The sequence below is a fragment of the Coptis chinensis genome, chromosome 8 (assembly GCF_015680905.1).
Source record: "Coptis chinensis isolate HL-2020 chromosome 8, ASM1568090v1, whole genome shotgun sequence".
In the NCBI taxonomy this organism is placed as follows: Eukaryota; Viridiplantae; Streptophyta; class Magnoliopsida; order Ranunculales; family Ranunculaceae; genus Coptis; species Coptis chinensis.
In genome coordinates, this window is record NC_141463.1 from 31,444,674 (window position 1) to 31,588,852 (window position 144,179).

The following is a 144,179-nucleotide window of genomic DNA, read 5'->3' on the forward strand; positions in this document are numbered from 1 at the left end:
TCATTTTGTATATTAGTATGGTGTGTTAAATAATTCTCACACATTTGTATGCGGTTAACGTATTAAATGGAGAAGTTCAGATTAAATATTTGTGTATATTAGTTGTCTTTTCCTCTCTAAAAAATAAAAATAAAAATAATAAAATAATAAAAAAATAAAATAATAAAATAAAAATAATATATATAAAAATAATAATAATAACAAAAATAATAATAAGTAAATAAATAAACAAACCATAACAAAGAAAGGCCATCCAAAACTCACCAAAATAATTAATGGATACACATGGTGTTCAGAGAAAATCACAAGACGCCTACAAGGTACACATAACACTTGTCACACATGCAGCTCGATTATTCTATCCATATTCTATTACTGAGTTATGATCATCATTTCTGAAATTACGTGTAAGTCTAACTACCCTGTGAAACTTTCCTCCGTATTTTCTAACATTAAACCATCTCATTAATTGTATTTGGATATTTGACATGACAAAGACTTACTGTGGATCCCCTATGATGTTGTTCATAATCACATGGGTCATTAACTACACTTGGACTCTAGATTGGTATAGACTTATAGATTGGCTATAAATCTCTTATTTTTCAGCCATTCTTATTCAAACAATTTTCACTATCCTTCCCTCAGTAATGGCTCAACCAAGAAAAATAACGGCAGAAAAGAATACACGAAAACTTTCAAGAGGGCGGTTTTCTCCTTTATTTTGACATCGAAATCATATGCGTCGCGGATGGACCTCTTCTATATCATTCAAGAAATTTGGTTATTCCCGAAATTGGTTTTGATGTTCTACCAATTTAGCGGATATGAAGATGGAAAATTCTACTTCAATGCCTATGGACAACGATTGAATTGAATAAGGAAATGATCTCCGACATACTTCAAATCCCAATAAATACCCGTGGAGTCCCTTTTTCAAGAGTCATCATTTGATTCCGCAAAAACTTTATCATGAAGCTACCAGATCTCATGGCGACGTCGAAAATACACATCACATTGTTCTTCAACGCTTTTTTGAAACAGAATCAACGTGTTGTGCTCCACCGGGTTGGGACATAATGTGGTAGGTACATCACACCAATCGGTCACAAAGCCTTAACTTCACCTACTTTGGATTTTGCAAACTCAAAGAGATGACTTTTGTCCGATCCAACACCTCTCGAACGTAATCACCAAGAAAACAAGAAGGTCAAGACCTACCCACTTTAGTAACGCAGATTATGATGCGTTGGGGTTATCCAATAATTTCTCCGAGACACCCCTTTCAAAGAGCATATATAAAGGTACTCCAAACAGACTACTCCGTTGGTTTTGGACCCCCGATACTGATAGATGAAGCGTAACAACCCAAGTTCAAATTGACCATTTATTTGATGAAAATGCCATGTTTGAATATTATTAATCCCATGGAAGGCATTAAACTTCTTCATCGTCGGGGTTTGGGAACTACACGCTTCGTCAAAATATCATCATCACAACTCTTTAGGATTTCCAAGATCATCAAGCAACGCGATGATGTTGAACATGAGGAGATCTTGGAAAATCATTCTCAATCCTTGCAAAATCACGCCTCTCTAATGGAAAATCAAATCTGTACTCTCTCTGCCCGGTAAGGGGACATTCGGATCGCATTTCGGCCAACAAATAGAAGACCTAAACAAATTGGTGCAAAATATGCATCTCCAAGATCAATATAAGAATCCATGATATTACTAAGTCAATAAGTATATAATCATATATGTTATTACGCTTTTTTCCATCATACTATGTATTTTGTCTTATTTTTGTCTTCTTTGTATGAAATGCTTAGTAGGATTGTCATCATTTCGTTGTGACTAATATAATTTTAACATGTGCTCTCTGGAGGATCTATTTTCTTACATACTCATTTTTCCATCCAAATGCGGTATCGTTACCCATTTCTTTACTTCATCCACCATGGCATCTTCATTAAACATTGCATCTTCATCATCCATGGTACCTCCCAAACTCATTCCCCGAAAGCAATCCTTTCAGTCTATGATGGATTCCAATGCCTATGGCCATCTCTTCCATGATTACATCACAAACATTGGGTGGTCTTCCCCTAATTCTTCAACCCGACCAAACTTATTCTTCGAGTTTGGATGCATACTTTTATGCTAATATGGAAGACACACCAGCAGCATTTAACCATGCGCATGGTTTCTACTTAGACGGGTTCACAATCCGAAGTTGGTGACACACCTTCATATCTTTTCAACAACAACTTGCCCTAACTTTGGACCTTCCATACCACGAACCTGCCGTGATCTTGGCATTACATCTATCATAATTCTTACGTTCCTTTCGGTGGCAAAGCGTTTAGCGACTCTTATGGTGATGGTCTTGAGATCAAATGAGAAGGCAATGGCCATGTGCCATGGCGCAACATCACCATTCCATTAGCAAGCATGACCATGAACATGGGGACTGCAATGTTATTTGTACTCCCGAACATTATGGGAGATTGGCATTTTTCTACCGCCAATGAGGTCTGCTTATACGTAGTTCAAATTTGCACTAGCTCGTGGTCATGCATTATTTAACATTTTAGGTTGTGTTGTCTCCAACTGAACGAGCTCGCACTTTTCAGGATCGAGATATACTTTTACTACCACCACTTGCGGATCATGAAGACACATTTCCCACAGTTTGCAGCTACTTTTCATGACTGGGTCAAGGTGGATTCCATGTGCCCAGCAAACAGAATCATTCGCTCATTGAGGTTTCATCAATGGAAGCGTCCCCGCCGATACCGAGGCATGTTCGATGTTACCCAAAGGACGAAAAGATGAAGAACAATTTGAGGGAATCCGGAGACAAAGAATGGGCAGAAATTTGGCGGACTATTATCTATTGGTAGCGATGCTAAGGAAATGCATTTCCTTAAAGAGGACGCCACCTTCACATCTGGCGGATGGTAAACTTGAGTTTGCCATTGTACATATATCTAGCTAAACCTTATGCTTGGTGTGCTATTGTTTTTCATGTTTCAGATGCTGCTATTGTTTTCATTATTCCGTTCATGTATCGTGTGCTATGTTTAGTGTGCTATTGAACATTTTCTTGTTCTTTCTGAATAATATATTATGATCTCCAACCTCTCTGTTCCAGCAATCTAGCCCTAATTTTGCTCACGGTTCTCAAGTACTTTCTCTCTTTAATTATTGATCCTTCGAGGACTAAGCATCATTCTGTTTGGGGGTGTTTTAAACCTGTAGCAAAAATTAGGCATCTTGTAGCCTGTATATTGTTTTTATTTTCATATTAATAATTGTAATTAGTGACAAAGTCTTGTTTCCTTTTCAATGATGAAAATTGTTTAGAAATCTCACATTAGTATCCGAATTAGGATTTGTTTTTAAGAAACTTTAGATAATACGTATGCAATAGTTTATACATCTTTTCATAAATATTCATGTACTGAGTATCATCGATTGTACATAGCAGTAAGTTTCTGGAACCAACGGTTAGTTACTTAAACTATAAATCCTATGAGAATCTAACCAAAAACCTTGACATGAGTGATTTGTGTGTGATGACACAGAGGAGTAGTTTTTCCGATTAGAGAAATCACGCGTCTACTTACTTGATCACCACCCGAACCCTAGGCGAGAATTTAGGCCTTCTTTGGATCGACATAGCTAAAAATTCTTACCTGTTACAAATTTTACCGCTAGTTACTCCACTGAACCGTTCATCAAACCTTTCACTTTCACCAAAAAAATTCCTTACCCATTTATTAAACCAAATAAAAGAACCTACCTAAGTGATGAGTATGAGAAATAGGATGAAATGTGGAAAGAATAAAGAGAAAGACTTATCCCAAATAAAAAGTCGGTTACTTATTTGCTTCAGAAAGAAAAATAGAATCATGTTTTTAAGCCATCTAAAAAAAAAAAAATAATAATAATAATAAAAAAAATCCATTAGAGGCTTAAGAACAACAAGGTTATAAAACTTCGCGAAGAAGAAGGAAAGAAAACAAGGATTCCTCTAGTGTAAATATATGAAGACCCTATTCTCTCATACTCAAGTGAAATTTTGATTATCCATTTCCATTTTCTTGTACACTATCCACCTAAGCCCCACAATACCTAATAAAGACCTCTAGCTCAATTAGGAGTAGGGTGGTGTGATAATAAGTAGTAGACGCGTGATTGATCGACATCGGCTCCTCCTCGACCGTCATGAGATGTGAGGAACGCGTGTGCCCACTACACCGGAGTTAACAAAACCTCGAGTGGTAAAATTTTGAGTGGAATTGTGTTTCGACACATACCTATGAGAACCCATTTAGGTACGCTCTCCAAGGGATCCAGAAACAACCCTGCTAGTATATTTCAATGAAAAGTTCAATGCATGAATAATCATATGTAGATGTTTTAATTATTGAATACATATTAACTTGAGTTTCAAAGAAATCAATCCTCGCTCCTGCTAAAGAGATGTATGGATATCCGAGATTAATTTAGGAAACGAAGTTTACACATCGAAGTCGTTGAAGTTTGTAAGTATCTTTTCCGAAAACTTTCACGAGGGCTATAACTCGGCCCACTAGGGAATTCCTAGTGGTTTAAGGCCTTGTTGCATATGGTCAATGTAACCGCACTCTCTGCTTGAGAATTAGTTTAGGACTACACATTTTGGCCACTTATCTATTTTAGTGTCTCTTTTTGCTTGAGGACAAGCAAAGTGTTGTTTGGGGGTAGTGTGATAAGCACCCAAAAGTGTATTATGAAACCCCATTGAGACATATAAATTTGGTTAATTATGTGTTTAATAATCATGAAATAAATATGTTTTCATACTTTTGCGGTATTTGCGAAGAAACATGGAAATATTGGTTAAACTCTCGCAATAAAAGCACGAGGAACGCAGATATATATGAATTCCCCAAAATCCAATACGTAAAGCATCAAACTTCCAAAGCTCCTACCTCTCGAACTAGGACTCGAATGCGACAAGAGAGCTGCTTTCGGACAATCGTATGATGAACTCTACGATAGGCGGAAGTTGTAAAACTGCCCAAAATATCGGACCGCCATCGATCGCATTATGGACCCACTATGCGGGCCACAAGATTGGATGAGTCATCAATCATGGAGCATGTCAAGACAAAAAAATAACAAATTATTGGTGCAAAATTGACACCTTGCATGTAATAAATTAGATTAGGTGTTAATAGTGAAAAAAAGGCAAGGTGTCACTTTGTTTTAATGTGGTGGATAAAAATGAATTAATGTGGTTTGATGATTCACGTGGGAAAAAGATTTCTCTCAAATGGAGAAGAAATTAGACAAGGGTGGGGACACTCCATTTACTCCCTTGACTTATTTTCCTTACATGGCATTATTTTAGTTCCTTAGTAAAGAAAATCATAAGTTAGTTTTTAGTTTTGGTAAGAAAGTTTGTAATAGTTTTAATGGAGGAAACACTTGTTTTCTTCTAGAAAATAAATAGAAGTGAGTTTGATTGTTTATCTTCTTCCTTTTCTCTCTTTCTTTGTTTCTCTAGTTTAAATTCCTTGTCTCAAGGATCATGAGCTAACTTCCCTTTTGGGAGTTAATCCAACTCATGTGAGGGAAAAAACAATTGTTGTTGGTTTGGTAGGTTTTAGGAAGAACAACTAACTCTACATCCTATCCCAAAATGATAGTTGGTATAGTGTCTAGTTAGGAATCAAGCAATGAGCTTAGAGATAAGTCATTGCTTGGTTTCACTTGCTAGCATGTATGAGCTCTTTATTGAGCCATACATGCTAGGGATCAAATCTTTTTTTCTATTAGGGACTTATCTATGAGTCTAGGAAGAATCAATAAACCTTTCCAAATCAATAAACTAAATGTTAGTTTCACATGAGGAGGATTAACTCTTCACCTTTTTCTTAGTAATTTGTATTTTGTTTAAGTGCATGATTTCAAACTTTAATGTTTTTCTAAATGTTGTGTAGGAAAGAAAACCTAGCATTAGTATTATAACCTTACTCCTTAGTTCCCTTTATTGTAACAACCAATTTGTAGTTGTCCTAGACTTTAGGTTGGTTCGAATCTTTATTCCAACTCTACGAAATCGAAAATCGTGAGTAAGGACCTTGAGTTGCTTTTGCATCAATTTAGAGAGTTCAAACCTCTAAGTAGTAGTAAAGAAGCATATATCAATGTACCCATCAAACAGGTCTTGAGTTCTAGCAACAAAACAACCCGCATGGCCAAATGGGCTCAAGAACTCGGAGAACATCACATCGACTTCGTTCCCAGAACGTCTTGCAAAGGTCAGGTCGTTGCTGATTTCTTGGCAGATTTCCCCGTCGAAGATATCAACTGGGAACCTGAGGCAATTACTTCATTTCATCAACCATCCACCCTAGACACATGGCACCTCTATGTAGATGGAGCGGTAGTGGACTAGGGGCTGTGTTAACTTCACCAGAAGGAACACAGCTACAAAAATCAATCAAGATCGGCTTCGTAACATCCAACAATGAAGCGGAGTACGAAGCATTAATCACAGGCATCCACATGGCACAGTAGCTACAAGTCCAAAAGATCAAAGCTCACAGTGACTCATAACTAATCGTCAAACAGCTCACCAAGGAGTATACCATAAACGGAACAAACCTGGCCAAATACGCCCAAGTCGTCAATAGCATCATCAGCTCATTCAAAACATTCTCATTGGAACACATTTCTCGAGAAGACAACAAACATGCAGACAGTCTGGCCTTCCTAACCTCGAAAACCCAAGAGGCATGTCCAACCACGTCATGGTCTACATTGACATCCTAGAGAGGCCTGTATACCAGGAAGAGAGTGTCAATAGCCTCACAGATTTCCAGCCCTCATCCGAAGAAGAGATCAATCAATCTTGGATGGGCCCATTTATGTAATTTATCCTACATGGGGAACTCCCAGCAGAAGCAAAGAACGCTTGTGCCATAAAATTCCGAGCTCCCAGATACACCATAATCAACGAAAAATTGTTCCACAAATCCGTAGGTCGACCTCACCTAAGGTACATAACTCCACGTGAGGGCCAACTCATCTTTGACAAGATTCACAAAGGCGAATGTGGAAACCATGCAGGAGCAAGATCTCTGGCTTATAAAGCAATTGCTCAAGGGTATTATTGGCCAGGCATGCACATCGAGGCAAAGACATATGTTCTCAAATGCCACCAATGTCAAACATTTGGGCACAACCATCTAAGTCCAATACGAGAGTTGATCAATATAGCCAGCCCATGGACCTTTCATATGTGGGGGATAGACATCATGGGACCATTTATCCCACAAAAGAAAGCATGACTCAAATACATCCTAGCAGCCACAGATTACTTCAACAAATAGGTAGAAGCAATCCCACTAGTCCAAGTCAAAGAGATCCACATCATCAACTTCATTTGGACCAATATCATCACAAGATTTGGTCTCCCCCACACCCTTGTCATGGACAACCAAACTCAATTTGCTGGCTCACAAGTCAAGGCATTTCTATAAAAATGGCGCATTATTCAAGCATTTTCTATACCTAGATATGCACAAAGCAATGGTCAAGCAGAGGCTACCAACAAAGCAATCAAGGAGAATCTCCAAAAAAAGTTGGAGAGCAAGAAAAGCCAATGGCCAGAGCAAATCGAAAACATTCTATGGGCTTATAGAACAACAGCCAGAGCCAGTACCAATGAATCTCCTTTCATACTTTGCTTTGGAACAGAGGCAGTCATACCATTAGAACTCATAATCATAACCACACGTTTTGACATTGTCGAATCAGGAGATAATGACACTGTCTTGGCAAAAGAAATTGATCTCCTAGAAGAGCAAAGGGAAACAACTGCAATATCCCTAGCTCGGTACCATCAAACAATCCAACGATCCTACAATAAAAAGGTCATCCCAAGATCTTTCAAAGTTGGTGACTTAGTCCTCAAGAAGACTCTAGCTACAGCCAAGCTAGACCCAACATGGGAGGGCCCCTACATCGTTGACAAAGTCGTGGAAAATGGAGCATATTGGATCAAAACTCAACTCGGTGATGTGCTTCCCCGACCTTGGAACACAACTCTCCTCAAGCATTTTTATCAATAAAGTTCTCTCCAAGACATATTAGTCAATATGAATGAAATTTCATTAGCATTGTATGCACAAATGACATCTTTTGCATTACATGAGTACCACGCAACTCGTACTACGCTATCCAACCTAAGACATCACAATGTCAGGTCGTACATCAAAGACGGAGTCAAGAACGACTCAACTACAATTACCACACAATGGTAAAAATATCAATCAATCCAACCCAAGGTCCCCCAAAAGGACCCTAAATTAACTTAACACCAACGCATGGCCAGGGTTAAGCATGATTCAACTATAAATTCCACGCAATTATCAATCAAATTCAAACATAGGGGACCCCCAAAAGGACCCAAAGTCAACTTAAAACCTTTTGGACAAGGTTAAGCTTGGCTCAAATGTAACTACCAATCAAAGGCTAGTTATAAGTCAATCAAAGTTCCCCCAAAAGGAACAACCCAATCAAACGACCTAGGTGATAGCTACGATCATCTAACTAGGTCGTGCAGCCAAATAATTAGATGATCTACCATAATACAACAAGCCATCAGGACTACCACTATGCAGTACAGGTCGTTATACAACGAATCAAACAACAATAAAACAATCACATCCACAACAAATTCAAAGACAATATCAAGGTAGAACAAGTAAGTAATTTAAATATGTTACTACTTATAAAATTTGGTTGGATACTAGAGGCCCCCAGGTTATCCTGAGAAAACGACCTCAACACCCCCATCATCAAAACAATCAAAGTTATCAGTATCAGTTATCAGTATCAACTAAAGCAAGTAAGAAAAATAGTTGGGATATTTAGGCCTGGGTCCTAATAATAGTTGGTTTATTAGGGTTTGGTCCAGAAAAGCTTGAATATTAGGGTTTAGTCCTACTTTTGGTTCTTGACTGCGAATCTGACGGTCACACATTTTATATTTTTAATGTGTGACCGTCAGATTTTCAGTCAAGAATCAAAAGTAGGACTAAACCCTAATATTCAAGATTTTCTGGACCAAACCCTAATAAACAAACTATTATTAGGACCCAGACCTAAAAAACCCAAAATAGTTCATCATCATTCAAACACATTAATAGCAAAGAGAGAAAAGGCATAGTCAAAGGACACAGAGAAGGTCCTCCACATTCAAAGGATCCAGTGGGCCACCCTTTTCATCAACAGAGCCACCACCTGAATCACCACTTGCATGTACAACTTCCATGGAGACCTTTTCAGTTGGCTGAACGACTGGAGCTTCAACAAGGTCGGATGGTAGATCAGGTCATCTACTAGCATCTACAATAATACTTTCCACAACTACTGTTGCAGCCCCACTTTCCATTGACCTCTTAAGGGTTTTATACTTAAGTTGTAGATCCAGGTAATCATCCACCAGCACATAAGTATCACCACTTTCCACCAAGTCGACCAGGTTGTTATATTCTCTCTGAGCCCTTTCAAAAACAACCTGCACATTCTTGCACTCACTGATCCAGTTCTGCACCTCCACCTTTGAAGCATCAAGATAGGGTTGCAACAAGGCCACCTTCCCAGCAAGATCGCCGACCTGCGTCCTCAGCCCAGACATTTCAGCTTGTTCCACCTCTTGAATAGCGAGCAGCTTGTCATAGGCTTCCTTGGCAGCATCCAACTCCTTCTTGTACAGGCCGGAGATAAGGGCCATCTCTTTCAGCTTCCTATACATAGCCAGGACCTGACAGCAAGAAAAGTAAATCACAAAGCAAAAATAAAAAAATAAAAAATAAAATAGAAAATGCCCAAAATGGATAAGCACTTACAAAGCACAGGGAGTGATCTATATCTTTAAGATTCATCTCCAAGTCTTTCCCAATCTCCAACTGGTGTCTATCTCCATCCAGAGCAACGCTCTCCAACAACCCTCCAGCAACTAAATAATTCTTGAAGCTACAATCCTCGTTCTTCACAAACTTATTCAACCCACTCGTTAGGTCTTTATAGGTGACAAGCCTATCCAGAAAGTCATTAGCACTCTTGACATGTGGGGTTGTACTCCCCGACCCCTTCAACTTTTAGGCAGATGGCTCATTCTCACTAGCCTTCTTCTTGCCCCGGGTATTAGCAACCCCTCGCATCAACAACAAGCTCTTTCAGATCCATCCTCTTTAATGGATCCCGACCTACAGAAGAATGACCTCCACCAGTACTAGATCGTTCCTCAGAATTAGATTGGGACTTCTTCGACCCCTCCATCTCAACCACTTCAGAGCGTCTTTTCAAATTAGGCCTCCGAAACTGAGTGGGAGCATCACCACTACCAACAGCACCCCCACCACCATGATCAGGACGTTCACCGTCACCTACTTCAGAGCGTTTGGATGCAAAACGTTCACCATCCCCAACCTCAGAGCGTTTGGATGTAGAACGATTTTCTACAGCTCCTCCAGACGTCCTCACTGAAGCAGAATGGCTATCAGCAGCTCTTCCAGCCGATCTTACTCCATAAATAGGTCGTACTTTCTGAATATCCCTTTCCATCTCACCGGCCGAGCTATAATCAGAGATGTTAAAAACAAGCTTACGAGCCCTCTTCTTTTGCTCCAATTTTTTTCGGTTGATTTTCTCCCCTCCACGCTTCTTAAAGTAGTGGGCAACCTCCCCCAAGATAGCTCGTTTCTCCTCCCAACTCAAACAAACAAACTTCTCTACAACGTTAAGCTGAGGACGACCTTGAATGGAAACCTCTACACAAAAATAAACAAAAACATCATAACGTACAACATATCAAGTACAATACTTGTATACGACCTACAAAATAACCACTTACCAGCCCACTTTACAGAGCGGGTACTCAGTTCACACCCAGAGGGGGTGTAATCACCCACAACCAACAAAGGCCTACGCCCCCAGTCCTCATTACTCACCCCGACAATTAAAGACGACTTTCCCTCTTACAACTTGCAAACTAAAATTCAGTGCAACCGATCTCTTCACAGAGAAATGCTCCAACACATCCCCTAAGCGGATATTGTAACCCCGCTCATTCAACAAATCCAACACATGGAAAACCCTCCAACTATTCCTTACGAACTGACATGGGGCTTTTCCACAATAATTCAAAATCTCAACAATAAGATGGGAAAACAGCAACCTCATCCCAGCCTTCAGCTGCCCATAACAAACCACCACTCCTCCATCCCAAGGGATGTAGTCATCATTAAACAATCTCCTCTCTCAATAGACCAGCATAAAGCGACCTAGGATCCACCTCCTCAGCCATCGTCTCCACTAAAGAAGACGATGTAGCCCCATCTCCACTACGAACCCTAGCTTCAACATCATCTCCACTCAAAGTTCTCTCTCTCCACTGATCAATATCAACTTCCCCACTCAAACTATCACTAGTAGCAGACATTACGAGTTCTAAAATAAACAAAAAGTCAAACTTTGCAAGATCAAAAGACGCACCTGTTACCAAAGATGGGAAAAGTTTTTCTTTTCTTCCTTTCTTTCGCTCTATTTTTTCTAGATTGAAAAAGTGAGGAGAAGAAACACCTTAGCATGTCAAAACCCCTCAGCTGCCAAAACCTCGAGATAAAACAAAACATTTCGTGTTCCCACATAACACAATCATTACTCGCCCACAAATCGCCGTGATTTTAGGCCTACGAATCCAGCCCAACAGTTCCCACACATTTTTCAAAAGACAATTAAACCTACCAGCTGTCCGACACGTGTTTTAAAAACTTTATTTTACCCTTCCTGTTTACATCACAGCTGTCCAAAGAATGGATCAAATAAAGGGGGCTGTGTAAGTACCCTCCGGTTTGCACTACATACACATGTCCATACACCAGGTCATTCTCCATCAGCTCGTACCATTCTAGCAGAATGTACCAACGACCCGATCCCAGGTTGTCCCAAGCAATAGTTACAGTCATTTATAGAAGCAAATCATCCTGGAGCTCAGTCAACATGCCAATCAATGAGACATTTACTTTGTAACAGCAGGAGTAATGTCAAATTATCAAGATAGCACAAAATATGGATCTACACTTGATAACGGCTTTGAGCAAATAAGGAAGGTCAGCTTAAACATCTATAAATAGAGAGAGATAAAGTACGTAAGACTTGATTCAAGTTTACTCTAAAAAACTTGATACGTAGGTAACTATTGTCCTAAGGAGAGTGCAGCCATTCCCGATAACATAAATCATCAGGTCGTTGTCTAGTAAACACCAAACCTCTACAGCAGTCATGCACTCATTTATCCTCCATTTAAGCTCATTCAAGTCCCACATTAAAAGGGATTGACCAAAGGTCATGTGCTATAAATCACAAAGGAAGGACCAAATTAAGGAAATGGGAAAGCTCGATGCTCACATTCTCTCCACCTCCAATTCAATCACTCAATTTCAATATGAACTAAGTCTGACTTGATTCTAGTTCACCGGAGAACTGGATACGTAGGCAGTTCGATCATTTGAACTCAGTCATAACATCATCAACAATCTCATATATCCCCTATCCTCATAAGTTGATCAGGTTAAACACAAAATGAACCTTTACAAGACTCACTCTTCACTATGTAACTTTGTGCATGGGTGACAAGTGCTACATTGAAAGTTATATAGTTGTGAAGATCTGCCGGAATCTAAATTGCATGCTTTTGATGATTTATCGTCTATATTTAACATATTTTTGTCATTTACGACTTTTTAATAATCGGGCTATTTTTTTAAAAAAAAATATCGTCTATATTTCAAGTTTTCTTGATATTTCAATTGTTTTCGACATTTTTTTAATTTCAGATAGTGCATGGTAGTTTCTCACCAACAAAGTATGTTTGAGAGGAAATTATCCTACGTGGCGCCTAGGTGGAGGGGAAATAGAGTTACCTGCCATTAGGAATTCTCAAAGGTGTACTTACACCCCTAACTTCAAAAAACTCATTCCAATGGGAGGTTGTAAAATGTAAGTAATACTTTGTTGTTGTTGTTGTTGTTGTTGTTTTTTTTTTTTTTTTTTAATTTTTTTAATGTAATAAGTTTATAGTTAATACAATTAATATGAACGATATTGATATTGTTGAAAAGTGTCTTTCATTCGAAAATGCACCCCATCACATTGAAAGGAGCGAGTGAGGAATTCCCCACTCATATACAAGTTGTTGAAAAGCTCGGGCGTCACTTGGAGTGACATGAGAATTTAAAGACGTCACTTCTAGTGACGTTTGTATTTTTTTACAACTCTACATTAAGAACTATATAGTGTGGATATTTAAGCTATGTGTGCAATTGGAGTTGTAAAAGCCTAACGACACGTAGGTGGAGCCTACGTGGAGGTGTAATCTTAACCCCCCAATTGGAGAAACCCTAACATGTTCCTAGTTCCTACAATACACCAGGTAGCCTCTTCTTCACCATTGATGATCATTAATGCTCTCAAAGAATCGAGCAATCTATTTGCATGTGTGATTCATAGCTCAACTTAGTTGTGTGTGCTTTTATACCCTTCATCTCCTACACCCAAAATAAATATGTTATTGTTGTTTCCATTGTATGCAAGTAGTACGTGTAACTTGACCTCTGCAATTTGTGATCAAACCACCATATAGCGGTTGCTTTTGAACTAATAATTAGAATAACCGAAATGAATAGAATTGAAAAAACAAACAAGGAGAAATAAAATAAAAGTATAGTCGAAAGATGGCGTTGTTTTGGTATTAGTATGTTAGGAAAATTGTTTGTGTTAGTTGAAATGTATGTGTTTTGGACCAAATTATTTGATAATTGGATTTCAAACTATCAATTTGTTCAAGGGAGTTGTTGCTATGGCCACATCGGTTGGAGGGTGACTGGGGTTTTTCTTTTTTGGTATATGATCACAATGAGATTTGGTTCGTACTTTTTGGCTTTACGCATTGATATATGTCATATATGTCATCCAATTTCACAAATCGAAGACTTCCTTATTGATTGTTTCTATCAATTACATTGTGTGGTTTAGTCACAACAACTTATGTGGAGTGAGGAATCGATATAAGTTGTTTCGTGGATGGGGTTTTGGTTGCGTACTTGGGGATTCTAGGTGTTAAAGGAGTTGATTATGTTATGGTGGTATTTGTCATTGGATGCACATGCATTTTACTCCAATTTTGTTCTTTTGTTGTTGAGAGCCAGAGAGCTATTTTCTCGCCAAAACTAATGAAAGAGTGACCAAACTGCCACCACCAACCCAGACCCTAAGCCATTAGAGCTCGATTCATGTCGGGGCTGTGGTGGGGACTCTATTGCAAATCGAGTCTCTTTGTGACTAAAATGTTATATCTGCCCGTTTCACATCATCTTTCATAATTGGGTCCCCTCTCCCACTTACATACCTACTAGTGTTGTTTGATTGGCGACAATTATCCTAAGAACCAGTAAGGAGGTCATTGAAATTCCAAAATTCAAGTTTTTGTATAACTCATGCATACCATATTTCTCATCGGTAATGTAGATGTTGGTTACTTTGGGACTACGACCTGATGATTTGTTGAATAGGAAATGGTCGCACTCTTCTTGGGATAAGATTTGCCTCACGATCAAGTTTCTGGGGTAAACTTGAATCAAACCTACGTAGTTCATCTCTCTCTATTTATAGATGTGTGTTTGAACCGTTATGGATTGCAGATACACCTTGTGTGCTATCTTGATGACTCGCCATTAATGTGATGTTACAAAGTTAATGTTTCTTTGATTGTGGCGTTGATTAAGCTCCAAGATTGTGTAGTTGATCCATGAATGGTTGTAACTGTTGCTGGTGACGACCTGGGTGTTGGGTCGTTGGTACGATCTGATGTTATGGGACGAGCTGAAGTAAGACGTCCTGCCATGTGGACACGTGCTCTGTAGTATAGAACAGAGGGTACTTACACAACCCCCTTTATTTTTTATTCGTTCTTTGAACAGTTGTTGTGTGGAAGGAGAACGGTTAAAAAGTAAAGTTTGAAAGCACGTATCTGACAGTTGTTTTGTTTTGAATTTAGGTTTTGGGAAATGTGCGGGAATTGTTGGGCTGGATTCGTGGGCCCGTAGTTACGGCGATTTGTGGGCGTGCAATGATTTAGTTTTTGGGAACACGAAATGTTTTGGTTGTCTCGAGGTGTTTGGGAAGTTGAAGGGTTTTTTACTTGTAACAGCATTTTGTTTGTTCACTTTTCAACCAAAGGAAAAAAAAAAGGAAAAAATCCAGAGTGAAAGAAAAGGAAAGAAAGCAAAGAAAAAGAAAAAAACTTATCATCCCTTGCCATCAGGTTCGTGTTTTCAACTTTAGAAATTTGAGCTTTCCTTCTTTCTTTGATTGTGCAATGTCTATGACTAGTGATAGTTTTAGTGGTGAGGTTGAAGTTGTTAAATGGAGAGAGAGAACGGTAAGTGACGAAGAAGTTGAGGAGAGGGTTCGTAGTGGTGATGAGGCTTTGTCGTCTTCCTCGTTGGAGATGGTGGATGAGAGGAATCCTAAGTCGGTGGATTGTTATGCCTCTTTGAAGAAGGAGTTTGGTTGGGTGAAATACGATCTGTCTGTGTACGATCTGGCTGGGGAGAAGAATTTGTATACTAACGACTACGTTCCTTAGGGTGGAAGAGTAGTTGTTTGTTATGGGCAGTTGAAGGCTGGGATGAGGCTGCCCTTTTCCCATCTTACTGTGGAGGTTTTGAACTTTTTGGGAAAAGCCCCTTGTCAACTCGTGGGTAACAGTTGGAGGATTCTCCATGTGTTGGATTTGTTGAATAACAGGGGCTACAACATCTATTTAAACGATGTGACGGAGCACTTTGTTGTGAGGAGGTCGGGTGCTATGAACTTTAGTTTTCATGTTTATAAGGGGAAATCTTCTGTTATTGTGGGGGTGAGTAAGGAGGAATGGGGGCATAGGCTGTTGTTGGCGATGGGTAGATATTGTCCTCCTGGTTTGGAGATTGATAAATGTGTGGTACAATTTCCTGGTAGGTCGTTGGTTGTAGGTCATAATGTGTGTATGGTAAATTATAATTTGGACGTTCTGATTTATTTGGTTTGTTTTTGCAGAGATTACTATCCGTTTTTGTACGAAGAATGGTGTTATTGAAAGGTTTGCTTGTTTGAGCTTGGAGGAGAAACAAACTTTGCTGAGGGGAGGTTACGCATTATTTTAAGAGGCGTGGAGGGAAGAAAATCAACCGTAAGAGGCTGGAGCAAAAGGCTAGGGCTCGCAAGGTAGTGGTTGAACTTTCTGATTCTAGCTCGAAATCTGCCATGGAGAGGGAGAGTCAAAAGAAAGCATTTGTTTTTGGAGTGAAAAGGGAGTCTTTGGTGCCGGTGACGACACCGCTCGTAGAGCTAGGACATCCGGTGGGGTCATTGAACACCGCTCGGGCGGTGAGGACGGTGGAGGTGTGACGCTTCCGGGCGTCCCCGAAATTGGGTGACAAAATCGTTTGTCATCCCAATGTTCTGAGTTGGGTGACGCCAATTGTTTGGCAGCCTAACGTTCCGAGCTGGGGGATGGAGGGCGCTCTGCGTCCAACCGCTTCTCCTCTGGTGATGCAGATCGTTCTGCATCCAACTGATTCTCCTCTGGAAATGCGGGTGCTGGTGGAGTGGGTGATGCTCCCACTTCGTTCTGGAAGCCTAATCTGAAAAGGCGTTCTGAAGTGGTTGAGTCGGAGGGGGCTAAGAAGTCCCGAATCGAATCAAGACCGACCGCATCTATTGAAGGTCATTCGTCTTCAAGTCGAGTTCCTCTGAAGAGGATGAACTTGATTGATTTAGCTGATGATGCTGGGGTGGCTGAGGCCCGTAGAAAGAAGAAAGTTAGTAAGGCTGAGCCTGTTACTGAGTAGGGCAAGGGGTCAGGAAGTACGAACCCAAGTAAGAAGAGTGACAGTGTTGTCCTTGATAGAATGGTTACGTATGAGGACCCCTACAGTTTATTGTCGAAGCTTGTTGTGAATGGTGACTGTAGCTTCTAATCCCCTTTGGTTGGTGGGGCGTTGTTAGAGAGTATTGTGCTTGCCGGGGATAGGCGCAAGCTGGAAAGTAAGGGCCTGGAAGTGAACTTGGTGGAGATGGAACGGTCGTTGTGCTATGTGAGTATTCTTCCGTTCTGAGCTTGCTCCTTTTGGGTCTTGTTAATTTTTATCCACTCTAATGTCTATATTTGTTATCTTGTTTGCTAGGTTCTGGCAATGTATAGGAAGCTGAAGGATATGGCGTCTATCTCCGACCGTTACAAGAAGGAGCTAGATGTCAGCAAGCAAACTTGTAGCAGACTGGTGGCTGATCAGCAAGTGTAGAGAATGGAGGTTGCGGTATCGGTGGATCAAGTGCAGCAGTTGGGTAGTAAAGTGGCTCTGTTGCAACCCACTCTAGATTCTTCAAAGCTGGAGGTTCAGCAATGGGTTGATGAGTGCAAGAGGTTGCGCTCCGTTGCTGAACGAGCTGAGACTGCATATAACGACTTGGTGGACACGATGGAGAGTGGCAACGTTTACATGTTGATGGATAATTATATTGAGGCATTGGATAAGTATGATCGCCTTAAGATGTCTGTTGAAAGTGGGGCTGCAACAATGTGTGTTGCAGATGCTAGTAGACCATCTGATCTGCCTTCTGACCAAGTCGTTGTGCCACCGGTTGCTCCAGCTGTTCCTTCTGTTGTTTCTGGTTTGGATGTTTCTGAAGTTGTTGTTGATCAGGTTACCGGTTCTGGTGTTGTAGAGGGTGGTGATCTGAACCCTTTGAATGTGGATAATCTTTCTTGTGTGAATTGATTCTGAACGTCTTGTCTTTGTTCTTGGGTTGGGAGGTCTTTGAACAATATTTAAACATCTCTTTGTTCTTGATACTGATACAATATTATTTTTTATGGGGATACTGAGGTCGTTCTCCCGAGATAACCTAGGGGGCTCGGTATCAACCGATTTTGTAATTAGAAATATTTAAATTACTTACTTGCTGAAGTCGGCTTGAAGTATGCATGTGATTGCTTTTGTTTTTTATCGATTTGTCGCTTTGACGACTAATTTGTGTTGATAGTACTAGTCCTGATGGACTGCTTGCCTTTGCTAGGTCGTCTTTTGTCACAGGTCGTAGAGTGTTTGAGTATGACCTGATACATTTGCATAGTTGGCACCTAGGCTTCGTCTTGTCCCTAGGTGCACGCCCTGATTCGTTCTTTTTAGGGGAACTTCTGATTGATATAATTAGCCTTTGAGTGGCCATTATATTTGAGTCTGTCTTAAACTCTTTGTGAGGTCGTAAGTTGACTTGGGGTCCTTTTGGGGGTCCCCTAGATTGAATTTGTCTAATAATTGGCCTTTGAGTGGCAATTACAGTTGAACCATACCTAACCTTGGCGTTGGTGTTAAGTTGGTTTAGGGTCCTTTTGGGGGACCTTGATTTGAATTGATTGAAAATTAACCACTACATAGCTGTTGTTGTTGAGTCGCTCTGAACTCCTTCTTTGATATCCGACTTGACATTGTGATGTCTTAGGTCGTGCTGCGTAGTATGAAATGCAAGGTGCTCATGTAATGCAAAAATGATAGCTGCACTCAAAATGTTGATGAGATTTCATTCATATTGACTTATGTACTTGAAGAAAAACTTATTGATAAAAAGCGCCGAGGAGAGTCAGATTCCAAGGTCGGAGAAGCCTATCACCGAGATGGGTTTTGATCTAGCCTACGCCATTTCCAACGACTTTGTCAACAATGTAGAGCCCTCGCATGTTGGGTCGAGCTTGGATGGTGCTAAAGTCTTTTTTTGACTAGGTCGCCAAATTTGGAAAGATCTTGGGACGACCTTCTTGTTGTAAGAATGCTGAATTGTTTGGTGGTACCGAGCTAGGAATATTGCGGCAATTTCTCTACGTTCTTCTAGGAGATCAACTTCTTTTGCCAAGATGTTGTCATTGACTCCTGATTCAACAATGTCAGACCGTGTAGTTGTGAATGTGAGTTTTGATGGTATCATTGCTTCCGTTCCGGAGCAAAGTGTGAAAGGAGACTCATTTGTACTGGATCTAGCTGTTGTTCTGTATACTCATAGAATGTTTTCGAGTTGCTCTGGCCATTGGTTTTTTTTGCTCTCCAACTTCTTTTGGAGGTTTTCTTTGATGGCCTTGTTGGTGGCCTCTGTTTGGCCATTGCTTTGTGCATATCTAGGTGTAGAAAATGCTTGAGTGATACCCCATTTTTGTAGAAAATCCCTGACTTGTGTGCCAACAAATTGTGTTCCGTTGTCCATGACTAGGGTGTGGGGTAGACCAAATCTAGTGATGATATTAGTCCAGATGAAGTTGATTACGTTGATTTCCTTGATTTGGACTAGTGGGATTGCTTCAACCTACTTGGTGAAGTAATCTGTGGCTGTTGGGACGTATTTGAGCCCTGATTTCTTTTGCAGGATGAACTGTCCCATGATGTCTAGCCCCCACATGTGGAACAGCCATGGGCTAGCTATGTTGATCAATTCCCTTGCTGGACTTAGGTGATTGTGGCCAAAAGTTTGACATTGGAGGCATTTAAGAACGTACCTTTTTGCCTCGATATGCATGCCTGGCCAATAATACCCTTGGGTGATTGCTTTGTGTGCCAGTGATCTTGCTCCTGCGTGGTTGCCACATTCACCTTTGTGGATTTCGTTGAAAATGAGTTGTCCCTCCCTTGAAGTTATGCACCTTAGGAGGGGTCCTCCTGCTGATTTGCGGAACAGTCTTCCTTTGATCACTGTGTATCTTGGGGCTCGAAATTGTATTGCACGAGCATGTTTTGTGTCTGATGGGATCTCATAATGTAAGATGAACTTGAGGAATGGGCCCATCCAAGATTGATTGATCTCTTCTTCGGATGAGGGCGGAAATCAGCGGAGGTCAAGTTGATATTTTCTTTTCCGGTAAGCGAGTCGCTCCGCAATGTCAATGTAGACCGTGGTTAGACACGCCTCTTGTTTTTGGAGGCTAGGAAAGCCAAGTTATCCTCCAGATGTCCGTGTCCTCTCGAGGAATATGGTCTAAGGAGAATGTTTTAAACGAGTTGATTATGTCATAAACGACTTGAGCATACTTTGCCAAGTTTGCTCCGTTCGTGACATATTCTTTGGTGATCTGCTTGACGATTAGCTGGAAATCGATGTAAGCTTTAAGCTTTGAGACTTGTAGTTGTTGTGCCATTCGGAGGCCTGTGATCAATACTTTGTATTATGTTTCGTTGTTGGACGTTGTGAAATCAAAATTGATTGATTTCTGTAGCTGGGCTCCCTCTAGTAAAGTTAATACAGCCCCCAGTCCACTACCACTGCTATTGCATGCGCCATCTACGTGGAGGTGCCATGTGTCTGTGGTGGCTTGTTGATGGAGTGAAGTGATTGGCTCAAGTTCCCAGTTAATGTCTTCGATGGAGAAATCTGCCAAGAAATCAGCAACGACCTGGCCTTTGCGAGACGTTCTGGGAACGAACTTAATGTGATGTTCTCTGAGTTCTTCAGCCCATTTGGCCATGCGGGCTATTTTGTTGTTAGAACTCAATACCTGTTTAATGGGTACGTCAGTGATGACATTGATGTTGTGAGATTGGAAGTAAGGTCGGAACTTCCGAGCTGAGTAGAGTAAAGAAAGTATTGCTTTCTCCATCGGAGAGTAGTGTTTTTCTGCATCTGCCAACGTCTTGCTGGTGAAGTAAACCGGCTTTTCGACTCCATCATGCTCGCGAAAGAGAACTGAGTTGATTGCAAAGTCGGTAGTTGCAAGGTATAGCCCTAATGTTTCTCTTTCTTCTGGTTTGGACATGACGGGTGGAGTTGATAAATAGGCTTTCAGGTCGGCGAAGGCTTTATGACACTCATCTGTCCAAGTGAATGTTGCTCCCTTTTCGAGTATTTGCAGGAATGGTCTGCATTTGTCAGATGCTCTTGAGATGAACCTGTTGAGGGCTGAAACCATGCCAGATAACTTGTGGATTTGTTGCTTTGTGGTTGGTTTTGGCATTTCAAGGAGAGCTCGTATCTATTCTGGGTTTGCTTTAATGCGTCTTTGTGAGACGAGGTAACCTAAGAATTTCCCTGAGGCTACTCCAAATACGCATTTGGCTGGGTTGAGCTTCATCTTATTTTGGCAAAGTCGTTCAAAGGCCTCTTATAGGTGGGAGATATGATCACCTGCCTTACCACCATGTCGTCTATGTAGACCTCCATAGTGTCTCCTAGCAAGTCTTTGAACATTTTGGTGACGAGTCTTTGGTAGGTCACTCTTGCATTCTTCAAGCCGAAAGGTAGGACGTTATAGCAGAACGTACCTTGCTCGGTTATGAAAAATGTCTTTTTCTGATCTTCTTTTGCAAGTGGTATTTGGTTGTACCCACTATATGCGTCCATGAATGACAAAAGCTCATGGCCGCAAGTTTGGTTTACCAGTATGTCGATTCTTGGTAGGGGGAAGTTGTCTTTTAGGCAGTGCTTGTTGACGTTGGTGAAATCTATGCAGAGTTGTATCTGACCATTCTTCTTTGGAATGGCTACTATGTTGGCAAGCCAGGTCGGGTACTCGACTTCTCTGATGAATCCAACATTTTTGAGCTTTTCTATCTCTTCGTTGATGACTTTTTGAAACTTGAGTGCTAGCTTCCTAGGGTCGTTGTTTGATAGACTTGATGGTTGGATCTACATTTAACTTGTGGCAAGCGACCCGAGGAATCGATATACGACCAAGCAAAAACATCTTTATTGAGAGATAGAAATTTGACAAGTTGCTCCTTGAGCTTGGGGTCCAAATCAGCCCCTACATAGACAAATTTTGGGTCATCAGTTGTGCCCAAATTGACTTTTTCTCCTGGGTCTATTTGAGCTTGTTTTCCAGTGAACTTGTTTGATGTCGTTGCTGGAGGGCTGGATGTTTGAGGATCTTGCCACTTTGGAACGTCTTTGGTTTCAACGACCGAGGCTTAGGTAAGATTGTTGTCAGGCCGACTGACAGACGGTGAGCTTCTAGTTGGTTGCTTCTGAGTTCCATGATGCCTCTGGGGCCGGGAAATCGCAGGACCTGGTGTAGGGTTGATGGAATAGCTTGGATCTTGTGAATCCAACGGCGTCCTAGGATGGCGGTGTAAGACGACCTGACATCGATCACACTGAAGTGTGTTGAAGTTTTGACCATGTCCTCTTTTTCGCCAATGGAGACTGGTAGGATTACGTCTCCGATGGCATCTGTACGATCTCCGTTGAACCCATAGAGCGGTGCATTGGACTCTATCATCACCGAGTCCGACAGGTGCATGTCCTTGTATGTTTGATAGAACAGTATGTCCCATGAGCTCCCTGGATCGATGAGGACTCTTTTGACTGTCCAACTATTGATTTTGACATGCACTACCAAGGCATCATTGTGAGGTAGGCACACCTTGTCTATATCCTCTTCTGTGAATGAAATTGTTGTTGTCATCTTGGGGTCGGTGGGGTTGATCATCTCGGCTTTGTGTGAGAGGTGGTAGATTTCTTGGATTGCTCCCACTCTTCTGCGCTTCTCTCGACCTGAGGTTTTGTCATTTGAGGTGTCTGTAATCATGTTGATTACTTTGTCCTCATCTTGGTCGGAGGAGTGTTGTCGCCTATTGTGCCTTAACCGACCTGGAGACTTAGATCCTCGAGTTGATCCGCTCTTGCTTCGCTTTACGTTGTTGGTAGGTCGCTTCATTGCTTTGCCTCCCGCTACGGGCGTTTGGCATCCAACTTTTGTGCCTCAAATCGCTTCGCAATAATTTTTAATTTGCCTTCCTCCACTAGGTCTTGGAGGTAGTGTTTGAGGCTCCAGCAATCATTGGTGTCATGGTAGTGGAGTTTGTGGAAATGGCAGTATGGACGCTCTGGTATGGCTATCACCTTGTTGATGTTTGGTTTGAAGTATGGTGATGTATATATTTTCTTCAGGATTTGACTTGGCGTCTTGGAGAAGTTGAAGAATTCCCTCTGTGTATAAGGGTTTGCTGGCGTTGGATCTTTTGTTGTTGTTGTTGTTGTTGTTTGAATATTGTTTGCTTTCCTTAGGGTCTGGCTCGTTGCTAACTGCGAGGACCTCTTTGCCTTTGCGCTTGGCCATCCACTCTTCATACTTGATGTATTTGTCGACTTTGTGATACAGGTCGGCTGAGGTGTCTGGCTTGTTGCGCATGAGGGACCCTGCTAGGTTGGAGTCGTCTAAGAGGGCATTTGTGAACGCATAAATTGCAAAACCGTCACTGAGTCCTGACTCCAGCGAGAGGAGGTCCTTCTTAAAACGTCCTAGGAAGGCTCGGATCGTTTCGCCATGAGCTTGCTTGAGCTAAAACAAAGAGTCCAGGTCGGCGCACTTCTTTCTCGTTGTGGGATCTAACTTACTACGAACGCCTCAAAGAAGGTCGCCGGGTTGTTGATAGAATATGGAGGAAGTGTGTAAAACCAGTCTATTGCTCCGGCCCTTTAAACCGGCCGGAAAAAGTTTGCACTTCCGTAGTTGTAGTCGATGGTTGTAGAGTGCTAGGATTTGGGGCGAAGCTACGTGCTTCGCTGAAGGAGAGGTACCGGCCGCATAAATCGAAACTTTGGTTAGATGAACTCCGGAGGTTGTTTGTCTCGAGATATCTTGGATGAATGGTAATGCTTTGTATGCGTCTCTCGGCATCTTCGAAATGATCCGGATCGCTACCGCTCTTCGCTTGACTTCTCTAGTTTTTCCCCAAGTCTTCTAAACGCCGATTGGTGGTGTTGGTTGTGGTGCAACAATGTTGTGCTCCCCGACTTCGTGGTGTCATTGTTGGCGTTGGAGTTGGTTTGCTCTCGTATTGTCTGATTTTCTTGTTGCAAAGTGATGAAAGCTTCTTGGAGTGTATTCATTTGGTCTGCCAATGCTTGTAGGTTGGGCTCCATTGTGGTTTTTCTAACCAGCTTCGTGGGCTTGAGAAAAGAGTGGTTGTTCTTTTCTTAAAGAAACGAATCGGTAGACGGCGCCATTGTAGATGTTGGTTACTTTGGGACTACGACCTGATGATTTGTTGGATAGGAAATGGCTGCACTCTTTTTGGGATAAGAGTTGCCTACGTAACAAGTTTCTCAGGGTAAACTTGAATCAAGCCTTACGTAGTTCATCTCTCTCTATTTATAGATGTGTGCTTGAACCGTTATGGATTGCAGATCCACCTTGTGTGTTATCTTGATGACTCGTCATTAATGTGTTGTTACAAAGTTAATGTTTCCTTGATTGTGGCATTGATTGAGCTCCAAGATTGTGCTAGTTGATATCTTTCCATAAATGGTTGTAACTGCTGCTGGTGACAACCTAGCTAGGTGTTGGGTCGTTGGTACGATTTGATGTTGTGGAACAAGCTGAAATAAGACGTCCTGTCATGTGGACACGTCCTCTGTAGTGTAGAACGGAGAGTACTTACAAGTAACAATCCTATTTTGTTTATGTTGCTCGGTAAAGTTCACTAGCACTTGATGGACAGTAAGAAACTTCATAAAAAAAAAATTCTTCCACTTACTTTTACTAAACCACAAGTTAAGAAGTGTAACCTTTCTAGTGCCCACATGAACGTAGAATTCAAAATTTCAGATAGTATTTCGCGAAATTGCACAACTCCTATCGAAATATCGAACTAATATAGAGTTGTTGGATTGTTGATCCTGTTTTGTCTCTGAGGATGAACTGAAATACAAAGTGATAGAAAAAAGCAGGTCAGTTTATCTTACTATACTTTTTCCCATGACATTAAACTTTTCTTCTTTGATAATATCAAAGCAAATTCCAAGATGGGTATGTTTCATTTCATGCATTACTACCCATGCCACTACTCAAAATTACCCCAACTCACCTGAATTTGAATCAAAGACTCGTTTTTTAAACAACAACAATTTAACCCCAGACAACTTACTACACATTTTGGACTCAACAAAGGATTTGAAATCATCTGTTAATATATTCAAATGGGCCACTAGTCAAAAACGTTTTTATCACACTGCTGATACTTATTTTTTTATGATTATGAAACTTGGTATGGCTGGAAATGTTCAGGATATGGAGTTTTTTTGTAATGAAATGGCTAAGGATAAATGCCCACATGCTGAAGAAGCTTTTGCTGAATTGGTCGATTCTTTCGTTAAGAATCGGAGGTTTAAAGAAGCTTTAAGAGTACTTGAGATTATGAATTTGGGTAAGTTTAAACCGCCTTCGATTCATATATGTAATGTTATGTTGCGTACTTTAGTCGAGGATCAGAGGGATCTAGAGACTGTATTGTTTGCTTATAAAGAAATAGTGAAAGCTGGAATTGTACCTAATGTTGATACTTTGAACTATTTGATAGAGGTTTTGTGTGAAAATGATAAAATGGAGTCTGCTTTGGATCAGTATAGGAGAATGAATAGAAAAGGGTGTGTTCCTAATAGTAGGACATTTGAGATACTTATATGTGGTCTTTGTAAAAGAACTCGAGTCGATGAATCTATAATGGTTCTGAGTGAAATGTTCAAGCTCGAGTGTGGTCCAGATTTAAATTTTTGTAATTCTGTTCTTCCACTGTTGTGTAAGGCTAACAAATCAGATGAAGTATTAAGGTTGTATAAAATGATGAGGGACTCGGGTGTTTTAGTGGATTCGTTGGTTTATGAAGTTTTGATACATTGTTTGTGCGAGAATCTTCTGTTGGATGATGCAATTGTACTTTTTGAAGATATGTTAAAAAGTGGTGTAGCTCCCTTGGTTAGTATATATGTTGATATTGTGAATGGTTTATGTAAATTATCCAAATTTAGCAATGCTAGTAACTTACTGGAGGAGAACTTAGTTACTGAGGTTATTCCTCACAATGCCTTGCTTGAAGGTTACTGTAATGCAGGTAAGTTTTACGAAGCATATGATTATCTTGAGAAAATGGTTGAGAGACAAGTAGCTGACAGTGTTTCTTGGAGTGTTCTTATTCGAGGGTTTTGTAAGGAAGGGAAGATCAGAAAAGCCTTCGAAATTCTTAGTAGAATGCTTGTTTATTCGTTTATTCCTGATTCTGCCATTTACTCAGCTCTTATATCTGGTTACGCAAAGAGTGCAAGTTTGAAGATGCTCTAGAACTATTTCGCGAGGCTTGTGTCAGAGATTGGGTTTTGGATTCTGGAGACTATGCAGAGCTAATTGAATGCCTTTGCCTTATTAAAAGGATTCAAGAGGCTGCCGAAGTTTTTCACTTTTTATGCAGCAAAGGATGCACCATCAGTTCATCCTCATTTGATATGTTGGTAAAGGGGACATGTTTGTCAGGAAAGCTGGATGAAGCAATCAGCTTGTACTCTTTGGCTCATCATTCTGGCATTTCATGTAATCTTGACACACATAATGCTATTTTACTCGGGTTGTCTGAATCAAGAAGAACTAAGGACATTTTACTGTTGTTCTCTCGGATGGTGGTGGGGGGTTGTGCCTTTAATGCAGAAACATACAGTGTCCTAATTAATAGCTTGTGCTTAGAAAAGATGACAAGTGAGTGTGCCTGGTTGTTGGATCAGATGGTTGACGATGGAATAATTCCCTGTTCAGAAACTGTCTATAGAGTAGTATCATTTATGGCTTCCCATTCTCAGTTGCATGTTGTTGTATACACACTTAATAAACTTATCTCTAAAACTGGATTGTTTAGTTTGGCGATAAACAAGATGTTGATCCATGGCCTTGTGAAGGAGGGTCATAAACGTGATGCCTGTAAATTATTAGATCACATGCTGGATAATGGTTGGGTCCCGGATGCTGTTACACACAGTTTGTTGATTGGAACTGTTGAAGGAGAAGAAACCTATGGAGTAACCGAAAGAGAAGAATATTCTGAGGTACCCGATAAAGTTAGCAGCATATTGGTCGACAGTTTTTTGGATACATAACAGACTCATAACCAGCCAAGGTATATTCTCCGCTTTGGTTGTATTACTTGTATATACCTGTATGTGCTCATAACAACCGACTAATTACAGGAGATGGTTGGACATCTGCTATCAAGTATCAACATATAATATTTTGGACTTTTCGTGAAATTTGTTAGAAGTATTTAATTGGTTGTTGATCTAGTTCACACCGATGTTCTTTTGCAGGTTATCATTCAAATTCTGTTTTGTGACTCATCTTTTTCGGTTCTCTGCTTAATTTTGAGGCGCGTTCTCTATTTGCATGATTTCCAAGGTAAGTTTATTTTCATGCCTTCACTTTAAATTTTGCCAAGAGTTAGTTGATTTGAGGTTTATTCCGTTGATTTCTCTTGATCTCACTGTCTTCTTTGATTGAATCAAAGTCCCCTTTGTTAATCTTGTTCATACGCATTTTCATTACCAAGTTTCTTTCTTTTATGTTCTCAGTAGAGAAAGTTAATCTGAATTGAATTACGGGTTAGTTAGGGACCCCCCCCCCGGGGTTTCATCCCTAATTGCAACTAGTAATGTGGGTCATCCCTAACTAACCCTTGAATTGCATATAGTTATTTGTTTCTTTGTATTTCTTTGGGTTTTGGATGAATTAGTGGCAGCAGAGAATGTTCTTCATGGAGAAACTTATTGGAGATTAAACTGTATCTAGCTGCTCTTTCTCTACTGCCACATCATCACTTATTAAAGGGTTAAGAGGATGTTTCTTTGAATCTTTTGTAGCTAGGGTGGGATTGTCTTATGTTCTTAGACATGGGGTGACGGTGCATTTCTTGGGCTTTTTATTATGTAAATTCATTTATTGTAAATGTTTTTATTTCTTGTTTCTCTTGTAATGTAGGCCTTCTCAGCATAGTTTTCCTTTATTAATGAAATTTCACTTTACCGAGCAAAAAATAAATAAAAATAAACTGTATTTGACCTAGTTATTTGTTTTTACGAGCAGTATCTGTAATGAGATTGTGTTCTACTTCGCAATTTGCGCTCATTTCATTATATGCTTTTGCCAATTATTAACATAGAGATTATATAGAATGAAGAGATTTATGTGAAATGAAACTGGAGTTAAAGATATCTGTTATTTTCTGGAATTTCTTAATTCTGCAAGTCTATTTCAATCTGGAATTTCATTGTTTAAATTATCAGTAGGCAAGACCAGAAATTAATGACTAGGTGTTAATTCATGTGAACCAAACAGTTGAATTGATACCAAATGCATGAAGTCATAACTATGTCCTAATTACATGTTTCTTTTGCTTGTATTAGAATAAACATTGTGCAGCATGTTTGCCTCTTCATGTGGTCTGATATCATTTCGCTTGGAAAATGTCTCTATCAGGGTACCTTATACATTAAATGCAGTTTCTCACTTCCCATTCCTCGTCATTGGTCAGTGGGTTGATACTTTGCTACCGTTGAAGCCTTTTCAGTTATGGTAATACTATATATTGGCAATATTATTATTGGACGTATTGGTCAGAGATACTCCCAGTTTCCTGTTTTGTGATATCTTGTTGATGCCATGGTAGCTTGCAAGGGGAATTATGTGGCTGGACATGTTTCTTCATTGGTGTGGCTGCTGTTGCTTTTGGTTCTTTGTATTACCATCTCAATGCCCAATCGCTCTCGACTTGTGTGAGACCGCTTACAGGTAAGACTATTTATGCAATTGAACCTAAACAGATATACATTGGAGTTTGGATTGTTTATTAGCCATTTAGTGGTTGTATTAGAAAGAAAGATCCTTACAGATTTGAATTTTATGATGTAATGCATTTTGAGAATGATCGTTTTGTGAACCGGATGTCTGAAGGAAACTACTATTACCGTCAGGCACAAACACGATATCTAGTTGATTCCTGTACTCCTATGATGCACGGATACTTCTAAAATGTCATTGCAACTGTATCGGTCGGGTACGATACAGATACGGGTACTAGATACTGGTAGGATACGTGTCTCTCGCCCAAAAAAAAAGTACAAAAGGAATAACGATAAATTTTGAGAGAGAGAGGATGGCGGAGGAGATTTAGCAAAATTCTTTCACACGAATGACCAAAATTTCCAAATCTCTCCTTTCTCGAAAGAGACTGAACTTATCTAAATGGATTCCAGGTGGAATCCCTGAAATAGATCTGTCAGATAGTTTTGCCCCATGGAAATGTAAATTGTTTCTTTAAGGCTTCAAGCTGTATTGACTTTGACCCGTTTTATAATAGTTTTTCACATGTTCCTGATTTACTTTACTCAAAGAACTACCAAGAGAATTTTCAGAATACACATATTTAAAATATTCCTATTAATTAACCGTACCCATAGGCCGTAACCCATTTCCGAATATTTCAGCAAAGTCGCATTACCCATACCGGGTGTCACCGTGATCGGTACCAGTATCTGTATCCATGCATCATAGCTATACTCACCGACCTGTAGGAAATTTAAGAAGGCTTGTAAGGAAGTCAAAATGCTTTATGTTTCCATTAGTCTGAACTCAGAAGTTAAAATTGGTTCTATACTTTTGTGGTCATAATAAGAAATTAAATCGCATACATTTTAAGGAAATTGAAGTTCTTATAGTTTATGTATGAATTTCCTTATGCTTTTGGAAAGCAATGCCCATTTAAATTGGTTGCCGGACATATGACCCTTTCTTGTCATAATACAATAATACATACACCTACTATGTTAATAAGGACCTGGTTTGCTCCTTGAATGCTTATTTGGCCCATTGGATTTTTCTTTTTTTTATTATTGAGCGATAAAAGATATATTTCATCTCTCCTTAGGGAGGCACTAAGTTATGAGGTTCTAATTTCCCATCTAAAAGGGCTACAACACCTTACAACACAACGGAATCCCAATTCACCATAGAGTCTAGGAACCTCAACTCTATCTAAGTCCATTGGATTAGAAGAGGATAATAGTGTACTATGGAAGTATGAAACCAGGAAGGATGCATTAGACCCAGTGCCATTTAATACTTATCAAAGTTTAGAATCTTTAGATTCAAACTCAGTATGTTAGTAAATGTTCTTGGTGTTTCCAAGTATGTAGGGAATATTGTCCCAAATTGTGGACCATTCAGGCATTTACTCTCTTTTGTAATTCATACTGTAAATGTTAAGTCTGCTTGGAGCAGCAGCTCAGTATCTGAGTGCTACTCAAAATGTACCATCGATATATGTGATGGTGTCGACTAGATTCAGTCGAGTACCTTAAGAAAAAATGCAGCTCAAGTTAATGATATGATTGGCTCACAATTCCCCCCTAATGTCCCTTTTTTTTTTTTTTTTTTGAACAAAGTTGTTTAGGGGTTAGGCAGACCCATACTGACCTGCATCAACCTCAATGTAATTCCATTGATCTTTCCTTCTTTGTCTTCCCTCACAATAATAGACAACGATACGTCAATGGGAGGGACAAAGAACTTACATTTAGCATCCAAATCATTACCTAGACAGTCTTATCAGCTGCTCTATAACTCTATTACATTCTCTGTATACATGACTGAAACTTAAGGGGCCATTTTGCAACCCGAAGTCGATTAACTTCTACTTATTGGAGTTACTTTTTGAATCTGCAAGTAATAGTTAATTTGGCATTACTTAAAAATCAGAAGTCATTCCCAACCCTAGGTAACTTTCTCAATTAGTTCACTTTTGATACCCTATACCATCAAGTAGAAGAAAAATCTTCTAAAGTAATATCTTAATTACCTTCATATCCATTCTCAACCAGATCATCTTATTGAAGAACAAAGGAGAGGAGAGGGGACACTGCATTCGGACGAATGGGAAGGAAGGTTTCCATAATTTCCGCAATTCTTTGGATTCAAACCTTATATAAGCCCTAACGGTAAGGAGATAAAAACGGTGGATCGTTATGTGAAGATGGTGTTTTCAAATTGGTTTGATGAATATTGAGATGAGACAGAAATCTAATAGAAAAATTTCCCTTGAGTTTGTTGAATATTGGGTTTTAAATTTATTGTTGGCACAGTAGAAGTGAGGTTAGCAAGACCCACAGATTGGACAAAAGAGCCGTGCTGTGATTGGACATGCATCATCTCCCTCAAGCTTTTATAATCTGTGCAGAGAAATGATAATAGGCATTTCATGTTTTCTCCGGGTTTCTTCGTCAGTTTGTTCTTGCAATTTAAAGAATAAGAGATGAGTCGGCATGGATTTAAAGTTTTTTTTCGTCAAAGCCAATCGACTTTGAGAAGCAAAAAATCTAAGCTCTCTCTTTCATTTGGCAAAAAGATTTGGTATGAAAAGGTTTGTTTATTTGTCCAACTTTTTTGCTCGTTAACTTAATTACGTAATAAAGTTGCTAAATTATTGGTATCCAAATGAATGCAAAATCATCAATTGCAATTGATGGTCGGTCGGTTGCAGCGATAAGATTACTGGAGTGTTCTCGCTCCTCACCTTTGATAGCATATATAGCTCTCACTGAGCGGATGCTACTCTTTAACCCTCTTAAAGTTCATTATTTGGCAGCCTCTTGAACCTTTCTCAATACCTTTAAGTTCTTGCTGTATAACTGATCTAGGTGCTGTCAAACTTCCCCCCTGCTCCAAAGAAGCTTATGTATCTGCATAATTATTGACCTGGTTTGGGGTAGCAGTAAGTGCTTGTCCCTCCATTACGAGTCCCTCTCTGTCTTGACATTGTTAGGCATTATCAACTTCAGTTTGTAGGTTCTTGCCTGTACCACTAGGACCTCCTTAACTCCTTTCTCTGTCACTGAAATAAATTCTCTGTACTCACCTTAGCCATCCTCACGGAGATGTCTTATTTGGACATTTGAAAGCCTTATGCCCAAATCCCTTACAGTTACTTTCTCTCCCATTTTAAGCTTTACAAATGGTTGAAACGAGTGATCAACTCGTACTACATACCACACACATTAGCAAATTAAGCTAGTTGAAAATCCACTTGCATCCTCATTTCATAACTCCTTAGGTAGGCTCTTGAGGGTTTTAATCTTTGTCTTCTGTGCTTCCACTTTTGGAGACCAACTTCTAACCACAAAGAGTTTGCCTGCTGTAAATATGGGATCTGGTACTAATACTTTCCTTCTATTATAAATTTGAAATAGCTTAAGATCTTTTCAGTTGACAAGCTGTAGCCACCTTTAATTTTCCAATGTTTTGCAAGGAAATCCTTGGAAATTGGATATTTCTCAATGAAAAATCCCACCAACATAATCACCACATTCATGAATATAGTAATGTTAGTGGAACTTCTGCACTCCATTTAGCCATCTAGGCATCTAGTGTACTGGTATCAAAGTTCTTTCAACTTGCAGAAGTAGTGTACTTGCTAGCTTCGAACATGTCACTTCATGAGGAATATTCCTCTGTCTTCAATTTAGCAATTCAAACAACTAGCATGCATTCCTAGTAGTGGGGTTTGCTATGAGGAATATTCCTCTCTGGTATGCATTTCTGGTAATTCAATTTAGAGTTTGGGTGTGATGTACAGGGTGCGAGAAACGGTAAAAGGCATGCGGCTGGTGTTGCAGGACCAAGGACCATACAACATGATGTTAGTAGCTGGAGTAAAAGAAGGGAAAGTTAGTAGTTGGTGGAGTTGGAGGAGGTTTTGGTGGAGGTGGTTGTGCTTGTCAGAAGGCAGAGGAGGTTTTAGTCCAGATCGAGGAGGGATAGGAGTTGGTGGTGGGACTGGAACTGGAACTAGTTGAACAGTTAGTTTTATTGAAAGGTGTTCATTTATGAACTGTCAGCCTGTGTTGTGCCAGCCAACTGGTGGTCATGCCATGTTGACTGATGCATGCTCATTCAGGAAAATGGACAGTTAGTCACCCTTGGTTATTTTAGTTCAAATGATTTTACTTTTACAATGCAAATGCGGTGTATTTGGTTTCTTGTTCAGATAGGAAAGTGTTATTGATTGCATACGGATTTTGAGGATTACCTTACGGTGTATTTTAATGGTGTTTGATTTTCTTTGGATAGTTGTTGATGATTTGTCCATCTTTGAGTTGCCTTTCTAGGTTGAATGTGTTTTCATAAACTGCATTTATTTTTCTCTCTGTTTAAATATAGTTATATTTTTGTACTTGTTTGTTGGGAATTTGCTTATGAGTTCTGTTGCTTGCTTCCAATGCAGCTTGACCATTGTGAAGCTCTGTTGCTTGCTGGGAATGCAGGGTTGACTACTTTGGAGGATCTTGGGAATTAGAGGCCTTGTGTCAAGTTAAGAAGATAGATTCAGATCTTGCTTAAAATTGAGCTCTTACTTTGGATTATAAATTTGGCTTCTAAGTTCTCAGAGTTCTGTAAAATTCTTCAACATAAAATTTTTTCTGGTCGTGTTGATGGTGTAAGCCTGTGACAACATTTATAGAAGCAATAAATACAAATTGAATTTTGATCGGAATACTAGAATTGCAAAATATATAATGAAGGAGGTCGATTGTGAGAAAATGGCGCTGGAAATAAACTAGTGCCGTTCAGTAGGTGATATCAAATTTTATGGCTTGCAGTATCATTGTTCTGGCGCGAAGGAGAAGCTATCATTGATGCCGCAGTTATATATTGCGAGAAACACTATCTTTTCCTGCCCAGCTCGGTCAGTAGGTTGCACAGAAACGCTGTAATAGTGATGCATGGACTTTTTTGTTGGACGATGTAGTGATGCATGGTATAAAAAGTGATACTAAACTGTGGCATTCATTCTCATTTCTCTAACAAGTGGCTTCCTACCATTGGAGGGAGGAACCCAGGTAGCCAGGTTATGTAGCATGAAAAAGTGCATAGGGAAGCAGCGGGAGTTGAATTCAGTAAGTTTTTAACCGAATTATTAGCAATCTCTACTACTGGGCTAATCACGCTAGAGTTTGTAGGTTATGTCTATATATATATTGACTCAACACCCAGCTATATAAACGTGCAATCAGTAGTTGCAGAAGACGAATAGAGGAACTTCACATATTATTATTACAATCATTAAGAGCAATGAAGATATACTCAATAGATATGTTTTGTAAGCTAGCGATTGGAGCTCGTACGAATGTTTGTTGCATCGTTTTTTTTTGCACCTCAGAATTTCATACATACTGATATGGGTCATTGGCGCGCGCCTTCTGAATTTGCAATAGAAATACTGTATAGACAAAGTCAGGCACCTTCCGTTCACCCATATCACTTGGACACTTTGGCAACTTCTACGTACCACTCAACTACTCAAGTGGATGTACCAACTACCAAGTATAAAAGTATTTTACAGTTTCATTGTTGCCTTTGTTGGAAACTTTATTGGAATGAAAAGTATTTTACAGTTTCTTAGCCATAGGATAGCGACTGCAAGTAATCCACCACAACCTTCTTGCCCAACTGATTATACTACATTTCGTGCTTGTGTCGATGTACTGCACTTGGTTCATGTTGTTATTGGTAGTCCTGCTTACAAACAATGTTGCCTCCTCTTCCGTGGACTTGTAGATCATGCAGCTATGTACGTATGCGCTGCCATCAAAGCCAACTTATTGGGTATCAATCTCATTGCTGATGCCTCTGCAGGTGTGATTCTCAACGCTTGTGGTAAGACGCTCCCACCTGGTTTTCATTGTACCTAATAGCAGTGCTTATATCTTCTTTACAAAATTATGCTGCTTCCTTAGCAGTGTCAGTTGAACCGCTGCTTTTCTTTTCTTCCTTCATGTTGTCTCAAGTCGTATTACTTAACTGCGTGTTACTAATAATGGATGTGTACTAGGTACCGTCGTACTGTACTCTGTTGTGGTTTGATCCTAAATAAATTCTCATGCGCAACATAGTACCATATATATTTGGTTACTGCATAAGCTTTCACAAGTTTGAAAAGTAGTATAACCAGTTTCTAAAATTATTATCATTTACTGGAAAAAGTTGCATGCAAAATTAAATTTAAATCTTTTAAGTAGTCTAGCCACTTAAAAGGTGGCATGATAAAGCTAGATTACTGTTTTGGGACTTTGCTCTCGAGGTATTGACATTGCTCTCGAGGTATTAACATTGTTGGAAATGTGAAGGAATTTGTGTCCTCATGGGTTTGAACCCATGACCTTTTGTATCTACTACACTCTAATGTGGGGGGCTTTAGTCCCACATTGGTTACTAAACTTAAGACTCTTAAGTTTATATTGGTTGTGTCCTTATGGAGGGATAGTGTAGAGAGATATAAGGAGGTGCTTGCACGCACACAAGGCTTTCTTGGTTTGGGAGCTCCAGAAAACCTTAGTGCACGTCGCGCGCAGGGAGGGGTGTAAATCCACCCAATTGGGCTTCGCGTGGGTTCGAGTACTGGACTTGTTTTTGCGGAATCTTTTGGTCTTCTTTCCAAAATAACCGTTTCAAAATCTTTCCTTACTGATTCGAGTCAAAACAATATCACGCTTTTTGCTCGCACATTAAAAACTGGAGTCGTGACTCTCGCCTTGAGTGGCGAGTGTCAGATCTATAAAACCAAACTCTCTCTTGTTTATCAAAGAGGATGAACACAGCTTATTGTTCTTAAAATCAAAAACCTCGTCTGGAGTATGCTGAGAGTTTCTACTGAGCAGGTCATTGGCTGGTGACACGCTCATCCATTGTTGTATCCTGGGAGACGCGGCGCTGAGGTCGGCAAAGAACCATACCGGGCGGGCGTTTTTCGTCTTAAGGAAATTGTGCCGAGCACAATCCTCAGTGATAAGTTTTACTTGCTTTCTTATTACTGTTTTTCGATACTATTTGACTACAATCTTAAGACGAAAAATCGATTGTCTAATAACGATCTGTTATTATCAAGTATTGTGCTCGTTTGTTCTTAATCTTGCTAAGATGGAGAAACCTAGTGGTAAGTCCGTCAAACCCGAAATTTTTGATGGAAGAAATTTTAAGCTACCGGGCGGATGAAAAACGCGCTTTTATCCGACTACTCGAACCGGGTTGAATGGATTTCGATTGAGAAACCCATTTACAATGAAAATGAAAATGAACCCGGTCGCTTCGGTGGTGTGGAGAGATGGGAAAAGAAGGATTATTTATGTCGAAATTATATACTTGATTGTCTTTCCCTTGATTTGTATGATGTTTATGATGTGTGTACGACTGCTACTGAATTGTGGAGTTTACTTGATAAGAAGTATGCTACTGAAGATGCAGGTTCTAAGAAGTTTCTTGTAGGAAAGTTTCTGGAATTCAAGATGGAAGATGGGAAATCTGTTGTTTCTCAAGTGGAGGAGCTGCAAATAATCATTCATGAGATTTTGTAGGAAGGTTATAAAATCTGCAAAGGTTTCCAGGTTGCGTCCATCATTGAGAAACTCCCTTCCTCGTGGAAGGAGTACAAAAACAGTCTCAAACATAAGAAGAAAGAGATGACCTTAGAAGATCTGATCGTCAACCTTCGGATCGAGGAGGATAACAGGAAGGCTGAAATCAATGTGGAGACTTCAGAAATGAAGGCTAAGGCTAACCTGGTTGAAGGTAACGCTGCTAGTTCTTCTAAGTCTAAATCAACTAAATTCCCCGTCAAAAAGAAACCATATGCGAACAAGAATAAACAGTCCCAACCTCACTTTAAAAAGAAACCTTACAATCCTGAAATTCATTGCTATGTGTGCGGATCACGAGGTCATATAGCCCCGGATCAGAATTCAAAAAGGTCCAATGATGGGAAGAAAGATAAGGCACAAGCAAATGTAGTTCGTGGATGGTAATTTTTCTCACGTGTGGTTACCGAGGTTAACTTGGTGAGTAACATGATCGACGCGGGTGGGTAGACACCGGGGCTACCAAACACATCCGTGGCACCAAAAGTGCATTTATGGCCTTCACTCCTCTGGGAGAAGGAGAAAGTTTGTTCATGGGTAACTCATCCGCTTCTAGAGTTGAAGGAAAAGGGGACCGCTAATTTGAAGTTCACTTCCGAAATGTTCTTAATTTGAAGGATGTTCTTTATGTTCCCCGATATTAGGAAAAATCTGGTTTCTGGTTCCCTTTTAAGTAAGAAGGGGTTCAAACTTGTCTTTGAGTCAGACAAATTTGTTCTGACTAAGGGGGGAACCTTTGTGGGTAAAGGTTATTTAGATGAAGGCTTGTTTAAGCTCAATGTAACTGATTTTGAATTTAATAAAGCATCTACTTCTTCTTATATGGTTGAGTCATTTGATTTATGGCATAGTAGACTTGGACACGTTAATAATGTTTCGATTAAAAAACTAATGCATCTAGGTAACATATCCAAGTATACTATTTGTGAAAACAAGAGATGTGAAGTATGTGTAGAATCTAAATATGCTAGGAAACCTTTTAAAAAGGTAGAAAGAAACACTGAGTTGTTGGCATTGATTCACACTGACTTATGTGATCTTAAAGGTTACATGACTAGAGGAGGTAATAAATACTTTGTTACATTCATTGATGATGCTTCACGTTTCTGTCATGTTTATCTTCTTAAGAGTAAGGATGATAGCTTAGCTAAATTTATTTCCTTTAAAACTGAAGTTGAGAACCAGTTAGACAAGAAAATAAAAATAGTTAGGTCTGATAGAGGAGGTGAATATTCTGGTCCTTTCAATAAATTTTGTGAAAATAATGGTATTGTACATGAGACCACTGCCCCTTATGCTCCCCAATCCAATGGGATAGCAGAGAGGAAAAATAGGACTCTCAAAGATATGATCAATTCAATGATCAATAGCTCTGGAGCTTCTATGAACCTATGGGGGGAGGCTTTGCTAACGGCCTGTTATATTCTCGAATAAGATACCTTTTAAAGACACAGATAAAACTCCATATGAGATGTGGAAAAATAGGACACCGTCTTATAAATTCTTTAAAGTGTGGGGGTGTTTGGCTAAGGTGTCTATACCAACACCCAAGAGGACTAAACTTGGCCCTAAAACTGTAGATTGTGTCTTTATTGGGTATGCAACCGTCTTATAAATTCTTTAAAGTGTGGGGGTGTTTGGCTAAGGTGTCTATACCAACACCCAAGAGGACTAAACTTGGCCCTAAAACTGTAGATTGTGTCTTTATTGGGTATGCACAGAATAGCAGCGCCTACAGGTTTTTAGTTTTCAAATCTAAAAATAAATTTGTTGATGATAATACCATTATTGAGTCTAGGGATGCTGTTTTTTTTGAGGATAAATTCCCATTTATTGAGAGATCGGGAGGGACTCCGAGTTCTTCTACACTTGCTTCTAGAGTTCGAGAAGATTCTTCTGCTGAAGATGAAATTGAACTCAGGAGGAGCAAGAGACCTAGGACTAACACCTCTTTTGGACCTGATTTCCTTACTTTCTTGGTAGAGGATGATCCTCAGACTTATTTAGAGACCATGTCATCTTCTGATGCCATTTTTTGGAGGGAGGCCATTCTAAGTGAATATGAGTCCATTATAACCAATAACACTTGGGAGCTGGTTGAGTTGCCCCCTGGTTGTAAAACTATTGGGAATAAATGGTTATTTAGAAAGAAACTTAAGGCAGATGGATCCATTGATAAATATAAAGCGAGATTAGTAGCAAAAGGCTATAAACAGAGAGAAGGGTTTGATTTCTTTGATACTTACTCTCCTGTGACAAGGATTACATCTATTAGGATGTTAATAGCTTTTGCTTCTACTCGTAATCTCGTAATTCACCAAATGGATTTCAAAACGGCATTTCTAAATGGGGAATTACAAGAGGAGATATATATGGATCAGCCAGAAGGGTTTGTTTTAGAAGGCCTTGAGAGAAAAGTTTGTAGGCTAAAGAAATCTCTTTACGGTCTCAAACAAGCTCCTAAACAGTGGCATGAGAAATTTGATAGTGTGCTAATCTCTAATGGTTTTAATATTAATGAGGCAGATAAATGCATTTATTGTAAATTTGAGAAACAATCTGGTGTAATTATATGTTTATATGTGGATGACATGTTGATCATTGGAACCAGTTTAGAGACCGTCAATAAGACTAAATCTTTTTTGAGTAAGCATTTTGACATGAAAGATTTGGGTATCAATCGATGTCATTCTTGGCATTAAGATAGTGTATAATTACGATGGAATTACTTTGTCTCAATCTCATTATGTAGAGAAAATGCTTAAAAGATTTAATCAATTTGACCGTACCGCCGAACACCATATGATCCTAGTATACATTTGACAAAAAAATACCGGATTAGGTGTATCTCCCTTAGAGTTTTCTAGGGTTATAGGGCCTCTCATGTATCTTATGAACTGCACTAGACCCGACATAGCTTACGCCGTAAAGCAAACTTAGTAGATACACCATAAATCCCAAAGAATGAGCATTGGGATGCTCTTATCGTGGTATTGAGATATTTGAAATATACTTCAAATTATGGTGTTCATTATGGCGGATATCCAAATTGCTTGAGGGGTGCAGTGATGCCAATTGGATTGCTGATTCTCGGGAATCTAAATCCACTAGTGGTTATGTGTTCACTATGGCGGGGGCGGTGTCTTGGAAATCATCTAAGCAAACTTGCATTGCCCGTTCCACTATGGAATCTGAGTTTATAGCTTTAGACAAAGCTAGTGAGGAAGCGAGTGGATCGAGAATTTTTGATGGATATCCCGCTTTGGCCTAAACCTGTTCCACTGTCTCTATTCACTTTGTGATAGCCAAGCTGCTATCTTGAGGGCCAAAAATACTTCCTATAATGGGAAATCTCGACATATTAAATTTAGACATAACACTTGTCTTACGATTGTTAAGAGATGGGATCATAGCTATTGACTTTGTGAGGTCAAAAGAAAATTTAGGTGATCCTTTAACTAAAGGCCCGCTAGAGAGCCTGGTTTTAGTACATCGAGGGGATGAGGCTAAAGTCTATTAAAGACTAATTGCCTATTTAATTAAATCACCGATAACGACACCCAACCTTCGTGAATGGAGATCCCGGGATCAAGGTTCAATGGGGAAACAAGTTATCTGCGTGATTTGTGGGGGTACTACACCTAGAGTGAAAACTCGTACCCATCCCTATGATGTAGTAGTACCTTACGTATCATTTAAAGGATGAGTGAATACTCTTAATGCTTTCTATAGCTGGTTTTTTCCAAAATGTAAAAAGATACAAGATTACACTCCGATAGAGGCACCTATATGAGTGAGGAAGTAAAGTAAAGCTCCTATGAGAACTTATAGGCTTGTTCTCTAGAGCACTCATGAAACACAGGAAGCTCATGGCTATCACGAGCACAACCGGGGAACTCTATGATGTTTTTTTGAAGTTATGTGTGTTACCTGTTGACTTGGCTTACATATATGTTGAACAGTTCAAGACTAAGGTCACTGGTCAACTAGTAATCCCGACAGACAAACACCAAGCGAAGGTTCAAGTCGTATGACACCTTCAGCCCATTCATAACTTCTTCATACTCTAGACATTCTTGTTTTTGTTTTTTCTTTTCTTCTGTTTCTTAATAATTCCATTCATGTGGGGGACTGTAGGAAATGTGAAGGAATTTGTGTCCTCATGGGTTTGAACCCATGACCTTTTATATCTACTACACTCTAAATGTGGGGGCTTTAGTCCCATATTGGTTACTAAACTTAAGACTCTTAAGTTTATATTGGTTGTGTCTTTATGGAGGGATAGTGTAGAGAGATATAAGGAGGTGCTCGCGCGCACACAAAGCCTCCTTGGTTTGGGAGCTCCAGAAAACCTTAGTGCACGTCGCGCGCAGGGAGGGGTGCAAATCCACCCAATTGGGCTTCGTGTGGGTTCGAGTACTGGACTTGTTTTTGCGGAATCTTTTGGTCTTCTTTCCAAAATAACCGTTTCAAAATCTTTCCTTACTGATTCGAGTCAAAACAATATCACGCTTTTTGTTCGCACATTAAAAACTGGAGTCGTGACTCTCGCCTTGAGTGGCGAGTGTCAGATCTATAAAACCAAACTCTCTCTTGTTTATCAAAGAGGCTGAACACAGCTTATTGTTCTTAAAATCAAAAACCTCGTCTGAAGTATGCTGAGAGTTTCTACTGAGCAGGTCATTGGCTGGTGACACGCTCATCCATTGTTGTATCCTGGGAGACGTGCGCTTGAGGCTGGCAGCAACCATACCGGCGGCATTTTTCGTCTTAAGGAAATTGTGCCGAGCACAATCCTCAGTGATAAGTTTTACTTGCTTTCTTATTATTGTTTTTCGATACTATTTGACTACAAACATTCCTCTCATCATCCTACTTAAGTTGTCAAGACACATGTCATCATCGACTGGACGACCCAAATGACCACAATCCGAGCACAATTCCATTAAAATCACTCAATCATTTCAATTTTCCAAATTGATCTAGTTCATCCCATGATTAAATCCACAATATTAATAATTAATTTCAAACACGTGCAAATTAATGCCCGTCCATTGAATTATTATTTACTGTTTAAACAGCGAATTCCATATCAACTTGGAACAGTTCAAATACATTATACATACCAGATCTTTATTTACGATCGAGCAAAGCACACCATATATCCATTATTGTAAAACAAGCAGGTCAACTAATAGTACGTCCAAGTAGTGCAACATACAGAAATATGACAAAGATGGAAATGCTTTATGCACATTCGAAACCAGATGGGAGGTTCTTGCGGCAGAACTTGAAAATCAAGTCGAGTGCTTGTGCAATATCGAGATTGGTACCCATTACGTTGGATTTAATTGCAAGGCATAGGCACACAGCTGCATCAAAATCTGCAAGCCCTTCCATGAGGGTGCAACAAGGGTAAGGAGGAGAAACTACAACACCACCAAGAAAGTTCAAACACACACCAAGTTGTAGAACTTCAATTCGGCAAGTAGGTTGTGTAGTTGCCGTCCCTATGGCAAAGAAGAGGAAATTGAGGGAGAAGAAGAGAGCAGCAGTTGATGCATGACTTTTGGAATTCATCACTAACCAATACTTTGATTAATAGTAAGTACTAGCTATGTACGTTAAAACTTAGAATTTGGTGGCTAAGTGATGGAATGAGTAGTTGTCCCTATGAAATGGGAGTATTTATAATGGTATGGTAATTGTAATATATTGAGAAGTGGAATCCTGTATCCATGTGTATAGCAATGTCTCATATCGACATAAGATACGATGCCGAGTTTCAAGTAATTTTTACTCAGATTCTACTCAACATGAGATCATGCATATACCTTAAAGTGTTGTGTTTATGAAGATGAAAGTTGTTCCATGAATTTTGGATCTTGTAAGTTCATTTATAATTCCTGAATAATCGAGTTATCTATGGTTAACACTTTACATTTAGAGTATTTAAAATTGACATGCAATCCGCATTTGATATTAAGTTAATCCCAGATGACTTAATGCCGATACTTCTTTGCGCTTAAGATTTAAGAAATGCTGGCTGTGTTTAAGAACTTAATCCCGGGTAGTAACACATGCATACTGGTTACTGTCTCGTCGAAAAAAATAATTTTGCCTACTATTGGCCATCAGGCGTGGCCAATGGAAAATTAATTAAATTGTAGATACAAGCCCCACTGACCCAACCATTGACATGTAATTCGTGTAAAATGATCAAGAAGAGTATATGCATTGAGACATTGAGTTACAAGCTACAATCCTACATGCATGTTACTATACAATTTGATTGCCAGCAAGAGTTTTCCATGCAACGACCCATACTGATGCCAGACACTGACCAGCAGGAATTTTGTACGATAACCCTCAAGGTCATATGTTAAAGTCGTATAACAAGCCTCTCTTGAGCCTAGGAGCGGCTTAGAGTAAACTTTGGGGAATATGTTTTGGCCCAAGAAATGAGATACAGGTTAATCCAGAGACTAAATGAGCTAGTCTTGAGCGCCGCCTACTTGTGATCTACTGCTCTTGGTCTGGGACTCTGACTCTTGTCTATGAGCAAACTGTTCCCCTTGCTCACGGCTGCTCTAGATAAGAATTGAAAGTTGTTTTAACTTTTAACAAAGAGAAATGCTAGTGACCCCAAACAGAAAAAATGACAAATCCAAGAGTTTTTTTTTTTTTTTTTTTTTTTTTTTGATAATCGACAAATCCAAGAGGTTACAACTTTAGTTGACAAAAGATACATAAAATGCACAGGATGCACGTGCCCCAACTCCCAAGTATTCTTTCTCCTTGCTGGTTATAATCTTCTTCACGTAGGTTTACTTCTTTCCCAATTCCCACATATTATTAAATCACAGTCCAAATTCCTTAACAACAAGAGAAATGATTTAACACTCAAATTTGTGTCAAGTCTCTACACATGAAATCAAAGTTAATATCTAACTTAATTGTGGTATTTTTTGTAAGAGTATTTTACCTCATCATAAAGTTAATTCCCAGATTTTAATTTAAACGAAAGAAATGGGAGATTTGAAATCCAATAACTAAAACCACTCACTGAAAATTAAAGAAACTTCCTCAAATCCGTCTCACAAAACTTTGTTTTCACTGTGATTTAGCCTTAATAAGCTTTACCCAGAACAAATCAGGCTCAGTCATGAGCTTCCAACACAGCTTAGTTATAAGAGCTTTATTCTGAAACAAAGATAGTTTGAACTTTGAACCCTACACCACCTGAGCTTTTCTTACCACAACAATAAGCAGACCAATTTAACATATGAAACTTGTTATTATGACCCCACCAAAAATTAGCATTTATCATTTCTAAGGTTAGGTTGACAAATTAGTTTGCATAGACTTAAACGTGACAGGTTATCGAAAAAAACAAGAGAGACTTAAACGTGACAGCAGACACTACACTTTTAATGACAGTACTTCGCCAGCCATAAGACATAACCCAATTTGTTATTCCAACTAGGGTTTGCCCGTGCCATACGGCACTGAAGACCCCGACGCACCTTCGGCGCTGCCTAGGGTATGAGAGCGCCACATACAATTGACCATGACTGAAAACTTCTGTGTGGAGGTCAATACCAACATACTTCACTGATTGTCCTTGAGACTTATTAATAGTCATTGAATAGGCCAATCGAACTGGAAATTGTCTTCTCGTCATGTGGAAAGGAAAATCGGAAGACGACGGTGATCCCTAAGTAATATAATAAAAAATAATAGGAAAAGATGGATAAACCACAAAATAGTTATCTTCGCATATCCCATAGTCACATACGCCGAAGATACTGTGTTTAAATATACTTCTTATCCAAGGACTAACAATGTTTTACAAGATAGTGTCACGATGATCTTTAGCACTTTTTGCACAAAGTAAGGATATATTACAAATATAAAGAATGTTACATCGAGAGTGTTGTTACATGGTTCTTAAATCAAAATACTTCAAAGAAAGGCTAGTCAAATGTATCGGATGTCTTGAATAGACATTCAATAACTGGGACAAACTCAGGCCTAGTAGTTCTCCATAGGCGAAGTCTCCTACATTCATGAGTGCGCCCTTTTTTTGCTCAGGAGTTGGCTTCAAAGTTTGCTTATCTGAGAGTAGAGTGATCCACCATTGTTCCATCAGTAGAGTTGCTCTTTGCCATCGTGCTTTCAAAGGCCAAGGTAGAGTCCCTCTTTAACCGCCGAATCACAACCATAGAGTCCCTCTCAATCCACAATTTGTTCCATCCTTTGTCTGCTGCTGCCATTTCCATTGCCGATTACTAAGGCAATGCATTCTCCTCCAAGTTTGTAAAGTCCATGCACAATCCCAAAAGTTCAACTTGTGAGTTCCTGAAAATCACACTCGCTCCTCCAACACCGGATTACCAATAGAAGAGCCATCGGTTGTTTTGGGTTTCACTATGTTTTACATCAAGTGGAATCCAAGAATCTTCTCGAATTCCATTTCTTTGGTTTGATTCTTCCTTTCAAGTTCAGTTGAGTGAGAAGTGCTAAGTCCTCAACCTGTGTTGAACTTAGTGACTTATGCGGAAGACCCGGCATGCGGCCAGGAGAAATACGAAGAGGGGCTGGAACAAAGTTGCGGCTTGATTGTAACCGGCTTTATTGTTTCTGGAACAACATCAACAATAGATGTTAATTATTGGAGTTTCATTACTCATCCATATACGGAGACCAAATCTCTTAACAACCATCAGCGGCGGTAGGTGAGTTGCAACAAGACAACGCAAACTTGTAGTCTGTCCTCCATGCCTCTATAGCAGTTCTAATGCAAATGCCTTCTTCCTTATTGCCTTCTTCCTTCCGTTGTTTTCTTCGAGCTGCAACAATTTGACTGAAGCAGCCCATTCTCCAATAGCATACCAGCTTATTCATAATTAGAAAGCAAAATGGTTCCATGACAAACATTTCTCCTTCAAAATTCAAATCTGTAAAACTGTCCATTTAGCTATACTTTCATAATGTGGTCGAAGTTTTCAAAAGAAATATCTTGTCAATTTGAACAATAAAGAAATAATGTGGTTTAATTTATCCGGTGGATCGGAGTGCACCTCGCAATAAATTATGTCCAACCAGCCTGTGCTTAAACTCGAATAGAGAAATCAATTATATTTGAAAATATTAACCTGTAAAAAAAAAGGAATAGAGAAATCAATTATATTTTAACCTGTAAAATATTAAATTTCCAACCCATCAAAAAGAATCTCCTTACTTAGAGACATAGAACTGTTACAGAAATGAAGCTTTCATTATATTGTTTGGCTAGAACATAGAGATTCATTCAATCAGGTCCTAAGATTCTAACTTGAATCATTGACAAAACTTTAAAATCCTTTACTTCAAAAGTAAAATACAAAGTACATGCAACAGAAGTGATCAATGACCCTGCATATCTCAAACACTTTGCAAGTAACACAATCGAAACCCTACTCTCCTACTCAAACTACATAACTCCAAATCTTGCCCCATTAATAAAAACCAAACGAAGTTTAACAAATGCATGTATTAAAGTACTCCAAGTTAAAAAAAATACCAAAAAATCCAAAGGAACTAACACTTTACATTATGATAGTGCTGCCGAATTATAATATATAGTGCTGCAATCAACTTGCAAATGTCTAGCTTAACAACATATTATATAGTAGTGTCTGAATATAGTAGTGCTGCCGAATTTTTTCTGCTGAATATCCTTGAACCACCAAATCAAACCAAACAGTGCAGTAACCTTTCCAAAACAGAGGTAGATGGATGAGGAATAATTACTTTTCCAAAACCAATTTAAATGGGTTAAATGAAGAGGCAGAGAAATATGGAGTGTTGGTAGGGATGAGAGTGAAATTTGGAGGAATAGAAATTTGGAGTGAAATTTGGATTGATAGAAATGAGGGCGGTAGGGATGAGAGTGAGGAAAAATAAGAAGGGGAGGCGTTGGTTTATTTGGAGGAAATCGCGATCAAGATATGCGGTCTGCGTTAACTAAAGAGACATACAACCAATTACCCGTAGATTCCGCCATGTCATAAACAGGGTGAAACTCTGCGAAAGTGTTTGGACCGTCGGATCGTGCCCAACCCTTCCCTAATTTGTTATATAGATAGTTTATTCTAGACTAGGGTTTGCCCGTGCGCTACGGCACAGATACGGGCGCCTCCAGCGCGAAGGTGTCTTTAATTAAAAAAACATATCAACACCAAGCTAAAGGCAACGTTAAAAAACAATGGAAATTATATTTAGTTGCGGTCAGATCATGAAAAAAAAATCATATAGAATTTGACGTTGACAAAAATAAATGTATGTTGGTGTTTTTTGTACTTGGGCATAGGCAATCTGTTTTTCTTGAATATTGAATCCTTTCGTAAACCTGGAGACATAAAAAAAACGCAGAAGAAAAGGAATCACATCATCTTTACATAGTTTGCCAATTCCATAATAACCTATATTTTCAGTTACTTGCTTTGATTTGCGAGTCGGGGTTGAACACGGCTGGCAAGTTTTCATCCATGTAACTATGTAAGTATTTAACTTTAGTTGCTGAGGCTCTTGGCAATTTTGACGGAGTACAGAATCACCCAAAAACAAAGATTTACTGATTTGCCAAGGCAAAAATGGAGACAGAGTAGTCATAAAAAAGACGAAGATCTAATGAATTTACAATGGCCTAAGATTGGCTTGATTGCTTGACATATAAATCTCTCGAAACAGATGAAATAAAGACTATGTACAGATGCTTACCATTTTATATTTTAGGCATATTCAGAGACTAATACAACATTAGGGAATAATGGCACCATATAGAAGGGTCAGCCATCATTATTCCCAAACTGAGATGGCCGACATGTGAGCAGCATTACATCAACTTACCTCTTGGGATTTCACATAGCTATTAAGCATACATAGACATTCGTAAATGCTTATTCCCAATCCAATCCAATTCATCTACTCATCAGCACCTTGACTTTCACTTTCCTCGACAAACCGACCGTTCACCCGCTTCCTAGTATTAGCCGTGGCCTTTATTGATTCATATCAAATGTGCTTATCAAATCTGTTCAATACTCTCAATTGGTTATTCGATTCAGAGAATCATTTACCTAAAATATGCAAAGGAAGAGAATTAAATGACTGAGAAAGATCATACCTCCGAGTTTTCTTTTTCTCTTTGCAACGTAACATGGCATTGCCTCTATTATGTTATCGTTCCAATTTTTTGGAAGAAAACGCCTAATTGCAGGTAATAATGTTGCACTGTTCATAACAAAATAAAAAAGTTAGACAAAGACAATTTCGGATTAGTATATCAATAACCTTAATAAAAATAAGAAAAAGGGAAAAAAACTTACGAAAGTGCTAAGATCCCAAGTACAAAGAAGTAACATGTGAGTACAGCATTAACCAAATCTTTTGACAAAAACTTGAAGAGCAAAAACAGTGACAACAACATTGCACTCCCAATCAAAGGGAAGCGCATAGCATGCTCATTTGACATCGTCTCCTGCATGATCAAAACGCGTAAAACTCAGATAGATGAAAAAAATACTTGATACTTTGTCAAATCACAATCAGAACATGCTTGTGCTAACAACTGTGCTTACGGTAGGAGGTGTTGGTTTGACTGATCGATAACAACCAACATACACTATCAGGCATGTTGTCAAAATCACATTCAGATTCGGATTGACCTTTACAACCAAAGGTGCTAACGTCAAACCTGTAAAAATTTATTGTATGAGATTCATAATTTCTCTCCTTTCGTAATTATTAACTTCAAAAAACAATTCAATAATCGGTATGTTACGCATTCTTGTAAACTACAATTATTATCTCAAACTTTACACACACTCGATACAACCCCAAAAAACATAACAGTTACAAGAAAATGAATTACTCACATCCCATAAAACCCCTCAACAGAACAATCTATTAAAATTCCCCACAAATTTTACACCAATCAACAGTAAATCATCATTACATAATGAAACCATGATTTACTAAAGAAGATAAATTATAGATACCTGCAAGAGCCAAATTTGCAACACGTTCACTGGAAATCATCCTTCTTCTTTTCTCTATTAAAAAATAGTACCTACCTACAAAATCTGATAAAAAAGAGTGCAAAATTAGCAACAGTTTAAATATATGACGTCATTAAATCAATAATCAAACCTAAAATTTTCACATATTATATGATATAAATCAATAGTCTTTTTTTATTTTCAATAAAGAAAAGAAGTCGTACCTGCGAGAGAGTGAAGAAAGATCTATAAACTTTTCGGGTAAACACATCCAAAGACGTAGTCGGTGCACGCTCATATGTTCTGAAAGACGATGAAGAAGCACGAGGGAACAAAAGTGTCGATTCACGAAAACAAAGCGAAAAGAAAATAAACTAAGTGGGAAAAGGGATATTACACATTTGTCGTTGAAGATGTTTATAGCAAAACTTCTGGGTATATGACATTCGCGGTTTGACTTTCTGCATTTGGAGGCAGAAGAATCTTTGATCTGTCCAATCGAAGTGCATCTTGAGGCGCCACATACAATTGACCATGACCAAAACTTCCGTCGGAGGTCAATACCAACATACTTCACTGATTGTCATTGAGACTTATTAATAGTCATTGAATAGGCCAATCGAACTGGAAATTGTCTTCTCGTCATATGGAAAGGAAAATCGGAAGACGACGGTGACAAAGATATCCTTAGAATAAAAGCTTCATTGCCCGCTTTTTCACCGGTTAAAATCTTTGGAAAAAAACGTGTGGTTTGCATTGTACCACAACCAATCGGGTTCCATTGCATAGTCCATCTCTGGGAGCAATATTTCGCAACAACATTATAGGACTACCAACTTTAAGGTTAAGACGAAATGGTGGCAGACCAGTTGGATCAAGTGTGTTTAGGTACTCATTTGGGTATTGATTAATATTACTTGGATTATTTGCTTCTGCATCCTCCATCTTGTCGGCAGCTAGAAAGAGAGTCGTTTCTCCTGGGAACATATTCAAAGCTGTTGCATTAATTTCATTGACATCATCATTGCGTGCCGAAAGAATTGTACACTCAGTTAAATATCCTGGGGTGACTATGGCAGCATGACTCAGGTGAGGGTATGTAGCAGAAATTAGTTCTCGAAGATCTGCACATTGACGAATTGTCGATGGAAGTTCCACCGTCTCACTTGGATCATTTCCAATCTAAATGAAGGAAGACAGAAAAAGATTAATGGATATAAGTTTGAAACAAAAGAGGAGGAAGCGAGAATACATAAGTGGTTACCTCGATCAAAATTCCCGAAACCCATATTAGCAGAGTTCCCATGTTCTAATCTCATGTTTTGTACCAAAGTTAGAACCGAATATGATTCCAGAGGAAAGAACACCGCAAAGAAACACGCACAATTTGTTCTCGCCCCTTTGGGTATAAGCTGGAAGGCATTGGCGAAAAGTCACCACCAAGAACAATCGTAATTCCACGAAAGGCTTATTATTGTTGCAAGTATCCCGGCGTCCGATCAAAGCCCTCAACCGAGAACTTATTTTGCATTGGGACCTCATCCCAAATAATAAGTTTAGTTTCCCTGAATAAGTGGGCATCGCGGTGAATTCTTATTGAACCCACAAACCGGTATCAAGAATGTCGATGGGATGCAAAAGGTTGAGTGAAGCGGTTCGAGCGCCCGCCCCAATAGCAATGAAGCTATTCCATGAAGCAACCATAATAACAATATGTCCCTCAATCCGACACGTAGCAGCAATGGTGTTATAGACAAAAGTCTTGCCTGTCCCTGCTGCCCCATTCAAAAAGAAGAGTGTCCCTTGATTTCGGTAAACAGAATCCAGGACTGCTTTATATGCCGAGTGTTGCTCAACATTGAAATGAACTCTGTTGCCATGTGCTTTTTCAGTTTGTGGATCATATTGAAATTGTCGTTGGTCCCATATAAGTTGGTTACCAACAACTGAATTCCAATTGGTGGTTGATAGTGGCATAGGAGGAAAATTAATGAGGAGTTTACCTGACTCTATGAGAATCTCATTTAGAAGAAATAAACCATAATCTTGGACCTCGGCCGGTAGGTTCGAATGTTGAAGATGGTCGCGAAGTTTATGTGAGAGGTCGTCGCAGATACTCTCCCAAAAATCATGCCACAATGTTTGGGGATATAGAGAATTGCATTCTGCGAGAATAACACAGAATAGTCGACGAAGATGATAGCCAGTCTGCATGGTTGAGGCCTCTTGCAGACACTGCACCCATTCACTATCATCCTCAAGAAGTCTGCGCGCAATACATGCTTCTTTGAAAGTTGGATGTAAATCAGCACCAGTCGTTTTCAGATCATCAAAGGACTGTGGCCCTTTCACAACGGTTAGAAGCAAGCGTAAGTAAAACCTTTCACCAGAATTAGGACTCGCGAAATACATTCTACCAATAGCAAACCCCTATTCCCGGAATTTCCAATTTTGGTGTTGCTTGATCCAAACGTCGTGTTCTGGCACTTGTTGATATGTGAGCCCCCTTGCACGCGTGCATCTGAAGTGCAACAATCAAAAATGTAGTAAGAGTTGACCGTTGCCTCTGCGCCCTCGCCATTATATCATGCATGGACTCATTAGCATTATACACAACACGATGCATTTCAGGGAGATGAAGGGCTAATCTCACAACTGTTGGAATCTCCTCGTGCAAAGAAATTCCTAACAATCTCACAGCAGCTTCAGGTGGACCAATATATCTCGCATCTAAATATTGCTTGATCTCATCCAATTCATTCAACACAATTGTTGTTCTGTCATTACCTTTAAATATGTACTTGTGAATGTATTTCACACAAGTAAGTCCTGCACAAACTTCAACATTAATATGACAATCAAACATCTTAGAAAGGTAAGGATTGTAAGGAACAACATTTCTATTATCAACTGTATGTTCTCTAACAAAATAAGACTTCCCATTGTCACGACGATGGTAGAGAGCATATCCATTTGTATCCATAGTTGTACAATCTGTGAAAGCTCGGGGATAGTGATATTTACATTGACGATTAACCATGCAAGGAGAGTTTGGATTTTTAAGGCCACATGGGCCATGAACCATACATCTTAGTACAGTACGAAATAATTCAGGCTCAGTGTCAGGATCAGGAAATTCCGCAAACACAATGCGATCCACTTGTGCAGGTACTCGGATCTTGTCTGAATGCCGAAGATATATAAGTGCATGCATATGTGGCAGACCACGTTTCTGGAACTCAATGGTGTAAACATGAGCAACTGCCACACCAAGGACACCACGCTTCTTGATTACTTCCATCAAAGCTCTTCGTTTCAATTCAAAAGCACGGGCAACCACCTCCGGGCGATCATAAGCAGTTTGGTTTGTAAACAATGCTTCAAGAATTTCCGTCCACTGCGGGTTTGCAGTCATTGTGAGGAATATGTCTGGATGGTGGTTGTAACGTGTAATTGCCATGGAGTCTTGAAAATTTTCAAACATATGCCTAGGGCTGCCGATATAGGATGATGGTAGTACGACTCGCCTTCCAATATGATTTGGATCGATAGCATCAGCTGACACATCAGTGATACCTTGATATAGTTCTGCACGGAGCTTGTCTTGTTGTTGCCTATAGTAGCACATTTTGTTTTGCTCGGTTGATGCCCATCCGTCCACCACAAACTCCTCAAACAACTTTCTCCCTCGCCAAAATAGCCGAAGTACTACGTGGGGGCATCAAGCGGTAGGTAAGAATAAAAATTCATCCGTCAAAGCGATCATTAGTGGTGGTAGCGGTTGAAGAGTCCCAACGCCGTAATTCAGGTGTCCATCCAAGCTCCCCATGGGGAAACAATAGGACATAATGCAATGGTAAGTAAGCTGGATGACACTCACTAATTTGGATGAATTCTTGCCCTCCTTTCAAATAAATGACAATGTCTCTCATACTTGCTCGCTCACTGCCATCACCGGGTAAAATGACAGCAACCTCATCTGCTGTTGGTAAGTTGTACCGACGACTGTCTCTTGAAGCAGTGTAATATAAATAAGCAGGTACATTGAAGTCCTGACCATGCTCAGAAGAAGCCGATCTAAGAACATTATATGCGTGGCGATATGTATCAGAAAAACGGTTATATTGGAGCATAGTAGCTTGAATGATTTTCAAGACATCTGTGTTAAGCTTAGGATTACGAAGTTGACGGACAGCTAGTGCAGCACTGGGATCATAGATGTAAAGTTAAGAATAAGTAGCTTGATATCCCACGTCAGGAATTAAAGCTCTGGTACGATGTCGCAGTTCACCGTGAATAGTGAAAGGCCTTGGACCCCGTCCAGTAAATAAGTGTTCTTGTACTCCAAGACTTGTAAATGCAAAAGCTTGATTATATTGTCGCATATATCTTCGAAATGACTTTGTCTTCCGATCATTCCCATCGTATAAGGCTTTAAGGGCAGGTGATAAGAGCCCAAAACTGTAGTTTTAACCCTGTAACAGACATACTTTTAGACCAATTATGTGAGTAATAATTAAGAGTTAACACGATTCGCGTGTTTTATGTATTTCAGGCTTCAAAGTCCATTATGTGTAGAAATGTGCCACTTTAGCGAGATAAAGGAGCAAAGGTCGGTTACTAAGGAGTTCCGTGATTAAAGGCCAAGATTCAAGAAGACAAAGCCTTTCTAAAGCACGGTCAAAAGCTGAAAAGTCGACGCGGGCAGAAACAGCACACAAAGTCAGTAGAACTTCCGAAGGCCATATCTTTGGACTCAGACCTCGGAATGGGGCCTACCTTATGTCAAAACGACCGGCTCGGAAAGAGATTTCCAATGGTCTAAGCCGTGATCCAATTAGAGGAGCAGAAGTGGACGAAAACTCTATTGAAGCCAACTGCAGCTGAATAGGCCTTTTTGGACTGAAAGAATTGGGTTTTGGGCCTGATTCTCTGGCCCAAAACATGGCTCCAAGCCCATGCACGATTTTTGGATCTGAAAGTATAAAAACAAAAGCTTAGCTCTTTGTTAAGGGTAGATAGTTAATGGTAGATAGCTTAGAATAGAAAGTAGCCATTAGAATAGCTTCTAGATCTATATTTAATTGTTTTAATTAAGTTAATTTCAAATCCAATTCTTGTTTTAGATTAAACTAATAGAATCATTACTCTTAATTAGTTTGATTAATAAAATAGCTAGTTGTTAAATTTCGATTCTTGTCATTTACATTTGTGTTAGATCTGATTCATTTATTACTTGTTATTCAATTCTTAGTTATTAATTAGATTTTAATTATTGTTTAATTTAGATTAGTAAATTTCAATTCTTTATATCATGTTTAGTTTAAATTTAATCGGAAATGATTGCGTAATGATTCTCAGCTAAACCTCCATTAGAGGGGTTGAGAAGCCTTGATGAAAGCTTGATTCCGACTATCATTAGAATCGTCGTAATTTCCTTTCCACTCTAGAAACGATTAGTTCACCATGAGAATGGGTTTAATCATTCACATGCTAGTTATGAATTGGTAGGAATGCCATGTGTAATTAGGGATTAGGAAGAACCAATTGTTCTGCGAAGCTGATTCAATTCGGTTCTGACGATTAAATTATCTAATAGGATTAAGTCGAGTTAAGGTGGAATCAATCCCCCCTCTAACTCCTTATCATCGAATCAACGTAGCATTCCCATAGTTGTTCTGATAGTTGACTAGTGCATCTTGTGGGTAGTTGCATCATAGTCTAGTTGCCTTTTCGTAAATCTCTCATTAGACCTTAAGTAGAGTAATTACACGTGATAACACAGCATGCAGAAGGACTAGCAGTGGAACGAATCACTCTACTCCAATATATCTCATAGGATTGAGAGTAGAAATCTTTGATAAGCATACAGGATCATAATTAGTTTTAGTTTACTTACGTTTTGAGTTTCATCGTTCATTTCGTAGGTAAGCTATTCAATTTTATCATTTATCAAATGGCGCCGCTGCCATCTTAGTTTCACTTTCGTATTGTTTTCGTAGTGTTAGTACTTTTCTTAAAGTCCCATTTCACCCACCCACCCGTGTTTGATTCATACTGTGGTTATCCGATTCAACGTTGGAAAGTTCCGACAAAATAACATTGAGCGACACGCCCTAAGCGGCGCACTGCCATAGCTGGAGCAAGAGCGCCACCCCTTAAACTCTGGAATACCAAGTTTCCGCGGGCGGGCGCCCAGCGCTTCTCGCGGCGACCCGCCCTTAGCTAATTTTTTCGGTTTCGAAGGCGGTTTTGATTCGAACTTTGATTTTTCATATTTTTTCAGTGTTCTAACTTGTTATACACACCGAAACACGCGTAAACAAGGCGCTATTCATAAGCGAAGCAAGGGCGCTTGTCGTATTCCTTTCTTCCACACCTCGCATCTCCGTTAGAGGTTTATACTAGTATATCGAATTGTTTGGAGTGTTGATGTGTTTAGCTAAGTTTGGTTTTAGCCTTGTATGAGATTAAAGATCCGGCCGAACAAAACACGAGCGTAATTACACAACAACGTCAACAAACAAGTCTATCTAGTATACCACCCACTACACCTCTAGCTACTATTTCACACACACATCACGACCTGATGCCCGACGAAGAAGAGACTCCTCTCTCGACTTCTATAAAGCCTTGGCGATAGCCCCAAATCTTGCATCGTTCTAGCGGACCGATTGGGGATTTCGAATCCCCCAAATATTTTAATTTGTTACCCGTTTTTCATGGATTAGACCATGAAAAACCTTATCGGCTATTGTCGTAGGATTGAACAAGTCCTAACAACATTCCACCATCCTACGGTTGGTGCGGAACAAATTAAACTCAGGGTATTCCCTTTCACCTTAGCCGATAAAGGCGTCTTGGTTAACTCCGCCCAAACGCCTAATTCTGTTGACTTCGTGGGCTAAACTTGTTCATTGTTTATGGAACATTTTTACCCACCCCTAAAGACGGAGATGAGATGCTTTCCAAGATTCATTTCTTTCGACAAAATCCTCATGAATTATTTTCGAGGCTTGGAATCGTTTCACCGATCTCCTTATAGAGTGTCCACATCATAACTTAGCGAAAGACCGTTAGTTCGTGCCTTTTTCAAAGGACTTCTACACCACCATAAAGAAGTCCTAGACATAATGAATGTGGGTAGTTTCTTAAGCAAAGGAGCCTCGGAGGCTTATAAATTTTTAGAGGATCAAACTAAGCAAAATAACAACTGGGGGGGTAGTGATGATATCCACCGCTCCGCTAGTTCATCAAATACAGTTAAGGCCGCCGGTATGTTTGAAATTAAACACGATTCCGAGCTTAAAACTCTAATCGAATCACTCACTAAAAAGGTAGAGGCCATTTCTGTACAACAAAATCTTATCCCCGTCATGAATGTAAATTCAAATCCATGTAGTTTCTGTTGGAGCCCTGAGCATCCCGACTCCCACTGTCCTATAGCCTATGAACATGCTTGTTCTATTAATAGTGAACCTAACGCCCCTTGGAGACAAAATCCCAACTTCGGTTGGAGAAATAACCAACACGTCACACCTCAAGGGTACAATAATCAATATGTTAGGCCCTACGCGCGGCTTTAACCAAGCCCCACTACGACAAGGGCGAGGTCGGGAATTTCAATAATTATAACAACCAAGTGCAACCTCGACAAGGTCAAGCACAAAGTCAAGGTAATTATAATAATTATAATGCTAATAGAGGTATCGTTCCCAGAAATAATAACTATCAAAATCCACCCATAAATAATTCCGTGTGAAATAGTTCCATCCACCACCCGGACTACTACACCCACACAACCGATCGTCTTGATACCTTCATACAAGTGAGCCAAAAACTTTTCCAAACCATAGCTCAATCTAACCAACGGCTTCTACAATCCGTTAATAATTTAACCCAACAGTTGGCTCAAGATAAAGCCCAACCCAAAGGTGTGTTTCCAGGTCACGCAATACCTAATACTAAAACAACAAATACAGCCTTTGAGGTAACCGATAATACTAGTAATGAATATGAAAATGTAGGTGAGCTAAAGGCCATCACCACTCTCTGATGCGCGGCAGAGTGGTTGATAACAAAGTAACTATGCCTATAGTTACCCTACCCGATCGCCCTACACTGCTATTTTACTAGATACGAAAATAGAAACTGAAGAGCCTACCACTGTAGAGGTGCCAGTTACAACACAACCTAAGAAACAGAAAGCCACGGTTAAACATCCAGGTGATACCATTGCTAAATATAAACAGAAACCACCGTTTCCATAAAAATTAGCCGTGTTAACTAGGGATACTAATTATGAGGAGATTAGGGACGTTTTCAAGAATCTAACTATAAACCTTCCCTTCCTCGAAGCTATAAAAAAGCTACCACACCATGCTAAGTTTCTTAAGGAATTGTGTACTACTAGGGCGTAAGACCAATATACCAAAAGATGCCTTTTAACGAGAACAATTCCCAACTTTATCTGAACATAATGGAATTGTTAAGTACAAGGACCACAATTAGTCGTCTCCATCTGTGTCAAATGCACCTTAGGAGATTCTTATACGACGGGCGTTATTAGACTTGGGGGCTAAGCGTTAACTTATTCTCGTTTTATTTGTATAGACAAATAGGTCTAGACGAGATGCAACCCACTAAAATGACGTTGCAATTAGCTGATCGGTCTATTAAGTATCCTAAGGGTGTCGTCGAAAATGTTCTCGTAAAATTCAGGATTTTTACTATCCGGCTGATTTTGTCATCCTCGACCACGAAAGTGGATTACGACTCTGTCCCCGATCATCTTAGGGCGTCCTTTTTAAAGCAACCGCCAATGTGCTCATTAATTGCCGCGATGGTTCAATGTCCATGTCTTTTGGCCATCTTGTTTGTTGAAGTCAATGTTTTAAAACAAAGACACACCCGATTAGATCATGGATGGAGAGGTTAGCATGATCGAGAGCTTTGTTCGAGATTATTTCAACAACACGTTCCCGGATAATCATATGCCCAAATTTCTTTCCTTTGGAAGTTTAGACTCCAACATTTCCATCCCTACACTAGTTGATACACATATTATGGATGAGGATGAGATAGATGACTTTCTCAAAGATGTAGAGGACTATCATAGTAACGAGGATATGACCAATCTAGATGAGCAATTCGATGAGTTTCTTAGAGCAGGTGATGATTCACCCTATCAATAACTACTTTGCACAACATCCACCTCGACTCCCCTCCTTCCACCCTTTGAAAGGAATCTCGAGTTTGCACTCGATCCTTTTGTTTCTCCTGTGCTCCAAATTTTTTTAAATCCACCTAGTAAACAAATACTTCAGAAGGACAAACCATTTGACACCTTCATTTTCAGACTTGAGACAGTCCCTACCTACACTATGAATGAGTTTTGTGCTAAACCCACATCCTCATTTTTTCCATGCTTTCCTTCTACAACTTACCCATATCCACCATATTCTCCACAACCATTCACTCTTCCACACTTATTCACTAGGACACCCTCTCGTTCAAAAATGAAAAAAAAAGGTGCATGCTAGGTTAAATAATAGGGTTATCCGACTTCGCTTTCATTTTACTAGGTTGCGTCATAGGAAATCTTGGTGCTTGATTGTGTTTAGATATGTTTTCTATGATATTTATTTATGGAATGATCCACAACTATTTCGGTTGTTGATACATGGTAAACTGCATGTTCATACATATGTTTAGATAAGTCTCGAGTATCTGACTATAAACGACTCAACTTTTGTGTTTGGTGCATTTCCTTTCATTTCCATATATTGGTGAGTGCACCATTAAGGTAACTGGGCCCTCCCTACGGAGTGTGTGGCTGTAAGTACCGGAACCTAAGTCCACGTTTAAACATAATTCACGTTTTCCACTCTTGCATGTTTTCTCGGATTTTTTAGTCATGTTTCTCTATGGGGTGAATTATGTCCTTCTTGTTTATTGTTTTCTTTTTAAAATTAAAAATATATATATATATATATATATATATATATATATATATATATATATATATATATATATATATATATATATATTAAAAGAATAAACATAGTAATATAGGAAGTCTCGAAATCGACTTTAAAAGACCATTTAAAACAAATTTTCTAAGCTCCGTTGTAAAAATTTGTTTGGGGTCAGGGTGTTAAATGTTCCGTCCTAGAATGTTTATGTCCCATTACAGTTGCTTAGGCCATTTATATTACGATTCGGGTTGACATAATCCATGATTTTAGAGTCCAATTGTTCGCATAACGTACGTCATGTACGCACTTCGAGGCGTTTTCCACTATCTTATATGTCATCCATGGTCGGAATAGAGTGTTTTTGGATTGGAAATTCTCTCCTGATCATTTCCATAACTCATTCGAAAAAATCGGACCGGTAACGAAGCGGCAATTTTGATTTGAAGTTTCGCGAAAAATCGAAAAAAATCACAAATTTCGATTTGGGCTTGGGCCCAACCAGCGCCCACCGACAGCGCACCCGCGCCCTTACCTTCACCAACAGTCGCGATCATCTTCAAAATCCGCCATTAACACCCAAAAGCTTCAAACAAAAAAATAAAATAAAATAAAATAAAAAGAAACCCTAAATTAACCCACGCCCCCAATCAATACCCAACCCAAATCGACTCCAAACGCGCCCTACCACCACCTCCACCAAATTAAATAAGCAAAAACCACCGGAAATTCCAAATTTTGGTGCTGCCACGCCACCACTCCACCACCACTACTGTTACTTCAGTCGGTCGATTTAAATCCCACCACCACATCCCATTTAAACCCCCACTACATTCCAAACTTCCAATGGCTCAACAACGCTGAATTTTACCAGAGCAAGCTTTTACCGGCGACCACTTCGCACCGCTTTTACGGTGATGAAATGATCGATCGAGATGGAATAGCTTGTGGTACTTTCGGCCCTATTACCACGAGGACTTAGTCAGACGGTTCTACAATACAAGGGAGTTGGAAGGGACTAGGATTTTTGTTGTGGTGGCGAAGAGGAGGAAGGAAGTGACGGCTGGGTTGTTGGTTGAGATTCTAGGCATCCCGCCTAGAATCCATCTGGATGTCACCCTGCAGGAGTCCCAACATAATGGGGTAGAGCCATTGATGAACGAGACAGTTATTGGAGGGAATTACAATGCGAGATCGCGATTGTGTTCGACAAAGCTTCCCTTAGGACCAACCAAATTGGCCGCAGCTTTCGATTGGATTGGCCTAACGCCCCGGGAAGGAGAAGGTCGCGACATCGGCCCGAATCGCCTCCACATCTTATGGATACTCCAGAGGCGGAAGTATGAGTTCTCGTGCATCTTGGAGTTTTACTTAGCATGATTAGGGGAGTAGGGAAGTCTGGCACCTCTCCCTCCACGGTTGATAACAAAGATCATCTTGCGGGTTGAGAGCAGCGAAAGCGATCGATAGGGCGTGACATCACCCTACACCGTAACCCTCGCATCTATAAGGAGTGTGTCCAACGGGTTTGGAGGTTGGCTGAGGATAGAGAAGAAGAAGAAGAGGCTGGTGGAGAGGAGAATGCCGAGGAGGCCGGGGAAATCGAATGCCTCGGAGGATGAGGAGGATTTGGCGTGTTTTGATCGGGATGCCTTGGAGAGGTGCTAGTCAGATGATGCGCAACGGGCTGTGATTCATCGTGGCATCGCGTTAAATTCAACACTATCTCTGCGAAGACCTCCGGACTCGACGAGCAACGATGCATCATAACCGGTCAGTCCGTACCGGAGAGGGGCGAGAGGTGGGAACAGATGAGGGCCGAGCTAGAAGCTCAGCGCCAGTTCCGGGGGGAGATGCTTACACGATTCCCACCTCACGGGGACTCTCCTTCTGAGGACACACCATCGAGGCACGAGCGTCGTCACCGAAAGACGAATGGTGCTGGTCCATCAGGAGCTCAGGAGTAGTCTCCGGACCATGTGCCCTCCGCTACCAGTTTCGGAGTAGTTAGGGATAGCATCGGTTGATGTTTTTATATTTAATTGTAGTTTCATTATTGTTATTTATTTTAATGTAAGTTTTATGTCCGTAATTTGAATTTTTTGTAGTGAAATGTACTTCGAATGAAAATTTTAATATAATGGGTTATTTTCATTATGCGTGGTTATTTAATATTGATCCCACCTTCCCAACTTGTTTGGGGGTGGTTTTACCTATTCCAGCATGATTTTTATATAACCCTCGTGTTAGAATTTATTGCGAAGTCAAGGTGAAAAGATGGCCGTTTAGGCATATATATGAATAAGTATCATGGTTGGATGAAATCTCGATTAAATATGTACACTCTATCAACCTTAAAGATACTAGGTTTGAATTAGAATCAAGAAAATGAGTTGTTTCCGTTTTCGGGTTTGGAAATTTTAGAATTTCCGGAAACTGCCGTAAATACTTTTGGCAACTTCCCGATCCGTTTTAGCAACTTAAAACCTATATAAACTTCATACATTTACACTCACAACTCACACTACACCTAAACTCCATCACTCACCTTTCACTCCCACGATTCCCATGGCGGCTTTTTCTCGAAGTTTCATCAACTCCGAAAGCTTTTCAGCGCTTCTACAGAGCGCACTCGGCTCTGTATTTTTTTTCACATTTTTTTCTCAGAGCGACTTCGCCCCGAAAACGACCACGCCAAACACTGGAAATTCCAAATACTCAGAGCGCACTCACGCCCTGACTTCCGTGGACCAGAAAATTTCCAGTTTTCTGCGGGTAGTATCCGGATCATTGTTAGCTATTCCAGAGAGTAATTTTGAGATGACATCTCCAACACTGATACCGGAACAGTCTTTCGAAGATTTGTTCCAAAGCACTACTTATGGTGCTTGGTTTCATGAGGCGATCACATCGCTAGGTGGGAGCCGCTTTATGGTAAGACTGATGCACTTTATTCTCCAACACTAGCATCTTATTTTTACGATAACTGCATTTTCTTTGAAAGACCAGATGGAGAACAAGTGTTCTCCATCAACATTGATAATGAACCAATGGAAATTACCAGGTTCTTGCTAGCATTTGTTCTTGGACTTGCTATGCCCGCTGAAATACAAGACCCATGGTGCTATTGGGTAGATAATATGTATGTCTACACTTACGAGTTCTTGCATGAGTCGTACGGCGCAGGCATTTTCCGTATCGAGGACCAAGGGGACTATAACGTCGCTTTTGGTAGCCTGTCCATGAACATAGGAACTGTTATGTTTTGGATCATGCTAAACATTTTAGGGGAATGGCGTTTTTCTTTCTGTGAATGATGCCACTTGCAGCGTTTTCCTTGCTTTAGCCACGGGCCGTATGTGCATGACCTTCCCCGAACCTTGATGTCTAGTTTAGCTCGATCCCATAGCATGAGGCATAAGTTCCTTCTTATGCCCGCTCTAGTTTCCGTATCATGCTATGTTTCTTTCCCTGTTTTTGTACACGCTTTCACGGATTGGATTACGGTCGACCGCGATGCGACCCACCAATAGTATTATTCGATCCTTCCGGTGAAATGACTTGGCAAGTGGGAGGATACAACCTCATCGTTTGCACCCTACACCCCATCGGACCAAGTGGCTCTTCATAGGTTAGCAATAATAGATGATAAATGGCGGGAAGCCCGGCAAATTATCATGGCATGGCAGATCTAAAGGAACCTCACTTCTTTATGGAAGAAGAGGATGAGTAAGATGATGAGTAATCACGGGGAGATAAGGTAAGTTTTCATTCTAGTTAGTGTCCGCTTATGTCCCAAGCAATTTCATTCTTGTTAACCCCATAATGGGTAGAACTTCATTATAGAGTTGCGTCGGGTTTTATTTCCTATATTAGTACGTTCTAACTTTGTTTTGCAGATATCCCTAAATTTCACGCGTTTCAATGGTATTTTTCCTACCCTCTTTATTTAAATGCTTTGAGGACAACGCATGCTTCTTGTTTTTGGGGCATAGAAACACGTGTAATTAAGGCATCTATTAGGATATAGATAGAGTTAATATGCATTTGTTTTCTAGTTAAAAGTTTAAAAATTCAAAATATAAATAAATAAGTTCATGCTATACACTTAGGAATAGTGGTATTGTTTTCCTTCTCTATGCTCTTAACAATCTAGAAATCTCAATGAAGCTTTTGCATCGTAATAATTTTTAGAAACATAGATTAATATGTAGGTAATAATCTTTGCATCTATTTATAAATATATTACATGAGTATCGATGATTGTTAGCAGTAAGTTTCTGAAATCTAGGCTAGAGTACTTATTCTACAAATCCTGTGAGAATATAGCCTAAAGCCTTATATGAAGCTTAACATTTGAGAAATGACACAAGGGAGAAGTAAAATCGGATAGAGATATCACACGTCCACTTGCTTGATCACTAAACCATATCCTAAGCGAGAATTTAAGCCCTCTTGGGATCGATATAGCCAGAAATTCAAATCTATGAATTATTTTCCGCTAGTTGCCCTCCGAGCCTTTCTTTAGAAGCAATTAACTACCCAATATTCAACCTACCCAATTATTATATATATATATATATATATATATATATATATATATATATATATATATATATATATATATATATATATATATATAATAATAATAATAATAATAATAATAATATTCAACCTATCCAATTAAGATAAGTCCGAGAATAGAATGAGGAAGAAAGAAGAAGAGAAAAACCTCGTAAACAAAAAGTAGTTAATTGCTTGAAAAAAAAAAGAAAAGAAGTTTCCATCCAAAGAAAAGAAAAATAAAAATAAAAATAAAATAAAAACTCCAAAAAAATAGAATAAAAGGGAGTCAAAAGCCAAAGTAAAGAAAAAGAAAAAAAATATGGCTAAGGATGGAAACAAAGTATAGAAGCAAAAGAAAATAACAAGGTTTTCTCTAAGTTACATAATATGAAGACTCTATTATCTTAGACTTGTCCTTTTGAATATCCATTTCCTTCCTTTTTAAACCATCTCCTAATCCCCGCAACACCTAATAAAGACCTCTAGCTCAATTAGGAATATGTTAGTGTGATAATAAGTGGCAGATGTGTTTGATCGACTCCGGCTTCCTTGTTGTCATTGAGATTGTAAGGTAAAGTGTGCCCATCAAGACACTAGAGAGTAAATAAAACTTGAGTGGAAAAATCAGAGTGTCAGATCTTGACTATTATTGTGAGAACCTACTTAAGGACGCTTATTCGAAGTTTCAAAACTAACCTGCTAGGCATTTCATAGTATTACTCATTGTATATATGTTTATTGTAGATGATTGATTATTATGCATATATTAGCTTAGGTTTCGACTTGATTACTCTATATGCATTGCTAATGAGAGGTATAGATAATTTAGAGCATGAATAAGGAAACAATAGTTTTATTTCTTAGTCGTTGTAGTATAGATGAAGTTTGTGAGTACCTTCACTAGAAAACTCTCACGATGCTATAACTCATCCACTAGGGAATTCCTAGTGGTTTAAGCGCCTTGTTGCATATATGGTCAATGCAATCGCGACTCAAAAAAACAAAAGGTAGTTAGAACTCCATTTTTGGTCACTTATTCTAATTTCTCATCTTTGCTTGAGTACAAGCAAAATGATGTTTGGGGTGGTTTTGATAAGAGCCCAAAACTGTAGTTTTAACCCTCAGAATGCACATACTTTTAGACCAATTATGTGAGTAATAATTAAGAGGTAACACCGATTACGTGTTTTATGCATTTCAGGGCTTCAAAGTCCATTATGTGTAGAAATGTGCCACTTTAGCGAGATAAAGGAGCAAAGGTCGGTTACTAAGGAGTTCCGTGATTAAAGGCCAAGATTCAAGAAGACAAAGCCTTTTCAAAGCCCTCCAAAAGTCTGAAAAGTCGACGCGGGCGTAAAACAAAGACACAAAGTCGCCAGAACTTCCGAAGGCCATATCTTTGGACTCAGACCTTGGAATGGGGCCTACCTTATGTCAAAACGACCGGCTCGGAAAGAGCTTTCCAATGGTCTAAGCCGTGATCCAATAAGAGGAGCAGAAGTGGACAAAAAGTCTATTGAAGCCAACTGCAGCTGAAGAGGCCTTTTGGATTTGAAAAGAATGGGTTTTGGGCCCGATTCTCGCCCAAAACATGGCTCCAAGCCCATGCACGATTTTTGGATCTGAAAGTATAAAAACAAAAGCTTAGCTCTTTGTTAAGGGTAGATAGTTAATGGTAGATAGCTTAGAATATAAAGTAGCCATTAGAATAGCTTCTAGATCTAGATTGAATTGTTTTAATTAAGTTAATTTCAAATCCAATTCTTGTTTTAGATTAAACTAATAGAATCATTACTCTTAATTAGTTTGATTAATAAAATAGCTAGTTGTTAAATTTCGATTCTTATCATTTACATTTGTGTTAGATCTGATTCATTTATTACTTGTTATTCAATTCTTAGTTATTAATTAGATTTTAATTATTGTTTAATTTAGATTAGTAAATTTCAATTCTTTATATCATGTTTAGTTTAAATTTAATCGAAATGATTACAGTAATGATTCTCGGCTAAACCTCCATTAGAGGGGGTTGAGAAGCCTTGATGAAAGCTTGATTCCGACTATCGTAGATCGTCGTAATTTCCTTTCCACTCTAGAAACGATTAGTTCACCATGAGAATGGGTTTAATCGCTCACATGCTAGTTATGAATTGGTAGGAATGCCATGTGTAATTAGGGATTAAGAAAACCAATTGTTCGAAGCGATTCAATTCAATTCGGATTACGACGATTAAATGCCGTTAATAAGATTAAGTCGAAGTTAAGGTGGAATCAATCCCCCTCTAACTCCTTATCATCGAATCAACGTAGCATTCCCATAGTTGTTCGATAGTTGACTAGTGCATCTTGTGGGTAGTTGCATCGTAGTCTAGTTGCCTTTTAAAGAAATCTCTCATTAGACCTTAAGTAGAGTAATTACACGTGATAACACAGCATGCGGAAGGACTAGGAGTGGAACGAATCACTCTACTCCACTATATCTCATAGGATTGAGAGTAGAAATCTTTGATAAGCATACAGGATCATAATTAGTTTTAGTTTACTTACGTTTTGAATTTCATCGTTCATTTCGTAGGTAAGCTATTCAATTTTATCATTTATCAGCAGGTGGCAGTGGTTGTAAAGGAGGACGCTTTATCTTTCCTTGTAAATAACATCTCCCAAAAAGAGGACGTGACAGTGATGACTTTGATAATCGTTCATCCATCCAATGAAGTACCTTACAAAATGGACATTGAACGTCCATTTTCCCCAAGTAGTGTCTTCCTTGTTCAACTGGGCGGTTAGGATTATGAGTCGTGTGCACATCCCCATTGTAGTCGACTGCATCTTCATCGTCATCTTCACTCATGGCATCAACACGTTCAGAGAACGGTTGTGCAGTATGCTAGAATGACTGTGGTCTACGCAAGAATGAAGTATTAAAAGGATTTAGACTGAGGTGTAAACAATTTGTTATTATTGCAAACATTTTAGCGGAGAAATTACCTTGAATTTTGGTTAGCTGATATTGACTCAGAACGTAGACTTGGTAAATGTGGTATTGCATCAGGGAAGCTTGATGTAGACGAAATGAGGTTACACGCATTGCAAGGGAGCTTATATGGATGGGTAAGAAAATATTGGAAAGTAGAAAATATGAAGTGAAAGTTGTAAAGAGCTCTGTGGTGCTATACCTTTCATTTTGGTAAGACGACGTTGATGCGAAGGACTCATTTCTAAAATTTGGAATTGCATTATTTGGTAACGCAACACCAGAGCTAAGAATACATGTGCTGTAGAAAGCTAATAAAGGTGAGGTGTGAATTGGAATGCAAGGAAAACCAATAAAATGACATACGAGACTCACCTATTGCTTACAGGTGCTGAATCAACATGAGTACATTCTTCAGGCAGTGTAAATAACCTAATAGGATTAAGAACAGAGAGAGATGTTCTAAGAGATTTCGTAGAATTGAGTCGTTTAGTTGATGTGGAATGAGGTGTGATTGGACTATGCTAAGGTGGAAGCCTGACAGTTTGAGGTGGAGTTCCTGGAATTGGAGGGTGGACATCCACCACAAAACCAGACAATCGATGGGCCATTGCTTGATGCCCATTATGTTTATTCAATTTTTCCTTTTCCCTTCGAGCACGCTGTGCAATAATTCTATTTGTTAGGCGAACGTCTTTGATAGGAGAAGGGAATGGTTGTACCTGATTGGGCAAATTGTAGTCAATCGTCTTATTTGAGATAAGTTGGTGTAATTGGATAAGAGCATAGAGGAAACGAAATAGAATTTGAAATTGGAACAGAGATAAACATAAACCAAATTTTCAAAGGTAAAATCTATATAACTACTATATGCAAAGAAATGACTATAAAGCATATAAGGTATATGAAATAAAGATAATATATATGGCAATATTGGTATCGGCGAAGTCCCATATGTAAAGAAACACCCGAAGATAAGGTATACAAGTGACATAGCAAATAGGTAAATGATAAGAAAATAGAAAAAGAGGATAATTGGGTAGATAATGAGAGGGAAGCATTGTAGGAGTATTAGTACCTGAGAACTATGAGGTTGGTGAAGGGTAAGTCTATCTTGTGGAGGGACAGGTAAAATCTATATAACTACTATATGCAAAGAAACGACTATAAAACATATAAGGTATATGAAATAAAGATAATATATATGGCAATATTGGTATCGGCGAAGTCCCATATGTAAAGAAACACCCGAAGATAAGGTATACAAGTGACATAGCAAATAGGTAAATGATAAGAAAATAGAAAAAGAGGATAATTGGGTAGATAATGAGAGGGAAACATTGTAGGAGTATTAGTACCTGAGAACTATGAGATTGGTGAAGGGTAAGTCTATCTTGTGGAGGGGACAGTAAAAAATCTATATAACTACTATATGCAAAGAAACGACTATAAAGCATATAAGGTATATGAAATAAAGATAATATATATGGCAATATTGGTATCGGCGAAGTCCCATATGTAAAGAAACACCCGAAGATAAGGTATACAAGTGACATAGCAAATAGGTAAATGATAAGAAAATAGAAAAAGAGGATAATTGGGTAGATAATGAGAGGGAAACATTGTAGGAGTATTAGTACCTGAGAACTATGAGGTTGGTGAAGGGTAAGTCTATCTTGTGGAGGGACAGAGACACGTTTTTTCTTGTTAAGAGGATCAAGAGAATGGTCCAGTGGGCGTTTTCTGTTTTGTAGGTTTGGTCGGTTTGGCCGCTATATAAAGAACAAAGAAAAAGTTAGAGAAGGAGAAAATATAAAGCAAATTTGATGTGCAATGTCAACAGTTAGTATAATAAATCACATAAGACCGCAATTCAATTACCTCAAAGCCACGAGGTGGTTGAAGGTTGAGTCTATCTTGGAGAGGGATAGAGGTGCTTATCGGCCGATTCGAAGGATCAAGAGAAGGGTCCATTGGGCGTTTTCCCTTGTCTACGGTTGGTCGGTTTGGATGCTATATACATAACCCAAAATAAATAGAGAAGCAAACATATAAATCATGAGACCAGTAAGAAATAACTACCATGTGGATTAACGAACCAATGTAATAGAAACAGCAAGAATACCTGGAAGCCAGGAGGTGGTTGAAGGTTCAACCTATTTGTTGTAGGAATCGAATATTTAATTTTTTTTGTTTGAAGGATCCTTAAATGGGTCCATTGGCCGTTTTCCCTTGTCCACCATCAAGTTCATCCTTCATAGAAATTGTACACCCAAAATTTAAAACGGAGAAAAGAGAAGGAATGGTAATTAGCTATAAGAAACATTGATTTTTGATACTGCAGTAAGATGCCACATAAAGAATACATGTCCAGCAAGGATACATGTCTACATAACATAGCTATAATTACATTATGTGAAAGCTAGAATGAGGATATTTTTTCATATAATGCATGAGTATAAAAAAACAATTGAATAATAAATGTATGTCGTTGTGATTTTTTGTTATTAATTTGGTTATATACGATTGAAACTACAAATACATTGAATAATAAATGTACGTTATTGTGATTTGCGGTTATTATTTTTGTTATTGACTATAGAAACTACAAATACACGTTGCTTCAATATAGAACTTGTTTATATTAATAAGAACGCACAACTGTAATATAAGGAATAAGGCATTATATAAAAGAGAAAAAGGGTCCATCGGTAGAGAGGAAGGAGAAAGGATAAAAGAGGAAAAGGGTCCTTCGGTAGAGAGAAAGGAGAAAGGATAAAAGAGAAAAAGGGTCCTTTGGTAGAGAGAAAGGAGAAAGGGGGTTGTTGCTGACTATGAAAAGGGAAGTTATAGGAGCATGACTGTTTCCACTCTCAGACGACTGATAATCCTAACCTTGAAAAACCAGAGAACCAGCTATACTTTTCAAAACAACTAACTTCTACTTTGGGACACAGATACGTGCCTTCGGCGTCCCCGACGCGCAAGGTCATCATGCAGACTCTTTAGGAGTGTCACAGAAGTTGGAGAAAAGCCCATAAAGCAGTTCATATAGTCACACATAACAGAATCCAGCAATGTAGATCCTTGTAAGTACATATTTGGATTTTTGCTTTAGCCTTGAGCTCTGAAAAAAAGTGGGAAAAGAAAGTTCGAGCTCGAAGAAACTTAACTTTAAAAAGTAAGGTCACCGGGGAAGTGTGAAGGTCAATCTGGCAGAGTGGCGGCCAATTTTCTTAGTGTCGATTAGGGGAAGGCAACGCTTCAATCGATCGGCATTGTCCAAATATAATGCGCCATTCTCTCGGTGGACGTTGCATGGCGCCGATGCCACCCCAACGAGATTGATCAAGGCAGCCTAAATAATTCATCCAAAACCCCAACAAAATGGATCAATCTTTGTGTAGTTCCATTCCTTAAGTGACTCGGGATAAGCCTCAAAATAAAGTATTCAGAGGGCACCGCTAATCTTCTACCTATCCTCATTGATATTGGAATGTAATTACATTGACAATTGTGAACAAATGATTTGGTGAAATTAATAACACTATCCTCAGTAATTCAATGACATAGCATGTGGAAGGTTTACTCGAGAGAAGAAACGATTCAATACTGTGGACCAAACAAAGCACCTACATTTCATTTCGAAATCCTAAAATACCAATTTTACCATTCACACCAAACCAGCAAAATGAACAGACAACACTAAAGCAATGAGGGTAATTAACTCATATCACAATTTATCATTAAAATTCGGTAAAAGTGAAATATATATATCGCTAAAAGTGAAATATATATATTAGTAATTATTTCTCCCTCAAACTTTCCACCCGCCTCAACCATTCTTCTTCTATACAACCAAAAAAAAATAGTAGTGTAGTAGTGTCTGACCTTGTAGTGCTGCCAAACAGTGCAGTAACCGATGCCAACTGAATATAGTAGTGTCTGACCTTGGATGAGGAATAGTTATTTTTCCAAAACCAATTTAAATGGGTTAAATGAAGAGGTAGATGGATGAGGAATTGAAATATGGAGTGTTGGTCAGGATGAGAGTGACATTTGGAAGAATAGAAATTTGGAGTGATAGAAATGAGGGCGGTAGGGATGAGAGTGAGGAGAAAATAAAAACGGGGAGGCGTTGGTTTATTTGGAGGAAATCGCGATACTATGTGCCGGTCTGCGTTAACTAAAGAGACATACGACCAAATATCCGTAGATTCCGCCAAGTCATAAACAGGGTGAAACTCTGAGAAAGTGTTTGGACCGTCGGATCGTGCCCAACCCTTCCCTAATTTGTTATATAGATAGCACATTTTTCATAATCTGAGATATACTAATATGATTAGGCTTCTCAGGGTTAAAATAAATACCTAAATATGAGTTACTATTATTAGCTAGAGGAATTTTTTAAATCTTAGATATAATCTTCTTATGCTTTATGATGTAAGTTATGACTAAAAATCAGTAAAGATTTACTAAAGTTCACAGATTGACACTGAGTAGCTAGCCCCAAAACACAAATTAATTTTGCATATATATATACAAGTAAATACAACTTTGCTTACTGGTTTTGAAAAATCTAGTAGTCCAATTCATTAGCCGTTTCCTCTTATTTTCGCTCTAATTGTCATTTACATAAGTAAAATCTTAAATAAATGACAATGAGAGAGAAAAGAACAGTTAATGAATACTGGACGTACTACTAAAAACTAGTCAGCAAAATTGGAGAAGTGACTACTCTCAAAGCTATTCTAGACATCTCAAATCCACACCCCGCCAGTGTAAATAAGAGCACAGGAACAAAAATAAAAAAAAATAAAAACATAAAAAAAAATAATGAAAACAATTGAACATCGAGGCTTACTTAGAGATAGTATGGCTGTCTTCAATTAGTTTATTAATGACTTGGGGTTGGTAGACAAGGGACCTAAATATACATGGTGCAATAACAGATCCTTTGGTAACCATATCCTTGAGAGGTTAGACCGTACCCTTGCCACCCCCAGTTGGGTTGATCTTTTCTTTGAAGCCAAAGTTTCTACAATAACTAATGTATCCTCAGACCGTCTAACATTACCTATTTCACTCCTAAAGTGCATGAACCCACTCCAAAAAAGTCCTTTGAGTTTTTCGAGATGTGGTTGAAGGACAAAAACTGTAAGAATGTTATAAGAAATATATGGGAATCAGTGGAATAAGAGGGAATTTGGTAATGTTGCTTTGGAGATCATAAATGTTAAAAGGCAACTAGTGAAACTTATGTCAGGAGAGATAAATGAACTTAAGTACAAGAGAATACAAGTTTTGAAAGATAAGTTAGCATATTCATATTGTACAAGGGGCCAAGTATTGCTTACCCATATTTCTTTTTGATAAACATAGCAAATTCATAACTTAAGACCAATTTTCTGCTCCACTCCTACCACAAATTTTTGAAAGTTAGAGCAAACTGGACAATGCACTTTCTTCCTACATAACCAAAAAATGGTATAAGCAATGTGGTAGAAATGTATTATAAATGTATATATTAGAAACAGAACACGTACCTAGATTTTTTGGAAATATGTTCGCAATTTTTGCAACTTCCTTTTCCATGACATCCTTCGCATATTAGAGGATATTCATCTTCATCTAAAAACCGCGCCTCGGTTTTAACTTCATCTACACCACTCATGATAATGATTGACCTAATACCTCCACAATGTGGATCCCTTACTCTCGCGATGTTCACTCCTAATATATACAACCCTTTCAATTATTTCGTTTCTCTTCATGTTAGGAAAGAATTCAACATCTTCTATATACTTACTTTTTGAACTGATCGCTTTATGATATACAATTTCCTCAACCTTAACATTCCCTAAGGTCACAAAAAAAATCTTGTACTCAGAAACTTCATGCCCTATCAAAAGTTTGGAACATGTAATTACCAAAAATTTTATTTTCCCCAACGATCAAGCTAGAGTTTCCTCGATACTAATCCATCGTTGCTACGTAGTAACGGTTTAAGGCTACAATTATTAGTAAATGATTGTCACAATTTTTTCGAGCTCGTCACATTTTATAATTGCAAGTTTTTTACATTCATTTTTGGTCGGGAATTGTGTCACATCATAGATGTCGGTAATAATAACTGTCGCATTGTTATCCTCGATAGTTTTTTTAAGTTTCCTCGATGTACTTTAGCCGTCAGAACTAGTAATTGTTCCAAATTATTGCAGAAACTATCGCATATATTATATTACCATATTGTCATCTTTCAATTTATTTTAACTTAAATTAAAATCTTTATTATTATTATTATTATTATTATTATTATTATTATTATTATTATTGTTTTATTGTTTTTCGAATAGAAAAAACATATTTATAATTAATAATTTTGAAAATGGAACGAGATTTAAGATGACAAACATTATTGTTGAGACTATAAATACAACATTAGACTCTTTTAAATATATTCAACCAAATTAACACTACAACAACTTTATGATATGATAACATTTGTCGTTCAAAAAAACATTTTTTTAACATTACTTTAAAAATATATGATGTTGTACATTTTGTAGCATATTTTTAATGAGTAGTTAGACCAGGGTGATCTTGGACACACCCATAAAAACACTACCCTAACTTTAAAATAAATAAATAAAATTGTTTAAGACACATTTAGATTCATAAATTACCCTTTCTTTTATTTAGTATTCCTATTTTGTCATTTTGTTTATCCTTCCAGCCAACACAACACAAACATTTTGCACTTATTTTCATTTTTTTTGTCACTTTTTTTCGCCCAGCTCCCACAACTATACGAAAGGAATTAGAAAGGGTAAAATTGTAGAATTTGGAAAAACAAAGAAGTCTTCCTCCGCCTCTTACTCATCAGCCATTAATGCATTTTTTTCCTCTTTGCAGCTCCTTGCTGTCTTTCTCATTTTTCGCTTGAGAAATTTCCAATTGGATATATTTCTACTAAACTCCTTTAACTCTTCTACTGAGTTCTATTACTTTAATTGACATTGAATTTTTCAATAGTGGGTTGGTGATTTGATAAATGGTGTTTGAGTTTTATTCTAATGTTCTGATCAATTTCTCTCTGGTTCTTAATAAACGTATGAGGTTTTCATTTTTTTTCTCTCGTTGAAATTGGGTTTAAATGTCTCAAATCTAATGGTGTTTTTATGAACTTTTAATGGAAAATTTTGCAAATTGCTTGAAGTACTGATAATTGTTTTCCCCTTGAACTTGAATCTGAATTATTAAAGTTGCTACAATGACCAAGAAGAAGTAACTGCAATAAGAAAAAGATAATCAAATTTGAAGCAACTTCTAGAAGAGGAAAAAGACAATTTGTTCTTTGGGCATTCTTTTACCTTTATTAGAAGTTCTCTTTTAGTGGCAGTGGGTCGCTTCTAGAGTATTACTTTCAATTTTTTTTATTTGTTGTTTTCTTTTGGGCTGGGTCTCTTGTTTATTTGTTTTTTCTCTTTCTTTGCCCATAATGGAAATATCTCAAATTAATTTGGGAGATATTATTGGATTGAAGCGGTTATTGGGATATGACAAAAACTTTAGTTAGTTATGGGATACGGGAGTATTTTTATGGGTGTGTCCAAAATGGTTATTGAGATATGACAAAAACTTTAGTTAATTACGGGAGTACAAGAGTGATTTTATGGGTGTGTCCATTGGCCTAACATTTTAGTTTCGTGTAGCTTAAATTAACACCTGACTTAGAAGTTTAGAAGTCTAGTTAATGCCACTAGCAAGCAAGGGTATTTGGATCCTATTTATTTATTTATTGCCAATTAAGTCTAGTTAATTCCACTAGCAAGCAAGGGTATTTGAATCCTATTTATTTATTTATTGCCAATTGAGTGAAATGAGATTTGTCTAATTAACTTCAAATCCTACAACCCCAAATAAATTAAGGTGTGAATTGAGTTTTCCCCTTACGATACTTTTGGAGTTTAGAAATCCAGTTTAACATATCACTAATTTTGATGGATGATTGTATTATTAAAATATTTGAATTGAAGATTGAATAGAGAAGAAAGACGCTATTGTGACAAGTTCTATATTCCAATATGGGTAAACATGGTTTCTCAGTAGAGGCGAAGTTTCAACATTAACAGTATTTTACAATATGCAAATTAAAATGAGACCTTTAAGCACTTGTATCAAGTACCAATCAATTATCGTTTCGAGAGTACCTTTACAGTAGGTGACCATAAAAAGGGAAAAAACATGCTCTTTTTGCTACAATTCTTACTATCCATTTGCTCTACATGTGCTTTAGAATTACATTCATCATATTCATACAATCCAGAGGTGATAACGGCTACCTGTTTGTTAGTAGTAGTGCATGTATATTTTTTTTCATTAATCATGGAACTATTCAAACTGGTAAGCTTCTTATGTCATGGATATGCTTCATTTTAATTGAGATTCTCATACCCATACTAGACTAAATTATCTGATCGTGTTTATGATTTTTGCCTGTGTTTAATATCAGCTGGAAGCCTTATAACCCGATGTGTATGAAAATTCCTTCCACGAATATGGAACCATGGAAACCGATTCTGCAAGGGTGTAAGTAGAATTCCTCTCTCTTTCTAAATTGCTATTGATATATACTAATCAATTGTTTACTTTGTAGAAGGTAACTCTTTTGGTCTTATTATAATGAATTTTTCGAGGGTGCAAGTAACCATGAAGAGCTGCATAATTTAATGAAAGCAACAGTGATGATCCGCAGGCTTAAGAAGGATGTTCTTTCTGAGCTTCCTGTAAAGTACAGACAACAGGTAGTACTATCAACCACTTCTGCTGTATTTTGGTTGGTTTGCTATTAGTTTAAGCCCTGTTGTCTGATCATTAAAGGATGTGAGTTAAATTGGTAAAAACAGGTAGTTTGTATGTATATAATCTGTTTTCCTGAAAAATTATATGTATTCTTTCCTCATGTACAATTTAGTTCAATTTTTCTCTCTTTGAGATGGAACAAAGCAGCTATAGCCATTAGAGCCCTCTAGAAAAGCCAATAGGTCAACTGGTTGGTTGGTCTTTCAGATATGCCATTTGTTAACTATACCAAAACAAATTTTCATTGATAACTATTAATAGATAGCATACTCAATGTGTTTCCTTTTTTAGTTATCTAACGAGATTGCTGGGTGAAAAATATGTAGTTGTCAAAACTTAAATGAACTATTAGTGACAAGTTGATCTTGATTATTCCTGGATCATAGATTCCCCCATTATATGTTTTAGCTCATGCTAAAACAATCCTTGGATGGAGTTTGTTATGTCAGAGTCGTTCCCTTCATCTTTGTTATGTTCTGCCACAGCTACTTTTTCATGAGTAGATTAGCAACTTTCTCCTGATTTGCTACAACACCTACATAGTAGATTTTTGAGAAATGCTTGATGTGAAGACTTGCTTTAATAACTTGCTGCATTAGATTTCTTCTTGGGATTGCTTTTGGCTGAATGGGAGCATTAAAAATATATTATTGCTAATGAAGAAGAAAGTATGGAGGTAAAGGAGAGAAAAAGAGGATACGGCCTAGTTAGTTTCTGCCTTGTATCTCTACCATACCATAATTAATCCCAAAAGAGATTTAGGCTGCTCTAATACCACATGATCCAAAACGAAGTCACAGCAGTGGAAGATAGAAGTTGCACAAATCATGCGACCAACATATTGAACCAACACCTGTATAGAGACAGTGGTTTTCTTTTATTCCGATAGATTAGTAAAAACAGAGTACAAAAGGTTGACGCTTGCTGGTGGAAGATATCAGCTCCATGTTTCTTACAAGGTGATGATGATAATTCTCGAAGATGGGATCTATTCCCACTCCCACATGGACGAGCCGTTTTCCTTCCTTCCATGGTTTACAACCCTCAATTCTCTCTTTTTCTCCACACCCATAATTCTAGGGTGTCCTCTCTAATAACAACTTTGGCTCTCCTCATTGAAGGTTATAGTAATCAATATAGTTAAGGGTAAGCCTTTTCAAGTCTTCATACTAGTTACAACAGGTCCTTATTTGGCTAGGAATAATAACTTAGAAGAAACAAAGAACAAAATTTTAAAATAAGATGGCATACTTTGAACTGCCTTATGTTCAAAATTCTTGACCTATGCTACTCCAAATCAGGCTCCGTTTTCTCCTACATACTTCTGAAAATGAGCTTTATATATCTGTATGGTCAGAAAGAATCAATCGCAGGCCCATTTGAGCGGAAATTCAAGCATTTTGAATCCTAGATCTTGATTTTGGGGCACCCTAGCTCCTCTGGATTAATGATGTGGAGCTGGCAATGGATCAGGTTAGATCAACAAGTGAGAGGTGGATGTGGAAGCATTGCACTGTGTACAGTTGAATACAAAGGCTTCTCTCTCTGTCTAATTCTGATTCCGTTATGTTCTTTTTACTTTAAAAAGTTTTCATGGTCTATATATACTGCATGGGCTGCCAAGTTGTCTCTTATTTAGTAGAAATTTGTGTTTGCGAAGAAATTTATAGGCTTTACATGCCCATGCAGTAAAAATCAAGGACTGCGAATCGAAGGAGGAGCTTGTGACTCACATAAATTTTCCGAGAATTTTTTTATTAATAAGGTGTGTAAACTCTACTTATAAATTAGTATTTTGGGTGTACTTGCTGCCATGCACCTCTTACTGGACTGTTTCTCTTTCACTTATTATGTTTGGAATTGCATCCAGTTATGTCTTCAAACTGCCACACTCCTTCCCTTTTGATTGGACTATGCCTAGTAACAAGGGTTGGTAATCTGGTTTAGAAGTTTGAAAATCTTCGGTGTTATTCTAAGGGACATTTCCCAAGGGCGTCTAAAGATGCAGCCTATAACACCCCGTATTTTATTTCGTTTATTTTCCTAATAATAATAATAATGTAAATAGAATACAGAAATAGGATATCCAGTTGTTAGAAAAAAAAAAGCCCGTAAGTAAGTAGATAGGATAAAAGCCCGTAAGTAAGTAGATAGGTTTAAAACCCGGGTTTTTCGGAGAGGTTTGAAAAACTGAAAAATAGGGGTTTCTCACGTAGAGTTTTTTTGAGAAAAACAAAACGAGAGTTTTGTTAAAAAGTGAGAGTTTTACCGAGAAAAAAGCGAGTTTTGAGCGAGGAAGATAATCGGTTCCCAAGACAATGAAGCGGCGGGGTTTCGATTTCAGGCTGTTCGATTTTAACAGTGAGTAGATACATTATGTTTCAATATAAACTTCTCGTTATTTTTTTTTGACTGTGTTCATACTGTGTTTGGATACGGTTTCGTTTTCTGCCGTTACTCTAGTTTTTTTTCTCCTCTTGTTTAGCTAGGGAATTGGGTTATATGTTAGCATAGGGAATTATAAATAACTGGACTCTAAATTGAATCGGCCAGAACTCGGAAACATGGCATCAATGGCGTCGCCATCAGCTGAAACAAACCGTCCCTTGTTTTTTTTTATTGTGGTTTTATTGATTTGTGGTAATGATGGATTGTTAACTGTGAATGTGTATTGCTGATGTTTGGGTGTGGTAGTGAAGGGTTGGCTATTGATTTGGTGTTTGGGTTGATTGGGAGAGGGGAAGCTTTGGAACAGCCATTACTGGAGTTCGACCAAGACCCCAAATCACCCTGCGTTTTTATTGTTTGACCAGTGTTTTGGTTGGGTTTTGTTTGAGAATTTTGTGGTTGGGTTGAGGAGAAGGTATTGGTGGTGGATTGGGTGTTGGAGATTTGACATTTGAAGCTCCAGAGAACTCTTTAATGGCGTCGGTCGAATTTCTTCAGTATAACAGAATGGTGAATTTTTTATATGGGTAGAGAGGGTTTTTCTCCCTGAACCAAACCGCTGGGTTTGTTTTACTTATGGGTGGCCGGTGGTGGCTGTGTGGTGGTCGGTAGTGGTTGTTTGAAAGTAGAGAAGAAGGAGATGAACAGTACCCAAAAACGATTTTGGGCTTGGGCCAAAATCGTGGGCTATTCTCTTTTTGGTTTTGGATTTTAAAATTTGACTTTTAGATTAGACTATGGGCCTTAGGTTTTGGGCTTTTGGGTTTTTGGAGTTTAGGCCGGGTTGACCAGAGTTGACTGTTGACTTTGACCAGAGTTGACTGTTGACTTTGACCAGGGTTGACTTTGACCAGTTGACCCGAAAATTTGACTTTTTCCTAAAATTATGATTCGGTCTAATAGGATAAGTCTAGGACTATTAACGTGCTTGGCTTTAGGCTAAGACCTTTCTATATATACGTGTGTACGTGTATTAACTAATATGTGATTGTCGCGATTATTTTATGATATATCTGACGTTGACACTTTACACATCCATGAAATTAATAACGCGTAAACCAAAAATAATTGAATCAAGACATTCCTACGTTCTCTGAAATAATATATACAATAAATTTCAATAATGCGTAAATAAATTTACTGCACTCTTTTAGAACTCTCCACGCCTCATGTTTTGGAATTGAGTTTTATGACTGTTGATGTCATATGTTAGGTGGGCATTTATTGAATGTGCCATAAATGGCCCGTTAGCGTTATCTATGGGTATTCATTGAATGTGCTATGAATGACCGGGTATTCATTGAATGTGCCATGAATGACCAGATTGTTTGGACTACCCTAGAGAGGAACTAAGGTATTCGCCTTGCGGGTTAGTTGTATTCCTTGAGTGTACGGGAATGTAGGGTTGGGTATTCCTTGAATGTGGCAGGAATGACCTAAGGTACATAGGTTGTGAAATGGGTGTATAAGCTAAAACAATGGATTAATTGATAAGAGAAATGGATTTGTTTATAGGAGTGTGCTTGGGTTTACTATTGAATACATATAGAATATCTACATATGTTATATATACAAGTTCTAACTTTCTTTTGCAGGAGGGTAGGACTTAATAATATTTTGTCTTGAGGGGCCTTGATCCTACCCTTATCTGTGGCGGATATCGGTAAGTGTAATTCAATTATTTAGATATTAAAAGGAGTTATTAGAATGAGTTAATAAGATAGAAGTTAATAAAATGGAAGTTTTGCTTGGGAAGAAATTATGCCGGTTAAAATGACGGAACTACCTGTCTTCCAAGCTGTGAATGATTAAGTTATGAGATAATATAAAGTGATTGTTTGAATAATCAAAGTATGATAATGTTTATATGTATTTAGTCTACTCATACCAAAAATTCAATTTGTGACCCATGTTTGCTTTGTTTTGCTTAACGTGGGTGTGTTCTTAGGAACATAGGTGGAAGGCGATGGAAACAGGCGTGTGATTAGGATTCTCACTTTGGAGCGATTCCTGGGAGTTTAGTTCATTAGGTCTGATCTTTTGGAAGGATGTAATAACGTAGGTTACATTTTTATATGACATGAGAATACGATGTTTGGAATCTGTTATTCTTAGAATTTTATATTGATGTTTTATTGGGACAGAAGATAGACTTGTTATAAAGTAATAAAGAGAAGTTTTGGAGAAGATTTTGTTGTTAAGTTTCTTTATGATGTGGGTTTTAGGTTTTGGCATGTGTAGTATCCACCCCGTCATAGCCTGAGTTTTTAGACAATTGAATATAGTGATGTTTGAGATATTTATATTTCAAATATTCATTTATTTTAATTGTTTAGAAAATCGGGCTGTGACATTTTTGGTATCAGAGCCTAGGTTAGCCTAGATTTGGAAGGTCTAGGTGATCCTCGGAATGTGGTGATTGGTTGGGTGTGTTTGAGTTTAAGATGTTTGAAGTACTAATAGAAGTCCATTTTGTTTTAAGGTGATGGCTGGAGATGACAATGACGTTACTGGTACTGGAAGTAATACCATATCTACTGATTTGGGATCAATATTAACTCAGTTGGTGCAAACTATTCAGAGGGGTCAACATGCTAATCTAGGAGATCCTTTTGCTAGGAGAAACAAGGATTTTGTTACTTTAGGAGGCCGGTTCAAGGGAGAGAAAGGGGCCATTGATCTTTGAAAATGGGTTACTATGTGTGAGTCCGTGTTTGCTAAGATGCAACTTCACCGAGGTGCGTAGGAGTTGGCTTCTCACCGATTAGAGGGTCACTTTTATTTTGGTGGAGGTCTATCAAGGATAATGTGGATGTGGGAAATATGACTTGGGAGGATTTCCAGTAAGATTTGAGGGAAGGTTTGTTCCTAATCTTTGTTAAAGAGCAATTAATTGAGGAATTCTTTCATCTGACCCAAGGAGGGAAAACTGTTACAGAGTATGTGACTAAGTTCAATGAACTATCGAGGTATGCTCCTTATCTAGTGGATACCCAAGTAAAGAAGAACCAGAAGTTCATCCGTGGACTAGAGCCATGTCTATCGAGTTATTTGATACCCTTTGATTCAGAAACTTTTGATCGCGTGTTAGATTTGGCATTAAGATATGAACAATTGGATAATAAACCCAGAGATGAGAAGATTAAAGAGAATGCCCCAAAACAAGCCAGTTTACACCTTATTTCTAGTCAGCCACGTCAAGGGCAGAGAAAAAGTCAGCATCACCCATATAATAGGCAAACAAGTAAGCATGTGGATAAGGACGCGAGTGCTTCGCTAAAGAGATTTGATGGTAATTGTTTGAACTGCGGGGAGGTTGGACATACTATTCGAAGATGTTCTAAACCAAATGAACTAGTAGGCAAGTGTTATAAATGTGGGCAGCTGGGACACTATGCTAAGAACTGCACTGGTTAATGTTAGGTATGTTTGAATTTGTTGTTTGCTAGTTTCCTTTATTGGTACTTAGCGTGTAAGGAATTATCGCATGATTATGAAAATAAAATGCTGGTTGTTTTAATAGTTAGTTTCTTATGAAATTTATAATTGAAATTGTTCAGCATGTTATAGTGTTGTTTCCTAACGGAGTTTTCTATTTTAAGTAAGTATTGGCTAAAGAAGAAATTGTTATTTTAAAATTTCATATTTGAGTAAATTGGAATTATCCAAGGAATAAGGGAACCCTTTTGATAAAGGTTGGATTTGAAATATTTGATATTGTCCAAGTTATGTATATCGTTGGTGTGTGATCCAATATACATAACATCTCTTAGTATGCATCGTTGGTGTGTGAACCAGTGTATACTTGCATATCGTTGGTGTGTGAGCCAGTATGCATACCACACATCGTTGGTGTTTGATCCTATGTGATGGTAGAGAGTTAGTATGCATCGTTGGTGTGTGAACCAGTGTATACTTGCATATCGTTGGTGTGTGAGCCAGTATGCATGCATCACATTGTAGGTGTTTGATCATATGTGATAGTGGACATAGTATAAGTAGTTGATGATATGAATCTGTTGAACTGTGAAAGAATGATTTTAATTAAGTGTTGGCAATTAAAGAAACTAATTATGTTTATTTATTTTGAGTTGTGTATGCTAGCATATACACGTATTTCTTGGGTTCAATACGTATATAGACACACTTTCAAAGTATGTGATTTGAATATTAGTATGTCTATCTATATGATATCGTATATGTGTATTCCTTTTTAAGGTGTGTATACTTGCGTATACACGTATGTCTCGTTTTAATTGGTTGACGTACTGTTTGTTTGGTTAATCTACACTCTACCTTGAATCTCGGGACGAGATCCTTTTAAGGTGTGTATATTATAACACCCCGTATTTTATTTCGTTTATTTTCCTAATAATAATAATAATGTAAATAGAATACAGAAATAGGATATCCAGTTGTTAGAAAAAGCCCGTAAGTAAGTAGATAGGATAAAAGCCCGTAAGTAAGTAGATAGGTTTAAAACCCGGGTTTTTCGGAGAGGTTTGAAAAACTGAAAAATAGGGGTTTCTCACGTAGAGTTTTTGAGAAAAACAAAACGAGTTTTTGTTAAAAAGTGAGAGTTTTTGAGAGAAAAAACAGGAGTTTTGAACGAGGAAGATAATCGGTTCGTTGTGATGAGAGCGATTACTGGTTTCGATTTCAGTCGCTCGATTTTAACAAAGGAGTAGATACATTATGTTTCAATATAAACTTCTCGTTATTTTTTTTTGTGTTCATACCGTGTTTGGATACGGTTTAGTTTTCTGCCGTTACTCTAGTTTTTTTCCTCTTGTTTAGCTAGGGAATTGGGTTATATGTTAGCATAGGGAATTATAAATAACTGGACTCTAAATTGAATCGGCGAACTTCGGAACATGGCATCAATGGCGCCCATCACCAAAAACAAACCGTCCCTTGTTTTTTTAATTGTGGTTTTATTGATTTGTGGTAATGATGGATTGTTAACTGTGAATGTGTATTGCTGATGTTTGGGTGTGGTAGTGAAGGGTTGGCTATTGATTTGGTGTTTGGGTTGATTGGGAGAGGGGAAGCTTTGGAACAACCATTACTTGAGTTCGACCAAGACCCCAAATCACCCTGCGTTTTATTGTTTGACCAGTGTTTTGGTTGGGTTTTGTTTGAGAATTTTGTGGTTGGGTTGAGGAGAAGGTATTGGTGGTGGATTGGGTGTTGGAGATTTGACATTTGAAGCTCCAGAGAACTCTTTAATGGCGTCGGTCGAATTTCTTCAGTATAACAGAATGGTGAATTTTTTATGGGTAGAGAGGGTTTTTCTCCCTGAACCAAACCGCTGGGTTTGTTTTACTTATGGGTGGCCGGTGGTGGCTGTGTGGTGGTCGGTAGTGGTTGTTTGAAAGTAGAGAAGAAGGAGATGAACAGTACCCAAAAAACGATTTTGGGCTTGGGCCAAAATCGTGGGCTATTCTCTTTTTGGTTTTGGATTTTAAAATTTGACTTTTAGATTAGACTATGGGCCTTAGGTTTTGGGCTTTTGGGTTTTTGGAGTTTAGGCCGGGTTGACCAGAGTTGACTGTTGACTTTGACCAGAGTTGACTGTTGACTTTGACCAGGGTTGACTTTGACCAGTTGACCCGAAAATTTGACTTTTTCCTAAAATTATGATTCGGTCTAATAGGATAAGTCTAGGACTATTAACGTGCTTGGCTTTAGGCTAAGACCTTTCTATATATACGTGTGTACGTGTATTAACTAATATGTGATTGTGCAGTATTTTATGATATACGACGTTGACACTTAGACATCCATGAAATTAATAACGCGTAAACCAAAAATAATTGAATCAAGACATTCCTACGTTCTCTGAAATAATATATACAATAAATTTCAATAATGCGTAAATAAATTTACTGCACTCTTTTAGAACTCTCCACGCCTCATGTTTTGGAATTGAGTTTTATGACTGTTGATGTCATATGTTAGGTGGGCATTTATTGAATGTGCCATAAATGGCCCGTTAGCGTTATCTATGGGTATTCATTGAATGTGCTATGAATGACCCGGGTATTCATTGAATGTGCCATGAATGACCAGATTGTTTGGACTACCCTAGAGAGGAACTAAGGTATTCGCCTTGCGGGTTAGTTGTATTCCTTGAGTGTACGGGAATGTAGGGTTGGGTATTCCTTGAATGTGGCAGGAATGACCTAAGGTACATAGGTTGTGAAATGGGTGTATAAGCTAAAACAATGGATTAATTGATAAGAGAAATGGATTTGTTTATAGGAGTGTGCTTGGGTTTACTATTGAATACATATAGAATATCTACATATGTTATATATACAAGTTCTAACTTTCTTTTGCAGGAGGGTAGGACTTAATAATATTTTGTGCAGGGACGCAGTCCTACCCTTATACAGCGGCGGATATCGGTAAGTGTAATTCAATTATTTAGATATTAAAAGGAGTTATTAGAATGAGTTAATAAGATAGAAGTTAATAAAATGGAAGTTTTGCTTGGGAAGAAATTATGCCGGTTAAAATGACGGAACTACCTGTCTTCCAAGCTGTGAATGATTAAGTTATGAGATAATATAAAGTGATTGTTTGAATAATCAAAGTATGATAATGTTTATATGTATTTAGTCTACTCATACCGAAGAAATTCAATTTGTTTGACGAATCCATGTTTGCTTTGTTTTGGCAACGTGGGTGTGTTCTTGGGAACATAGGTGGAAGGCAGTGGAACCGTGGCGTGTGATTGGGATTCTCGCCTGGAGCAGTCTGGGAGTTTAGTTCATTAGGTCTGATCTTTTGGAAGGATGTAATAACGTAGGTTACATTTTTATATGACATGAGAATACGATGTTTGGAATCTGTTATTCTTAGAATTTTATATTGATGTTTTATTGGGACAGAAGATAGACTTGTTATAAAGTAATAAAGAGAAGTTTTGGAGAAGATTTTGTTGTTAAGTTTCTTTATGATGTGGGTTTTAGGTTTTGGCATGTGTAGTATCCACCCCGTCATAGCCTGAGTTTTTAGACAATTGAATATAGTGATGTTTGAGATATTTATATTTCAAATATTCATTTATTTTAATTGTTTAGAAAATCGGGCTGTGACACAGCCCATCCTGAACATTTTGGGATGTTTCTATTATGTAAACCCTACTATTTTATTTTTTTATAGATTTGTGAGAGATGGGCAAAAATAATTGAGGCCGTATAATCTTTTCTCTTTTCTCTATAAATCCAATTTTCCTCCTAGGACTAAAATTCTTATTCTTCTCATATTCAATAGGTAAAATATAGGTAATTGGAGTTTTACAGGCTTATCGTGCATAAGCTGGCCTGTCAGATTATGCCCTCTCTATATCTGGTTAAGCAAAGCTAACTCCCTATCTCCAGATTGATAAATAATGCCCCTTGTTCTTGATCATTGTCTCCAGATCTATAATGATTCTGCCGAGGCCAAAATTCCAACTGTTAAAGAGTACCTGGAAACTGTCATTGAGGTGAATCTTTTCGGCCTTTACAATTGTTATTTTCTTCTTCACTTCCCTATCTGTTAAAAAATTAAAGTGGTTGGCTGTGTGCTGATTGATTATCTTTTTCTGTCGGAACTTAACAAGCAACACCCCTCAGAGAAAGTGCCACTTAACAAGAAAAAACTCCCAGAAGTTCTGATTACGTGTATAATACATATAATTGGAAGTTTGATGCGAATGAATCCTCTAATGATATTGTTATGCATACGTGCACAATGCTTTCGTTGAAAATTTTCCTTTAGTACCAATACGAATTATCAATGTATGAAGCGAACTTTTGAAACAGCTGTGGTATGTCCCGGGAGAGCTTTGTAACAAGTGCAGTCCGTTCCAAGACTTTAAACAGGAACGCAGTGTTCAATCATTTTTTAGGAACGCAGTAAACAGGAACACGCAGCATCTGTTCCAAATCTGTTCAGGAACAGATTACATCCGTACCAGATCAGAAAAAAATGGTGTAGGGGCACACGCGCCGGGGGAGGGGGTCTGCCTGACCCCTTCCCTTTTCTCTTTCTCTCATCTCTACCTCTTCTCCAACCCCATTTCCTTTTCTGTCTCTCTTCTCTCCCAACACCACCACTCAACGCCCACTGCCATTACAGTTTTCTAGTTCCCTTATATATTATCAATTTCGAAGTTACATTGACACGGATAGGTGTGTCCGTATCCGACACGGATACAAAATGTCTGACACGATGGAATATAAAAAACTATGGCATATCACATACAATATGTTTTTGATACGTGTCTGACACGGACACGTGGATGCGTATCCGACACGGATTATTTTCGAAACATGGCGTGTCCATGTAACATAGATCAATTTCAATAAGTTTCTTCTCCTTTACTTTCTCTATCTCTTCATTTAAATACGTACACATGTTCAATTCATCATCATGATAGTGATTGACTCTTTCCCTAATGTGATTTATATGTGATTTCTTTTTGTGAAGTTGGTTCATAATCTCCATATAATCATGTGGTTTGGATGTTGGCATGAGACTTGATTTCATTCTCTAGCAGATTTCCTGATGCTTTTCTCTACTACTTTGCAGGCTGGTCGCAAGTTTTTGATATTTGCTCACCATAAGGCTATGCTTGATTCAATACACCAATTTCTTCTTGTAAGATCAGTTTAAACTCTTTTGATCTTTCTGCGTTATACTTCTGAAATTCTTTTATCATTTGCATTTGTCATTTTCAGAAGGAAAAGGTTGGTTGTATTCGAATCGATGGTGGTACCCCAGCATCCTCAAGGCAAGCTTTGGTTACAAATTTTCAGGAGAAAGAAGGCATCAAGGCAGCAGTGGTATGTCACTTGATTACTACATAGTACATACATTGATTGTGGTTTTCAGTTAGCTGTGATGTAATATTCACATGACCCAAATCTATAGCTATCTATCAAAGCTGGAGGTGTTGGCTTTAACTTTTGACAGCAGCGAGCACTGTCATTTTTGCTGAGCTATCATGGACTCCAGGAGATATAATTCAAGCAGAAGATCGTGTTCACCATATTGGGCAGGTATCATAGAATAGTTATTATATCTAAGTGTGAAACAGTTTTTGTTGGAATTCCCTATGACATAAAACAGTATATATTAGTTGTTACTCAGAAGTATTTCCGAGCTAATATGCCCTGGGTAAAAATTATTAGCTACTGAATCCATGAAGTTCAAGACTTTCCTAATTCATTTCATCCTCACATTTCTCATTCCCTACTTAAATTATGACTAGATTTGTATCTTTTTTATTCATTGATAGGTATTTTGGGAGTCACTTACTCACTTGTTTAGTATTTTTACATAAATTCTGCAATTGCCGTGCCATCTTCTTTTACGCATATATATTTCTTGTGAATTTTTTATTAAGTGTATATGTTAACTATGCATATCACAAAGGCCTTAGTGGGATATTTTGTTAATACTCCTATATAAAGTGATTTTTTTCATGAAGTGTGTAGAGCCTACAAGAACTGTGAGGCAGTAGTGAAATTCTCCACCATTCTTGTGTGCTTGATTGTACTAATTTCTGATAGATGTTAATTAGGAGGTCTTCTAGGATTTGGTAGGAGAATAACAACTTGACTGTCCATCATTGACTGCCTAAATCCAAACCCCCTCGCCTCTTATCCTTAACAGACCGCATCTTATCCTGCCACAGTTCCTTAACCTTTCGGAGCTGTCACAATCTCTTCCTTCGCTTCTTGCGATTTTTGCTAATCTAGTCGACCTCCACCACTTCGCGGTTTTCTAGTCTAACAGATCGCTCTATAGCTTGTAAAACTAATATTTACTGATTTGGTGGGTTATTTCTATGGCCAGGTAGCATCGGTCAATATATTCTACTTGCTAGCAAATTACACGATTGATGACATGATTTGGTACGCTTGTGTCACATTGTTTAGTTTGGTAAAAATGTTTGATGTTGGAGAGCCTAATCTTTCCTTTTGCTTCCCAGGGATGCTGTTCAGAACAAGTTGGAAAATCTGGGCCAGGTCTGCACGCTGCACTGTTCTTTTTGGATAGAATATTATTGTCAACTTATTGAAAGCTATGTTATTACTTGTTGGCAACTTCAATGTTGAAGCTTACCCAGTTAAGGAGGACAATTCTCATTAGTATGACCATTTTTGCACTTGTTAAAGCAATAAAGCAACACTGGGTCTCACCACTTCCCTTCATATTTCTTCTGTTTGATGGAGAATACTTGCAATGCTTTGCTTACATTGCCTTTGAATTTTAAATCTTTTTGTGAATTAGTTTTACTGATTGGTTTATGATTGTCTTCGTTTTGTTAACAGTAGATGCTTGATGGCCATGAGAACGCCTTGGAAGTTTCAGTCAACCAATCAAAATGTAGCCCGGCAAAGCAAAGGACACTCGACTCTTTCATGAAACGATGTCAGTCTTCCACGAATTATGAATTGGACAATTCCACATGTGACCGACCACTCAAATATCCCAGAAACTGAACCATATGATACATGGTTTACCAATTTTTCGGTCACAGCACAGAGAACCGCTCTTTACCTTGTTTATTCAGTCAGTGTATATTAGCAGTTTGGGAGTGGTGCCTCGTATTATTTACTGAAATGAACATCAAAACAGATGCCGTAACCTTGAGGGGGAATGGTGGTTACTTGTACATATATGTATTATATCATGTCGCTGGTGTTGCAGCTTTTGTACATGTATCTCATATTTTACATCAAGCCTATTTGTTCTTTGATCTTATAAATAAGATACCAGTGATGTTTACTGTTTATAAATAGATAAATGGTGGTTATCTTATGTGAACTTAACATTTGCTTTTGGGTAATATAAGAAACGAGTGATGTTATAAATAGACGAGTAATCTAAGAGCTGCATTACGAACTGCTCAAAGTCTTGCTCTCTCGTATGGATAAAATAGTCATTAAAACACCAATAAGGAAAATAACTTATGCATATTTTTGTCACAGGTAATGTATTAGTGTGGATAAAAATCATTTAAAAAAATATTAACTGGAAGAGAATCCTCTAGCGGATTGAGAGAGAGGAAAGCGGTATCTGAAAAAACTAGTTTTCAAACCCGTCTTACGAACGGGTGCCGTTATATTAAATTATTCTAAAAAATATTAGTAATTATACAAAGCTATAAGATATATATGAAAATTATATTAATCACTAATTTAAATTTCTTGCACAACTCTCAATAAAAAGAAAACACCAAACCTTGATAAAACCTATCGACTTCTTTTAATAATTGAAGTTTGATGAGAATGCTCAATGTGGCGAAAATGATATTGAAACTACTTGAATAGCAAGACACTCTCAATCATAATAAAATAATTATGATAAACATTATTTAAAATGCAAAACTATACTTGTCGAGGCATTATATTCTCTCTACAAATAATACAACTATGTTTCGATGTTAGTTTAATGCATTTGCATCAAGTTTCCGATTTTCTGTTAATTATTCATTGAGGTTAGTTCAATGTAGTTATTGCATCTAGTTTCCGATTCCTCATTACTTATTTTTTGAGGTTAGTTCAATGCAGTTGCATCAAGTTTTCGATTTCCCGTTAATTATTCTTTGAGGTTAATTCAGTGCAGTTGTATCAGGTTTATGATTTCTCGTTAATTATTCATTAAGGTTAATTTAGTGCAGTTGCATCTAGTTTTCGATGTTTCATTAATTAGTTTTTGAGATTAGTTCATTGCATTTCCATCCAGGTTCCAATTTCTCATTAATTACTATTTCAGATTAGTTCAATACATCTGCATCCAGTTTCTGATTTTCAGTTAATTATTTTTAGAGGTTAGTTCGATGTTCAATGCGTTTGCATCTAGTTTCAAATTTCTAGTTATTTATACTTTGAAGTTAGTTCGACCAGTTACATCCGATTTCTTATTTCTTGTTAACTATCATTTGAGGTTATTTCAATGCATTTGTATCAAGTTTATAATTTTCCGTTAAATATTCCTCAAGATATTACATCCAAATTCTGATTTACCATTAGTTAATCTCTAATTTTAGTTTAATGCAATTGCATCAAGTTTCTGATTTTCCGTTAATTATTCTTTAAGGTTAGCTCAATGTAGTTGCATCCAATTTTTGATTTCTAGTTAATTGCTCTTTGAGGTTAGTTCAATGCATTTGCATCAAGTTTTTTATTTCTCATTAATCATTTTTTGAGGTTAGTTTAATGTAGTTGTATCAAAATTTATGATTTCCCATTAATTATTCATTGAGATTAGTTCAAAGCAGTTGCATCCATTTTTCAATGTTTCGGTAATTAGTCTTTGAGATTAGTTCATTGTATTTTATGTCTGATTTAGACTTCCCGTTAATAACTCTTTGAGGTTAGTTCAATATATTTACATCTAGTTTTTTATTATTTATGCTTTGAGGTTAGTTCGATGCAATTACATTTGGTTTCTGATTTTTCGTTAACTATTTTGTGAGGTTATTTAATTTCAATGCATTTGCATCTAGTTTCTGATTTCCCACCAATTATTCTATGAGGTTAGTTCAACGCAGTTGCATTCGGTTTTTAATTTTCTGTTAATTATTTTTTTGAGATTAGTTCAATGCATTTGCATCCAGTTTCAAATTTCCCGTTAATTATTATTTGAAGTTTGTTTGATGTATTTGCATATTGTTTCCAATTTCCTGTTAAATATTTTTCAAGGATTTGTATCCAATTTCTAATTTCTTGTTAGTTATTCTCTGACGTTAGTTTAATGCAGTTACATCCAGTTTCTGATTTTTAGTTAATTACTTTTTGAGTCTGGTTTATTGTATTTGCATAAAGTTTCCAATTTCCTGTTAATTACTCTTTGAACTCAATTCAATGTATTTGAATCCAGTTTTTAATTTTCTTTTAATTATCCAATGTGGTGTGTAATACTAACTTCAAACAGGACATACAAATAAATTATGTTTCATTTACTATGTGGGATCATAAAAAATTATCTAGTTCCCGATTTCCCGTTAATTATTCTTTAAATTATACATGACTCACTATGTAGGATCTTTAAATATTATCTACGAACGTGTGATGTTATATTAATTATTCTGAAAAATATTTGCAACTATATATGCAAAACTATTATATATGAATATTATATTGATAACTCATCCAAATTTCTTATAACGTGAAAAGCCCATTATCCATTAAAAAAAAAGAACTCACCCTTAATAAAACCCTTCAACTTCATTTTGTTGTTTAATAATAGAAGTTTGATTAAAGTTTTGTGAGATTGCCTAATAAGGCGAAGTTCATATTGGAGCTACTTGAATAGCAAGACGTTCTCAATCATACGAAAAGAGATAAAATAAACACTATTTTAAATGCAAAACTATACTTATCGAGACATTCCCACAACATATAACACAACTATGTTTTGAGGTTAGTTCAATCCTTTTGCCTCCAGTTTCTGATTTTCAATTCCATTATTTATTTTTTGATGTTAGTTCAATGCAGTTGCATATAGTTTCCGATTTCCCGTTATTTATTTTTTGAGGTTAGTTCAATGCATTTACATCAAATTTCCAATTTTCTACTAATTGTTCTTCGAGGTCAGTTCAATGCATTTGCATCCAATTTTCGATTTCCCGTTAATTATTCTTTGAGATTATTTTAATGCATTTGCATCCAGTTTTTTTATTTCTCGTTTATTATTCGATAAGGTTGCATTGGCATCTAGTTTCCGATTTCCCGTTAATTATTGTTTGAGGTTAGTTCAATGAATTTGCATCCAGTTTTCGATTTTCCATTAATTATTTCTTGATGTTAGTTCAATACATTTGCATACAGTTTATTAATTTTTTTAGATTAGTTCAATACAGTTGCATCCGGTTTCCGATTTCCCATTAATTATTATTTAAGATTAATTCTATGAATTTGCATCCTGTTCCCAATTTATAGTTAATTTTTCTTTGATGTTAGTTCAATATAGTTGCATCCAGCTCTACACCAAAACAGGATATTAGTAACGTTCACTTTTTTTCATTAGTAACATTTTTAAGCATAAGAGAGTTCCTCTCACTTTAATACCGTGAGCAATTATAAAAAACTGTTACAATGATTTCCATTAAAATTTAATTAATTTCTAACATTTTGTTTTAATTTTCTTACGAAACTTATGCACTGCCAAAACCGTGAATATTAAAAAACACACAAAAAAATTAGAAATTTGGGAAATAGAGGGAAACTGCTAAAAACTTGCGCTCTCTTTTAGTTTCACCCGTATCACAACTCTTTAACTATGGAAACAAATTTCTTTATATCTCTCTCAAACTTCTTTCAATCTCTCTCAAATTTCTTTCGTTCTTAAGTTGTTTGCTTCCTGCCGCCGCTTGTAAGTATGCCTTCCCCTTCCTTTCAATTACGTAGGGTTTGGTAATTAACCTCTCTCTCTCTCTCTCTCTCTCTCTCTCTCTCTCTCTCTCTCTCTCTCTCTCTCTCTCTCTCTCTCTCTCTCTCTCTCTCTCTCTCTCTCTCTCTCTCTCTCTCTCTCTCTCTCTCTCTCTCTCTCTCTCTCTCTCTCTCTCTCTCTTCAGTTGGATTAATTCTTCAGTGAAGTCCAAGTTCGATTTGAGTTGCTGCAAAAGGTACGATTTTTTATTTTCATTTGTGTTTGTTTAAAATTCTACCATCCTAGATATACCAAAATCTCTTATTATTGTTAGTGCAAAGGTGTTGATGATGGTGAGCAAGATGTTATCAAACAAAAGAAGAGTAAACTACAACTAAGCTTGATTTAGTAAGCCACCAAGTCCAAAATCTAATTAACAACTTTCTTCATTGTCCTCGTCACTTACTACACATCCTCTTCATCTTGAGCATAGTTTTCTTGACCCGGTTTACGGTAGTAAGCCCGCAAGTGTTTGAATTGTTGTATTCAATTTTCTTCTTATCTGCCTTGGCTACATACCACGAATTTCTCGAAGATCGACATTGACTTCCATTTAACTCCACTTCGCCTTTACCATGGACCTTAATTAATTTGTTGTGAGGATTGTTTTCAATAAATGTTTTCCCCGAACTCTTCCAAGAAAAAAATGAAATGAGCACCGGTAGGCGTCTTAGGTTTGTTAGGATCTCTCCTTGTCATTCCAAAGGCTTTTTGTTGGGTAAAGAGGAGAAGACACTAGCAGGCCTTTAGGCTTGTTTGATTCATTCTCTCGCGTTATCGCCAGGACTTTTGTCATTTGCAAAGAAGGTACTAGCGGGCTCCTTTACGCTTGTTTGAGTCGTTCTCTAGTTATCGTGTGGCTTTTTCTCATTTGCAAAGAAGGTACTAACAGGCTCCCTAGTCGTGTTTGAATCCTCTGCTGCCTTTCCATCTGGCTTTTCGCTGTCACTCCCTAGTCCATACGCTTCCCTTTGTGCAGAAAGATCTCCGTCATCACACTTATTATCCGTACTAGCTTCACTTTTTACTTCTTTTATCATAAATCCTCTAGGGTTAGGGTTAGGGTTTTTCATAGGATCTATAAAGTTTTCAGTAAGGTCAATGACGACATCTTGGGATTCTAGTTTAACATTGCTGCTACTACTTGGTCTCACATTTACCTGATAACTTTGACGTTTTTCCTGTACCAAAACTTTATGGTGGAAGTTTTGGTGAAAAGCGCAAGCTTCACAGTACATTCCATTAGGTTTTGAATCATCGCGAATGTACTCGTAACATCCATCAGTCACCTGCTTACCTAATCCAGCAGCATGATGCTTCTGGCATTCCTTGTATACCTCTACATTAATTCCATTGATCGCTATGTTTGCTTTCTTGATTATTATACCTCTATCTCTCTTCTTCAAGTTTTCCTTTTTGTATGTTTTCTAAAAGTTGTATTGGACTAGATTTCTTGTTTGAAAACAGCTGTTCAATCAGCATTAAAACTCTTCCTAAAAATAAGTTGTCAAATTGATCTCAGATAACACGCCACCCGAAAGTGGCGTACTCTGTATTCAACGTAAGTCCTAGATTGACGTTGGTGTGATGGGGAGAAAACAGAATGGGGGTTTATGTCTAAGGAATCATAAAATAGGGGGTGTAGTCTAAACATGTATATAAAATGGGGGGTTTAGTCTAATTAACCCATGAAAGAATGATTAGATACAATTATACAAAGGAATGTTGATCTCTATTTCAAAATAGGAACCATATCATGATGTGCAATGAAAAGGACACTTATCTGTTTTAACTGTATACGATTGTTCAAACTTGTTTACGTATAAAAAAAACATAACTATCATATTAAAACGTAAGAAATCCCTAACATGCCATGAGGCCAAAGACCACATCATACTTGCCATAAAAATGCAACCCCTTAAAACACATCCAAAAACGATTGGAAATATACAATATAAAATTCAAAGCCCATTAGAAACTCATGCAAATAATTTTGTAACCAAGAAAAACGCAAATTACATAACAATCGGGCATAAAAATAATTGTTTTGGGAGTTGTTAGTTCTCTTTTCAGGTTTGTTGGTTTAATCAGGCATGTAATGGGTATGCTCTATTAGTACTATTCAATATATGAATACTATGCTGTTTGAACTCTTCTTTTGAGTCTCTGGATTGTTTGTGGAAATGCATCTTTGTGTTATTATCTGTTTACATGTTATTATCGTTGTTTTATCTCTATGGTTTTTTTTCAAGTAAAATGATTGTGGTAAGTAAACTAATCGATGGTGTTAAAACTGACTTTGAGAGATCTTTTCTTACATGTCATTATTTGGACAAATATCTTGTTGTCATTGTCATGAGTGAACTCAAGTGTTTGTATTTTTCTTTAGTGTTTCCTTGTCAAATTTGTTATGGTGATTGGATTAAAATATTGAGTATACTTACCTTAGTGATTTGATACTTTGCCGATATTTCTACCGAAAAAAAAAATGATACTCTGCTATTACCTATACTAGACTTGCATATTGAAGGAACTCCCTGATTTGGTATAATGAAGTTAAGTAAATAGTTGTGTCTGTATATGTCATATTGCAAGCTCGAAGTCACTTCCATCCTTTTGCCTTTAAACTATTTTGCGTAGATTTTATTTTATTCTAAACGGTGTAGTGTAAGGAGTTATTTTGCAGTATGTCTCAACCAATTCCAAAGGATTGGATGAATGAAATTGACAGATTTGGGATTGTATACAAGCAAGGGGTGTCGGATTTTATTCAATTTGCTAGTGACAAGGACCCTACATCGACCACGTGTCCTTGCCCTTGTAATAAGTGCCGAAATAGGAAAAAGTTTCCGTTTGATATAGTGAGAAAACATTTGATTTTGCATGGTATAGAATCAACATACCATGTATGAGTTTTACATGGTGAGAACCCATATAAGAATCGAATGGTAGACCGAGATGCAGAAGAAAACGATGAGGCTGAAGGACTCAGAATGGGGAATCTTGTTGACGTTGCTTATGGCATACATGAAGGGCTAGTAGGTGATTTGAATGGAGGCGATGAAAGTGAGGGTGGAGATTTGGAACCACCATATGTTCTTGAACCAGATTTGGGTAAAAGGTATAATGAATATAAACAAAAAGCGGAAGAAAAATTATACCCTTCATGCGAGGCTCCTATAACAACTCTCTCGGCAGTGGTGGACCTACAAAACTTGAAGAAGCAATATAATTGGTCAGGAAACAGTGTGACCGCACTCTTGTCCATGTTAAGAAAATGGTTGCCGGAAGGAAACACGTTGCCTTTAAAGTATCATGTAATGAAGGCAATGTTAAAAGATTTGGGAATGAAAGCCAAGTGTATAGATGCATCGCGAAAACAAGCGTATGTTATATTGGAAGGACCCGAAGGCGACTTAACGGTATGTCCTCAATGTGAAACACCTAGATACAAAGTGAAGGAGGGGAAACGGGAAGAAAGAAACAAAAGAGACGAAAGAAAAGTATTGAGACATTTTCCTTTGATTCCAAGACTCAAGAGGTTGTACACAATAGCATGGATAGCGCGTGAAATGACATGGCACGATAGAAGCGACACCTTCTTGGAATTATATATCGACACCCAATCGATTCACTTCAGATGGGAAGACATGTAAAGATGATCGCCGACTTTGCTAAAGAAGGGTGTAATGTTTGGCTTGGGATTGCAACCTGATGGATTCAATCCACGTGGAGTTCAATCCAATTTAGTTACTGATTGTTGGCCTGTTTACATAGTTCCTTATAATCTCCCTCCATCTTTGTGCATGAAATCTGAGTTCCATATGATGTCATTATTAATACCAGGGCCGAAGGCACCGAGTCAAAACATTGATGTATTTCTTCAACCACTAGTTGATGAGTTACAACAGATTATGGAAAGAAGGGGGTGGCAGCTTATGACATGTACAAAAGAGAGCACTTTACTTTGATGGCTATGTTGATGTGGGGGATTCATGATTTACCTGCGTATGGTAACTTATCAGGCTGTGTAACACATGGTTACAAAGCTTGTCCTATTTGTGGTGATGAAACTCCGTCTATGCATCTTGGGAATGCAAGGAAGATCGTTTATACAAATTACCGGATGTTTCTTAAATCTGATCACCCATTTAGGCAGGGCAAGTACTTAGGACTTAAGACAAAAGAGTTAAACCCCCCTCCACCAAGGTTAAAGGGAGAAGTAATTGAGAAAATGCTAAGTCGTGTCCATTATGTACCTAGTAAAGTATTAAAAGGTGCCAAACGGAGTGTAGATGTGGTTGCTATTGGAGATGATGAAGATGATGAAAATTATGAAGTTACTGAAGCATGGTATAAGAGGTCTATTCTCTTTGAACTGGAATATTGGCCGAAACATAAGATTCGACATGTTATTAATGTGATGCACGATGAGAAGAATGTGGCAGAACATATAATAAATGCAATTCTTGACAAGAAAGAGAAAACAAATAATACAGTACAGGCGCAAGAGAATTTGAAGAAAATGGGGATTCATAGTGGTCAGTGGATGCAAACAGACCCAATCACAGGGAGATCTGTTAAACCAATGGCCCCATTTGTCTTGAATAAAGATGAGAAACTTGAGTTTTGCACAATTTTGAAGAACTTGAAGCTTCCTTCGGGTTTTTAAATCAATTTAAAAAATGTTGTCACTTTTGAGTCCTCTGGTTTGCTTACAATGAAATCACCACGACTATCACGTGATTATGTGTTACTTGCTTCTAGTTTTGCTTCAACACGCTTTTCCAAAACATCGTGATTTGCGTAGAGCTATTTACCAGATTAGCTTATTCTTTAATCTCCTATGTTCGAAAGTCTTAATCCGAAAGGAAATCCAAGTTGCCAAATACATGGTAGCAAAGGCATTGTGTGTACTGGAAAAGTATTTTCCAACCGCTTTTTTTTATATCAGCATCCACCTCTTGGTGCATTTGGCTGATGAAGGGCTGATTTGTGGACCCGTGTATCCTAGGTGGATGTTTCCATTTGAATGGTATGTACAATTTTACCTTTATTTCATATTTAATGGCAATTATCATCGAAAACTACTAAGTACAATTTTGGATTTGTTTATTTTAATAGGGCAATGAAGGAGTGTAAAAATATTCCGAACAATAAATGCTATGTTGAAGGCTCTATTATGGAGTCCTATATTGTTTCGAATCATTTAGGTATGCTATGGAGTACATGCCAAATTCACGGGATGAAAATCACAAAGCTACTCGTGAGGTGTTTCTAGATGAAGATGGAGAGTATTGTGATGAGGGCCTATACTTGAGGGTAAAAGCTGTGACCCTAGGCAAGGAACAATGGATACAAATCCGTAGATGGGTTCTTTTTACTAGGCGTCCGAAAAGCTTGATGAACATTATAGGTTTGATTTCTTTTTTGACACATTTGACTTGAAATTACTAGTCTAGAAAGTCGTAATAAATAGTCATGTCAAACTGTATAAACAAATTGCAGTGATTATCGTGCCTTGCAAGCAAGTGCATGTGGTAGAAGAAAAGGGATAGCAAAGACAGAAGTGGAGATATAGACTGAGTTCATTGTGTGGTTATATGACAAGGTATTGTTTTCTTCTATTCATGTATTTAGTTTACTAGGATATTACAATTTGTACTTTTAACTTTCTAATTGTCGTTTTTTTTTCACTTCCACGGTTGTTGGTGAAAAAAGACACAAATTGTGACTTATGGCCATTTGTCAAAGGACCATTGTTCAAAGCTAAAACGTATAAAAAGTATCATGTTAATGGTTTTGTGTTCTCTACTAGGTCACATGATGAAACAGTTGCTACACAAGACAGTGGTGTTTACATGAATGCAATCACTACATTTACGTCAAGTAGGAAGGACAAAAATCCCATTGATGTATCGACTAAGTGGTATGGGGTTATCGAACAGATAATAGAGCTGGACTATACAACCTTCCAGCATGTTGTCTTTTACTGCAATTGGGTGAAGGTGGAGGACAAGACCAATGGTTGTAAACTTTGTCCAGATTCTAATTTGGTGATGGTTAATCTTAATAGGCTAAAGAGTGTTGATCAGTATATTGATGAGCCGGCGATTCTTGCTTCCGAGGCTAGTCAAGTATTTTACTCAAAGGATTTGAGAAATCCTAATTGGTGGGTAGTGATAAATTCACCTAGGCGATTGACAAGTCGAGTTGATGAACTAGATGCACCAACCGACTTCCAATCTATTCTTGAGGACCAACCTAATTTGCAGCCTTTGATGCAAAGTCTAACCTGATTGTAATAGTTGTATTATCATATTTTTAAGATTCTTAGTTGCATGCGAACTTCTCATTTTCTACTTTTTTCTATTTTGAAGTTTGTTTGTGCAATTAGGTGAAAGTTATGTTTTTTTATTATCAAGAGTGGTCTTTCTAAATGTATACTTTTGAACTTTGTCATTTTTTTTTGTGGTATCCTAGTTTTACCTCTCTGTTCTAACAATTTTTTGTCATATTAGGCTATTTAATAATGTCATCAGGTCAATCACAACATCTTCTTTCCAAATTTTCAAGTTCAGTCCACTTCCATCTCATAATTTAACTTCCGACTCACATACATCTCAGCCTTAGAAGCCTTACCAACGATTACCAAGTTACCTATAGAATTTTAATGGGGATAGCGTCGCTGTGGGTCCTAACTATGCCAAATGGAATACCCAAGTTGGAGTTTATGTTCGAGCTCGTATTCCAATTCATTACAAAGATTGGAGAAAAATAGATGGAAGCTTCAAGGATAATGTCTGGAACAAATTAATGGTATGGTTTACATGTACTTTAATTTCAATGATAGCATCCATTATTCTTGATAATTAGTATGTTTTTCCAATCCTATATCTACATGTTGTCCAGCCCTATGTATGGAAATTTACTTAATATGAAATGAACAAACGTCACTTTGTTCATGTAGGATGAATTTGAGCCTAATGTTCCCCAAACAACGGCATGCCAAGAAGTTGAAAAGGACTTTCCCAAAAGTTCAGATCATCAAAGTATGCCTTTCGGAAAGAGATTTTGCGTAAGTGTAGGAGCGTGGAAGAAGCTATTGCAGCATGCCCAGATGGCAAGGATCCAAATCATTGGGCTGCGTTTGTCAGAAATGAGAGTACCGCTGAAGTGAGAGCTAGAAACGCAAAGAATCTTTGAGAATGCCAAAAAGAACATATATCGACATACTAATGGGCGGGGCACATATGCCCATAAACTGGATAAAATGGTAGGTGTCTATTCTTGTACTAACGTTTTCTTATCACCTTATGCTAACAACTATTAAGGATTATTTTTGTAGGATAAAGAAGATCCTAGTAGAAAACATGGACGGGTAGATAGTTGGAAAAAAGGACATGAGCATCGTGATGGAACTATATTAGCTAGCACTCAAACCCATTATGTAAGTTCTAATAACATTGAAGCTTGAACTTACCTGTGCGTTGGTATTGTACATAGACTATGTTGCATACTTGCATACCATTCTCATAATTTATGCATGTATTACTCATATAGGAACAAGTGGAGGCTTCTAATAAAAGAAGAAAAGAAGCAAGTGCGGGTGGTGAGGGCAGTGTAATGGAAGTAGACTTGATAATGATGAGTTGTCCAAGTCTTTGGGCTGACAAAGGGAGTAGAACTTCGTGGAATCAGCTCCAACAAGTCTAAGAAGCAATTGCAACGTCTGAGTATTGCCAAGGCATTATTGCAGCAAGCAAGCTCTTCATCAATTCCGAGTTGAAGGGGGAAATGAATGAGATGAAGTCTTCCTTATCTAATGTCATGGGCGTGTTAAAGGTGAGTTTGTAGTTTGCACTTGTGCTTTCTTGCATACAATTTCATTATGTATGACCAATTGTTACTATAAATTGTGTCAGGATGTACTTAAGGCTGTTAAAAATAATGGAACATTAACTACTCAACAACCGTGCGGCCTAACACCAGAAACTGAAGTCGGTTCCAGTTTTGTTCGTCACTCGACTCAACAAAACTTGATGAATATGTTTGCAAATTTGAATCCTCCTTCTGGGACGCTTGGTTCTTCACCAAATGTATCCTTATTAGATAGGGATGGTGTACTGGTTGCTAAGGGGTATGTCATGATAGAGACAGCTGGAGATTGCAATGGCAGAAAAGTTCTTGCAGGTGAAAAAAAGGTTTACATAGAGGAAGTCTTGGTTGGTGATGCTCTTGTTTACGATGGGCCCCAAGATGGAGTTAGATTTTTGGATGGCTTTAGTGCTGGAGGTCCTTTAATTTGGCTCGAGTCAAGGATGCAGTTTTCTTAATAAGTTGTTTGGGATATGCAAACTTTCTGAACTTAGGATTTTTTAGTATGGTTTGGCTTCTTTATGATTTGAATGCCGTTTGTTTTTTGTTTAATATGGATGTCATAGTGACTTGACAAACTTATGGTCTTTTTTTGGTATGGATGAGTATTAACTTTAATATGTTCGTACTATATCTATTTATTAAATTTGATTGCAGTGTATGTATGTATGCTTGTTTGTTTAGTAGGTTGAAGAAAGTCCTAACCCATTTTTAACTCTGCCTGTGCAAATTAATATAATTGGTTTGCATTGCCGGTCCCAAGCCCGGATAAAGGAGGAGGGAGGATGGTGGAGCCTTGGACTGTTTTTCCATTGAACGTTGGGATTCTCGAACTAAAGGTGTGTACTAGTCTTTGCTTAACATGTTGTAACATAGTTTAGTTTCTCTTGTTGGTGTTTCTGTAGCCTGTCGAATAATGTAAAATTTGCCTGTGCCTAGCTTAGTTAAGACGGTTGTCACTTACACTCTTCTTGTTTCAATGGTATATAGATTGCGTTAGTATTACTTGATTTTGTTGCTATATTCCATGCCTGATTGTACACATGTTGAAAATTGATGTGAATGTATATATTTATGTTTATTATAGGTTTTGAATCTACTTTGGGTGTGATTATTGGTTTTGGATTGGGCGGGATGGATGATTTTGAATTTGTTGTGATGAGCAGATTTTCAAGTTGGAGAAATGAGGATTTTGGTTTTATTTGCGATGGATGAATATTGTTGTCCCATAGTTGAATTCCCAACTTAGGGGATTTTAATTGTGGGAATGAAATGAATGTGTGGATCACTTTGAATCCCCTTTGCAATGATACCTCGAAAATCATCACGGGATTTTCTATTTTCATATTCAAGGGAAAAGAATTTTCACGTATTTGACTTGTATGAGCAGATTTTCAAGTTGGAACAGGGTGATATGACCCTAGGAGAGTATTATTCCCAACTTAGGGGGATGTGGGAAGAAATGAATGTGTACCAACCCCTTGTATGAGAAGATTTTCATGTATCAAAGTTTTTATCAGGATTAAGGCCTGAATATGAACATGTTCATTCACATATCCAAGCAGAGAAAGCTCGCCCACACTACTTGTTGCACACTCGGGTTCGGGGTTCTTTACACGCTTCATGCCATTGACAAAGGTGAAAAGTCTGCACTAATTGTACCTACCAATCGAAGTGATAATTTTCGTGGTAGAGGCCGTGGGCGTGGGGGACATTCACGTGGTGGTCGTGAGTCTTGGGGACATGGTCGAGGCCGAGGAGGAACCGGTTTTCAACCATGTCAAAATTGCGGATTGTCAAACCACGCTACTGAGTTCTGTTGGGATTTGGTTGGGAAACCACCACACCATAGAGCTAACCAGGCATCTATTGCAAAGGATAAGTGTCACGGAGAGACTCTTTCACAGTTACAAGAGGATATGGATTGACTTCTAAAGCGAATGCAGGCCATGACTGTTGCTTCTTCGTCATCTACAGCTACCTTAGCTGATACAGTAATATTTGCCTACACTCAAGTACCTCACAACCACGGGTTATAGACTTCGGTGCCTCGATCATATGACGAGGTAATCCCAAGATCTTTCAACATTTAAAAAATTGCAATTCCACCTCCTTTGTGACTCTTGCAAATGGGTCAAAGTCTAGTATAATTGGTTATGGCACAATATATCCTAGTAAAGAATTTCCCCTCTCCTCTGTATTACTCGTTGATCAATGCTCTTTCAATCTTATGTCAGTTAGCAATATAACCAAGTCGCTAAATTGTTTAGTCACATTTTTCCCTACACATTGTGTTTTTCAGGATCTAAAGACCAAGCAAACGATTGGTGGGGGGGTATGAGCAAAGTGGGTTGTATTATTTCCAGAACCAAAAACAGTTCCGACTTTTCAAGAATATCTCCACTTCAGTGGCACCGGTGGCTTGGACATCTTCCGTTGAATAAACTTCGTAGTTTAGTTCCTAGTATTTCCAGTTCAGTTCATTTAGAATGTGAAGTCTGTGAGTTGGCCAAACATCGTAGGGCCACTTACAAACCAAGAGTTGAAAGTCGTAGTAGCAGTCCTTTTCATTTGGTACATTCAGACACTACTCTGATTCAAAGTCTTTATTTTGACTATCCAGGTACTTCGACTATCTCTTTTACGTGGACTTTGAAGCCTCAACGGCTGATCCCAATTCTCAAAATGCACTTAGGCATTTAGAGGTATGGTTTCTTCCAATTCGTCCTTTGTTCAGGTGAGTGATACAAGTAAAAGCTATTAAAATGCTAGTTCTTTGACAGGAATTTGCTACATTCTTGAGAGTTCTTGGAAGCTACCCTGCAGATAATAGTCAGCCTTAAATAACCTAAAACAAGGTAAGAATTCAAAACCGGAGATTACTAGCTTTTTAGAGTCGAGGTTAGGTTTTAATCATAGTGAAAATTATTGTTTCATCCTTTATAATCATGATGGATGTCGATATTGCCTCAATATATGTACTGTATTTGCTCCTGGCTATTTTTCTTGTTTGTTGAATTGCCAACACATAAAATGTGGTTGTCAGGTTATAACATAGCAGGTAGTCCTTGGATTTTCATACTGTTTAATATTATCTCAATCACTCAATGTTTAAATGTGAACAGTCTAAAACATGTCCCTTCTAATCAACTCATTATGGTAACTGTTTTTTTTTCCTCGATATAGAACAGAATAACTAGTGTGATCAATGTATGAAATGGTAATGAATGCATATAGACTGTTGCACGCACCTTTTATGCATCTACAACCAAAAATAGTGGGAGAAAGGAATAAATCATAAATTAACCTGTGATATATTTTTCATCTAATATTTTTGAACCTCTTTGAATATGAAGCCTCCAAGAGTATCAGGTTGTTTTCACTGAAACTTGATACCCAAGGCCTGCTTAGCTATACACCTTGTGTAGTTTTCTATCCCAGTCCATCAAGCCAGTCTCGTCGTCAGTTTTCCAAGTCTCCAACTCCTTTTAATTCTCTCGTAGTCATGTGTGCTTCGAGCATAAGACTCTCCCCTAAACTTTCAAGGAGTGTGGAATATCGTTGTTTGAGTTTTGGGGTAAGTTTTTCCAAATCTTTACTTTTTAACTTTCTTATCTGCATATACTGATTTTCGAGTAATCTAATTAGATTGTTAGCTCAATATTTGTTATATTTTTTGTTTCTAATTAGATTGGTAGGTCAATATCGGGGGAGGATCACCGCTGTGCAAAATAACAGATGAGCAAGTAAGTTTCTTGCTACCTTATTGTCACCAACTGGGCAAAAGTCAATTTTTAGTAATATGTTGTACATATATCTCTTTCTGGACATAGAAAATACTGTATTTGGAAAATTAAGCTGTCCAATGAGTTGATCCATGTGGCTACCTCAAACTCATCTCAGTTGATTATTAAAAATATGCAAAGAAACAGTAGGGCAGTAGAACTGTATAGCTCGATGTGGAGGGCACAAACCTGAAATTGGGATGAAAAATGCGGTGTTTATGACAGTTGACTTTACAGAATTTTAAGTAGTGTTGTAGCCAAATATATATACTAATTCATCAAAATATCTAATCAAGTTCGACTACAAATCTATTTAAAAAGCAAAACTACTTAAATGGTATTTTGCGAGTCTTGCGGGCGTCAAAATCATCTATTACCAAATCCAGATCAATATCATTAGCAAAATCTCTTTCAATGTAGATGACCATTGAATCTGCTAAAAACTCATCTTCCATCTTGTTTCGAAGCTGTGTTTTGATAAGTTTCATGGCTGAGAACGCCCTTTCTGTAGTTGCTGTAGATATGGGAAGAGTGAGTACAAGACGAACCAATCTATCAATCAAGTGGTAGGACTTCGACTTTCCAGTTTCAACTAATCTTCTACAGACTCAGACATCGTGGACATATTATGGAAAAAACCGAATTACGACAAACATCAATCTCATAGTCTTTGCAGTCCTCAATATAAGTAACTCTTGATCACTGAAATCTCGAAGTAAAATCTCTCAAAGAAGACAAGACAAATATCATCAATCTTAAATGATCTGAAAGCATCTTTAGGGGTCAAAGCAAAACTAAGAGTAAAAAGCTCTATTGTTTCCTCGGTGAATCTACTTTTCAACTCCATTAACTGAAAATCTATGGCATCAAGTATATATATCAATACGATACCGATGCTCAAACGTTATGCAATCATGTTTTGACAAGAACGACCGTGCCCATCTAACGTGCATCCATATCGCATATCAATGTTATTCTTCTTGCAAAACAAGTCAACTTCACAAAAAAAATGCTCCAACCATCGCTCTCGGTTTTGAAGGAGTACTTTTGTGGTAGAGACTAAATGCATAAGCGTTAATAATGTCTTGAGATTGATCTTGCGAGCTTTGCAAAGTATGTCTTCCCATAGTCTTATGTAGCAAATGTAACATGAAAACAAACTCAAACGATCTAAGTGCAATAAGATTACCCTTAGCTTCCCCGGTTAGAATTAGTTGATCCGTTTTTGTGTTGTTCTCAAGAACACGAGAAAGTGCACTAAATGAAACTATCAAACTCTTTACAGATCGAAAAATGGGAGCTCCAAACGATACCCACTCTCTCTGCAATGTCGTAATCTGATTCTCCCCCTTCGTCTCCGGTTCACCATAATCAATCAATTTTTCAATTTCTTCGACTTGAACAACTAGTAACTCAAATTGGCTTTTAGGAGAAGCCTTAAAATAATTGACAATTGTGCCCAACCGAAAAAACAACCAAATATCTGATACATCTTTAGCAAATGCAACCAATGCTAATTGTAAACGATGATGAAAAACAATGCAATAATTAGAGCACTCCCTAAAAATAAAGCTTGCAATCCATTCCAAGCACCCGCGTATTTGCTAGCACCATCATACTCTTGACCCCTCATATCATCAACAAAGAGATTGTTTCGAACAAGAATATCACATATTTCATTCTTGAGGGTTTGTGAACAAGTGTCATCAACACAGACAACATCTAAAAACCGTTCACGTACAAAACCATCACAGTCAACAAATCTTAATACAATAGTTATTTGTTCTCTATTTGAAACATCTTGTGATTCATCAACAAGAATACAAAACTTAGCATCTCCAACTTCCTCGCGAATCTTACCCCTCACATGATCACTAATAATATTCAAAAGCTCTTTTTGAATATTCGGAGAAGTATATGTAGCTTTTTCAGAAGCATTATCTAAAACACGATCAATATCAGGATCCAATTCAGCTAAGAACTTAATAAATTCAAGAAAGTTTCCACGATTACTTGACTTGATTGATTCATCATGTCCTCTAAGTGCACAACCTTGTAATACAAGCCATTCTAAATAGTTTTCAACATAAACCTATTCTTCACTACCTCCCGCTTGTATTGGGCATTTAAAATATTACCAATGTGCCGAGATGAATTCATTAGATCCTCACAAGCAGCTATGGAGACATATGGAGCGGAACAAGGACCTCCAACATGTTGCAAAATGCACATTTAACTCCACAATGAACTCTCTTCCAACCCGAAATCCATTAACAACAAAATTAGAACGTCTAGAACTAAAGACAAAGCAAGGAAAAAAAGAAAACACTATCTTTTTCTTCAGAATATTCTAGCCAAGGAAAATCGTCAAACCAATGACTATTAAAATACGGTTTTGTTTTCCATCAATGGTGGGCGGATATTCACCGAAGTCTAGAATGAAGTGGCCCCAATGTGACATAAGCTCGTCTGATCTCGTCCACGCTGATTAATAGGATATTCACTTATTTGACGTAAATGGTCACGCATACAAAGAACTAGTAACACCGGTTTGACTAGATTCAATCCCTTGAGAGTTGGGACGAACTTGTTCAATGGGTTCAACTCTTTGGAACTTTGAATGGCCTTGATCATCCTTTTCAATAGTACTAGCAACATTGGATGTGTCGGCCCGTTTCTTTTGGTTTAAAAAGAATCTATCTTTTCGACTCCCTTTGACATTGAATGCCTAAAAAAAAAAAAAAAAAAAAAAAATCACACATTTATTTATAAGCTGTTTGATGAGAAACCTAAATGAGAACTACATGGTTTCAATACACTTGCACAAAAGATCCTACCCAAGGCGGTACCCCATGGGAGAGGCGTAAATGGTTTTGCAATTTATGAAATATTTTATTCACCCAATTCTAATTCAAACAACCATAACAAGATTATACTATAATCGGACCAACTCATGTAACTCAAATCTATAAAAACAACAACTAAACCAATATAACAAATGAACAACAAATCTAATTACACCGCCAATTAGCCAATCTCGACATAATATCACCACGAATAGTTCCCAAAGGTTAGTTGCTCGTTGCTCCAATAATCTTTCACCTTTAATTAGATAACCCAAAAACATTCAAAATTCCAACCATATATATTGTAATAATAATAATAATAATAATAATAATAAGCGGAACATACCTTCGAAGTTTGAACGAGTCAATGTGTAAAAAGTTTGAGGCCTTATAATTAATATCTGGAAATCATATATCTGAATAACATAATAGAATAATCCTCAAGATTCAAGAGACTGAAGAAAGAGAGAGAGCAGGGTTTGTACTTTGTAGTCGACTAGTCGTTGTCTCGTAGAGTCGGTAGAGAGAAATAAGGTCGAGAGAAAGAATGGGGTTCGCCCTTAGAAGAGTTGTAAAGTTGTTCCTACTAATTTGGTTTTTTTTTGTCGTAAAGTCGTAAAATCGTCCTTAGAAGAGAAATAACTTTGGTTTTTTTTTTGTTAAGTAGGCTGGCTTTCAGAGTTTCACGATGCCTACTAATTTTTTTTTTTTAAGGAAACCACCCCGGGCTGAAGCCTGGTGCAGCCCTCTCCTGGGTCCGCCCACATACGACTGTACATTAATTATAGCTTGTTGATAGTCCACCTCTAGTTCATCTATAAGCCAAACAGGAGGGTAAGTTGTCCAGGTATTGGACTGTGGATACTTTACTGCAAAGTTAGCTAATAGATGTGCTACTTTGTATCCACTTCTGTGTACACAAGATATTTATGCATTTCCTAAGGTCTTCAAAAAAGTTGCTGCATCAGTTAGTAGTCCTTTTGATCTCCATCCTATACTGGATGGTTTTTCTTGTATGAATTCTGTTACAGCTTTGACATCCATTTCCACCACTAAGTTTGTGGTGCAGTGCCCCCGGCACCATTTGAGAGCAGTGAGTAATCCTCTGCATTCTGAGTCTGTTGCATCTGCTGCCCATCCTGATTTAGTACCTGCAGCCAAAAAAACTCCTTTTTCATCCCTCAGAACATAACCAAAACCAGCTTTGTTACCTATATGCTTGTAACTAGCATCCACATTCAGCTTCTTGAAGTTTTGAATTGGTGGTTTCCATTTCACAGATGTTGGAATCTTGTTGATAAGAGTATTGAGTTGTATCATTGCTAGGTTCTAAGAAGAAACAACTTATAATATAAGAGATTCTAAACAAAGAGGGTATAGACTTGTTATGGTAAACTGTGCACCTCTCTCTCCAAATATTGGAGTACAGCAATAAGCAGAATTTTGACCAAATGTTGGTATTTATAGGCCAGTCTGGAGGTGGATTAAACCACATATTGGTCCATTCGATCTCTTACTTGTAGATTTTGAAATTTATCAATTCTCATATTCCAAGGTGATTGGAACCAAAGAGCTCTAGTAAAAAGTTACAGTCTAAAAGTAGATGGTGTATACTCTCATTGTCAGATCCACATAGCATACATCTTTTATCAGGAACATGTATCACAGTTGCCAAGTGGTCTCTAGTAGGGTCGTAGGGATGTCAATGTTATTGTAAAGTTTCCATGCTAGGAAAGCCTGTCTAGGTGAATATGTGTTATTCCAAAAAGCAAGATGATTAGCCTGAAGAGATGGAGTAAGAGTTGTATGTGTACAAAGTTTATTATACATAGACTTTACAGAATGAGCACCTTTTTTTGTTAAATTCCACTGCAAAGAGTCATGCAGAATTGTAACAGACAAGTGTATATTTTGGATTTTTCTCACTATTTCAGGAGTAAAGAGATAAGCAAGTGTCACAGAATTCCAAGTTCTAGTATCTGTATCAATGAGTTGAGAAATTGTTGTGTAACAGTGATTTACAGTAGTAGAAGATGGTATTTTACCCAGGGGTAAATCTGGTATCCAAGAATCAGTCCAAGGATTAATATTTGTACCTGTACCCACATGCTAGGTTGAGTTTTCTGTGATAAGGGGGAGTATGTGCAACATACCTTGCCAAAACCAGGAAGATCCATTTTTATTTTGATTCATCTGAGGTAGTGAAGTATGGGGAAAGTACTTTCCTTTGATCTGTGATGCTAACAAAGAGTTTGGATTAGAAACAATTTGCCAGAAAATTCGAGACAGATGTGCTTTGTTATTTAAGTGAGTATCTTTAATGCCCAACCCACCACATCTTTTTCGGATTTGCAAATAAACGACCAACTTTTAAGGTATAAATGATGTTTTTTTTTCAGGATTTTTCTCCCACCAGAAATCTCTCTAAAGAGCATTAATTTTCTCAGTTATAGAAATGGGGATGAGGAATGTACTCATATGATAAACTGGGATGGCAGCATAGTTCGTGATTCCCAACGAAACTCCGGAATTCCGCTCGGAATTTCGGTTTTTCAAAAAACCAGAATTCCGAATATAGAGTTGAAATATCCAAAATTCCAAAAGAATTTGAAATTCAGAATGTAATAGGGTTGAAATTTAATAGATTTCGGTTTTTGGATTTATCAGAATTCCCAGAATTCCGAAATCCCGAACTATGGATGGCAATAGAGATGGATTTTATTAAGACAGTTCTAGCAGCTTGTGAAAGAAGTTTGCACTTTAGCCAAAATATTTTTAACCAATCTCAATCTTTTTCATATTTAAACTTTTTTGTATCATGGCAATGTGCTAACCTTCCATATTTTTACTGAAATGTATACCAGACTTACTAAAATCAATAGTTTGGCCAGTTATAGCACCAAAAACAGTTAAAATGTCTAGAACAGTTTGGGCTTCCTCCAAGTTAGCCCTACAAAAGATGAATGCATCATCTGCAAAAAGAAGAGGTGCAATGGGAGCACCCTTGTTTGAAATCTTGATGCCATGCAACTTATTCTCATTTATCGTTCTTTCAATTAATCTTGACAACACTTCCATGCATATGATGAAAAGAAGAGGAGAGAGGGGGGTCTCCCTGCCAATGCCCCCTAGTAGTGGTGAAGTGACTATATAGAGTACCATTCACAATGACAGAAAAGTGTGCGGAAGAAATGCACTGATGAATGAGAGAGATACTGTGTTGATTAATACAAGGGAGCTCAAGGTATCCAGCAAGGTTTTCCAATTAACCCTATCGAAAGCCTTGGACATATCCAATTTTATAGTCATGAGACCAAAAGAACCTTGTTTCTTTTTTATAGTGTGAATGATCTCATGGGCTAGAATCACATTGTCAGATATTTGTCTACCAGTGACAAATATAATGTACTCTGATAAGGGGAGATAGAAGGATGAAGAACTGATTTTAGCCTATTAGCTAGAGTTTTAGAGATGAGTTTATAGGATATGTTATAGAGACTTATATGCCTATAATTTGTACATTTTTCCGGATTTTGTGATTTAGATATTAAAGCAATATTACTATGGTTGAGAGTAGAGGAGAAAAAAAGATATCCTCTCCTAATAAGTCCCAAGAGGAGTGGTAGAAAAGTGTTGGGAACCCATATGGTCCAGGTGACTTTAGGACCACCCCCATGCTGAATAAAACAAACTTTACCTCATCTTTAGAGCAAATCCAATGGAGGGCTGCTATAATGGGTTATTAAAAGGTGCCACATAAGCCTTTTAGCAGCCCCAGTCAAATTTGGCACCCGAAAATTCAAAAACCCGTCCAATGAATTTTTTTAGCAACTGTTAAAATCGGAATACGAACGGCAGAGTTTCTACCGTATGTTCCAATGGAGCTAAAACACACAATTCTCTTCTTTTCAGGTACAGACGAGAGTTTCTACCGTTTGTCAATTTAATTAAACTTAAAAACAGACAGTAGAAACTCTACCGGTCTGTCCACAAATAACCAACAAACGACAGAAACTATGCCGTCTGTCTCCCGAAACTTATTATGGTAGCTGCGAGTGAAGGTCTTAACTTTGGCTGGGTTTATGGCTCCTTCCAAATTTAGAAGCCTTTTAGCAGCCCCATTGGAAATACATTTTGGTGGTTGGGGTACTATATTTGCCTTTAGGAGCCCATATAGCACCCATTGGACTTGCTCTTACTTATTTAGAAATTAGTATATAGCCCGTGCCTACAACACTATTTCAAATTAGCCCAAAAGAACCCCAACCAACCGAATGATAAAAGCTCGACCCACAAAGCAGCCATTGTTGACAAAATCAACAATAATCCAGTACTCTTTCAAATTAACATTGTAAACTGGCACATACCTTGTAAAACTTTGGATTTATCATGTCACAACTTGTGAAATACAATGGTAGCCGCCGAATAGGGCCATGTTGCCCCCACACCAAGCCTTTTTATATTTAGAAATAGGCCTTGTGATGTCATCATTCTCTTCTTGTGTTATGACTAGTGTTATCAGACCCGGCCTGGCCCATGGGGTTGACATGGGGAATCGGTGTCTTGATCGGGTTGGGTTGATGAACAGATCGTTTATGCAATTGGAAACCCGAATGGTTTTTAGTGCAAACCATCAACCCGGATGGTTCTTGTAAAACCCGGGTGGGTTCACTAAAATAGTAAAATACTTGAAAGACATATTTGACGGAAAAATAGACTTCTCTAAAATCATTAATTACGTTCTTGTTTCCTTTTTGATGAAGAAATGTGTTTAGGCTTGATCACGTATTAGTAGGGTGCAAACGGTATATCCGAATCCGAAAATTTATAATCGATATCCAAATCAATCCTAATCCGGGCGGATATTAAAAATTTATCGAATCCATTTCGATATCGAATAATATCCGATCCGAAAATTAATATTAATTAAAATTTTATTTGCTTTGAATAATTCTTTTTACCACTATAAAAACTATTATATATATATATATATATATATATATATATATATATATATATATATATATATATATATATATATATATATATATATATCTGTCATTTATTATTATTATTTTGTTATTATAGTTTTATATTATTAATTTATGATTTTATATAATATTTTATACAATAATAAATAAATAAATAAATTATATATAATAACTATTAATTTTTTAAATCGGATCGGATATTTTCGCTGGCATTATCCGAATCCGTATCCGAAACCAGTTTGGATATAAAAAATTATCCGATATCTGAAATTTTCGGATAATATCCAATTTTTTGAACACGAATTCGAATATTTGGATATCCACTTACACCCCTACGTATCAGTTATTAAAGAAAAGAAATAAAAAATTATAAAGAAGTGAAGACTAACCAGCACTCATGGAGATTTCGTCCTCTAGCCTAGGGCAGGGAATCGGGTCGGGTAGACCTGAATCCAACCCGACCAGATTACCGAATACATCAAGTTCGGATGCATTTTCATATATGTTTATTTATTCGGGTCGGGTTCGGATTCAGGTATGTCGGGTTCGGGTTCGAATATAATTTTTAGGTTTTTTTTTGAATTTTTAGTGTTATCCGATCAGATCGGTCGGGTTTGGATATTAAATTTTTGTTTTATTCGGATTAGGGTTCGGATTCGGATATTGTCAAACTGTTCGGGTTTGGATTCGGATATAGCCCTATCCAATCCATTCTCTACCCGTTTCCTGCCCCTACTCTAGGCTAGTGTTGAATTATCCATTTCCTTGCCACTTTTAAAGCTTCAATGTGCTTAAATATTTGTATGTAAAATGTGTTTTTTTTCTTTCGCTAATTAAAATGATACGATATGAGGCAACAAGTTAACCATGCGTCTGCCGGGAGTAAAATGTTAGCTACGTAGCCTTAAGCTTTTAGTTTGAAAATCGTTTTAGTTGATTTTTAGTTTGTTACTACATTTACATTTACAGTTCTCACTTTTAAAAATGGTATTTTTTGAAAATCGAAAAAACAAGCTTTTTGTATTTCATGGTAAAAAACTCTTTATTCTTTGGTAACAGTTTTTCAATAAACATGTTTGGTTGTGACTTTTCTTAAAAATCTATTTTATCAAATCAAAAAAATTTCACACTATGTTTCTCGATATATTTTGGCATATCATTGGCATAAATCTTAGTCCAGTCTAAAAACATCCTGGGGTTCATTTGCCTTTTTTAAAATCCAAAAACGTGTTTTCCGTTAAAAATAGTTTTTTTTAAAAACAAGTTTTACCTAATTATCATAAAACAAGTTTTTTTGGGGACCAAAAGTGTTTTTGGATGAACTAAGTCCCAAACGGTAAACTATTTTTTTAAATAGAAACCAAACACATTTATTTTTTCAAAAATGTTTTTTCACTAATAAACACTTTTTAGCAATAAATTTTTTTAGGATCCAAACACCCCTTTTATATCTAAGCTTTTTTCGGGGCAGTTTGAAAATCGTTTTAGTTGATTTTTAGTTTGTTACTACATTTACATTTTACAGTTCTCACACTTTTTTTTCTATATGATGGTATTGTTTGGAAAATCGAAATATGAAACTAAAGCTTTTTGTATTTCATGGTATGAACTGTTTGACAAAACTCCTAAACGAAAAATGCTCATTCTCTTTTATATATCTAGTATTGTTTTTGGATTTTAGGGTACTCCTATTGGTTCAACACCAAACCCAATCTCTACTCAAGCTTTGGCTCATTAACCTTTTAATTACATATCTAGTTCGGAGATTTATTATTTGCAACAGGAAACTAACATTTGTTTTCAATTTTTCATCATATTTCAAGTAGTTTTGTAATTAATAGTAATTATTAAAAATTTAATTCACAGCCCACAGGTGGTTCAACCAGTAACCCACTGGTTGAACTGTCGACCCAGTGATCCAGTCTTTTGACCGGGTCGATAGCCGGGCTGAGTCTGATAACATTACTTATGACAGTGGGGAAAAGAGATGAAATATTGTTTGAGTTGCCCAGAACAGATTCATTAAGGAAAAGATTAAAGCGTTTCACCAAAGATTCACCAATAAATTTTGGTGATGAGATTCACAGATCTTGATCATTTTTAAGCCATTCATTTCTATTATATTTCCTGTGTCTCAAAGTCTTTATATAGAAGTATTTAGTGTTCCTATCACTTTCCTTTATATCAAGGTCTCTTGATTTTTGCTTCCATAATTTTTCTTCACACTCAAACATCGAGTTAGGAAGAGTTCAAGTATTATTCTCTAAAAGAACATTCTCTTTAGTTGGATTTTTACTTTGAATGGTTGCTAGCTCTTATTTTAAAACATCAAATTCTTGTATCGACAATAAAAATAGTCAAAACAAAACAAATTCTACTGCGGCCATATAATACGGTATTCAGGAGGGTAAGAGCATCTTTAGGAGAGCTACCAAAAACACACCAAAATTTTGAACCAAACCAAACACCAAACCAAAAAAACACCAAGCAACTTTAAGAGTAACATCAAAATTTCACCAAATAACTACGCGGTTTTGGCAAAACCGCCCCATATAGCCCACACTGCGCCACTAAAGTCCAACTGACAGACCCAAGCCTACGCAATTTTCAGAAAACCACACCATGTATCGCACAAACTTTTTTTTTTTTTTTTTTTTTTCCCAATCTCTGGCACATTTTTGTAAAAACCGCACCATATAAGTCCAAACCCACGCGGTGTTAGAAAAACTGCATGAGTGATTTAATACAGCATCAAATCTGGAACCAAATATTGGCTGATTTGGTGTTTGGTTTGGTGTTTTCATCAACATGTAACTCTCCTGAAGTTGAAAAAACACCAAATTGTTAGAAATTTAGTGTTTGGTGCTAGGTTGATATCACTCCTAAAGATGCTCTAAGTTGAGCCTCCTGCCTATTATACAAATTCTTAGGAATTTTTTTCATATAAAGATATTGTGGACTTGAGCTGCTGTCGTAAAAGAGTTGTCTAGTATACAAAGTTTGCAACATGAACTACATTTCAAGAAAAAAAGATAGAAATAATTTCACTTTCCAGACACATCAGTCCAAACATTAATTGATATCACAGATTACATATCAAGGAAGAAATGGATTGTGCGAAGGATATGCATCCCTTTGTCTTTGATATGCCCTGCCATGAACAAGAAATAAAGAAATAAAATATGAATCTATTATTTAGCATTATTATGTCATTAGGATGAAGAAGTCATTCACCTTGAAGCATTTAAACATCCAAGTGTCACTGTTCCTAACATAATCAGCAAAAATGGAATTTTAACCAAGGTATTATTGCTTCTTCCACGCACTCTTGGAACACCAGTTCTTACCACTTGTGCATACACTGCTTGTAAAGAGAAGCTGTCAGGAGACACACACACACAGCGAGAAAGAGAGAGAGAGAGAGAGTACCTGGAAAAGACCTGTCCCGTCCTGTACCTGTTCGGGCCATGAAACAAGTCAGCCACAACTGATGATATATGATTCTAGATCGCATATCATGTTTTGCAAACTCTTGTACCATTCAAGCAGTTATCCAGTTACAGTGGATGATAATGACAAGCAAACAAAAAAAAAAAAAAAAGAGTAAACTGAAGGACATTTAAACTTTTCTATTCATGAGCTACTCCAATACTCTAAAGATGAAAGGGGGTTGAACATGATTGATCTCCACACGTGGAATATAGCTGCGTATTGTAGACTAGTATTCAAACTGGCATCAAGAGAGAATTATGGGGTAACTGGGTGTGGACTCATAGCATCAAAAACAAACATTTCTGGACTATGAAAACTCCTAAGGACTGTTCATGGGTATGGAGAGGCATTTTAGAACATAAAAATACTGCTATAAAGTTTACGAGAAACATTATTGCTAATGGAGATGACACTTTCATTTGGCATGACTTGTGGTGTATAGAGCCACCCCTTCTATGGGATTCAATGCTAGACAAATGCTACAGCTTGGTGATGAAGCCAAAGTTAGTGAACTGATCTCAAATGGCATGTGGAAGAACATAATTCTTTCTCTTCCAGAGTGTGACTTGAAGACCAGGATACTAAGAACGGATATATATGAACAAGCATCAAGTAGTCTGGTCTCTAACTCATTCAGGAAAATTCAGTGCTCGATCTGCTTATATAACACTAAAGAAAGTTAAGAACAAAGTCAAATGGTCCAAGCTTGTTTAGGGAAAATTGGTGATCCCTAAATATTCCTTTTGCACTTGGCAACTCTTCTCTGGTTAGGGGTGTAGACGGATGGTTAGGGGTGTAGACGGATAGCCGAATATCCCAATCCGATTCGTATTCGTATTCGAAAAATTTCGGATATTGGATTCAGATAAATTTTCACATCCGAACAAGATACGGATACGGATGCTGGTACTATCCGTCAGGATAATATCCGAATCCGATTTAATTAATATAAATATATTATTATATTAAAACTATAAAATATAAATACAAATTTAATTTAGTTTAAGCCTTCTTTTTTTTCTCCAAATCTAATCTCAACGCCACCGCTCCTCTTCTCAAATCTCAAAGTACCACCACTCCTCTTCTTCTTCCTCAAAGCACCACCACCACGCAAAGGTATGCCATTACAATTACTGATTAACTCTCCTTACAATCTTCTCCAATCTTCTTTCTTTTTAAAACCTGAGGTAAGTGATTCGATTTCGAATCACTTTTTTTACCGTAGTATTTAGTTTCCCCTTTGAAATGAAAGCATATTTTCTTGTATGAAGTGTTCCCCTCGCCTTGATTTCGACTCACTTCATTTTTCTTTGAACTGTTCTTGGTTAACATTTTTCGGAATTTTCTTGTATGAAGTGTTTTAACCTGAGGTTAGTCATGTGTTTTTGGACTATGAACACCGCTTCATTTTTTTTTTGAAACTTTTTTTTCCATTTTTTTTACTATTAATGGAAACTTTCTCATGAAAATCATAATTTCTTGTGTTTATAAACTGTGGTGGGTTTGTGAATGATGAGTTTAGTCAAGTCTTAAATATGCCTCTTTGATAAATAACATTCGTGTGCCATGCCCTGTAAATGGATCTTAAAACACCCACACTGCGAATACACTCAAGTAATTGATGAAAACTTGGAATTGGGGATATTATACTTCCACTCCATAACAGAGTAAACACAATACTCGACAAAAGAATACAGACATACCAGTTGTCTGGTGCCCACACACAGCTGTTAGTATCCACAACGTACAAGCTTAAGGCATGTCTCGACTTTGGGGATCTATTCTCAAAGCTGTATTTCAGTTTTAGATAAATAGAGAGAGAGAGATTGGTAATATATACAGTGAACAACTTTTTCTCAAGATGTTTCTAGAGGTGTTGTCTGTCAGTCTGTGTCTTTACTATTGTCCTTAATATTGACTCTATTTATTGTATTATGTAGGTGGAAATGGGTACCCCAACCCCAAGCAGTGCTGCATCAGCTCCTTCACCTAGTGGTAGTGTGAGCCATACGCCTATCGACGAGCCTACACCTATTGATACCGATACTGCTTTGGTCGGATGAAGAAACAACTCCTGCTGATCCATTGAAAGGTAAACGTTCAAAAGTGTGGCTAGACTTTGAAATTAAAAACTTAGGAGATGGAACCTCTAAAGCTTATTGTAAACATTGCAAAAAGAGTTTTGATCCTAGTAGTAAGTTGGGTACTACGCATTTGAGAAATCATTTGAAATCTTGCAAGATAAAGAAACATTCTACTTTGGGTCAAAAACTTTTGTGTAATTCATTTAGCACAAATGAAGCTCCAAAATTAGCAAGTTGGAAATATGACCCACGTACAAGTAGACTTGATTTTGCACGCATAGTTGCTAAACATGATTACCCTTTTCTTATGGCTAAACATGAATACTTTAGAGTTTTCATAAATGGTATTTGTCCTATGTTTAATGATGCTACACTTAATTTCTCCGGCGTCCAATACCCAACTGCAAATTTGCATTTTAAATCTTTTTGTGATATTCATAATGATATTCTTGAGTGGTTAGACTCTGATTTTTATTATATCCGTGATATGGCAAAGGCTATGAAAGAAAATTTTGATAAATATTGGAGCGAATGTAATTTATTGATGAGTTTTGGTGTTGTACTTGATCCTTGCTATAAAATGCAGTTTATTGAGTATGTTTTTACTATGATTTATGGTAAGGAGTCTAAACAAGAAAAAGATGTGAAAAAAATCTTTGAATGAGTTGTACACCATGTATGCAATGTCCGATTCTTCTATGGTTGATGTCAGATCATCTTCTAGTCGGTTGAATTCATCTTCTGGTGACCAAGAGAGTTCTAAGATGGATGAAGGTTTCCAAAATTTTATGAAACAACGTTCGGAAAGTTCAAAAAGTTCCGAAAACAGAGTTGGAGAAGTATCTAGAAAAAGATTTATTCCCATTTGATGCTAATGGGAAAGGTTGTGACATATTGGTTTGGTGGAAAAACAAGGTCCGAAGTTTCCTAGATGGCACGTGACATTCTAGTAGTTCCTGTGTCAAGTGTTGCTTCAGAATCTGCATTTAGTTATGGTGGTAGAATAATTACCGACTCTCGTTCGTCATTGGGTGTTGATTTTGTGGAGGCGTTGGTATGTTTGAAGGATTGGTTGCCTAAACTTAATGGTAACTTCCTTCTCTTGAACTTTATTCAAGAATATATATATATATTCAAGAATTACATCATGTCTAACTTTCTTTATATCTTAATTCATTTATGCATTAGTACCGATTGTTGTTGGCTTGGATGCTTGACTTGTGATAGAACAACTTTTAGTCTCGGCACTATGAAACAAGGTAAGAATAGGGCTAGTAAGGTTAATTTATATCTTGTCTACATTTTTAAGTAATTAGTGATACATATGTTTCTTTATGTTTTCGTGAAGTATTTAATTATTTATTTTCAAATATAATCTCTAAATGAATTGGTTGTGATTTTACCTCTATGCAGGTGTTAATGTGTTAATTGATTGGAACCATTTTGGACGCGAAAAGTGTTGTATGGGCAGGGGCCAAATTTCTATGTTTATGTAATAGAGATGATCTCTACGTTTGTAATAGGTTATGAGTGTATCAGTGAGAAATCTTGTGATTCCTTACCGTTAACTTGTATTTTTAAGTTAGATTTTCGTATTGTAAACTTGTATTTTTAAGTTAGAAGTATTTTCTTAATTAAGAGGTTGAACTGTTGAAGTTTGTTTAACAGGTTGATTTTGTGAATGAAGCATGAAGTGATGAACTGCTATATTAATTTAGACACTTTTGACAGGTTGATTTTGATGAATGAGGTATGAACTGCCTCTGTTAATTTAGACAGTTTGTTGTTCATTAGAACATGATATGGACTGTACCAGGTGACAAGGTCCACGAAATCACGAAAGCCCATCACAAAATCATGAAAGCCCATGTTTAGTGATCGGATCGGATATTATCTGATATCCGAATCGGATATCGGATTCGGATACTATTTTATACATCCGTCGGATACGGATAAGGATTCAGATTCAGATGTGAGTGACAAATTTCGGATTCGGATTCGGATGTAGCCAAATCCGAATCCGAACCTATCCATCTGCAGCCCTATCTTTGGTAGTCTCTCTACTCAAGATAGGTTGGTTAACAAAGGTATAATCAATCATTCAAAGTGTAGTTTGTGTGGAACAACAGCAAGAGAGAACTCCAAGTCTTCAAACACTTATTCTTTGATTGTTCTTACGCAAAGAGAGTGTGGAGTGGGGTCAAAGCAAAGATTGGTATGGGTTTCGAAGTAGCAGACTCTAACAATGAGTGGCATAATATCTTGCAAACTTGCAGAAATAGTTCTATGGAAGTTGATATCACAAGAGTGTACATATGTTCTAACGTAAGTGCTATTTGGGTGGAGAGAAACACTAGAATCTTTCAGAAAAAGCATCGTCCCCCTCAGCTAGTCATGGTGAGAATACTAGAAGATATGAAACTATACATACAAAGGGTTGTAAAGGATATACCAGATTCCACTTCAGTGAGAGTCCTTCTTCAAAACCTTGGTATAGATGCATACTACCATGCAAAGGAACCTATATACTATCAATGGCGTAAACCTGATCCAGACTATGTTAAGTTAAACACGGATGGGTCTCTGACTCCTTCAGACCAAGGATTCGGTGGTATTGCAAGAAAAGAAGATGGCACAGTACATTTTGCCTACATGGGCTCTAACTCAAAGAGGTCTATACTTCAACAGGAGCTATTGATGCGGGGCTAGATGGGTGCCTGAAACATGGCATTACCAAAGTACAGGTGTACTTTGACTCTATGAATGCTGTGAATATAGTTAATGGCTTGACTACACCACCATGGTATTGTCAGAACATTGTACTATCTATCAGGAGCAAAAGGCAAAAACTTAGTTATAGTAGTGTCAACCACTGCTATAGGGAGACCAACAAGGTTGCAGATTTATTAGCAAAAGGGTTAAAGACTCTCTCGAGACTCTTTTGTATTTTATACCCCCTCTAGATGAACAATTGTCTAAAATCGTTGAGGAGGATATAAGGGGAAAATCTATGTAAGATTTTGATTAAGGAATGCAGGTAGGGGTCTGCCTAACCCCATAGCTATCGTTCAAAAAAAAAAAAAAAAAAAAAAAAAAAAAAAAAAAAAAATCTATTCTTATTTGCTCTTAGGTACAGAAGTTATTATCGCATGCAATTATTCCATGTCGTTAGTCGCTCGCAGTGGCATGAAGCTATACATAGACTTAATATTATAATGAGAAGAGTTTTCCAGGTATGATAGAGATCTCTGCATCTCATTCATCCAAATTCCTGCTTTGGAGTATACTGTCTCCTAAACCTTATCGTAACTTAATACAGGACAATGTATACATTTTAGAATCCAAGTAATTGGCATCTAAGATTAGTTAAGCTAGTTACACCCTTCCACTAAACTTGTAGGGTTGAATAATTCATTACCTTAAGAGTTATGATTAAAGATGATGAGTTTATCCATGTGGTAAAAAGGCCATTTGTGTGAAGACTCTCCTACTGGCTAAATAGATGCAATCCATTTCAAACATTGTAATACAGCTACAATGATTCAATTTATTTCTGCGACAAAATTTTTTATCTACTTGCTGTTTCAAAATAAATGAAGGCGAGGAACTGACCAGCCTGCAGCAATGAATATGCTTCTGATATCTGCAGCAAATGACATTAATAAGGGTCACAAATGTTATAGGAACAGCCGAACAGGACATAGTGGGAAATCAAAATATTAAACATAGGCATCAAAATGATTTCATCTGAAAAGCAGTTCTACATGAAACTTATACTGCTATGGTTATAATTTGACTGGTCAGGATACAATTATTGCTCTAAAGAAAAAGAATATGGACTGGTCGAGAGAGACATATGAAAAGAGAATTTACACATGACCATATTAAAAGCTTAATTATAAAAAAAGTGGAGTCATTTAATGCTTATTCATAAATCCCTAAAATATGAAATATCCGTTGTGATTCTAAATTCTTCATTAGTTTAGATATGTAATTTCACTGAAAGAAAAAAAAAAAAAAAAAATGCAGACACTGGAATTGTATGCTTGTTATTCAGTAAATGGAAAGAATGATAGATGGAAGAGATGGTCAAGAAGAGAGAATGTCACCTAAAATGAGAGATGGTCATCGGGCCTCTTTTTCTCACATATATAAAATCACCAAACAACATAGAAGAGCTAGTGAATGGTCCTAACTATCTTGGAGGACTTGATAAACTTTGCTGTAACAGTGTAATATGAAACAGAATAGACAAAAAATTTAGAGTATCTGTCTACACGAATTTTCTAGGTTACATTGACATGGATACGTGTGTCTGTATCCAACACGGATATGAAGTGTCTAACGTGGTGAATATAAAAGAATTGAGGTATATGAGTATATCACTAGGGCAGGGAATCGGGTGGGGTAGACCCGAAGCCCGACCCACCCGAAACCAAATCCCATTCGGGTCGGGTACGGGTACAGGTTACAACTTTTTTACCCTTTCGGGTTCGGACTTCGGATAATGGAAAAATAACAAATTAAACGATTAAATTAAATCCAATTAACTATGAGATAAATATGAATCCTCAAATAATTCTGAAATTTTTAGGCCATTTCATTACACAAGATCCACCATTTAAACAAGATCTAAAAGTTACAATACCCTCCCTTCAATCCAAACAAAATTAAAAAGTAGAATTTTTGTAGTAGGCCAATTTTTCGGGTTATCAGGTTCGGGTACAGATTCGGATAGCCATATCCGCCCCGAACTTGACCTGTTCCCTGCCCTATATATCACATACAATATGTGTCCATGTCGGATGGATACGTATCCGACACGGATTATTTTAAAAGTATGGCGTCTCCAGGAATTTTTTAACACGATTGGTGAACTCAGAAAATGATGATCGCCTTGGAAAAACCAGAAGAAAGTACAAATTCTGATAGTGACCTAATGTTTTGTCAGTAATGAATGTAAACATGAACAGGTTGAACAGGTAGATTATAGATGCAACTTCTTCAATGATGCACATAAGTTTCCTCTCGAAAATTGATGAGTTTGATAATGAAACTTGCAAAGGTGTTTTGTAAGATGGCCTACTAAATCACGGAATGATGGAAGTATATCTCTTTGAAACTAAATAAAATCCGCCAGTTTGCTGTTACAAAATTTTATGGGATTCACCTACATCATTTTGTGATGTTGTAGAACGAAGTTAAAGCAAATATTGGGATGACATGTCTTCTAAGATAGATCCATGGGGCACGATAGTGAACAGTGGCAATAAGAGTCGGGCAGAAACTTAAAAACATAACCCGAGCACAACCTAATTTAAGGCGTGGGCTGGGATCCATGGTCCAGCCCTTAAAGTTGCGAGGACTGACTTAAAGGGCATAATCAACGATTTCTTGGGCTGGAGAAAGGTGAGGCCCGAGGGGAATTTTGACACCTTTAAACACTGTTCTAAAAATCGGTCTAGGCGGCCGCCTAGGCGGTCTCTAGGCGCTAGGCGGTGCCCAACCGACTCGCCAAGGCCCTAGTCGTTTAAAAAATCGATGAACCGACTAGGCGGGTCTAGACGGACCGATTAGGCGGGCTAGGCGGCCTCTAGGCGGTCCAGTCAAGTTTTTTTTTTTTTTTTTTAAATGATTAAATGTCGAAAAATAAAGGCCCGTATAGGCTTAAGATTTAAATGAGTTTAAAATACTTAAGTCTAATGTAAATTATGTCACTATAACAAAGAGTATGTTCTTATATGAAGTCAATATTCTTCAACTATTACACATTTTTGTAATAAGTATTTTTGTTTGTGTTTATTTTTTGAATTATGGTAAATGATTTTCTTTATTTTTTGTAGTATATGTGTATATTACTATATACTAGCAAACTGACACGTGGCTACGCCACGTGAGCGGGCAGTTTTTTTGGGCAGTGGTAATGCTGTAATTGTTCACAAAAAATGAGGGCAATGTTTCAATTTCGAAAAGAGGAGTCCACGTGTCAGCTTTTTGGACAGTGGCAATATTGTAAATATTTGCAAAACTGAGGATAATGTGCTAAATCAAGGGGGAAACGTCTAAATTTTACCGGTCAAATACCGGTCTTACCCTTCCATAACATATCTTATTTACGTATTTACCTTTTAATAATAATTGTAATAACCAAATATGTTCAGGGGTATAAGAGGAAAATATCACTGTTCACGAGACAGTTTTCTTTAAAGTAGTTAGATATTAGGAAAAAAAACCGCCTAGCGCCTAGCCCGTCTAGGCACTGCCTAGAAGGCCTAGGCACTAGGCGCTCTCCCACCGCCCGACTACCGCCTAGCGTTTTTTAGAACACTGCCATGGGCTAAATCCCAAGGTAATATGTCTTGTTCTCCACGACACATCATCTAAGATACTGTACATCAATGAGAATTCTGTATGGCGCTGTCTTCTACCGCACGAATTTCACCTAATTAACCATTGCGATTTATAATTCTAGCCTACATCATTCAATTGATGACAAAGAAGAAAGCAGGAAAGCTTGTAGAAAATAATATACTAATACACCATTATGTATCACTAGTTGATAAATTACAGGTCAGATGGAATGCCATTACAAAGAAACGTTAAATCCCCAGTAACAATCTTTACGGAATAATGAAGTAAACTGATGTTGATATAGGCAGACTGCTAGATACTTCAAGAAATTGATTTGAGGGAATTAAAAATTACCGATTTAAACTTTGATTCTGCACTGACTTTTTCATGTGCTGGAAAACGATCAGGGTGAGATTCCCATGCTTTCCTTTTATATGCTGCTTTAACCTGCAGTTATGAAGTTAGTTATCATGAGTATACATGATTACAACCCCTAATTATAGGATGCCAATATATGTTTTTCGATAATATCCAACTCTCAGAACAAAGTTTACTTACAAATTAAAATTAATAAATTATTATGTATCTTCTATAGACCAAAATAGAAGTCCTTACAGAACTAATCCCATCTAATAAAACCCATGAAATAAGTTACAAAATTAATCCATTTAATTGAGCGGATGGTGACTTAGCAGCCATTATGGCTGTTTTTCCTCTTGAGAATCCTCCTCCATCCATCCGTTTTACGACTCCCAAGTGGAGTTAATTGTTCAAAAGTAACCAAGTCTCGCCTAACCTTGGAGACCTTCTCCCTTAACGGATAAATGATGTTGCAATAGTCCGAAATGATACCTAGGTCCTAGGGTTAACTAGGATTGCTCCCCCTCCCCCCCCCCCCAAAAAAAATAATAATAAAAAAATACACGGCACATCCAAGTCAGGGTTGAACATTAACCTTGTGGTCAAGGTTCATAAATTGACTCAACCGCTTTTACTTAGCTATTGGGAAATGCATCTAGTTAACAAAGTGCCAACACTTTGTAACTGGACAATGCTAGAGTCAAGGTGAGATGGTTCTGTTTCACAAACTTAGTCAGGGATATGGTGGTTTGGTAAGAGATGAACAAGGTGATGTTAAAATCTGTTTCTACTGAGGTGGAGGTAGAAGATCGGCCATTTGTCAGGAGCTCTAAGGTATAGATATGGGACTTGATGCACATAAGCAACTCAATTTCCCTATAGGAAAGTGGCATCTGATTCCTAAAGGGCTACACAGCTCAACAATGGAGCAGAGGTTGAACAATAGCTTTGTAACAACATTTTAGCTACATTAGTTTCTTACGAATTTCTTGATGTAAGCTTCAATGCATTATTTAGAGAAAGAAACAGAGTTTTAGCATCTGTCGCTGCCTTAGAAACTCACTGCACCCTCTTATCCCTCCTTTAAAAGGAAAAAAAACGTATGAGATTGTAAGAGAATAAGGATAATAAATTTTATGCAAGGGTGTGATCTAAATGCAAGTTGGGGTCTGTTGGGATGTTTGGTAATTGTTATAGTCCCACATGGGACGTGTGAAGCCTTGCAGTAGTATAAATGTTCATGCGCCTCTCCACTAATCACCAATTGGTTTTTAATTGGATGTTCACATTTAAGATGGTATCAAAGCAGGCTATTGTGTTTGGCCCAAAGGGCCCGCTTACTCCATGTTAACACAAGTGCGTTGTCCACGTAATGCCACACGTAGATGTTTGTTATAATCCAACATGGGATGTGTGAAGCCTTGCAGTATAGTATAAATGTTCCTGGGCCTCTCCACTTATCACCAATTGGTTCTAAGTTTGATGGTCATCATGTTTAAGAGGGTCTACCAAATTCTTAGCACTTTGTTCAGAAAGAAAGCTTACTACATTAACGAAAAAATAACTAATACTTAATAGTATCAAAGACTAGTTAACGAATTATCTATCCATGCTCTTGCAAAGAATGAACTCATCTCCCCTTAGTTGAATCTCTTCTTTGATCTCCTGCCCAACTGACAATGAGGTGTGGAACAAGCATTTTGTCCGACAGATGACTGAGTGCAAAGTGTAACGACCGGTCGACTCTAAGAAATGTGAAAATTGCACTCCCAAACTCTCATGCACGATACAAACTTCAAATCTCGTTTCAATTTTTTCTTTATTTATTTTTTGTAGAACAAATAAGGTGCACCACCAGCTCTCCTGAACCAGTCTCATAAATCCCTAATGCTGTGAGTCTGTGACCAGTATATAAAGCTAAAAATGGTCATTTCAGTCATTTTGAATAATAACAATATTGTCCATAGATAACCCTAGTTTACTAACACTAGGATTGGTAGGCTTAAATTAGTTTTACCACCTAGATTTTTTCTCAAATGATAATTAATAGGAAAAATAAAAATATATAACCTGAGATGGAGAGGGTCGAGAATCGGGTGGGAACCCAAGAAGCTCCCTTGCCACGCTTCCCTCCATTTCTTTTCTTTTTTCCTTCGGTTCAACCTTTCTTTCCAATTTAATTCAAACAAGTGTATCTGACCGACTGACCATGGCTCTTCATCTGGCCTCTGTTGCAATATCTAAAACGCTTTTAATGGAGAGCATCCAATTATCTAGTTCCTTAGCGAACTGTTGTTTGATTAATTACTAATTGATGGGCTTACTGTGGGCCGGTGTCGGTCACCAGGCCCAACAAAGCACTGTGTGACCCGCAAAACACTTGTCCAGAAAAACGGCAAACCGAGTTTCTAAACAGAGACAACAGAGTGAATCCGATACAGTAATTCAAACGCGGCCTTCTAAATTTGGATGTGTGACACAATTAGCAAGTACTACTACTATAGTCAAAATTTACATATCAATTTTCTTCGCGATCACATCCACTTCTCAAAACTATAACTCAACTCCTAGTAACTGAGATGGAACTTATTAACATGTTATTAGATCTAAGTTGCGATAACATGAAAAATACCGAGGTTAACTGGTTACTGCTTCCAGAAGATATACTATCTGGAATTGCAAATAAGTTGATCCTACTCGAGGATTACACTCGATTTGGCGCTGTTTGTCGGTGCGTGGAGATCCGTTTATATTAAGGATCGTGATTATAAACTTCGTGAACGTGTATATCTTATGGTTCCTACTAAATCCAACCACGATGAACACACACGGAGTCTTTACAGTCTCTCTGAAAAACGACTACTGTATGATTTCCAGGTACGAGTTCCATGTAATAGGGTATGCTTCAGTTCTAGCGATGGATGGTCGGTTACCGTCAGTGATTATTCTAATGATCGCGGGATTTTTGAGGTGAGTTTATTGAATCCATTCTTGTCTCTCAATAATGAAATTCAACTCCCTCCTTTACTATGCAACGAAGAAGGGTGATGATACTTTTTCTGGTTGTCAAGTGTTGAAGGCGGTTTTGTCCGGAAATCCATTAGCAAACCCCAATTATGTGGTTATGGCAATCTCTGGTCGATTTAAGTTAGCTTTTTTCAAGCCTGGGAACAAAACTTGGACATTCATTCCCCTCGGTGAGGAAACAATTCATGATGTTATCTGGTACGAAGATCTATTTTGTGCTGTAGATGATTCTGGAGCAGTATTTCGGTTAGTTGTGCAAAACTCTATCCCAAGGGTAGAAACATTAAAACCAGATGAATACTACTCATTTGGGAAAAAGTATCTTGTGGAATCAGCCGGGGTACTGATGCTGATTATTAGGACAATGGAGGCTAAGGGTGAACCCATGCTCTACCACACTACTGGATTTATTGTATACAAATATGATCAGACCGCAGTTATAAAATGGAGTGAAGTGAACTACCTATATGGACAATTGTTGTTTCTAGGGGATAACCATTCTGTGTCTGTGTCGGCTTCAGCCTTACCAGGATGCAAACCGAACTGTATTTACTTCACAGACGAGATGTATACCATTCACAAATATATAATTGGACCCTACAATATCGGTGTCTTCCGCTTCGAAGATGGGAGCATTGAACCAGCTTGTTTTAAAAACCGATGTTAAATGTCCTCGTATGTTTTATGTAAGCGTGAGAACAGACTTCAGCAGCTATTAATTTTAGATAGTTCAAGCTGCTTAGTTCTTTGTGTGGATGTGTGTATCAGTTGTATGTGTGTTCAATTGTTCATTTAACCTAGTATTTGGGTTCGATACAGAATTTTGTCACACGTCCTATACTAATTTTTTTGACATTGGAAATCGGACAAGTAGGCTTGCTAAAGCGCTGTAAAGCCCCCTTCAAAATCAGCTCCCTGTGTATTTCGGGCTTCCTAAATTACTTGGCAGAACATGGGCTAACAGTCAAACACCTTGCTAGTAACATATAAAATGTCGTTACTGGAGGATCAATGTAAAATCACATTTCTCGTTCGCTTCTTGCAAGTTGCAATTAGCAAAAATATTATTACTAATATACCGATTCAATGAATGGCAAATCAGAACTAACAGATCATAATATAGTTGAGTTTGAACGTACCAAATGGAGAATAATTATTGCACCTGCTGATGATGTTTCTGGTGAATATAGCAAAGATACAATTGCTTTTAGTTAGAATATTTCACAAATGATAATCTTGTCCTCACCACAAACAATATTATTTCCGGCCAAAACTATGAAGTTTGACATTTTCCCAATTTCTAACCAGATCAGAAATTTTGTTAAACACGTACTACTCTATGGTCTAGAAATACAAGTATGCAAACCGTGTTATGCACTGAGGTTTTTTTTTCCCCTAAAGTCTTGAAACCCGTCATTCGATATCGATAATTAGTATGGTTTTTTTGGATTCTAATTGTCATTCGATATCAATAATTAGTATGGTTTTTTTGGATTCTAATTGTAATTACATAGGGGAGACACATCTAATTTAATATAAGGAATAATTATGTTATTTAAGTGATATTAGAGAGTTTTTTTTTTTTTTTTTTTCTAAATTATTAATAAAAAGAAAGATTATTTTAAATTCAGGGAGAAAAATGGAGAATAATTATATAATTTAAGTTGTATTGGGGGAGGGGTTCTTCTAAATTATTAATAAGGGGGGGTTTCTAATTTTTGTGAGGGAGGTGTTTATAAGTTGAACAAATCGGGGAGATTTCAATTTGCCCGATAGTGGAGAGTGGTTCCTCAAAACCCGGCTATCATAGTTAGTGTAGAGATGTCATTTTGATTTTATACTCTCAGTTGCCGTGGAAATGTTTCCTTTTGACTTGTGTCAACATAATGATCTCTCACCGTCTGACGTTTAATTTTCACCAAAAGATACAATTGAAATATATCGCCGATAGTTTATGATATGTTGCCCGGTATTCGAGATTTCATGGGGACATTAGGGTATCACGCGGCCCTAAAGCCTAAAGAAAACCTATAAAATGCGCCTCTAAAATCTAAAAAGGCTCTCTCTCTCAAAAGCTATTGCAGAAGAAGCTTCCTCCTAATAAGGTCTCTGTCTTCAACTCTGGTTTCTAGGATTCAACGTGTTAAGTACATTTTCTTAAAGATTCCAGGTGGAAGTTTTCTCCTCTTATTTAATTTTCAGGTACTATTCCTATCCTAGCTAGCTGTTTAATCATGTGTGATTATTAGTTGAACTATAAAACAGAGCTTGATAACCGCAGGGATACACAAAATATATATTTTCTCTTAAATATTAGGTTCATCTTAACCAATTCAGTTATAGGTGCCGCACTGGCACAACTTGTGAGTCTAAAAGTCTAGGCGAGATTTTACATTGTCTAGACAAAACCAATATGTGAAATAATTTATCCTAACGATAGAAGCACATTGAATTATTTAATGCATAACAACTTATAGTTATATACTTGTTTTTGTTTTGTTGTATGAGTGATTTTGCGTTCATGATTTTGTCATTTTCATATAATCATTTGGGTGGTACTAGACAATGTGATATTATCATTTGTGTAGGGGAGCAATATCCTCATTAAGGAATATTGCACACGCGCGAAGCATAAGAGAACTCAGGACATCGACCTCCAAGACCGATCTGTGAGCAGCTCCCTTCATGTAGGTGGTACGCTTAAGCTCGTTCAAGAATGTCTCAGGACGAACAAATGGCTGGAAACAGAACGCTTCAGACAAAAACACTACCAGGTGTAATCATTACCAAAATCTTACTTGTACTTCCTACCATCGAAAAATAGGGACTACCGCGCCAACTTCCAATCAGCACACAACTCCTACTAAAACCAACCTAACACACTTTCATAATCTCCACCCTACATATGTACAAGAGGTACACGTGTCTCAAGGATCAACACTCCTTTAGGCCTATAAATACCACCTACTTGAACTACATGAGACCTGATTTTTCTTTCCCCTTAAAAAACCAAGAGAAGATACGTAGGCAGCTCGCTCATCAGCGAACTCGGTCTCTCCAAAAAACCTCAACCCGTCCTCCTCTCTTCATTGCATCTAAAGAAAAACCTAAACACCCATTTACATTGGCGCCGTCTGTGGTTTCGATTACTTGAGAAATCACTTTCACTCAACTCAAAAACCAACAATTCTCAAGCTCACGAAGCATGGCAAGCCTCGAAGCTCAAGTTCAAAACCTCGCAAACCAACTGGGTTTAACAAATGAGAGCATTTCCTTGCTCAGGCAAGAAAATGCTGATTTTCGAGCACAGGTAGATGCTTACCAACAACAACCAGTCGGTAACGTCGCTGAGAACGGCATCAACGAAGTTAATCAACAGATTAACGAATTATCGCAAAGGGTCGACCAGAGCGCAGTAAAAAAGGATGCGACCCAGATTGTTCAAAAAATGCTCAAGATATACCGCGCATCTCCGTTCAGTGCCGAGGTTCTCAATAAACCCTCTCCACAAGATTTTATTCAGCCACGTTTTCCAATGTACGATGGCAGCACGTGCCCAGGTCAGCATGTGGCTTGATACATTCAAAGTCTAGCGCTTTACAGTTCCCTCGAGTTTGATCACCTTCACTGTCGGTTATTTCCAGCCAATCTCAAGGATGGCGCACTTGATTGGTTCTTCTCACTTGAGTCTGATTCTATCAAAACCTTTGAACATCTTCGTCCGTTTTGCCGCCCAATACGTGCCTGCTCGATGAAAGAAAGCGGATCTTGACTCACTGTTCCAGCTATCATTCAGGGAAGATGAAACCATTCGCCAATTCTTAGGACGGTTCAAGGCCGAGCTGTTAGGTATGGAAAGCGGCATGAAAGAGTCTTTTGCCACACTGGCATTTTCTAACGCCTATCGAGTGCGTAATACCGACCTCTACAGATCATTGATGAAAGAACGCCCAGAAACGCTGTCTGAACTATACGCTCGGGTAGACAAGTATATTAAGTTGCAAGAAAGTTTGAAGTTTCATGGTTTAGCCGAGGACCAGGAGGTGGCAGCGATCTCTTATCACACCCCGCGTGCCAAAAAGCGATCCAGGTCGCTTGCACCAAAGGCAGGTACCCGACTAGACAACAGCAGAGAGTTCGCTATTTTGACACGCTCCCCCAGTTACATACTGGACAAGATCCAGCGAGCCTCATACTTCCGACCAGATGTGAGGCAACCAATAGATCGACCTGACAAGCCCTACTGCGCATTCCACAAAGCAAAATGCCATTAAACTAATGCGTGCTGGGGGGTTAAGCAATATCTCCAGGACCTCGTGGAAACTGGTCATATTAAACAGTACACCAATATTCCTGACGGAGACTTGTGCCATAAACTTATGGCTCGCCGAGTATGCAGTCGATCCCCGCCTCGTCGTAACCATCAAGAGGTTCAAGCTCGCCCTCAAAGCAGAGGACATCCCAGAGACCGTTCTCGTCATGAGCGAAGACAACACTCGTCAGATCGTGACAATGCTAGAACCATTCATATGATTACTTTCCCCGATGATTCTGTAACCTCTTCCAGAGAGAAAAGACGTTGTGTCGGCGCTCTTCAGGAAGTGTATCATTTCACTTCACAGGCAGCACATGCTCCGCGAAGCTCAGGTCGCAACTCAGGAGATATCATTTTCACAGAGGCCGACCTCAACAAGGTTTGCCTCCCTCACAACGACACACTTGTCGTCCACGTCAAGATTAGCGACTGGACAGTCAAGCGCGTCCTGATCGACCCTGGGAGCTCGTGCGACATTTTGTTATATCACACCGTTCAAGAGATAAGCTTACCTAAATTAGTCCTCATAGATCCGATTGCTCCCCTTTACGGGTTCAATGGCTCCAGGGCCGACCCCGTCGGTGACATCATACTCCCAGTATCGGTAGGGTCTCGAGAAGACAAAGTCAGCTGCAATACACGCTTCAGCGTTCTAGACATCCAGTCATCCTACAATGCCATACTAGGACGGCGTTGGATCCATCAAATGCAAGCTGTACCATCAACATTGCATCAAGTTCTCCGTTTTCCAGGCCCTAGAGGAATGATGGAACTTCGCAGCAATCAGCTCAAAGCATATCATTGTAATCAAATCCTGTCAGCAAGTAAGACCGCCAGTGTACCAATCCACACAAAACACGAGCCCACCAGTTATACAATGGCGAACGACTTAGTCGCCAGAGTCAAAGTCCAAACTATACCGCAGAACGCTGGGGGCTCCAGCAAGAAGACCTTCTCTCCTGTTCAGATGCCCGCAGTCGCTCCAGTAGCCACTACTTCACAAGCCAATACCTCATACATCAATCCAGTATCCGTCGTCCCATCGATCAAAACCCCAGAGGTCGCATCAGATGTTGTCGTGCCACCATTTACGACCCCGAAAGCCGCACCATCCAGTATCATGCAACCAGCCCCGATTCCAAAGAGCACGCCTACCCCTGTTGTCGTCGCCACAGAGGTCGCTCTAACCTCAGCTGTCAATCACACCGTCTCTCAGAGCGATAAAGCATTCCCAGAGATCGAATTGCCAAAAGACACATCACTATCAGACTCAACACCCCCAGCTGCAGAAAAAGAGCGTGTGAATATAGGAACAGAAGATGACCCCAAGTTCGTCTATGTAGGGGCTAATCTTGACCCCACAGTCAAAACCCACCTTGTAAACTTCTTATCTATGAATAAAGATGTTTTTGCTTGGTCGTATGTAGATGTGCCCGGCATAGATCCTAATGTAGCATGTCATAGATTAAATGTAAATCCCAATGCTAGACCAGTTCGCCAACGGCCTCGCCGACTATCCCTGCGATTTCAAAAAGCTATCAACGATGAGGTCGACAAACTCAAGCAAGTCGGTTTCATCAGAAAGGTAGACTATCCAGAATGGATCGCCAACATCGTCACGGTCCCCAAAAAGAATGGAATAGTTCGCATATGCGTCGATTTCACGAATGTCAATCAAGAAACACCGAAAGATAGTTTTCCCCTACCTCGCATTGACCGACTTGTCGACCAAACCTGTGGTCATGAACTTCTCTCCTTCATGGATCGCATGGATATCCCACTCACCGAGGAGGATCAAGAGAAGACCTTTCATTCTGAGCAAGGAATTTATTGTTACAACGTCCTCCTGTTCGGCCTTAAGAACGCTGGAGCGACGTATCAACATCTGGTAACTGACATGTTCCAGGATATGTTAGGAGATACCATGGAGGTTTACATCGACGACATGGTCGTCAAAAGTAAGAAAGCAGGTGACCACCTCACTCACCTTGAGCAAGCGTTCTCCATGTTACACCGAACTCGAATGAAGTTGAACCTAAAGAAATGCCTCTTTGGAGCGTCCTCCGGAAAGTTTCTAGGATATCAGGTGTCATAGCGAGGGATCAAAGCAAATCCAGACCAAATCTGAGCGTTCTTAGACATGCCCGATCCACAGACAAAGAAACAGATATAGAAGTTGTCAGGCATGGTCACTGCACTCAACCGATTCATATCCAGGGCGTCAGACAAGTGCCGAACGTTCCTACAACTCCTCAAAAAAGGTGAGCAGTTCTCATGGAACGATCAATGCCACCAAGCATTCGATCGCCACTCTCAAAAAGTACCTCACCACGCCTCCCGTCTTAGCCAAGCCAATAGATGGAGAAACACTGGGGCTCTATCTAGCAGTATCAGACTTCGCCATCAGCTCAGTTCTCTTCAAAGAGGAGAACAACTCAGAAAAACCGATCTACTTTACAAGTAAGACGCTCACGCCGGCTGAAAAGAATTATTCTTTCATTGAAAGAGCCGTACTTGCTTTGTTGTATTCGACAAGAAAATTCAGGCCGTACTTTCAAGCACATCCGATCAAAGTACTTACCGACCTCCCCTTGAAGAAAATCTTCCACAAAGAAAACAAGACAACTCGTATGGCAGTATGGGCCGAAGAGCTCGGCGAACACCACATGGAGTTCGTACCTCGAACTTCTCAGAAAGGTCAAGTCGTAGCAGATTTCCTAGCAGATTTCCCTGTCGATGACCCAAATTGGGAACCAAAAACGGAGCTCGCAAACACAAAGGAACATATCAAATCAGTCTGGTCTCTCTTTGTAGATGGCTCTAGCAACCCTAGCGGGAGTGGCATCGAGGTCGTCTTAGTGTCACCTAATGGAACTATGGTAGAGAAGTCCGTTCAAATCGACTTCGCCACTTCCAACAACGAAGCGGAATACGAAGCATTGATCATGGGACTTCGTATGGCGCTACAGCTCGGTGTACAGGAACTCCAAATCTTTAGTGACTCGCAACTGGTCGGTCGCCAGGTTGCAAAAGAGTACACTACCCATGAAGGTAACCTTTCGAAATATCTTCAAGTCGTTCATCATTTATTGCCTTCTTTTAAGAAAGCTACCATACATCATTTTTTGCGTGACAAACACCGTCACGCAGACAGTTTAGCTTACTTAGCCACTCAAACACCGAATTGCGTCCCAAGACAACTACTCATTGAAGTAGTCGACTGACCTGCGTACCAAGTCGAGCACGCCCTAACAATAAGCGATCTGTTCCCTCTCTCCGCCAATCAGTTGAGTCAGACATGGTTACAGCCCATCATAGACTACATCCAGCATGGCACGCTCCCTGTAGAACCTACCAAGGCCAGGCAAATCCCATATCAAGCATGTCGTTATTGCTTATTTCATAACAAGTTATTCAGGAAATCTGCTGGTGGACCACACTTGCGGTGCATTACTCCAGAACAGGGTTAATTGATTTTTGCGGAAATCCATGAAGAAAAATGTGGAAATCATGCCGGAGGTCGCTCTTTAACCCACAAAGCAATTTCCCAAGGATACTTTTGGCCCCGTATGCAGATCGATGCCAAAGCATACGTCCTTAAGTGTATAAAATGCCAAACATTTGGCCACAACATCATCCAACCCGCTCGCAAGCTGATCAGTATAGCGAGCCTATGACCATTTCACATGTGGGGCATGGACATCATAGGACCATTCATCCCACATAAAAACACTGGTTTCCGCTTTGTCTTAGCTACAACCGACTATTTCACCAAGTGGGTCGAAGCCATTCCTTTAGCGCATGTCAAAGAATCACATGTCAGAAATTTCATCTGGACTCACATCATCACCAGGTTTGGTTTGCCACATACACTAGTGATGGACAATGACTCCCAATTCAAAGGCAGATCAGTTAAAGAATTTCTAGTCAAGTGGAAGATCGTTCATGCATTTTCTACTCCACAGTACGCCCAGAGTAATGGTCAAGCAGAAGCCAGCAACAAGGCAATCTTAGAAAATTTAAAGAAAAAGATTGAAAAGAACAAGAGCCAATGGCCGAATCAGTTGGAGAACATCTTGTGGGCTCATCGCACCACAGCTCGGTCCAGTACAAGCGAATCTCTATTCTCCTTGTGTTATGGCACAGAAGCCGTAATTCCCACCAAACTGACAGTCACTACGACTAGGTCAGAGCTCGTAGAGACGGGACACAATGACTCCGTCTTAGCACGAGAGTTCGACCTGCTAGAAGAACGACGTGACTTAGCCGCCATCAGGATCGCATCTTATCAACAAACTCTTAAGAACTCCTACAATAAAGGGGTGCATCCTAGATCTTTTTAGCCTGGTGATCTAGTGTTAAAAAAGACGCAAGACGACTCCAAGTTAGCACCTACGTGGGAAGGCCCATACATCGTGGAACGCGTTGTTGGCAATGGAGCATACTGGATAAAAACCCAAGAGGGGAAATTGTTACCTCACCCTTAGAATACTTATCTGCTGAAAAAATGTTATCAGTAAAATCACTGATGTTGTATATTCCACTTTTCATTTAGTATAAACTCAAGGTTAAGTTTCTTATGTTGCCTATTACAATCTACTCCATTTACTTGTATTGAAAAGTCATACAATTCACACCGGAAGAACGACCAGTACACTTACATGGTCTAATGCTCTCAGCGAGCAAAACGAGAACGCTCTCCGTGAGCAGACAGCTCTCTGGAGCTTACAGGCTCCACAACCTCTCCAAGTCTTGTCAAGTTGAGGACCTATATTTATAAGATCGACTAAACGAGAACGCTATCCGTGAACGGACAGCTCTCTGGAGCTTACAGGCTCCACAACCTCTCCAAGTCTTGTCAAGTCAAGGACCTATATTTCTATGATCAACCAAACGAGAATGCTCTCCGTGAGCGAGATAGCTCTCTAGAGCTTACAGGCTCCACAGCCTCTCCAAGTCTTGTCACGTCGAGGACCTATATTTCTAGGATCGACCATACGAGAACGCTCTCCGTGAGCAGACAGCTCTCTAGAGCTTACAGGCTCTACAGCCTCTCCGAACCTCGCTCGTCGAAGAACCTATACTTCTAGAGTTGACCATACGAGAACGTTCTCCATGAGCATTACGCTTCTATAAGCCAATACGCTCTGCCTGAGCAAAACACTCTCTTGAGTATTACTTCTAAGCTCAGATCAATGCACCTAGTGGAGACCTCTTAATTCTAGACTCAAATTATCTAGAATGCTCCCAGCGTTTCTTCTCTTATAACATGATGAACAAGGAAGAAAGCGCTAATCACAGGCAAAACGTGTCTCTAATCTAAGTCTCAAGCTCCTCAGTTATTTCAAGCCACATGCATAATAAGCAGGATGCTAACTACAAGCAATTAAGCAGAAACATGCATTCTGAACACAATAGTAGCAATACTTGGCCAACGCCACAACAACTAGATCCACCGATCTGCTGGGACTACCCAGGAAATCCAGATAGGTGTCTATTACAAATCTAACAAAGCCTCGAACTGCCACTTCCGTGGAAACCAGTTCTCTGTACCAAAGTAGCGAACTACTCAGGCAAAAGCCTGAAGACATAGCTCTATTGTTAACTCTCATATAAGAAAGGAGAACGTAAAGAACACTTACGATTTTTAACAGAAATCGACAAAGACAGATTGCACCATCAAATATCAGTCAAGACATGCTTATCTTTTGGGGCAAGTAGTAGAAGGTGTGCGCGCGCAGATCTCGATCACGCAGCGATACCTTGCCCCGCCTCGCCGATTCGCTTTCTTCAGGACGTGATACTTCTCGTCCAAAGTGGCATATGCGGCACAGGCCATGGTATACGCCTTTTGTGCTTTGCGCGCTACCCTTTGGCATTTTTTGGCATATGCAGTCACCTCAGCTAACTCCCCCTTTAGCTCGATCAGTCATATCTGTAACCAACGCAACGTTCTCGCCAGCAGCATTTTGATACTTGTTGGTCATCGCTTCTAGCTTCCTCTTGTCCCCCCACGCAGCTCGTATACATCCCAGCTCGACGTGCGGGTTCTCATTAGTCTCAACGTTTTGCACAGCGTCTTTCAGTTTATCATACCCTGCAAGAAACTGCACGTACAAAGTTAAAGATCAAAATTGCCCTAGAAACAAACACAACAACTTAGCGCATAAGGAGCTCACCAAACAAGCGGCCATATCCATCGTCCCTAACAACGTCTCCATGTCTTCATCTTTCACCTCCGCCTTGTCCCCATCCAGCACGATCCCTTCAGAAGGCTAGTCGCTATGGGTGCCAAGTGGAAGCTTCTGATCTGGCGTTTCAGCAGCGCTTCTTTCCCGTCTTTCCTGTGGTAGTAGAATTCGCCTCCCCATCCCCCGCATTGCGGGGACGAATTCTCACCAGCGACTTGGCGACCTTGCCTCAGGTCGCTACGCTCTGCAGCATGACGATCGGTGGCGACCTAAACACAATGCCACCAGCCGGACGACCAGCTCTCCTAGGTCGCTTGTTGCCCTTGACTCCTACAGAAACAGCCTTCCTCTTACCACGATCACCGTGCACATGAGGATCGAACTCCATCTCCTCCATTATCGGGAAGTCTCTCTCATACTCCCTTCTTTTCTCACATATGGGCAGCACCTTGCCATGATCAAACCTACGAACAGAGATAACACCGCATGAGTTAAAACTATACACCAACTCCTTCTCAAAGAGATAACATTCAAAAATGAAAACAAACGTACCTGTAGAAGCAGTGACGAAGGTAGTACACAGTGATAAGGCAGAGAAGAGCTAAGACAAGAAGCCAAGCAAATACCTTTGATATTCTACGAACAGTTTTACTTATTAGGTAACGTCTTTTCCCTAAGCACATCATAATTACCTTGAGACGTCAAACGTCAGGCCACCTGCCCGCCATCATTACGCTCCTTGAACCGCTCGTTTTCTTACCGTGTCTCACACGTGAGGAAATCTCCCATTCTCGGCAATGAACGAACACCATTAGATAACTCTATAATGCGGATCACAGCGATCTAGTAACCTCATTCTGGTGGCACCTAAAGCTCTGACAATTTAGCGGCGGGGCCTCATTCAAGCCTATAGCTCACTTGGAGGTCAGTTATCACCACAGTCCATCTGACATGCATAGTTAAAGCGATATCACCGTTCATACATTCAATCAAATAAGTGACACACACAACAGGGGAAACAAGCAACGAGCATAGCATATAAGCAAAAAACGACCTGTTCAGACAAGCCACAACCACAGTTCGTTCCTTAGCCGAGTTGTTGAGCCTACTTTCGGAAATCCAACCCGACTAAGCAATATTCATCATCACATGGTTACCCCAAACCGATCACGGGATACCGGATCGTTCGAGTGGTAGCACATAAAAAGCAAGAAAGGCGAACTGCCTGGTTACCCCAGAAACCCGGCTTTATCATTGTATCCGCGACTTACAAGCAAATAGATTAACAAGACGAAATTACAACTTGCCATCTCTAGGCACAACAACTAGCTCTCCAAATACAAAGTGACTCGTCAATTTCAGCATCCCTCCCACAACCACAACGGACACTCCATCCAAATCCAAACTCATAAGCACTTCGGACCGCGACAGCACTTCGCGCGGTACCACGGCTTCTGGAACAACCACTGAAGAAGCGAGAACAATACCGACATCTCCCTGCACCTGTTCCACTGCGGTATGAGACATCCCGCGTGCATGCTCCTCCTTCAAAGCGTTATAGTCCGCTTCCAACAAAGTCGACATCCGTGTCGCCATAGGCCTTCATCGGCGTCTGAGTAACCTTCTTGCAGTGCAAGGCATAATCGTTCAGCCTACCAATTTCCACAATCGCTGCAATAACGTTCTCTTCAGCACCCTGTAGTTTTAGCCTCAGATCTTCTGCCTTGGTATCCTTCAGCATCTTGGCCAGACTCAGAGCTTGGTGTGCTTTCTTCAGGTCTTCAAGCTTCTCACGTTCCATCTTAGCGGCGTCTTGAACGTTTTTCAGCTCGTCTGATAGCTTCACCACAGCTTCTCTATCTGCCTCTGCGAACTGAGCAATCTCCTTCAACTTCTGAAACCCGCTTACAAGTTGCAATTGCATATATATGTTAATAACTAGGTCACAGTAGCATACATAAGCGCACCGATACATCAAAGGGGGACAAATCCACGTACCAGACATTGCGCAATTTCCATCCGCTTCAGGTTATTGGCCAGCCCTCTGTCATCCAGCTCCTTACGGTTGCCGTCCAGAGCTATCTGTTATAGCAGACAAGCCGATACCTTACTCGACTGGTTAAGCTACGGTCGGTTCACCTCCGCGATTCGTTGAACCTCGTTGTCGTCTAAATACACAAATTGTGACTCTAAGTTATCAGCAACCACAACAGCTTTTCCACTCGCTTTGCGGGGACCCTTCGCTTTTGCCAGCGGACTAAGTTCTCGCACCGCAGGAGACGGACTAGACCCCGCCCCAAAGTTGGCCAAGTTCATGACCTGCTCCGGTCGCACCTGACTCCGGCGAACAACCGTAGCACCAACCTGACCACCACCAGAACCGCCCCCCGCGCTGGAGCTTTCCCCAATAGCGTGCCACGCTACTTTGGCAACTCGGGCAACATCTTGCTCAGAGGCGTCATTTCTTCTCTTCTCCGACCTGCTCCTTACACGAGGGTTGAAGACCACCATCTCCAACTCTACAGGAGCATCGATCGACCCCCTGGTCGGGAGCTCGACCCACCAGCCCCTGAAGCACCACCTCCAAAAGGTCGTCTTAAGCCGCCATGAGCCCGGTTCCTATCTTCCCGCATTACCAAGTTGCTCGCACGCATCTCCATCACCCCTCTCCTAGTCTGACCTCGAGCTCGGTCCTTTTGAGCCTTTCTTTTTTCCCGGATCGCAGGCCCACCCTTTTCCACAAAGAAATGAGCAAATTTGGGCAGCTTCGCTTATTTTTCTGCTTGAGTCAGCCACGCGAACCTCTCTATCTCCCCACGATCAGTTCGCGTTTTCACAGAAAAATCTACAGACAAAACAAAGACATGGGCCAGTTAGAACAACAGTAAATCACCAAGTAAAGCGACAAAAGAAATATATTCCTACCCACCGGATATGTTACAAATCCTAGTTTGCAACCTACATCCACTAGCACAGTAGTTACCAACTAGCAGCAATGACCGCTTTGTCCAGGCCTCGTTGCTACACCGTCAATCACAGCAGAACACGTCGTCATCGTTTGCAAACTAAAGTTCAGATTACTAGATCGCCTTACAACATAATGCTCAATTATGTCGGATACCCCTATGTGGTATTCCCCACTCGCATTCAACAGGTCAAACACCCTAAACAGTCATCAGGTGTTACCAACAAACTGACAAGGAGACTTCCAACAATAAGCCAAAAAGTCACAAACCAGTTTCGAGAATAGTATTTGCATATACGCTCTCAGCTGGCCCTCACAGATGATTACCCCACCATTCGGCGGGTTGTACTCCTCACTACGTATATTTTCACTCAACCGTGGTTCGTATATCTCCAGATCGGGAACGTTGATCCCATAAGCTGCCCTTAGTTTGGGGAACGAGCTCGCAGCACGACAATCCACCGTCCTAGGGGGCAACTCACTTGACGACGAACTTTCCCCTCGACCTGACGTACTGGCCACAGCACCTTCCGACCCAGATCGTGTATTACCCTCGTCTATCCTAACTTCCTCATCCAATTCAACCTGAATGCCAACACTCACCGATTCTTCATTATCATCCTCATACTCACCACAACTTAATGAAACCTCCCGAACCTCTTCCGATCGAGTATCGTCAGAATCAGACATTATGACGTCTCCTTCTTATCAACTACCCAAGCTTAAACCCTACAACCTAACACTGACCTACTTACTCAACAAATCGCACTTGAACAAGAGGAAAGCAAATTGAAAATGAAAAGGCAGTAGCAGCAGAAGTACTAACCTGAGAAACCCTAGCTTGCGTTTTTGCTGGAGAAGGAAACAGGAAATACTTTTTCGAATGTCCCAAATTTGATTTTGTACAACCGCCCGTTCAGTTACCAAGAAGTTATGATTACAGCCTATGCTCTAGCCCGCACACGTGTTCCAAGGACCTGTCTTCTCAAAGTTCCGAATAATGCGGCGACACGTTTCTTTACCAACTGCTACGATTCTGTCACGCGCCAATCACGTGCCAACTTCCCTTTCTCGCCAAATCATCATGCCACACGTTTCAAACTTTATGGCATCTCAGTCGGATCTTCCACCACAGCTCGCTCATGCTCCACACGTTCTTCCGTTTTTCTCTCAGCAGATCGTTTTCATGGACATAAACAATCATCGAGAGGGCCTAGGGGAGCAATATCCTCATTAAGGAATATTGCACACGCGCGAAGCATAAGCGAACTCAGGACATCGACCTCCAAGACCGATCTGTGAGCAGCTCCCTTCATGTAGGTGGTACGCTTAAGCTTGTTCAAGGATGTCTCAGGACGAACAAACGGCTGGAGACAGAACGCTTTAGACAAAAACACTACCAGGTGTAATCATTACCAAAATCTTATTTGTACTTCCCACCACCGGAAAATAGGGACTACCGCGCCAACTTCCAATCAGCACACAACTCCTACTAAAACCAACCTAACACACTTTCATAATCTCTATCCTACATATGTACAAGAGGTACACATGTCTCAAGGATCAACACTCCTTTAGGCCTATAAATACCACCTACTTGAACTACGTGAGACTTGATTCTTCTCTCCCCTTAAAAAACCAAGAGAAGATACGTAGGCAGCTCGCTCATCAGCGAACTCGGTCTCTCCAAAAAACCTCAACCCGTCCTCCTCTCTTCATTGCATCTAAAGAAAAACCTAAACACCCCTTTACAATTTGGTTTGTGTAATGGATAACCCACATAATGAAATAGTGTTGGCACTCCATTGGTGACGAAGGTTTTCCTCTGTTTTAGCAAACCCGCCTCCTTGATGGGTTTTTACTGTCTCTGCTCCTGACGGGTAATTTAGGTTGAGGTTATTGAAATGTAGGATTGAGCTGACCAAAATTTGTCGTTCCACCTTATTTAATTTGACCAAGGATGTCATGCAACATTTCTAAATGAAATCATAAATCAGATGCAATGGTGCTTCAAGTTCCAGGGCCATGTAGACTCGTCTAACACTAGATGACGTATCTTGCTTCCTATTCCTGTTGGGTTAGCAGTCAAGTCCTGCCCAAGAACTTACAAGTTATTTGTAACTCAAATTTTTGGTCTAGAGTTCTTGGGTGATATTGGGTTTCTGCCCAACAGAGCACTACATTACTACTCTTCGGTTTCCCCTGCCTATTATCGTATGGATTGGTTTAACATTATGGTGAAGTTGGACACTAGAGGCATCAGAATATCACTAGGTATTTTTGGGAATTAATTGTGGAAGACCTTAAAGGGTATTATGATGCAACATCGAGGAGTCTCTTTGCTAAAATGAAGGACGACCTTCACCATAGACGAAGCAACAAACACTTTCCTATTTTAGCTACCCAAAAAAATATATTTTCCCTTTCCTGTGTGTTGTCTGAATCCTTTTCTAACTTTTACAATTATTGATATTTTGTTCCTAGTGTTCCACAGTGGCATCTAAAATTCAATTCTTTTTGGGTACTTTGATAGTTTGATTCATGATCTCTCGTATGAGCTATTCTCTTACTCCAGTTTTTAGACTTTAGTTAAACACGTTCAACGTGTTTCAATAAGTTGGTTTAGTTTTACCAACTTTGCTAGTTGGCACCTCAAGCTCCACCATATTCACATCATCTTCCACAATTATGAGACACCCAAAGGTTCTAATATCTCTTTTTTCTACTTTTTCATTTTTACATCTTCAAGTTGCTACTTGGCAAAAACTCAAATTAAAATTGGACTCTTCGCTGATCTCGTTTCCTTCCTTTTCTTCTTCCCCACGACAATTAAACCTTGATATGTCAATGTCCTACCATGTAATCTTGTTAGATTCCTTTATGATAGGTGTAGTAGTAGGCATTGGATCAAAGGGGAAACAAACAGAGATTTGTAGCTGACATCGGGGATCGGTACATGTTAACATCTGTAGAAAAAGGGATTTTTCTTTTTCACATTCAGGCCAGCGCTTTAAGAAGCGACTTCATCATGACTCCAGTAATTTAAGCGACCAGCTCAAGGAAAAGGGCGACCAGCTCATGGCTTTAACCCATGGCGCCAACCAGAGTAGGCGTAGCCGCCAGCCAGCTTTTTCTCTGGCTTTCTTTAATCACAAATTTTGGTTTTGGTATAAAAACAAAATTAGTCTTTTGGAAAAACTAACTTTTCCAAAAAAAGAAAGAAAGAGAGATTGTAAGAGAAAATTCTTAGTGAGTTGAGTGTTCATTCTTTGTGAGTGAATTGAGAGCTCTTGTAATGTCTGTTACTCGGACTTCTAGTAAAGCTTGGATCTCGCCAAAATGTAGGCAAATTGCCGAACCACGATATATCCTTGTCTTGTGGTTGGTTCTCTTTTGCATTATTATATTTACTTTATATGCTTGTTAAATTGTTAATGAGAAGCGTTGGGATATTACTTGGAGGGTGTTGAAGTCTTGTCTATTGAGAAAGATCAATCTTTGTGTAGGATTGATCCGTTTGGTGTGGGTAACGTTGTTTCCGCAGTTAATTATTCACAACAATTGGTATCGGAGCGAGGTATACGACCTAGGATTTTGAGTTTTGGTAAAGAACCATAGTGCTCGAAATTTATGTAGACAAGGTGTTCGATAAAATTCCTGAGTGAGATAATTTTTTGGGTTATTGTGTGTGACTTGAAAAAAGGGGCTCCCAAGATGTCAAATGCTAGATTTAAAGTAGAGAAGTTTGATAAAGAAGCAAAAGAAAAGATGGCGAGGGTGATGTCGAATGAGATGACTTCCACAAGCAAGTGGAAGGGTAGTTCGAAGAAGCCTTTAAAACATGTACGGTGCTACAATTGCAAAGAAAAGGGGCATTATCTATGTGATTGCTCTAGCCGAAAAAAAAGAGTAACAAGATGAGTGGTAAGTTTGAGAATGAGGATGTTAGTGAAGCAAGTCTTGCTTCGAAGCTTCATAAAATGATGTAAGTCTTTCGGTGTCTACACAAGACGACCACATGACCGATACGTGGATTCTTGATTCCGGGTGTTCCTACCACATGTGTCCAAATAGGAAGTGGTTTGCTACCTATGAGAACTTGAGTGGAGGTTCCGTTTTGATGGGCAATGACGTTGCTTGTAAGACGGTTGGGATTGGAACTATACGGGTCAAGATGCATGATGGTGTAGTGAGGACTTTAACCGATGTGAGGCATGTT

General features: G+C 38.5%; 8 protein-coding genes, 1 long non-coding RNA gene and 1 pseudogene across 21 annotated transcripts; 5 read left to right on the forward strand and 5 right to left on the reverse strand.

Moving 5' to 3' along the window:
- Positions 1-24,687: 24,687 nt before the first annotated feature.
- On the forward strand, positions 24,688-33,451 carry LOC147481076 (uncharacterized). 4 transcript variants are annotated; one of them, XM_086578304.1, is made up of 6 exons: positions 24,688-24,821; positions 25,159-27,031; positions 27,219-27,306; positions 28,384-28,479; positions 28,574-28,695; positions 33,182-33,451. In XM_086578304.1, the coding sequence occupies exon 2, from the start codon at positions 25,162-25,164 to the stop codon at positions 26,206-26,208; it is 1,047 nt and encodes a 348-aa protein (XP_086434430.1). In that variant the 5' UTR covers positions 24,688-24,821; positions 25,159-25,161; the 3' UTR covers positions 26,209-27,031; positions 27,219-27,306; positions 28,384-28,479; positions 28,574-28,695; positions 33,182-33,451. The 4 variants fall into 4 exon arrangements, with proteins under 4 accessions (XP_086434430.1, XP_086434429.1, XP_086434427.1 ...); XM_086578303.1 differs by having other exon boundaries at positions 24,768-27,031; positions 28,311-28,479; XM_086578301.1 differs by having other exon boundaries at positions 24,768-27,031.
- Positions 33,452-34,334: 883 nt separating this feature from the next.
- Positions 34,335-34,649, forward strand: LOC147481077 (14 kDa proline-rich protein DC2.15 pseudogene; annotated as a pseudogene).
- Positions 34,650-47,457: 12,808 nt separating this feature from the next.
- LOC147481078 (signal peptide peptidase-like) lies at positions 47,458-48,471 on the reverse strand. Its single transcript, XM_086575676.1, has 4 exons — positions 48,413-48,471; positions 47,993-48,108; positions 47,741-47,892; positions 47,458-47,645 (listed from the first exon to the last, which is right to left on the reverse strand). The coding sequence occupies exons 1-4, from the start codon at positions 48,450-48,452 to the stop codon at positions 47,492-47,494; spliced, it is 462 nt and encodes a 153-aa protein (XP_086431802.1). The 5' UTR covers positions 48,453-48,471; the 3' UTR covers positions 47,458-47,491.
- A 16-nt stretch (positions 48,472-48,487) lies between these two features.
- On the reverse strand, positions 48,488-49,718 carry LOC147481079 (uncharacterized). Its single transcript, XM_086578828.1, has 3 exons — positions 49,677-49,718; positions 49,175-49,594; positions 48,488-48,496 (listed from the first exon to the last, which is right to left on the reverse strand). Exons 1-3 carry the CDS (start codon positions 49,716-49,718, stop codon positions 48,488-48,490), a joined length of 471 nt encoding a protein of 156 aa, XP_086434954.1.
- Positions 49,719-50,005: 287 nt separating this feature from the next.
- On the reverse strand, positions 50,006-50,824 carry LOC147481080 (uncharacterized). Its single transcript, XM_086578829.1, has one exon. The coding sequence runs from the start codon at positions 50,822-50,824 to the stop codon at positions 50,006-50,008; it is 819 nt and encodes a 272-aa protein (XP_086434955.1).
- Position 50,825: 1 nt separating this feature from the next.
- LOC147481081 (uncharacterized) lies at positions 50,826-52,040 on the reverse strand. Its single transcript, XM_086578830.1, has one exon. It carries the CDS (start codon positions 52,038-52,040, stop codon positions 50,826-50,828), a length of 1,215 nt encoding a protein of 404 aa, XP_086434956.1.
- Positions 52,041-73,786: 21,746 nt separating this feature from the next.
- Positions 73,787-88,038, forward strand: LOC147481082 (uncharacterized). Of its 10 annotated transcripts, none has more exons than XR_015205184.1 (11): positions 73,787-74,332; positions 74,442-74,518; positions 74,586-74,733; positions 76,481-76,556; positions 84,669-84,734; positions 85,823-85,891; positions 85,972-86,076; positions 86,165-86,292; positions 87,092-87,150; positions 87,228-87,264; positions 87,571-88,038. XR_015205184.1 is itself a non-coding variant. In XM_086578214.1 (9 exons), the coding sequence occupies exons 3-6, from the start codon at positions 74,659-74,661 to the stop codon at positions 86,201-86,203; spliced, it is 288 nt and encodes a 95-aa protein (XP_086434340.1). In that variant the 5' UTR covers positions 73,911-74,017; positions 74,442-74,518; positions 74,589-74,658; the 3' UTR covers positions 86,204-86,292; positions 87,092-87,150; positions 87,228-87,264; positions 87,571-88,038. The 10 variants fall into 10 exon arrangements, 6 of the variants coding, with proteins under 6 accessions (XP_086434340.1, XP_086434342.1, XP_086434338.1 ...); XR_015205185.1 differs by having other exon boundaries at positions 73,800-73,858; XR_015205186.1 differs by having other exon boundaries at positions 73,960-74,017.
- Positions 77,116-84,175, forward strand: LOC147481083 (uncharacterized). The gene is made up of 2 exons (XR_015204842.1): positions 77,116-77,152; positions 83,950-84,175. It is a non-coding gene; the product is annotated as an uncharacterized LOC147481083 (long non-coding RNA).
- A 26,051-nt stretch (positions 88,039-114,089) lies between the features above and the next one.
- Positions 114,090-125,760, reverse strand: LOC147481084 (Chaperone DnaJ-domain superfamily protein). The gene is made up of 6 exons (XM_086576457.1): positions 125,533-125,760; positions 123,457-123,549; positions 120,364-120,394; positions 114,605-114,631; positions 114,410-114,536; positions 114,090-114,326 (listed from the first exon to the last, which is right to left on the reverse strand). The coding sequence occupies exons 1-6, from the start codon at positions 125,596-125,598 to the stop codon at positions 114,272-114,274; spliced, it is 399 nt and encodes a 132-aa protein (XP_086432583.1). The 5' UTR covers positions 125,599-125,760; the 3' UTR covers positions 114,090-114,271.
- A 706-nt stretch (positions 125,761-126,466) lies between these two features.
- Positions 126,467-127,156, forward strand: LOC147481085 (F-box protein SKIP23-like). The gene has a single exon (XM_086578831.1). The coding sequence runs from the start codon at positions 126,467-126,469 to the stop codon at positions 127,154-127,156; it is 690 nt and encodes a 229-aa protein (XP_086434957.1).
- Positions 127,157-144,179: the final 17,023 nt, after the last annotated feature.

Coding starts and splice junctions, on each gene's coding strand:
- LOC147481085 (XM_086578831.1), top strand. CDS start 126,467: ATGAAATTCAACTCCCTCCTTTACTATGCAACGAAGAAGGGTGATGAT.
- LOC147481076 (XM_086578303.1), top strand. CDS start 24,850: ATGACATTAAACTTTTCTTCTTTGATAATATCAAAGCAAATTCCAAGA.
- LOC147481079 (XM_086578828.1), bottom strand. CDS start 49,718: ATGGGAACTCTGCTAATATGGGTTTCGGGAATTTTGATCGAG. Junction 49,595..49,676: donor TTTCGGGAATTTTGATCGAG/GTAACCACTTAT, acceptor TCCTTCATTTAG/ATTGGAAATGATCCAAGTGA.
- LOC147481081 (XM_086578830.1), bottom strand. CDS start 52,040: ATGTGCTACTATAGGCAACAACAAGACAAGCTCCGTGCAGAACTATAT.
- LOC147481082 (XM_086578214.1), top strand. CDS start 74,659: ATGAAAGCAACAGTGATGATCCGCAGGCTTAAGAAGGATGTTCTTTCT. Junction 74,734..85,822: donor CTGTAAAGTACAGACAACAG/GTAGTACTATCA, acceptor ACTACTTTGCAG/GCTGGTCGCAAGTTTTTGAT. Junction 86,077..86,164: donor AAGGCATCAAGGCAGCAGTG/GTATGTCACTTG, acceptor CCAAATCTATAG/CTATCTATCAAAGCTGGAGG.
- LOC147481078 (XM_086575676.1), bottom strand. CDS start 48,452: ATGATTTCCAGTGAACGTGTTGCAAATTTGGCTCTTGCAG. Junction 48,109..48,412: donor TGCAAATTTGGCTCTTGCAG/GTATCTATAATT, acceptor AAATTTTTACAG/GTTTGACGTTAGCACCTTTG. Junction 47,893..47,992: donor TCAAACCAACACCTCCTACC/GTAAGCACAGTT, acceptor TTGATCATGCAG/GAGACGATGTCAAATGAGCA.
- LOC147481084 (XM_086576457.1), bottom strand. CDS start 125,598: ATGGAGGGAAGCGTGGCAAGGGAGCTTCTTGGGTTCCCACCCGATTCT. Junction 114,632..120,363: donor ATATTCATTGCTGCAGGCTG/GTCAGTTCCTCG, acceptor TGGCCCGAACAG/GTACAGGACGGGACAGGTCT. Junction 114,537..114,604: donor ACGGGACAGGTCTTTTCCAG/GTACTCTCTCTC, acceptor CTTTACAAGCAG/TGTATGCACAAGTGGTAAGA.
- LOC147481080 (XM_086578829.1), bottom strand. CDS start 50,824: ATGTATTTCGCGAGTCCTAATTCTGGTGAAAGGTTTTACTTACGCTTG.